At 37.5% G+C, this 144,179-nt stretch overlaps 1 protein-coding gene across 1 annotated transcript; it reads left to right on the top strand.

Annotated features, from left to right (window-relative positions):
* Window positions 1-9,856: 9,856 nt before the first annotated feature.
* Window positions 9,857-120,503, top strand: CDH7 (cadherin 7; the record flags this gene model as incomplete). The annotated part of the gene is made up of 11 exons (XM_082668061.1): window positions 9,857-10,066; window positions 53,646-53,940; window positions 57,605-57,724; window positions 64,498-64,665; window positions 67,394-67,581; window positions 84,749-85,002; window positions 97,540-97,676; window positions 98,938-99,059; window positions 99,744-99,861; window positions 104,030-104,281; window positions 120,010-120,503. The coding sequence occupies 11 exons, from the start codon at window positions 9,857-9,859 to the stop codon at window positions 120,501-120,503; spliced, it is 2,358 nt and encodes a 785-aa protein (XP_082524187.1).
* Between the last annotated feature and the right edge of the window lie 23,676 nt (window positions 120,504-144,179).

Raw genomic sequence — 144,179 nt, forward strand, 5'->3', positions numbered from 1 at the left:
TTTTGTTTAGGGCAAAGCTGATAGAAACTTCTCAGAATGTATACTGATGTGAGGAAGTGAATTTTGTGCCAAGCCCAATGCTTTGTCAGATCTTTTAGAATCTTTTGTAAAGATTCACTGCCATAAATTCACTGCCATAAATTGCTCAGTGTGTGAATTTTTATGCCTCAGTGATTCCCTCCTTCGATTTTATAAGGTTTTGCATTTATTGCCTTAGTAGTTCATATCACATCATGGTTCTCTGTCCCATGCAAAAAGGTTTGTTACTTGATTGGGAGGCTTTAAAGCCTTCTCTTAAATTGGTGGTATCAGAAACTTCTAAAATAACTAAGGCACCTTTGTTAATTGCAAAGGGATAGTGATGGGAGCTTCTCTCCTTAGCAGGAAGGACTCACTTGCTTCTAAATTGGGTGATAAAGGGGAGCTGAGGACAAGGAAGGCGTGTGATCAGCATCCTGTGTGTGACCATCTCCTCAGCCTCTGACAAGCAGAGCAGATCTAGCTGTAACCGGCAGCACTTGAGTGCCTCCTCTGGGAATCTGCTGGTTCTGCAGAAAGATACCCTGCAAACATTTCCCCTTGTTCTGCAAGACTCCTCACTGATAAAATTATCGGTGCAAACGAATATGCAGACATGCGTGTCCTTACATTCATTTCAGATGATACTCTAGATTTTCATTCTGGTAGAATTTCTTTTTGGCTGTTTTACTAAATGTTTACTGAAACGCGATGCCTTTTATTGAAGTCATGTAAATCTTACCTGGCTCAGTGTAAATGCAAGGGTAAATTAAGAGTGAAGATTGATCCTGCTGAGATACGTTGTAAAAGTATGAAGAAACAAGCCCTTTAAATATAATTTTACCATTTAGATATTCTATAAATAGCTCAGAAGGACTGTGCTTTGTCACTTTCCTTTTAATTTACATAGGCTTCTTCTAGTTAATTGTAAACTATTGTTCCTCTTTCTTTTTCATTCCTTTCACCCAGGGCAGAGGTTATTTGTGCTAGTTGAAAATGATTCTGTAATCCACTTAGAGAAGTTTTAATTCCCTGTCTCATAAGCAGATGCAAACTATGGGGCTATGGGATTCATTTCCAGGACCCCTGCCTGAGTATTCAGGCCAGTTAACCGCGGGAGGTTGTGGTCTGTGGCTGTAATGTTATCTGGCCCAGGGAGCTAATGGGTTTGATCACAGTTTCTTTATATGAAAAGTCACATATCACAGAGGGTCTCCAGCCTCACTAACTAAAATGTAAAGAATTATACCTTTTACGTACAAAAGAAGAGGGCTGTTTCATCAGCATGAAAATTATCGAAGTTAATGCTAAACTTTTTAAATGGTATAGAGATGGAACAAATGATAGTATATTTCTATAGTAAAAGCTGTAGATGGCAATATTAAATCTACAGTGATTCTAATGGGTACATTAGGAACAGAGAAGCATCTCAAAATATAGGATTTATAGCAACAACTAAATTACCGTACAATATGCATTCTTATATCCTAAGATATTTTCCTGAGTTGGTACCCTGTTTCTAAAACAGTCAATGGACTATTATTCAAATTTCACTGGAGGTACTTAACTCCCATAGTGTTACAGAGTAGTAGGAAGTTATTATTATGATTATTGATCGCCAGAGTTGTTTAGAAGGGAAAAGTCACGTTTAAAGTTGGGTACAGCTCACTCTCCATTTTTTGTAACATATAAACATACAATCCTGAGCAAGAGATTCCTTTCCCCCTCTTATGCTTACTCTGTCCTGACCCTTTTGGACGGAACCTGATGGTCTCCTGGTTTGAAAGTTCAAACTCATGGTTATTTCAGAAATTTGAGGAAGATCAAATCTACCTTTCTTGGCTTTTGGAGAAGACGATAAATTCTAAAGGTAATAAATTAGAAAGATCGTCATTATCAGAATGAGAAATATTTAACAAACACCTTAAATGATCTTTGCAATCCTAGTCATGCCCAGTCCTATCAGTAACTAGGTGTGTGACCTTGGGCATTTCAGTAGGATTCTGCAGACTTTGGTTTTGTTAGTCAAGAAAGAAAAGACTGCCTTAGGTTTTTCTAATGCCCATTCCAGTTTTGTGGTCCTTGAGGAATCTTCAAACGTCAGTAGCAGTGGGTTTGGGGGCTTCTTTCTATCTGCCCCCTGCCTGCAACATAAACACTCAGAAGAACCAAGCGATTACTTTTCTTCAGCACTAAAGTGACTGTGCTCTCTCTCTATCCCGTGGACATCATCTCTAGAAGCTCTCTGTTTGTGTGTGACAGTTGCAACTAAAGTGTGGCCATAGCTCTTGAAATGCTCCTTATCCTGGATTCCTTTCTCTCTGTTGTAACCTCATGGCATCTGCTCATTCATGAATGGGAGATTAGAACAGATCATTTTCCCCCTTTGCATTCCCCAAAATGTGTTAAGTGGGTCTGCTTTAAAAATAAGTAAAAATAACAATGAACAAGTATTATCCTTTTTACAGAGCAGACTACTCTAACTTTGTGTATAGAGATAAATCACAGTGAGGACCTCGGTGGTGACAGGTAGCTGCTGTCCTGGGGAAGGTAAGGGCAAATGAAGGTCTTTAATGAAGACATTAAATCAGGAGGCAGCCTCGCTGTTGAATTTAAATAATGCCATTAAATACCCAAGGAGTATCCCCAAAAGAACAGACTGCTTTTGCCAGACTATACCAAAGAACTAGTTTGTAGAAGGTTGTTCTAAAAGCCGTGTGATGTCGTCATAGTGCCCTCTGACCACTGCTGTGAAGTGGTATCATTTCCACTTTTAAACATGCATGTTGTTCACTCTTCGTAAGGATTCCTTAAAAATATGTTGCTTGTCAAAATGTAGTTCAACTTTAAGGCAGACTTGGAAATGACGGTTTCCTCCCAGCAGGCCCACAGCAAGATTTTGTTTTCCATTTTGTTATTGTTAACCACTGCGATTTCTTGTACTACTATGTTTTATAGACCAGCGAGCAAAACGTCTAGGGGAATAACAGTTATGTTCTAGAGATGTATGGCAGTTATCTATTGTGGATTTTTCTGATTCTCATGGAGTGTTTCACTGGCAGTCCTCAAATGTCATTCTTACAATTGTTTTCATAGCAGGTGCAAATTACCGAATTTATTTTGAGACTGTTGTGTTCCACATAATTGTGAACTAGACCCGTTTTTAACCGAGAGGTAGGATGTCTTCGAATCGTCTTTAGATTACCAGTAGGTAATATACTACGTGTTAGCATGGTATGCAGTTAAGTATATTTCAAAATGGTTTCAGAAGACTTGTGTCTGATGCAACTCCAGACACGCAGAGCTTGAGCATCTGTTCCTTGCCTGTAATTTAGAGAAATTGATGGTATAAAGTCTTTAACTTAGGTAAGCCACTGTTTATTTATATTGGACTGCAAATAACACTTCCAGTTTGACTAAGTGCTGCAAAACCTAAAGTAGTAATATGTTTCCTTTTAATATAATGGATAGTCATATTTTATAGCTCAAATTAATTCTAGAAGGCAGATAGCTCTGTGTGCCTTTTAAAAAAGCAGTTTAGCAAGTATAAATTAGTTGGTAATTAGGCATGTGCTTACGCTACTGTCATGGTTATATATTAATGTGAGTGACTGAACAGGATACATTTTAGGGTACTTGTCATGTTTTTAGCAGGTTGCCTTGAATTTAGATGGAACAGTCTCTGGAAGATGGGCCCTTTTGCTGATTACCAGTTGGTATGCTGATGCATAAAAACACATTGTTATTAAGGGATTTTTAGTCACTGTTTTTCACTCTGAACAAACATTTGATTAAGAGCATGATGGTCACTTGATCTGATTTTTGAAAGTAGCTTCCCAGAGGTGTTAAGTGGAGCAGAAAATCCAAGAAAATTTTATAATAATGAATCCGTTTGGGTAAAATGGTATTAGCTAGTAAGGTTAAGTGAATAATAAACTATCTACTTGGAAGTAATTCTTTGCCACTTAGTTGAACAAAAATAATTGGAACAAAAAGTTAGCATGATACAGTGATTTCAGGTCAACAAATTATGTTGACTTAGTAAATACTGCTCGATTGAGGCTCACCCCCTCTCTCTTTTTTTTTCCCTTTTTGCTCCAATCTGTTGAAGATTTCCTTTGTGAGGTTCCCTTTTGCATTCTTCCGACTAAGGTGTTTTGTGCTGATCACAGTATTTTTTTTTAATGTATATTAACTCTTTTATTTGTCACAACCAATCCCATTACGTATATGTAGTAGTATTATCGTCTGGGTATTTTAACGTCTTTATTGGAGTATAATTGCTTTACAATGGTGTGTTAGTTTCTGCCGTATAACAAAGTGAATCAGCTACACATATACATATATCCCCTCCCTCTTGCGCCTTGATCACAGTATTACTTTTGGTGATTTTCATGTATTTTTGGTTTGGCAAAAAAACAAAAACCTAACTAATGTTATAAATTTTTAAAGTTATAAATTTTAGCTTTAAAATATCAGAGCAGGAAAAAAAAAAGTTTTAAATCTAACCCAGATTTTTTTAGATTTTAGATTAATTACCAGACCCGAAGCGGTCACCGGTGTTCTTTCAAACATCTGTGGTTGGCCTCTGTTTAGTTCTTCTCTCCTCAGATATAACCTATTCCTGTTGTTTTTGTCCTCAAAGTTATAATGGTACCCATTTGTAACTGTCCAGAAGTTGACACAGATCTGTAGAAGTTACTTAACTGTATACCAACACATTATTTTTCTGCGCTGTCTTTTTTTTCTGAGCTGGTAATAGTGACCAGGTAAGCAATTGCGACCTCCAGAGGGCCACTCTCCTAAGCTTTCCCACAGGAGACATGACACATGACACAGCTTGGGCGCAGAGGTCTCTGCTGGCTTCTGATGTGACTTTCCCCTGGTTAACGCCTATATATGAAACTCAGGTAGGAGAGGAGGCGGAAAAAAGGGAGAAGATGAACAGTGTGGAAGTCTGAGAAGGAAGGGTGCAGGTTTCTGCTTTGGGGCACAGATTCGTGAGGCAATGTTTAACCCATTGCGAAAAAAGTCAACAGTTGTGATTGGTTGGGTGCTTTTTTCATTTATGTGGCAAAAATGTTATTGTGGTGCCTTTAGACGTGTTGACATTTGTGTGCAGATGGGAAGCCTATTTGGTGAGGTTACGTGACAGGAAGTCTCAAGTTCAAGTCTTGATTATTTCTGTTGATGACCACAAATAACTGAAGGTTTTTCATGACGCTTCGGGGCCTTTCCTTTCTTTCATGATATCCGAACCTGGACAGGATGAGCTGGGTTGAACTGCTGTACTGGCCTTTACCTTGAAAACTAGATCTGACCGGAAAGCAAGGCAAGGATGTGGGGGCACCTGACCCTTGACCACACAGCTTCCCCCTGCTGTTATCAGGTGTATATTCCCGGCAGAGTTCGTAGCTACCAAAAATGTTGATGTGCGTTTTATGAAACTCCCTACTCAGACCACACTCGTTCGTGCATGATTTTCTGATTTTACAAGCACACTGCACGAAGGGTATTCTAGAGGCATTTATCTGCCTCATGAAAGAGAATTTCGTCCTCCAGTGTACACAAAGCCAGTTAAAGTATCCTTGTACGCTCTTGTAGACCTCCAAGAAAGTTAAAGGAAATTTGCCTCAAGAGCCTGGCAAATACTTCAAATCCTGCAGAGGAATATAATGGAATTGTTCTCAAAGTGATTGTGACTTATAAACATGGTAGAGTAACCAAGGAGTTTATATATTGACTTATTATATGGTTAAGTTTTCATATTAAAAAAAAGGGTGATTATAATGAAAAGAAACATTCTGTAAATATTTTCTGAATGTCAATTACAATGCCGACTTCAGTTCGAGATACTAGGATCCAGAAATGGGGCAAACATCCCTGTTCATCAAGGTTTATATTAATTCTAACTGCTTTTGAAGGCCCTGATTTAAGTAAGGAGGTACAGAAGTCTCAGGCATCTTTCCTTCGCAGATATTATCATCTCAGTGACTCAAGTAACCCATGACATTTTCGTTCTTTCTTTTTATTTATTTTATTTATTTTTATTTTTGGCTGTGTTGGGTCTTTGTTGCTGTGCGCGGGCTTTTCTCTAGTTGCGGCGAGCGGGGCCTACTCTTCCTTGCGGTGAGCGGGCTTCTCATTGCGGTGGCTTCTCTTGTTGCGGAGCACGGGCTCTAGGTGCACGGGCTTCAGTAGTTGTGGCACGTGGGCTCAGTAGTTGTGGCTCATGGGCTCTAGAGCGCAGGCTCAGTAGCTGTGGCCCACGGGCTTAGTTGCTCCGCGGCATTGGGATCTTCCCCGACCAGGGCTTGAACCTGTGTCCCCTGCATTTTCTATCACTCCGTTCTTTTATATGTTCTAGCTAGTTCCGTAACTCCACAATCTTGTATGGAAGAGAAATAATCAGGAGGCAAGAAGAGTAATTTAAAGCATCTCACATTAAAATTCATGCTAAGTTTCATAAATACACAAAATGCTTCTTTTACGTTCCTATGGCTTTCTTTAATCTCTCTACCCTTTAATTATTAACAATGTGTACTTTTTCACAACTGAAAAAGAAAAGGCAACAAAAGCAATTCTATATAATTAAGACCTGTAACAAAAAAACTTTATAAGATAGTTGAGCTCCCACATTTTGCAAATGTGGAACATAAAATCCCGGAGGGATCCAAGATCATTACAGCAAATGATGGAGGGTCTGGTGACCCTATTCCCAGTCCAGATTATATTTCTTATCAGTGAACATCCTGAGTGAACTCAAATAGATTTCTCCAATACTGATACCAATCTTTGATTTATAATAATAACAGAGGACATGGCTTCGGGAAAGAAAATATTGCGTTCTTGTTTTAAGAAAGTTTTTTGTTGCCATTGTTTGTATCCATCTAGATGCTTTGTTTTACGATCTGCCTAGTTCTCTGGCACCGACCAGAACTATCGAGAATGTTTTCATTCAGTGTTAAGAATTTTTTGAAACATTTTACTATAGATTACATTAAACTGAAAACTAACATCACTTCACAGACTAACTTTAATTTTAACATAACTAGTTTCAAACTTAAAAAGTCACAGACTTCCCTGGTGGTCCAGTGGTTAAGACTCTGCGCTTCCACTGAAGGTGGCACAGGTTTGAGCCCTGGTCGGGGAACCAAGATGCTGCACGCTGCGGGGTGCGGCCCAAAAAAAAAAAAAAGACACCATATATATATATAGTATTATATATATATATATATATAGTGCTTTTAGTTGTGCCAGGCGCCATCCTTAGCTTTTTATGATCTGCTTATTTAATCCTATGAATTAGATCAAATTATTAACATTTTCATTTTATAAGTGGGAGGCTTGAGGATTCATCTCTGGAACTTCTCAGAATTTAAAAATCTTGTCCCAGATCACATAGCTAAGACATGACAGTCTCAGAATTTGAATCTTTGTCTGAGGCATATGCCCGCAGACTTGACCAGTGTTTAATTACAACAACTCCCCAAATCGAGAATTCCCAAAAGTTCATTTGCTATTTAGTTTTTTAGAGGTTGGGTACATTTTCACACTGAAACAATGTTATCAAGTTCCCTTAATCCATAGAGTAGGCTAAATAACATCATTTGGGCATAGCACATTTTAAAACATTTTGTCTTAGGGACCAAAGCATTTATGGCCTTGTTTTTATGAGAAAATTCATTGTCTCTTGAGGAAGGAGTGTGGTGAAACTGGAAATGTTCTTTGGCTGAAGGGGTCTTGTGCTGGTCTCAGTCCCGTCACCACAACCCTAACCCACCCATCCCCCATCCCCAGGAACCTGGTTTGTGCCCATCCCTGTGCTTCCACTAAAGGCCACTCACCACGAGTACCTTGGTCCTGATTCCCAGTCATCACAGACGAATCCCTACACCAGTGCACATTTCCTAGGTTAAGTATCTACTTGACTTAACTACAGGTAAACTGAGACAGGTAACTTGTCTCTTAGGTGGGTTAGCTAAGACCAACCTACAACGAACTTCCAACCTAACTGAGGGGCCTCCAGTGGAATATCAGTCGATGACCCCAAGTTACGTCTTATAATTCTAAGGGTAGAACAACTCGCCCTTCTAGAGTGATTTCTAAATGGACCAAATTCATTTTTGATCATCAGAGGGGAGATCTGGATTCTAGGAGACGGTGTTCAGTGCACAGACTGCAGTTAATATGCTCCAGTAATAGTTTATCCTTTCTGGGGGTTCTCAGAGCACATCAGTTAGCTTTACGTGGGTTATTCTGGAACGTCCTTTGGAATTTCACAGCTTTACAGAGGTATCTTTAACAGGAATATGTTCATTTGAATAGAACTCAGAGTACATGCAACCTGTTTCTTCCAGTTGTGTGGACTATTTTAACACGTTTAGTACATTTCACCTTGTACTATATATGGCATTTTCCATAAGCAATTTGACTGTCAGAAATCATTTCACGAGTAGCAGACATTGCTGTTATAGGAGAGAAGGTAGAAGGATGGAAAAGTTGGCCTAAAGATAGTGTATTTTCTGCATGGTCGGGAGCTATCATGTGGCATATTCTTAAAACGATTTTTCTCCTGTTCCTCAAAAAAAAAAGTGTTAATCCTTCGCCTTAATTATCCCATTGTTGATTTATTTATAGGTTGTCAAATGAATTCATAAACCAACTTGCAGTGATTTAAGTGAACACTGTCATACATTTTCGTTCCTCTGTGTTTTGGGGTGTATTGGGAGGTTGGTTTTGTAAACTGATTGTATATCTCTTGCATAATCAGAATTCTGTAACTGAAATAACTAGACTTTAGGGTAAAAGATTTTCTCTGTGCTGCTGCTAAGGCACCTCCTGGGTGCATAGAACTGTGAATCAGGCTTACGAATAGAGTCTTCTCAGCCCTCTGATGATCAATATAATTCAACCCCATCCATGTTGATGGAGAAAGACCCTACTATGTACAAGCCATGCTGCAAGAGGTTCAATGAATATTTGTAAAGTAGCAAATAACTGCAGTGCAATAGAATAACGGAACATGCTACACAGCACACGTGACAATAAGTTTGAAGGGTAGAAATTGGAAACCACTGAGCTTTTCAGCTGATCACAATCAAATCAGAACACGTCAAAACAGCTGGTGTTCTGTGACTCAGAATCAATCAACCGGTTTTGAAGCACCTCATACCTCTTTATTTCTCTTTACGGTTTCACAGAAGAGGTTTAAGCCAGCATCTGTCCTTTCCATTTGGTTAAACCACTGCTCTGAGCTGCTTGGCTTTCATATTCTAATACCAGCGAATGAAACTGACTATAATAGAAAAGAAAAATAACCGCCAGCATTAAAATGATTTTTTAACTGATGTGTTGCTCCATTTGTATTAAATCATATGCTCAAAATTAGGATGCACTAGAAGAGCCACGAAATGTTAAGGTTGTGTTACGGAATCAGGATAATTCTGCATCAGCAGTATTTATGTCATTTATGAATATGGCAACAGTTTGTGCAATTTTATATCTATGTTTATGATTCATATTTTAATGATGATACAAATAATATATTGGGAAGATCAAGAGTAAGTCAGTAAATGAAAGGAAATTAAGTGTTATTGTGTGTTTCGGTTTCTGACACCAGCTCTTCTCTTTGTTCTGGTAGGTACCTATTACACCATTCTTTGGCGAAGGTTATTCGGCAGTTGTGACCTCTCCCAACCGGACACTCTACAAATTATTATCTCTGGACTCCCAGCTGACACCCTGCCGGAGGCAAGAGCTACTAAGCCAACTGGAACTGTGCCTTTTCTCTTGTCAAGGTTTTTTTCTTACACAGGAAAAAGAAAGAAAAAAAAAGATGAAGTTGGGCAAAGTGGAGTTCTGCCATTTTCTGCAGCTAATAGCTCTTTTCCTGTGTTTTTCTGGGATGAGTCAAGCAGAACTCTCAAGGTCCAGATCAAAGCCCTATTTCCAATCAGGGAGGTCCCGGACCAAGCGCAGCTGGGTGTGGAATCAGTTCTTTGTGCTGGAGGAGTACATGGGTTCAGACCCCCTCTATGTAGGAAAGGTAGGGCGTTTGGCCTTTCGAAGTCACAAATGATTGTTGTGAATGTGTATGGTTGAATGGAGAACTGCTAATTTTTGCTTTGGGGGTGGAAAACACGAACTATTGCGAGGTTTTTGGCATTCATGAGCCACACTGAAACCGTAATCCAGGTGTTATTCATCCCGTGTAGGCACAATTTAGGGAGTGATGCTTTATTCCTAGGAACAGGTGAGGATCCTACAGATGCCTAGTTCACCATGATTGTGGCATGTTAGTAAAGCTGTCATTTCCAAGATGAGAGCAAGAATATTCACTGATAAATGAAGAGTAGTGGGTTCTTCCAGCCAGTTGCTTTTTGAGCTTCTTTCTGGGGGTTCCTAGTTGAATAATGCTCATACTAACTTATGCTTATATATCCTTTTCTGATACTTGCAGTTAAAAATTGCGAAGTGTAATTACTGTGCCTATTGCTTCTAAATCACGAGCAGTTCAAACCTACATTTCTTAGTGGTAGTCTTGTTTTAATGGATTTTTAAAATTTGCTTTTTAAAATTACATTTTGGTTAAAAATGAATGTGAACAGAAGTCCATGAGAAGTGATATTAGACCAACAGTGGGCAGTTTGGGGTGTATTTATTTGGCGGCCAATTGGTAGCCAGATGGAGATTTTTTTTTCCACAGCTTCTTTCTGGTTGTGTATCTGGGCTTCCTTTTGAACTGAAGGGTGCTTCAGGGGGCGTGGCCTTTTCCCCGACCATCCTGGTACTGTGTTCCCACTTTCTAGTCTGTTGCAGGTTTGATTATTTTCATGTCTCTGAAGATTTCCTGAGCGTTTTCAACTTGGTTCTGCGCACTGGTGGAGGGTTTCTAAGTGGAGTGTGTTGGCGAGACATGTGTACATCTGCATGTATGCTTTTCACTGTCAGTTTTATGCATCTATTCCTGATAAAGTGAAGCACAGCAAACTGAGGAATTTTTCCCTGAGTATATTTTCAACTGTGAACGGTTGAGGAAGAATCTTTGCAATTTATTCCGTGGGTCATCGTTTCATTTGAATAGACCTTAGGTAAGGGTGAAAAATCGATTTTTCTTGATAGGTATCTACATAAGTCAAGGTGATCTTTATTATATATATGCTTGTTTTCCTTTGAAAGCCTCTATCTTGTACAAATTCTGATACTGTGTTGTAAACAAAAGGATTTGAATACATTAAAGTTTTCTGGGGGTGTGGATTAGGAATTCTTTTAGCCTGGTCGTAGCATTTTTCTGCCCTAAGAAAGGATGTACACAATTGTTTTTTTGGTGCATGTATATATTTCTTTTCATAGCCATTCTACTGTTATCAGTAGCACCGCCATTTATACTTTACATGTATTAAATCTCTCCATCTCTCGTTTTCTTGTAAATCAAGTGAAAGCAGTAACCTTATGCAATGTTAGTGACTGAGAATCTAGCTCAGAATTTCATTCATTTTTAATGAAAATTTGAGAAATTCATCAAACTTTTTTCAGTGGACAGGTCTATAATAATTCAACTACTTCATAAGGATCTGTAGTTATTAGGTGAAATCACGATTTTTTGTACAAGTGTCCAATTTTCTAAACACGACTAAAATACTTCCATTAATTTGGTTTTAAATGGAGTTGCTTGGGTGAGGTTGACATTTTGAAATCAGTGTAATTTAAAATTTTAAAAAAACCCTTATTTTAAATTTTGTACCCTTCACCATAACAATTTAAAATGCTTATATCGAAATAATCCCTGTTAAGTCAGTTTAAAGTTATGAATGCATGTCTGTAGGTTACTTAAATTCCAAATGCACGTGAAGGTACTGGGCTATGTGCTGTTGTTATTTTTCTAAGAGAAGTTGTGTGGTTCCTTGATTAGGTAGCACATATTCTGTGCCTCCTTTTCAATTAATCAGAGACAATCGTTTAGCAGATTTTATGTGGCAGGAAACAAGTTTGTGCTTATCTCTTGAATGCTGTATATGAGGAGTTCAATACTGTCCTTCACAGTAAAATGTGAAGGATTTTACATGGATGGAAATAGGTTTTTTTTTTTTTCCCCGTACGTGGGCCTCTCACTGTTGTGGCCTCTCCCGTTGCAGAGCACAGGCTCCGGACGCACAGGCTCAGCGGCCATGGCTCATGGGCCCAGCCGCTCCGCGGCATGTGGGATCTTCCTGGACCGGGGCACAAACCCGTGTCCCCTGCATCGGCAGGCGGACTCCCAACCACTGTGCCACCAGGGAAGCCCAGGATGGAAATAGGTTTTAAAAAACTCTGAATTGATTAAAGTACAGAAAAGGGGCAATAAAATAATGTGAGATGGAAACAGAATTTATAGAGCAGACTAATGAAAGTCTTTAAAAGGAGAGATTTACATTCGCTTGAGAAAAGGTGGCTGGGAACGTGAATCCTTTAGGTTGTTTGAGATGATGAGTCTTTTTTAGGTTGGTGGTCTGAATAGGCAGAGTTATAGGAATAATTTTGACTTCAGTCCAGTTTTGATCACTTGGGTATGTACAATAGATATATCTTCCTTTTTTTACCTTGAGGGAGGTAATGGCTATGACCAGAAGTTTTTACAGGACTGAGAGAACAGAAAATTCTAGATGAAGAGTGGAAGAATGGATAAGCAGATAAGCGAGGGAAGAAAAGAAGGAACCTAATCCTTACTTTTCACAGATGCATAAACTATGCTGGTTAGATGGCTACACTCTGAGTCTTCCTGAAAAAACATAGCTATTTGGGTAATTTGGAAAATATAAATGATGACCTTGGTAAACTTGATGGCTTTATTTAATCACATAATGGGTACATACAGTGTGCGTCAAATTGACTTCAGTTTTATTGCTGACTCAGGCATTTCCTACTAGTTGCATGATTTTGGTTAAGTGGCCTATTACTAAACTGTAGCTTCCTCATCTTTAAAATGGGAATAATGATGTCTGTAATTAGTGTTTTTACTGAGAAATAATGAGATAAAAATATTTGGAACATACGTTAATCTAGACATCATGATATTTATTTCACGACCTTTTAATTATAAATTAACTGGGTTGTGAATAATCTATTGTGTTGTGTCCAGTGTTATATTTGTGATCCTTCAGATGAAAGTAGACATTATTTTAAACTTAATGCAGTTTATTAGAGGAGCGGTCTGTGTTGGATGTGAATGGAAATACAGCTTGTCTTTATATTTGTATGGGATAAGACTATGGCAAAAATATGGTTAGTGGGTAAATGATTCAGTCCTTAAACACAAGGACTTAAATGTCAGAGAAATCATGTCTAAACGGGTTTTTTTTAGCCTTCAAATTTGGAGACCATATTAATGGCTGATGCCCAACAAGTTCAGTTAAATTATTCTACACTTAAATAAAATTTGGTGTTTTAGACATTGAGGATAGAGAGGTCCCAAGATAGCTTATGACCTTATTTTAGCCAATTTACCGAGTTTGTTTAACGTGATAACTCAAGACCAAAGTAGAACAGTCTGTTGGAAAGGGCCAGGAGTGCTTCTAGAACCCTCACCAAGAGGCCTCCAGGGCACAGACCTCTGGTCTTGGTTAGGATCTGAGCTTTATCATTAGCATCCCATCGTTTTCTTGTAATAGGAGTTGAAAAACTGCCGAGTCTCAGTGTGTTGACATAAGGAAGGTGTCATTAGTCATTACTCCGATGGAGCTCTTTTTTTGGTTTGAGGTGTAATTGACATATTATTTTCAGGTGTACAACACAATGATTTGATATTTGTGTAAATTGAGAAATGATGACCACGATAAGTCTTCATTTACATCTGTCACTACATAGTTACCAATTTTTTTCTTGTGTTGAGAACTTTTAAGATCCACTCTCCTAGCAGCTTTCTCAAATGTACAGTATGATATATTTAACTAGCGTCACCGTGCTGTATGGAGCTCTGTTTTAAAGAATAATAGTGCACCTTTCCTTAAAAGTATTTCTTAGTTGCTGCCGTACCTGTTTTCTTGTCCCTCTACAGGGGCAGTGAAGTGGAGAGGCCATCCTTTTCTCCCTGTGACTTTGTATCACCCTGACCTGGCTCTCGAAGTGCATAGGAAATAGCAGTTTCCAGCCATCTGATTGCATCACACTGTACTTTTGTAGTCCAGTCTTTTCCTCACCTTGGCATTTCTCACTTAATGTCCCCTAACCGTCTGACAAAAAATTTTGTCTACAAAACCACCCAGCCTCAGTTCCAGGTGTTAAGTGTTTTTCATTTCTGCTCCCCATAATGGGCTGCCAGCCGTTTGCTGTGCTCCAGGACATCACTTGCACTGAAATGTGTGTTTCCTTCCTCTTCCACAGTCTGCTTCTCTAGCTGTTAACATCACTCTTGCCTTTCCTGCTACTCCCCGTTCTTCCCTCCTCATTCAGGGAGAATTTATGCCTATTGCGCTAGTCGAAATCAAAGACAGGAATGCAGTATAGAATTCACTCTGCTCTCAATTTCGCCTGGCTTGAAAGTGTTGGTGAGCATCTTTGATGCATTTAATTGCACCTCAGCCATATCTCTCGCCGAGAGATTCTCTGTCTCCTGATCACCAAAGCTTTGTTCAGTGTTCCAGAAAAGAAATTTTCATCTTGAAAGGAGGTTGCATTAAAAGAATTGGGTTACAAATGAGATTCCTTAGCGGGGCTAATTCATATTAGATACACAAAAAGAAAATAATCCCCAATATTAAGTACTTAGGGAAGAGCGTTTATATCATGGTAAAATTTACATTTTATAGATTTCGGGGGGAAAAAAACAGCAAAAGCATCCTCTTAAATATGTAGATTACCTGAAATTGGTTCCAGTCTTAGAGGAAAGCAAATAGTTTGTTCTCCTTGTGTATGCATAGGAAACCCATTTTCATAACATTTTTATAACCAGAGTGAATTGTGAACACCCTTGTTTTTATCTTCTTGTTACTTTGCCGGTAGAAATGTGGAACTCCTGGTGGCTTCAAAAGGAATTTGGACATGGATAAGCTCTGTGGGATTCAAATAAGTTCAGACTCCTAGAAATATTTTTTGCAGCTAATTTTAGCTCTTATAAAACTCCGGTATAACTATCAAGTGGTAAATGCATTTTCTCCACATAAAATCAACAACCCCAAGTCTTTGTATGTTCTTTCAAAACCATAATGAAAATAAAATATATCAGGCTTTGCCACTAAAATGCAGACACCTACCATTAATTCAGTTTAATATAGCTTATTTTCTCTTCAAAGTTATCTTAGGTTAGAAAGGAAGGTTGTAGTTAGCTACCAAGTACTTTACATGTGCTACTATACAACTAAAAGTTGGAGGATAGGGACTTACGGTTATAAACCTAATTATAGTCAAACTAGATAGCCTAGATTGGCTCTATTTTCTGATTGTTTGTCTGTGTTGACCAAAATCGTTTAAAAATGCTGTCTTCTTTAATGTGTGTGTTTATACACACTTGTTACCCATTTGGTGATGGTAGAAGCAAAAATCATAAAAGAAAAATTAAACTCAGTCTATACCCGTTGTGTTTTTACATTGTATTTATGTTGAGTTTTTAAGTGCAAAGACAAGATACCAACTAAAAGGATGATACGGGGCCTTTCTATAGTAAGTGCACTATAATATTTTGGTCAGCTTTCTATGCTGTGCTCATTGATACGGAGTCACAGAATCTGCAGCGGTGTCTGTAAGTCACCAAGATAAATGACAGAATTAGATGAGCAGGACAGTCACTGAGCCTTTGCTGGTTTAAGCGTACATAGTTAAGTACTAGAGTGGGAGAAATTTCATCCTAATTATTTTGTCTGATTTACATTGATTATCTGTCATAATGATTGTGATCACTGGAGAGAAACAGTCGTTTGTATAAATGCGCTTAAAATCTTTCGCATGCTGTGCAGCCTATCCTGTGTTTTCTTTCTTCCCCTTCCTTCTCTTCTTCAAGTCCTTATTAAATACCTACTCTGTGTTAGGGACTGTGCTAGATAAAAGAGTTTAAAAAAATAAACTCTCCTCTTTCATAACATTCAGTCTGGTTGCTAAGCCAAGCAGGTAACCAGATGGCAATGGAGAACGGTCAGTCCTGCAGCTGATCTACAGCTGTGGAGGTGGGTAAACCAGAGGCACTAATTCATGGGTCTGTGAACAAACGCTTTCATGAGGATACCTGGAAAACCTCTGTGATTTCATGATCCTTTTATTCAGTCTCCATATCAGAGACAAAAAAAAAAAGGTGGGATTATCTTCTTAGAAACTAGGACAGGGGACTTCTCTGGCGGTCCAGTGTTTTAAGACTCCACCCTTCCACTGCAGGGGGAACTGGGATCCCGCATGCCGTGCAGCGTGGCCAAAAAAGCAAAACAAAACAAACAAAAAACCCCAAAAAACCCAGTAGGACAGAGTCTTCTAAAACTATTGGGTGCTTTATATAGTGGAAAGCTTTATATAGTGGAAAGATCAGTAAGCAGAAACCCTGGCTTATACTGGCAAGTTCCTCATTATTTTGAGCAATGCTCTAAAACGCAATAAATTACAATCTTCTCACCTGTAAAATAGAGATCACATAGGTAAAATTTTAAAACTATTTTGAAATCATTTCAGACTTACATATAGGTCGCGACGTATCATGCCAGGACCCAGCTTCTCCGAATGCTAGCATTGTACGTGACTGTACCCAGTGTTTAAACTAGGAAATTAACATTGGTATAGTACTCTTTACTCATCGAGGGGTTGTACTCAGAATTTTCCAGTTGTTACAGTAAAGTGGCTTTTCTGGCAGAAGCCAATCCAGTATGACGTCTTGCATTTGTCTTGTCTCCTCAAGTCATCTCTTGTCCTTCTTGACTAGTAATTTGGTAGAGTCTCTCACAATCTGGGTTACTTTCACGCTTCTTTCTGTTGTAGACGTGTCAGGTGATGTGTCAGTAGTTTGGGCAAGAATTCCACAGAAGTGGTGGTGCACCTTCCTCACTGTATCTTGTCAGGAGGCACAGGATGTCGCTAGGACTCATTCATACTGATGTTCACTTTGATCACTTGGTCAAGGGGGTATCTGCCACGTTCTTCTGCTGAAAAAACGTCTGAAAGTGTCAAAATCCTGAAGGGAGGTATAAAATTATCTAAGCTGTCGTTATAGATTCGAATAAATATTACCGCTGGTTTGAGGGATGTGTATTGAATGATTCATTAAGGTCCACTGTCCATTTTTAGGATGAGGTTGTGGGTTTGTCTGAAACGTGGATGGAATTTAAATCTAAAATGCTGTCAGGTAATATCCATACTTTTATGTAGTAATTGATCTTGTTTCTCAAAAGCACATCAATTTAGGATGTCTCAGACAAATTGATTTTTTTTTTCTTCTGAACCATGCAAGACTGCTCTCTGTAGTCTAGGATTCCAAGAAGATGTCTACTGATCTATACTTAAATAAGCGCTTTCTCCCCCATTGCTTACAAAATATAAAGAACTGTTTTATACCGTACAGTGTGCCACAAATATTTAACCCTCATGATTATAAATAAAACATTGCTTTGGAAAATAATAGGTACCGTCAGAAGTAGCTCAAGAGAATGCAGTCGAATGTCTTACATTTTAATATATTCATAAGAGTTGAAGTCTAAATAATGAATAGTATTCTATTTAATGTTTGAAAGATTTAGTAATGAGAATTTCTCTTAATGATTCTTGCTAGAGCCTATAACATTTCTGATTCACAGCCAGTACTTATTAATCTTCAGAAAAGCCTTGTGATTTAGGAAGGAGGAGTTCTTATATTGGAGATGAGGTAAAAGATACATTTGGAAGTACAATAAGTAGAGGAAGGGGACAGTCATTAGAGATATAATTCAGAAGAGTTAGAAGGCAAATCTGGAAACTAAATTTCTGGAAAAATGGTAATAAGATGTTTTATGTCTATAAAAATAATTTTTTCTTCAAAGTGTCAGATTTAGTTGCATTATTATCAAGGCCTCTTAACATATGTTTTTGAAACCTTTACCTTTAAAATGGCATATGTTCAAGAGAGGATAGATATATTTACAAGGGCTCTCAAATTATTACATACTACTTCCTAAAATTTAATAAATCTGGAAACTGAACATAGTTAGAATAATAGGGCATGATAATGGAGAGATTAAAATGGTATTTAAGCCAGGACACAGAAATATTCGAAATGAACCCTAGAACAGAAATTTCCAGAATAGGGTATGGAAAAATAACAAACTGTTGAGAGTCTAGAAAGAAAATATTTAGGACTTCAATTAAAAATAATCTCATCTTTAAAAAATTCTAGTTTTTGGTATATGAAATACATAATACACTTAAGGAGTTTTCACTGATAAAAGTACACCTTCAAACAAGTGGGAAGACCATTAGCCCATCCCTGAAGGGGTTAAAGAGATGAGGAGCATTGGTAGCTGGTTGGCCCTGCACTGCAGTGTAGTACTCTAGTGAGCTGGTGTGGAAAGATGGAGCAAGATAGGCTCAAGCCTCAGCTTAGCTTGCTTTTGTACCTCATGGCTTAACATTTTAATATAAGAGAAGGTCTGAACACATTCCAGTAAATAATAGCTAGAGAAAAGGAAATGGTCAGGAAAATACTCACGTTGGCCTCAGCCAGCCTTAGGTCTTCTCAGAACAAAAGCCTGGGGATTATTGTCTCTCCTGTCACCACACCAACAAATAACAGAGTGCCCAAATGATCTGGGGGGAAAAAATCAAGGTAGTACGGGGAGGCCATCTACATTTCTAGTTAAGCTAGAATCCTTGTCTTCTGTAAGATAAATGCAGAAGAGTAATTTCTCAAGATGGGGCTGTGTTACAGGAATGGAAATTACAAGAACCAAAATGATAAACATCATTCCAGCAAGTTTTGTGTGTAAACAGTGCACAATTATCTGATAAGAATGCTTCCCTTAGGGTATTTACTTGTCTTCTTAGTTAAAATGCTGACATGTTTTAAGGTATTTAACTGAAAACACACAATCAAGATTTGGACAACACATACATAATGTTCAACAGATGTGAGTTTGAAAGATTTGTGATGATCACTAGTGAAATTAGTCAAACCATACTTAAATTAGATTTTTCTGATTTGTGAGTCATTTAAGGGTCCACACTGAAGCAGAATCTGTGTGGAGAGTGAGAGATTACACATTCTGCACTCGGTTCTTTGAAATGAAGAAGTAAAAGTTGACATTTTCTTTTTCATAATGTATCTGAGAAACTCAGTTCTGTATTTCATACACTCTCTCCTTAACAGTTTGTATAATTTTCTCAGCTGAATCATAACAGCTGAATTGAGGTGGCTAACTCATTTTGCTTATTCAGGAGAAGCAGATACTGGTGAGCTCTAGGCATTGGGATTCAACCTAATTCTATCTAAGAAAAGTGAAGCCATCAATAGTTAAAGATGATTACTGAAGAAACAGATGAGAAATAATCACGTGACTGTAGCACATGGAGAGAGCTTATTTGTAATGCTAAAATCATACATGGACTATATAAAGAAACACAGAGCCATGTCTAAAATAAAAGTAACTTGAATTGTCGAGTAGGTACACAACCTTGGAAAATTGTTTTTTCAAAGATTCGTGTCGAATGATGGGATAGTATTGCAAAGCTTGACGTTGAAAGTAAAAATACAAGCCTTATTACAAAGGATAAGGTATCTTTTTGGTTCATCATTGTAACACCTGCAAATAGACTTCTGGCTATGGCATAACGCTGTGTTCAGTGAATTTGGGAGAGCAGTTGTGGAGTGTAATGATCTGAAACAAGACTGGTTTTTCCCATTGATTAGATCATTTGTTGGAAATGTGAGTACAGTTGATGATGGAGAATATATACAAATGAGTGAGGAGTCAGGGTTAGGGTCAGAGAAAGAAGTGCATTCTGTTTCAGATCCAATTAAGATTTCACAATGGGATTTATGATGAGAAACAAAAGGGAACTAATATTCACATGATTAATATGTTTTATATATATATTTTTTTCAGTGTTACTCTCTTCACACTGTCTATGGCTTCTGACTTATGTCTAAGTTTGATTTTTCTGTAAACTCTGGGCACACTGATCAAGTCTAGTTTTCCACAACCCTCTAGTTTTAACTTTCTGTCCAGAGCTAGAGAATGTGTAGGAGAAATGGAAGCTTTGTGGGGGGAGGAGTTTAAGCTACGTGAGAGGCGTCAACAGTCATGCAGTAGCTCTCTTTATTATTTTTTCAAGCAATGACCTCTCTTGGAATTTAGCAAAAAAAGAAAGAAAGAAAAAGTATTTTGTGTAATTTTGGTCACGAGATACACAGTATCACATATGCTGAAACTTGGCCTCTGTGCACCAGTGCCAGATAGAATCTCGGAGCCACAGTTTTGGGTGATGTAGAAAATAGCTTTATTGCTTTGCCAGGCAAAGGGGGACACAGTAGGCTAATGCCCTCAAAACTGTGTGTCCCAGTCTGGGGGTGAGGTGAGGTGTTTCATGGTGTTGGGTGTGTGCAGGGCCTTCATTCCTTTAATCTGGCCTCAGGTGGTCTCTTGATGAGCTTCTGTGGTTCTCAAGGTTATCAAACTGTGACATCTCTGGAATGAAGAATGCTTCATCAAGTAGTTAACATCTTGCATTTGTTGGGGGGTTTATTTCTTCAGAAGAGCTCAAAGATATTGTTATGTGTATCCCTTGAGGGGGCTCCAGGACCCTGCCCCAAGGCTGCACTATTGTTTCTTGACTGTTCCTCCCTTGTCTCTGCATCTCCTCCCTTCGCCGATTAGCAACTGTTTGGACCTGTCCTTTGGAGCTCAGGGAACGTCATGGAGGCTGAAGCCTATTTCCTACAAACAAGAAATGGGGGACACAGAAAGCCTTCTGTGCCCAGGAGCCCTACAGGGTCCTGCTCGGTTTCACATATAATGATTTTTTTTTTTTTTCAAATCACATGTCCTTAATACTGAATTCGAAATTTTATATTGGGTTGGCCAAAAAGTTCGTTTAGGTTTTTCCCTAAGATCTAAAGGGAAACCTGAACGAACTTTTTGGCCAACCCCAAATCAAATATTTTCATCAAAAAGAAAAATAATATATTCTTATTTTAACTTGAATTCTTTTTCAGAGTAGATCTGCTTGGAACTTTAAAGCTCATTTGCTCTAGTCTCTTTCTAAATTCAGGAATTCTTTGTACAGTACCCCGATGGTTGATTGATCAGGCAGCCTCAGGTCTGTGTTTTAGTCGGGACAGGAAGTGTGGTGGAAACACACAATTCACAGTCACGTGAGTTGGGTTTGCGTACTGGCCGCCACTCAACAAGGGTGTGACTTCAAGCAGATACCTTCTTTTCTCATGTCATTCACTTATAAAATAGGAACAACAGTAACCTCACAAGGCTGCGGTGAGCATAAAGAGAAAGATAGGGTAAATATGAAAGCATAAAACAAAGTGTAAAAGGGAGGGAGTGTATTTCCAAAAGTGAGTCAGCTTGGTGAGGAACGGGGTCACATCCACTCTCAAGCATCGTGCCTGGACCAAGCGTCGTGCCTGGATGTTCAGGACGGATGGCTGTTGATTGCATGGGAAGCACGAAATCGTGGGATGCCATGAGTGGTGGTGTGAGATGATATTAAGCTTTGGGACAACTCTTGCTTTTAGGAACTTGAATTATATTTAGCTGTTAAAATATCTGAAGGCAGCTGCTTGGTAACCCCCTCTCCCCATTTAAACTGAGTGCTTGAAAAGACTAAAGAACTCTTTAACTCAGGTATTTCATTTATGACATGGTTTCCAGAACTCTCCTCAGACTCAGCGATGTTTCTCAACGTCCTGAAATATGATGATCAGGATTAAACCTCGATAATTTATAACCAGTCCAATCAGTTCAAAAGAGAAAAATCATGACTTTTGTTTCCCTTAATGTGAACTGTGCCATTAACACAAGACACGGTTGCGTGGCCTGTCATTGTTATCAGCGTTATCATTATCTCTCGAGGAAAACAGTGTAGGAACAAATTAGGGTTTGGACTAAATAATATGATCATAAAATAACTAGTGAACATGCTAAGAGGAAGCTAGAGTAAAATTGAATGTTAACTAGGAAAGCCAAAACCAATTTCTCCAAATATTTTTTTCCTCAGGAAAAAAAAATGGTAAATGAGGAGCTGAGTCTCTCTTCTTCCTCAGCACATTCTGAAAGCTTCCTGCACACACTGCTGGTATTCGCTTTCTCTTACTCGTTCCTTCAGGTGTCTCAGCATTCTGCTTCGGTTTTAAAAGTTAAAGGAGCCTTTTCCATAGATTTTTTGTTTATTTTTAAATAGATTGCTTTATTTATTAATATGTCATTCTAAACATTGCATAAATACAGCCTATATAACTAGAGTACCAAACACTGTTCCGGTAAGAAGTTGGAGAGTACATGTAGGGCAATTTTAAGAACTCTGAATACTTTGGCATAGACGGGTCTCCAGGCTGAGAGACAGCCTGTTGCATCAGTAACACACCGGCCAGACCGTGGGCCCTGGACACGGCGGTTTCCACGTTTCTGACTCTGATGCATCCAAGTGAGCGTGATTTCCTCAGGGCTGTACTGGGAGTGTCTGAAGCTACTGCCGTTTCTCAGCCTGTTTTGAGGCTACAGCGTAGTCCACTGGAAAGACATGGGGCCCAGGAGACAAGTTTGGATTTTGAATGATAGTTATCCCACCCTGATGACCTGGGGTCACGGACTTTACCATCCCCAGAATTCCTCTGATGGCCCTGGCACTGGTTTAAAGCCTGCCGTAAACCCAACCGAAGGAAATAAATGAAGAGAAAAGGGATGAGGGGAAGGAGATTGGTTATTTTGCGGCTTTCTGGAATGTTCAACACAAAAGATAGCAGCATGATTTCAGTTGGTTGTCTGATAAGAAACGTGTAGAGGATAGAAGAAAATGGGGATTAAACCCCACAGATAAGGGCTTTAGAAAAATAAGAGGGAAGATTTTTGTTTTGTTTTCTCATAGGGAATTGGAAATTATGTGACCGTTTGCATTTTACATGATCACCCTTGGATATATTACCTAGTACAAATGGTAATGCATTGGTAGATTATGGCAGTGCATTGAGAGGGAGTTTAGCCTAGTTAGTTGTGAAATCCTAACTCAGATTCATAAAGCAAGGAGATCCAAATGTGACCCTCACCATCACCACTTACTTGGAAATAACATCCCTCAGTATCTGCAGGGGATTGGTTCCAAGACCCCCTCTCCCCCATCCCAAGGATACTCAAGTCTGAGGATGCTCAGGTCCCTTATATAAAATGGCCTAGTACAGTTGGCCCTCCGTATCTGCGGGTCTCGAAGTTGGCTGAATCCACAGGAAGACGTAATCTGTGGATATGGAGAGTTAACTGTACTCAGCTTCTGTCAGCTTCATCTCTGTAAAATGGGTTTAATAATAGGTCTTATGTAATACAGTTGTTAGAACTAAATAACATAACATGTAAAGTACTTCATCTCTGATACATAGGAAACATTCATGCAGGGTTAGCTGTTATTGTTAATAGTGATACATGTTTTTACTTTGCTGTCCGTCACTACTTTCTATCATTGACCTGAGTTAGGTGTTTTCTTTTTAAAGCATAGTTTCAAAAGAACCTATAGTCTAAGGAGAAAACAAGTAGAAGCCCAAGCAGCATCTCTCACATTGGCACATTTCATGACCACAGACAAGTCTTTTAAATTTCCTTTCCTTGTGTGCTCATCTGTTATGAAGGGACGGTGGTGCCGAATCTCCCATCGCCACAGAGTTGGACTCCGAACCTCCAACAGACAATATCTGTTAAAATACTTCGAGATGTATAAAATACTAAACCTTAAATAACAGTTACTTTTGATGGGAAAAGCAGTTACTAGTTATGTTTGTACAATATTAGGTTAGGAACAGAATTTACAACACATACACTCTTTTTTGGTAATTACTGATGAAGTACACTTGGACAGTTTCTTTCTCTTGGTCATTATTGATGAGTAATATTTGATACATACCCTAAAAACACTTTAAGGATTTGGCTACTGTTTTAAATTTTACATATTCAGAATCAAATCAGATTTAAAATTCCATAGGACAGCTTTTCAAACCACAGATTTGAAGAAAGGGCAGGACACACACACACACAGGATTGTTTTATTCTCAAATACTTTCCAAATCTAGAAAGCTAATGACATCTTTGAGAGTTTCCCAGGAGGCAAGAGATTCCAATGCCATTAGGATTCTGCTGAAGAAAAATGATGCTTAATGGAGCTAGACAAATGGGATTGCTTGTTAATCTCTCAGTTAATTTTTTCTTTCTTCCCTTTTTTTTCTTTTTTAAAGATTATGCCTGAGGTCAGAACTTCCTTTAGTCTGAAGTTTGGCTCAAACCTCTTGTTAAGGTTTACCCATCCTATATGCCATAAAGTTCTGAATTCAGAAACTGAGTTTGATTAATTCAGTTTTGTTCCAAATATGGTAGCATTTAAACATCTGTTGAGAATTAATACTGTTTGCCTAACATTTTTGGAGTAGTGGAATTCTGACATTTTGAGGGAAGAAAGGGGATTGAACATCTTGATATAATTTAATATTTGTAGAAACAGGTATTTTTGGTATATGTGTGTCATTGGAAAGATAAATAAGGAGAAACCAAATATTTCGCAATTTTGATAGCCTTACTTACACACAGAAGGAGGGACACAGAGGGTACATATTGGGAAATACTGCTAGTCTTCTAGCAATTGTCTTCTCAGAGGAATTCATTCAGGTAGGCAGGTGTTCTACAGTATAATTAAAGAAAAGCCAGAGGGAAAAAGAAGGCCGGAGATGATCTTCCCTTTTTTAAAAAATAAATAAGATGAAAGACAGGATGCTGAAATAAGTCATCCAAAGGATGTATGGTACAAGGGGAGAGGGACTTCCTAAAATGCAGTTCTAAAATATAAAGCTGAAGAAATGCTTCCGTAGCTAAGTATTTCTTCACATGTAAAAATAATCAAGTCAGTTGACTGTATCCAAGTGAAAGCTGCGTGAGTCTAAGGGCAAATTCTATACATTTGAACGTGAAAATCCTCAAGGTTTGCAGATAAAATGAATGCTAAACCCACCCAAAAGCTCATAGGAGGCTTATTACATGATCTCTACGGTAAGGCTTGCCTTTAGGTGAAAAGAAAAACCCTTCAGCTTGGAGCAAATGTATCCATCTAAATAGAAGTATCTAGTTGAGTGGAGAGAATACATATTCTGGCGTCAAAACTCTTCACTGCAGTTTGATCCCATAACTTGGGGGTAATCTTCCTACTTTATCCCCTACATGATGATGTGAGAATTCTAATAATTCATACCCTGCTCCCACAGACCACCAAAGTATAACTATTATTCAGCTTAAAACACGTGTATGAAAATATGGTACATAAGTGTACCATATTCTTATATTAAAAAATTAGTGAAAAAAAAAATTAGTGTACCTAAGAATATTATGAGTGCCCCTTTTGTTGGTTTTGTAACAATGTCTGCATAGAGAAACTAAATTCACTCAAATTTCTTTCTGCTTTGATCATCAGCCATTTAGTTATTTTAATCTGTCTTTTTCAGGGAGTCAATGACTTTTCCTTTGTATTTACTTCATGCTGGCTGATAACAAAATGCTAAGCTTACCTAAGTGTCTGGCATTATTATTTTTATCAAGAGCTGGTGCCATGTTGATTCAAATGCTCATCACCCTGAACTCATACGGTATCACATGAACATGATGGGCTAAGTTACAAAACCCAAATGGGAGAAAACTGCATAGAGAAACTGGTGTATTCTTTTTCCCAGAGGTACATGCCATCCTTCATATTACTCTACCATCAGAACTTACACGAATGAGAATGAGTACCGCTTAAGTTTTGTGCCCTACGCCCCTCACCCTTACGAAGGCTCTTGCTGTCAGGGAAACACAAGGTCAAGGTTAGCACTTGCCTAAAATCGAGAATGCATTCGTCTTTAGATTTTGCATCCTCAGTCGTCTTGCTTCTAGTCTTGGCCTTTCGGCAGAGAAGCCAATAAGAGGATTTTCCTCTCCAAATCTCTGACACTGATGCAGTTGTACTACTTGTGGTCTCCACTTGAGCCACATATGGTCCTCCCCAATACTTTTTGGAAGTCCGTGGAGCTATAAAATATAGATAAGTAACTGCCCAAGATGGAGATAGAATGGGAGGAATTGACAGTCTCTGTAGTGTTTTAGAGGAACATCTGCCAAACTCGAATTTAATTCTGTCTTATGGCTGTACCATTGCCATTTTATCAGAGAATTGACACTGAATACTCAGAAAGATTTGATGGTGGTGCTTAGTGCCCTTTAGATTGGCCCTGTTCAACCTTTCATTTTATATACATGTACTAAGTTTTATGTCAACCACAGTTAGTAGATGATAAAATGTAATTGAGAAGAGAAACTTCAATTTAAATAAGAAATCAGGTTGACAACATTTATATTTTTCTCTAAAATATCATAAATCTGACCATGCATATAAATTTCATGCAAATATATGCAGATGTACATACGATAACTTTTTACCTTGAGCATTTTATATACTTGAATGTGGTTTTTGGTACAAATTTAGAGCTATTTCACTTACGAAAAAATAATTTTGTGTTTACAAGTCAACCTTTTAGGTATTTTAAAAGATGATGTTATCAGAAGGGAATACATAACAGCATATGTGCAATCCACGTCCTTTTCATTTTCACCTTTCCCTTTTCCTTTCCTCTCTTCCCTCTCTCCCTCTTTTCCTTACCATTCCTCTGCCACATTGTAATATCTGTCTGCCACTTAAGAGGGAGAGGTACTATCTTAAATAGGGCAAACGTCCTTGGTCTCTTAAGTATCCTATTGGTTGATTTCTACTTGTAGGTAGAAATGAAATATAAGGATAACAAAAGTGTTAAAATGGAGCAAAATTTTCCTTTGGATGGGTGGTTATGTTTCTGCAGTTGATTCTCACTATTTATGGTAATTATATTCTATAAAGTTGCCATGAACACTGAATGAGCAAATACTGAGCCATTGATCCTGGGGAACATGAGAGGTTAGGTTCTTGTGAGCCTCTGGTCACAACATTTCCATCAACTGATTAACACATAACCTTGTTTTACGTGTGTTTCTGTTTAAAGACACCTTATTTTATATATAACATATAACTTATATGTGATATATGTATTGATATATATGTGGTTGATGATTAACATTGAACTCACAGCCAACAGCACTATAACTCATGTCCTAACAGAGCTTAGCCAACACACATATTTTTCCCCCTAGGGCACATCAGAGCCTTCTTGTGCCTACGAACACTTCAGCACTACACTTGGGGACCACTTTAAATAGCAAAAGCACCAATAAAAGGCACACAAAAGAGTGGCACTAAATAGACTGCAAAATAAGCACTTATTTACAATATGAGCGCTGAAACAGGAAAGCCAGAGTGTTTAACCTTGGTTAGGAATGGGCAAACCAGGAGACTCGAATTTTTTCCTGCTTTGCACATGTCCACAAATGACTACAAACAAATAAATGACAACGAGTAGGTGAATTCATGAATACGGAATCTAGGAATAACAAAGTTAAGCTCTATCTACTTTAGCAAAGAGGATATGTATGAGTCATGTTTTGGACCATAATGCATGGACACTCTAACATCCAATTATTAGGTAACTAATCCCCCTAAATAAATAAACCAGAGGAAAAGTAAATTGATGTCGATGAAGATAAATTAACAGTAAGATAATGACAAAGCAAGAACATCAATAGTTGAAAATTCTGAAAAGCTCAAAATGTAGGAGATAATACAGCATCCTTTCTGAAAGCAGAATTTTCAATTCATTGCATGTGCATATATGATATAGGAGGTTGGCAAAAACACTGCACTGTATCATGGCAACCAGATTTCTTGTAGAATGTTGAGTTAGAGTCTATAAATGATAATTGCATCCTAGCTTTAGCTTATGAATACCAAATTTAGTCAGGTACTAGCACTAACTCTAGCACTAACTAAGCCCTTTGTGGTGCAAAGGGTTTCTATGGAAAATGTAGTGGTACAAATGGAAATTCTAACCCACCTCTTCATGGCCCCTCAAGAGGACCTTGGTGGGTTGAAGCAAACATCTTGAGGATCGCTGACTTAGACTTTGCAAAGTGTTCACAATTGTGCAGCGCCACATTTTATCAGGCTTTCTTGGTGGAAATTCTGAGCAGAGACAATTAGGGCGTAGTGATAACGGCTGAAACCGAAGACGGAGTAAGGCACCACGAGTAGAGTGGAGCTTATATCCTAGCGGAGAACCTGGCAAGATCAAATGGATAAAAATAGAGCATGACGGATTCTGACAAATCATCTAGAGAAAAATGCATAAGGGAATGGTATAAAGAGTGTCCATAGCGACGTAATTTGTTTAAAGAGTGGTCAGCTTCACTGGACATAGTATTTTTACAGAGCCCAAAGGCAGGGGCAGGATGAACCAAGTGGACACCTGGGGAAAGTAAATCCAAGCAGTAGAGGGTGGCTTGATCTGTCTGAGGAACTAGAAAGGGCTGCTGTGGCTGGTTTGGAGTGAGTAGCATATGAGCGCAGGGAGGAAGGCGGGGGTCAGCCCACCTGGTCTCTGTGTAATTGCTTTTAGTAAAGTGTTCTTTGATATAATGACAAAGCAGTTGAAATATATTAAAAGAAAAAATGTCCTCAGAAACATGTCCTCACGACTGTTGGAGAGAGAATGCCCATGACCTCTCCGGATGCTTCGAGTTTAATTGATCGTCCACAAAGAACAACATGACAAGAAGTTCTGGTAGCATCTTTTGACTCCCTCTTATTACTGAACCTTTTTTGTGTTGTCACATTTATTATTCTAGTGTTGCCTTGCTTCATTTATTTAGTATCTTGTTGGACTTAGCATCCTTATAAGCCTTCATAAGTCCCTTCTGGAGCAACCTATTCACTAGACAGACAGGCGGAGAAACAGATAATTAGGAAATTGAACTTGTGTTCTTTTATGATGTTTGCAGTAACTACAGTTCAATGAATGGCTTTTGGATTGATCCTCAGTTAACTAGAAGTTGGTTAATTTATTGCAATGATCCACTTACAAAGCAATGCATTTAAACTATGATTTGACCAAATCCAATATGTTGCATCTAACATAATTTTTATACTATTTATTAGAGAACCGTGACATACACAAAACAAGCATATGTGTCATATTAATATGTCATGTAAAAATATACATATTTGTATTGGATAATTCTCAGACGAAAGGGACAAATATAATATATAGTTATCTATAGGGACAGCATGAAAACTGGATCATTTCCTTAAAATATGCCGGCAATCTGGTAGAGATTATATACTGTGTTCAGTGTAATTTAGTAAAAATATGTCTGGCTAAAGTGATAGCATGGAATTCATTGTGTTATTGTTGAGGCAAATTCTGGTCATTTAAGAACTTCATTCTTAAACTCAATGCTTGTAGAAAATACATTAACGATATATTCTTAGCCATTGTTCCAAGACAGCTCTTCCCAATGTAGTAGATGTTATATAATATGTAGGAGAACATCTAAAATCCTTGGAAAGAAAGTCAAGTAACAAGACTTAAGGGAAAAATGTCTAATAGTGTTTAGGGAACCAAATATATATCATTTTCCTAGGGTCATTGGTTTTAGAGTTCATTGTATATATTATGAAGGGAGTATTTTACTCTGATTTTGATAGTCTAAGAAAAAGCATGACCATTGTGACTGTAAAGTACTTTGATTTAGAAGGAGAGTTATTTTCCACGCAAGGAAATAAAACAAAGATTACAAAAAAATTAAACTTTTAAATAGAAGAAATAAAATGTTTGATCATAAAGAGCAAAAGAATTTTTTAAAGTAACATATTATAATAAGATACTGAACATTCACTTTAAAATGTGTTATAAATAACTGTAGTGTTCATTGCAGCTACATGATTCTCATGTATTGGCATGTCGAGTCTGGTTCCCTAGGCCCAGAGATATTACCTGACATGAAGTAAATGATGGTAGTAAATCTGAGTTAATGCTTCCCATTAACATGGTTATAACGTGAATTGGTAATGAGGAAATTTTCACCATGGCATTTAACACAGATTCAGGCTTGTGTTTCTACAGTGAATGTACCTGACTGTATAATAGGGAGGGATGAGGAAGTATTTTTCAAGCTCAACATTTTGATAGGATATATGATGTTTCAGGAGCATACCTAACATTGAAAAAGGTGATAGCCGAAAAAGGTACATGTTTTGTGGGTCCTAAAGCTTCACAAGAAAAAAATGTAACAGTTGCTTTTGGATGTTTTACAAAATTGTAATTACATTGCTAAGCCAACCATTTCCCCCCAGTCCCTTGGGTCTTAGAAATGGCCTATGCAGTTGTGGAGCCTAAAATCTTAAGGTGCATTAGCTTCAGAGTAAACCCACCTCTGCATAGCAAACCAGAGGTCTTTACTGAAAAATGTTTAATTGAATATATTAACATAATGTCTCTGAAGGGATTGAGTTCTTGTTCAAAGTCATGTTGTACGAGGATAGCTTTCAGCGTTGATAACTCTCTGGGTCAAATAATTTCCTTGGTTTCATGCCCATCAATGAAAACTCATTATTTCTGACAAAAGACTGTTATATTTTAAATGTTTTTATCAAAACAAATTAAGGATAATTATCATTAGCAACATTTATTGACATATGCAGGTTGAAAGTCATGCGTGAAACACTTTGGAAATTTTTACTAAAAAGTATGTATTTTTAATTTTAGTAGAAATTTGATATGTGTGTGTGTATGCATGTTTATATGAATAGAAAGGGCTTTTCTTGCAAAACATTTCATTTAATTAATGTTTTAAATTCATTGAATTATGCAACATATATTTAGGTGCTCAGTGGTCTAAGGAAGATTACTGAAACTTTGATTTGAGGGAGCTGGTTATTAACTTCTGCGTTGTTTCTGTTGCTGCTGGTGTTATCAAAAGTGGGGTCAGGCTGTTTACTGCTCAAAAGCCAATACTTGAGAGGCAAGGTTGGTGGAGAGGAAAGGTTGCTTTATTCTGGAGGCCAGTACCCAGAGGGGAGAGGGTGGACTCGTGTCCAAAGGCTGACGCTCCTATGACAGTCAGTAGGCAAGAGCTTTTAAAGGGGAGTTTCAGGGGTGTATAGGCGGAGGGAGGGAGCTACATGCAGAAACGGCACAGTCAGCTCTGACAGTCGTCTGGAAAGTGGTCATGCAGTGGTCTGATCAGAGTCATCTTGATTGTTTTGAGAATAGTTAATCTTTAGTTCCAGAGTGGATTTGTTTCCATTTCTTTGAGGCCAGGTCTTGGAATTGTGGCTTATGTCGTGGCTGCAGTCTGGTCATCATGTAGTTAACTTCTTCCACCTGGTGGGAGTTTCAGTATGTACAAAATGACTCAAAGGATATGGCCTATGGATAGCCCTTGACTTTACTGAATAACTAAACTATTATTATTTTGTCCTGTTTAACTGCTCTGCTTTGCTTCTGCATTTTTCTCACTTTTCTGATTGAATTTATTCTTTGGCTAAAGTTTTTCTACAAACAAAAGGCGGGTGGAGTACATGGGGGGGAAGGACCATAGCGTCCTGCTCTGTTTCACTGGTAGAGGTCGTTTTGGTATAAGTTCAATGTAATTTAACAAAAATTTACTTAGTATTTGCCATTCATTCCACAAGATATGACAGAAACTTTCTTACAAGCATGAGGATGTAGAGTGGTTATCAAATACAAGTCACACATTTTCAAGAAATCTTAGTCTAAATTTCAGATTGGGACTAAGTGATAAGGGTATAGATAGAAGAAAAACAAAAGTAGAGCTGCTTTAATTTTGATTTCTACACTATAAAAGAGGGATGGGCTGTCCAGATACATAAAGGCAAGGACAGTAGTGTAAAAAGGCAGAGCTATAATTCCCTGCTTGCGGAATTGGCTCTTCTCTTGGGTGAACTCTTTAAGGGAGGATCTTTGTCTTTCATTTTTGCATTCTCAGCACTGAGCAGATGGTCTGATATAAGTATTTTTAAAATATATTCCACAGATGAATATAGCTAAGAAACTACAGTTTCTGAGTAGACTGAGACTAATAGGACTCTTGCACTCCGTAGATGTAGGGGTGATGTATTTCCTGAATAAGTTGGTGAAACTCAAGGCAAAGGAAGTAACCAGTTAGTGTGAAGAATGGAGAAGCGTAAATCACCTTTACTCTCGTGGGATCGATCTTAGTGAAATGAAAGCACTGAAATCTTGCCTTAAAATCTTAAGCAAGAAGAAAGGTAGATATTAGCTCTACAGATTTTTGTTTTTTCAGTATTTTTCCTTACTCTGTCCTTCGTTTGAACACACACAAAACAAGTTTGTATAAATCAGGAATCGATCCAGATTCATCAAGTGAACAACGTATTAAAGTTAAACTGTCCAGACTGTGGCTGGTTTGGTGCAGAGTTGGGTATAAAATGGGCACCTGAAATAATAGGTGGTTATTTCAATGAACATTTATTAAGTACCACTAATGCACATGACTCTCCTCAAAAACCTTCAGGCACAGTGGAATTTTCATTACTTAGATCTATTTCTGCTGGACTGTATACCAACTTCTACATTATTGGCTCAAATCATCAAAGAGGTTTAAATACCAAACAGACTTTTTAAAAAAGATTTATTTTATTTACTTTTGGCTGTGTTGGGTGTTTGTTGCTGTGCGTGGGCTTTCTCTAGTTGCGGCGAGCGGGGGCTATTCTTCGTTGGGGTGCGCAGGCTTCTCACTGCGGTGGCTTCTCTTGTTGCAGAGCACGGGCTCTAGGCTCACGGGCTTCAGTAGTTGTGGCTCGTGGGCTCAGTAGTTGTGGCACATGGGCTTAGTTGCTCCACGGCATGTGGGATTTTCCCGGACCAGGGCTCGAACCCGTGTCCCCTGCATTGGCAGGCGGATTCTTAACCACTGCACCACCAGGGAAGCCCTACCAAACAATTTTAAAACAGGAAAGCACTTGGGGTCATCATCACTGAATTTAAGCTGGCTTTATCAAACTGCTCATCCTGAATAAGCACACACAAAATCTGAAATTAAAAAAGAGAAAGTGGTGGTGGGGTGGGGGAGAGGAAAGGGAAGGAAAGAGAGGGAGGGAGGGAAGGAAGAAGGGAAGCAAGAAGGAAGGAAGAAACGCTATTTGCCACGTTAGGTGTAGAGTTCACTTTGGCAGCTGTAAGCCATGCTGGCATGAGCAGGTATATTTAGAGATAATCCGGTTCAGAGCTCATCGGGGCCATCTGCTGCTCTGCTCAACTAGTACAAATGCTCCAGTTTCTAGTGGTTCACAGCTTCCTGGAAGTCACCACTTCACTGACCAGGCAGACCTTTCTCACGATGCCATTTGCTAGACATCTGTGTAATCTAGAGAATAACATAGTGCTATTTCTGTGTCCTTAGGGAAGAAGGAGAAGCAGAGTTATACCGGCTTTTCTTAAGATGGAAACCATCCCCGGATGGTTAGTTCATGAGAGTCAAAGTTTTTAATAAGACTCTGGATACAGCCACCCTATCCAAGTTCAGATTTTCCATGTTGCTAAGAAAATGGGCCTGGTTGAAAACCAAATTTGGGGGTTAAGGAGCTCTAAAAAAGGAGAAATTCGTGGTTCTGTAATGGTCCTATAAGAAGTCACGTCATCATGAATATTTTTCAGGACATGCATTCATTTACTCTTTGATTAAGTATTTACGAAGTACATGGGCTGTACACCCATGGGGCTATGTACTGAGGATATAAATGCAAAAAACGATTCTTGTCCTTTCTGTAGGTCACAACACAGTGAGGAAGCTTAAAGATAAGCTACGTGTTGTCTGATAGGGGGTTTTATAAATGTGCAGTAGACAAATAAGTGCAAATAAGGAGCCTGGGGAGACCAGACAAGGCTTTAAAGAGGAGGTAATATTTCAGCTGAGCCTTGAAGGATGAGAAAGCAGTCCCTAAATAAATGGCACAAGAGAAAAAGTTTTCTTGTCCCAAAGGAGCAGCCAATACAAAGGCATGGAGATGTGAGAAAATACAGTTTGTTCAGGGGTCTGTAAGTGATTCAGATGGCCAAAGAATAGGGCAAAAAGGAGAAGAGAGGCAGCCACGGATCGAGAGCCATATCATGAAATTTTAATATACTTGCTAAGGAAGTTTTTGTTTGTCTTTTGGTACTTTGGGGGATGGCTTTGAGCCTATTTGAGCTTCAGAAAGGCTAACTCTGCTTGTGTCACAGGGTTTTAAATTGAAGGGGTCAAGACTCGTGGCAGAAGGTCAGTTCAGTGATGGTTGAGTATTTCAGGTAAGAGGTGGTGGGGACTGAAATAAAGTCGTGGGAAGGAGGATAAAAAAGAAAATGAATAACATTTATTTGGAAGGTGAAGGCATTATGTTTCCAATTAAATGTGGGGTTGAGAAGGTTGGGAGGGATGCAGAAAAGGGAAGAGAGGTTTACTTTTTCACTGCTGTCTCCACAGCATCAGCAAAGGTGCCTTCCACGTAGTAAGTGCTGTACCCTGGATGAGAAATCCAGTGTTTCTGGCTCAGGATGGGAAATAACAGATTAAGATGCAATTTGCCAGTGTTGAATTTGAAGTTGCCTGAGGGATATCCACCTGGAGATGTTCGTTAGTGAATCATTCAAATCCCTAAACATGGAAGGTGGGTGAGAAAAACAACTTATTGAACTTGGTTGATGGTGAAGCACAAGCAGTAGGATTGATGACTCAATGGAGAAGCAGCTGACTTTCGAGCTTAGTCATTAACAGGGCCCTTTGGGAGTGAACGGCAAAAAAAGGTACAATACACTCATTTTTAGCTTCTCTCCCACTTCTCACTGCTCTTTTCCTCTTCACCCAGGTAGTCAGAAATAATTTTTAAAATATTGCTCTAAATGATCTTAGTGCTTTTGTAGAAAAGCTGTTGTTGTGGGCTATTTATGAAAGGTAATTAGCTCAAAATGCAGCCACTAAATTACAAAGCATCATATACTTCAATGCATCACTGTAGGTATAAGTCATAGTACATTATTTAGAGACATGAAACAGAAAAAAAAACAACTCTTTACAAAAGGGCTTTCAGAAATTAGAAAAAATGTTTGAAGATTTCATTAATTTCTTGCTTTTGAAGCAACAATCCTTATACATTTGTACAATGCTTTAAGGAGGATCTAATCTGTAGACTAGAAAGGACACTTCTGTCTTTTGGTCCCTATGCTTATCTTCTCTGTTTGAAACATAAAACTGGTATGAGTGTATGTATTTGTGTGTATGTGTGTATATATACACACATATGTGTATACATGCTTATGTGTATGTTTCAGTGTTATACTTCTAATCAGTTTGCTCTTGGCATACATATATACATACATATAAGTGAAATAGTTTCATCTGAGACTCTGTGTGTGGTGTTCTTAATCAGATAGCACTAACATAATAAACACTGCTCTTTATTTAGTGTTTTGTAGTTTGTAAGCCACTTTTTTTTTTTTTAAATACATTATCTCACTTGTGTCTCACAGAACCTCTTTGAGGTTGGGGGAAACATTATCATTAGTTAACGTCTATATATGAAGACATTAAAGCTGAAAGAACGTTATATACATAGCTAATAAGCAGAGGGACCAAACCTTGGCCCCAAATGTTCTGGTCACAGAGACTGTCTATTTAGACTGATGCCAGACATTCCACTGGAATTCTTAGGGGCCATGTTAAGTGATCAAATATATAATAATAATAATTGAATGCTTACTCTAGGATTCTGTCCCAAGACTCTTGTCACTAGTTTTATAATTTGCTTAGAACATGACAGAACTATTGAGAAAACAGATACAACTTGACGAGTTTGGATTCCTTCTGCCCTCATAGTTGTATATGTTCTCCAGTTCTCCTAATCCTTGTCTGCTTCTCTTTGGCCTTTATTTAAATTGATATCTCTGGCTTTTAATTAAATGGCATTTGACTGAATAACCTTTTTCTGCTTAGTATGCTAATTTGTTTATATGGTACTTGGATGCTGAGTTTTGAAAACGACATTAACTGTTTGGTTTGCGGTGGTGTATTAGCTATGTTTCTTAAGTTCTCCTGAGGCTGACATTCTGTGTGTTAAAAAATGGCTCTTAGAAGCTCTAGCTGCATTCCGCAGAGTACCAGCATGTCTGCTGCGGCCAGTCTTTTCTCAAGAGTGGTGGCAAAACATATGGAAGACATCTTAGAGAACTGGAAAAAAAGAAGCAGAAAAGGAAAAGGCAGGGTGTTCTTGTTCTGTACCGTGGAGGACTGAACTGATGTGCCCCCTGGGGCTCACGAGGAAGTCAGTGTCTGTAGAGTACAAGTGTAGGAGCCAAATACCTCAACCTGGGAAAAGCTCTGGTGTTATCCCCTCAGCGAAGGTCATAGGTAGAAACAGTAGGCGGTATTTCACCCTAGGGCTGTGTGTCATTTATGTTTTAGTTCTCTCGCCTTATATTAAAAAGCAAACAAACAAACAAATACAATACAGATGGGAGAATATGTGTTTCTTCTTCCTAAGGTGATAAGTATAGGAATAATACTGTATTCTAGAATAATACATTTTTCAGCTCTTTATCCCCTTACATGGCAGCAGAGTTGCATTGTAATCTTGTAGCTATGAGCTCTCTAGAGCTGCAGATGAGAGCATTTTTCACTATTTTCATTGTTAACCAGTTTCCAGAGGCCCTCTCATCCATGCAGGCCGATTCTGTTTGGCCTGTACCAAAACTCAGCTCTTTACTGATTTCCATAAAAAATTACACCTAGCATTTTGCAACATTAAAAAATATACATCGTTATTACATTTATGTGAAGCCATGGGGAGTGCCATTCAGCACTGCACTTAACCAGTCCTCCTCTGAAGCTGTCCTTGGCTATCCCACCTCTGAGACCCTGCTTAAAGGGTTTAATAGTTTTTCCTTTCCCCTTCTTCCATGAATCATCCAGCTTCTGATTCCTCTTTCTCTCTTATTTGTGCTGAGGGATTTAACAATTATCCTTCATAACTTGAGTGTTTGTAAGGAAGGGGTGGGGGTCTTATTTTCCATCCCACAAAGTTTGAGACTTTTTTTCCCTTTATCAATATGCATACGTATGAGAAATTACAGCGAATACACTTATTTCCGTTTCATTACAAAACAGAAACAGTTTTCACTGCATTAAAAACTTGTATAACAGTCTTGGTACAGTCCGGTCTATAGATTGGCACTCCAAGAATTAGATGAGGTTTTTCGTTAGTGGTGGTAACTATAAATTGCTCACAACAACTCATCACACTGTACTTGTCACCAGAGGAGACTGTCACTCAGTGTGATTGCAATGCAGACTTGATTTTGGAAAAAAAAAAAAGATCATCTTAAAAGATGTTCTGGAGAAAATGCATGCCGTGGCAGTGCTAAACAAAATCCTGTCATTTATTGAAGCTGGTGTCATCACGTTTTCTTGAGTAACATATGATGTTCAATGTTTTATGTGCTCTTTTCACTTTTACTTGACTTTCCTTGATTTTCATGTTAGATAAATGCAAAATGGGAATAATTTTGGTATGAAATCTGATGGATTTGTTGTAGAAAGCCTTAGGCAATGTGTCTCGCTTTGCAAAGCCTGTCGCATTCCAGGGCAGAAGGGGGAGTGTAGGAAGACTATGGGAGAATGACAAGTAGGAAATAGGAGATAAGAACCAAAGAACAGCACATTCTAGCAATTAGAAGATGCATTCCCCCCCTGCCACATTTTACCTTCAGAAATTGGGATGCCTCGTACAAATAGTGACATCTTAAAATGATAACATACAGGTTTCTTTTTCGTTTGTGGTAGAATATATGATTATGGTGCACTTTACAGTCACTGAGCTCATACCGTTGAAGACCTTGAATGCTAAGCTGATCTTTCCTGTGGAAAGCTGTAGGGAGCCATCCATGATCTTGAGCTGGAGAGTGATGCAACTGTTGTATTTCAGTGAGATGCTTGTGACAGTCACCTAACACTGTGTTAGAGGAAGGGAGACGAGTCGAGAGTCTGTGAGTGTTTTGGGACAGTATGATTTGTTTTGCTGTTAAATCATGTGAGAAATAATGAAATCCCGATTCAGGGCAGAGATGGGTGGAGGTGGAGACAAAATGACAGGAGGTGGGCTATTGAGGCAGAACATTGGGAATTGACAGCTGTGTAGGGGCAAGGCTCAAAGGACCAGGAGGCATGGGGGCGGGGAGGGACTCAGAAGTTCAGTAGCTATAAGCTGCATTTTGCCTTACTAATGGCTGGGTTTTTCATATCGGGGGAATGCAAGAATCTAAGACCTTTCAGGTCATTCATCTCTTATGGTGGGAGACAGGCTGGGGCAGCGTGGTACGGATGAGATTGGGTAGCATACACTCTGTTGTTGGCAAGATGTAGATTCAAGTCTGACCTTTGTATGTAAGTTTAGGCAGAGCACTTAATCCTGTTAAATAACACTTTCCTCATGTATAAAATTAGGCCGATAATGCCCGCTACAGAAGTTTGTTAGGAGAGTTAAAGGCCCTTTTACCACAGCGTCTGGCACCTAATTACACTCAATAAATATTAGCTCTCACTATTAGCTATTTGAATAAGAGAGCTATAAAACAATATGTGAAGCGGCGTGGCTAAAAGTCAGGATTGCAAATATAAAGCGAAGAAGTGCAAGGGTACAGAAAGGAATAGAGGAGCTACATTCTTTAACGAGAGTGATAGGATTTTGAGTTAGACTGGATCTGATCCGCCAGCAGGAAAATTTTCTGTCATCACTTCATCATGGTTAAAGTGGTCCCTGTTCACATAGTATTGCAATCCAGAATCAGCTAGTGGCAGTGATTACTAATTGTTTTATATTTGACACGTAACCATACATGTTTATTCCGGTATGGACTTTTTTTTTTTTAAACCACAGATAATGTAAAAGAAGGGAGATTCAGCTGGAACTTTTAAATTTATTTTTATTTTTTGGGGGGTCTGCAGCAAAGGAAGTTTTAGTTAATAGAAGCAAAATAGAAAATACCTGCCCAAAATGATGCCCTCCAGGAATGTTTCCTTGTATTAATATCCCTCGGTAGCAGGCTTCTACCAGGAAATCATTAGCATCTCAGCACTGCTGCAAGGAGTTTTGGGTGGTTCAGACTGACATAGAATAGTACATCTAAACCGTGTATCTGTAATGTGATGGGATGAAGAGCAGAGACAATGTATAATGTTGTAAATCTCAAAGAGAGAGCAATGGGTTTTCTTAGTGTGTATATTTGTAAGCGACGCTAATTGAATTTGTGCCTAAGATATCAGACGTTATAAGTATCATTAATAACATTTTCTTTAAAATAAGTACCCTTATCCTGCCAGATGTGTTTAGGTAGCAGACTATTTTGCAGTGCCCTTTAAAATTACTTTATGTATGCTCTTGACATAGATTTTTAAATCAAAAACTAGTTGCTTCTGTTGAATTATTTTAAGCAAATTGTGAGCTGGTGTCAGGAGGAAGAAATTTTCGTCTGTCCTTCTAGGTTCTTCTGGCTGGTCTAAGAATTAAATTGATATGAGGCAGAAGAACAGGAGAAAAATCAAACAAAAGTTTAATAACATATATACATGGGAGAGACCCGGGAGAACTGAGACACTTGCCAAAATGGCTGAAACCCTCACCTTAACTACCATCTTCAGTTAAAGACAACAGAGGATGTTGGGGGTAGTGGTTTGGGACCTCAATGGGGGAGGAAGGCTTTTCCATAAAAGCACACGTTTGGTAAACAAGTGTTTACTGGGTCAGGCAGAGACAATGGGGCACAGAGTGGCCTCTGGTCTCCAGGCCCCGCCTAGTTTCGTCACTCCACACCCAGCTGATATCCTTTGCTGATGTCTTTGGTTATAGCTCTATTCGGGGAGCAGGCCTTCCATCAAAATTCTTTTAGGCAGTCAGGGAGCAGGTCAGAGTTATTTCCTGAAATTTTTGGGTCTTGTTTTCAGCTCAAAATAATCCACATGCCAGAGACATTTTTTTTGGGGGGGGCAAGTTTTACTCCCCTGCGTTCCTATAGCTTTACTAACTTTATTACATTTCTTTATAGAAACTTTTATCTTTAGGGCACACTGAAATCCAGACTGTCAGCAGCAGGAAGGCAGGGCGTTGACACCTCTGGTTGCCTTGGGTGCTGAGACGGCTCAGCAGGGACTTGGCTTTTCTGATTTATTTTTAAATGATGCTGTTCTTGAGAGAAGAGAAAATGTGTCTCAGTTCTTCTTAGGTCACCTGAGCCAAAATACAGCCTTCTTATTTCTCATACCTGCTATATGTTAGATGAGACGATTACATATCCCATGGGAGGTCCTGACATGGGAAACAGGTTTATTTTTCATTTAGGAAGCTTTCGTGTTTATTGCAGTTTTGCCAGAGATTTTTTTAAGGCAAATTACTGCCTAAGCTCTGCAGACATGCTTATTTTCACTTCTTTTTCAAGTTAATAAACCTATTTTCCTCTGCTTTTCAAAATGATATTATCAGTAAAATGGAAGACTATTTCCCTCTTAGCTCCTTCTGTATTCCTTTCTTCCTTTAGGTCTGTAGTCCTTGCATTGGGTATATAATAGCGTGGCCTGGAGAGCTTTTAAACATAAACATAAACATAATAATAATAATAATAATAAAAGCCTGTGCCCGTGGACACATATTCTAACTGAACTATTCTGTAGTAGGTCTGGGCGTCGCCCCACTTGGGTGAACAGAAGACACTTGCGTGGAGAACTTGAGGGGGTTGTATGAGGAGAAATGGGTTGAGATTTGGCTCCGGGGCTCAGTGAGTTAAGGCCATTTTGCTTCTTCCTCTTTCCAAATGAAAAACCCCACAGAGGATCCTCCCTACCCCTGTGGCTGGTTCATTCACAGTGTGAAGTTTGTAAAAATCAAAGCATTTGGGAGCGTGGGAAAGACAAGAGTGTATCAGGTGTGGACTGAAAGAAAGAAGCGGCATTCTGCCTGGGGCGACGTCTTTTATGAATTTTGCCGCCCTGAAGCTTCTTCCTCGGAGGTTTCTGCTTCTGGTCTATACGTATACATCTCTCGCCAAGTTGTGCAAACGTGCCTCTCACCTTCCTATGCCCCTGCAGGAGGAGCCGTGGTGTGCATGAGGACAGATGTCCTCGGAGAGCCAAGCTCTGCCCCTCTTTAGTCATTGAGTTCGTTACCTGCATCCAGGGAACAGACTCCTGTAGGGGATTTATTAGCGGGGTTCTCAGCATCAAGACTCGTGAGGGAGGGAGGGAAGTAGGGCTGGGCGGAGGGAGGAGTTGAACTGCAGTGCGGTTGCAACCTAGAAGGGGGCTAACCTTTGCAGATCTGTGGAGCTGGGAAGGCTCTTCAAAGTTGTCCTGGATCAGGGGAGCGGGAGAAGTTTTAAGTCAGCCACTCATTGGCTCTGGGATGCCCCCGAGAAAGAAATAGTACCTTTGGCAAAGTGGCTGTCTTTGTTGTTTTTGCCATTTGCCAACTTTGTAAACGTCCCCGAAGTGAGTGACAGTGTTCAGGAAGAACTTAGCTGAGAAGCATCAGCACCTGGCACTCCCGGTGTTTCGTGGGGTCAGGTATGGCTGCCATGACTTCCCCTAGAGGGTGGCTGCCATGACTTCCCCTAGAGGCCCCCCTTGCCCCACTCACATCCATTTGCTTCAGGTAATCAGTTCAGGGGGCAGCTCCAACACAACATGTTTGACCTCTTTTCTTGGTGGGATTTACAAGAATGTCAGTAGGATGAACTACAGCCCCTGGTATTGTAGCCCATCTCCAGGTTACAGCCAGCACTCATCATTTTCCTCTCATCACCCAGCCTGCCTCGGGCTGAGGTTCTTCTGCCCTTGTCCTTTTAACATCAGAATGGGGCAAGAGGGTATCAGGAGACAGCCAAGTGCCCAAATGCGAAGCCTGTTCTTCCTGCCTCCATGGTGTAATGGAAGCCCGCACTCTCCTGGTGATTAAGGTCAATTACACCTACCAGGATGGCAATGCTTCTCCTTGTGCATTGGTCCCTTGGTGCGGGGAGTCCAGAGACAAGGCAGAGGATACCATGAACTTGGAGGAGTCACCTTGCTCTTGGAATGGAAGCACATGTCTCCAAGCAGGTCAGTAGGAGTGAAGATAACGTGGACATTCCCACTGTAACTCTAGTCCCTGGTCCTGTGTATTCTACCTGCCCCAGGAAGCTGTATGATATTAGAGGAGGCATCTGTCTCCAAATAGTGGGTGTTTTCCTACAGCAAGTGGTAAAGGGCTGAGAGCAGACCGACTCTAGCACTTCCAGCAGTTGAAGTGAGTGTTGCAGCCCTTGGGGTGAAGGGGGGTGGGTTGGGTGACCCACTGTGGATCCCCTAGAGGGGAGTCTCTGGTGTGATAATAACCTGAGGTTTGAGATCATAAATATTTTCTTTCCACTCCTGCTTTCTTTGTTTGCTTTATATTTCCAATCTTTTTATAATAAGCATGTGATAGATGAAAATGTTAATTTTTTGAGCAGACACGCATTGTTTCTGTGGGGAAAATATAGTAAACCAACACAGTGTCACGGATTCTGTTGCATATAGTTCTTGCATCACCTTAACGTTCTCTCTGCCCCTCTGCCTCTGACCAGTACTAACTTCATGTAAAATATAAGCAGAGCATTTTGTTTTTCTTCGTTTATCTTTCTGGTCCCGGAGGGATGCCTAGAACCTAAGAGCATCCCTGCATCTTGATAATATGAACTGGTTATGTACAGAAAATGCAGTTTACATTCATAATACCTTGTAATTTTGCATCATCAAAACATACTTCCACCTAATAGTCCACAAATTTGCTTCTCACTCTTCTTAGGTTTCCTGAAACCTGAATTTTGTGAAAAATAAAATTGTTTGCCCCCACCCCATGGAAAATTGATATAATTTTAAAATGGTTTAAAATTTAAATATAGCTGTTGTTTAAAGTACCACATCCTATTTGGTGGATACGTAAATTATACACTGTGTACTTTTCTCCCTGTATCATTGGTAGTTAGAGGAGGGACAGTTCCCTTTTAAGTAAAATATATAAATAAATCAAAACAGAGAAAATGTTGTTCAATAATCTTATATAGAAGAAGTTATAAATATAAATGAATTAAAAGTGATTATTATATTTTCAACCGTGATATTATTGACATAAGCAGGTTTCTGTGTGAGGGGTATTATCTGTTTGACCAAAAATTTTCGATCTGGGATGCTGGTTGAAAATTTTGATTCCTGTTTCCAACTCAAAGAGATTCTGATTCAGTAGACTTAAGATAGAGCCCCTAAATTGGCATTTTTAACCAATGTCCCAGGTAATTCTGATGCAAGAGCCCTACATACTACAAAAAATAACAAGTACATTAGCCAAACAGCAGGTTAACATCAGTGAACTATTCTGCAGTCTTTTAAATTTTTTTAATTAAGCAGATTACAGAAGGTAGATTGTAAAATATATTTATACTATGATGCCTCTTTTAATATATCACATGCAAAAATTATTCTGTGTTATAAACTAGTGGATCCTGTGTGTTTCTCACTCTGACTATGCATAGAAAGGAATGTATTCCATCATTCAGTAAAGTTTCTTCCTGGACATCAAGTTCTGCCCTTCATTACTAGACTAATCCTACTAATTACTAGTCTTCTTGTCTCAACTTAAATATCTTTTATTTAAAAAGCACTTCTCTGAACCCCTGAGGTTGGTTTGGTTTCCCTGTTATATGATTTTGTAGCCTTCTGTGGGTGCTTTTTTGTGGTCATCAGAATTGCAGTTGTTTGTTCAACCTGGTGCTCTGACAGTTTGCGCCTCCGTAGATGGTCTCATGACCATGGGGACTATTTAGTTCAATGCCTTAGGCTTGCCTCTGCCACCCTGTCCCTTTCTGTCTTCATCCATACACACCTGTACACCTGATCTGTAGGATATACTCCGTACTTATTTTGAATAGATGATTAACAGATGTTGAGTGTCTAGATGAAGACAGAAACAGGCCTGATTCAAACTTTATCTTACCAGGACAATCTAGTTTGGGCACCAAGAGTAATGTCAGTTGTATCCCTGTAGTCCAGGTCATAGCTGAAGTGGTGCTTTCAACCTGGTACTTTTAGTACCTGCCAAAGGGATACTTTTAACTTGTAACTTTAAAAAAGATGTCAGAAGGGATTAACTAGACAAACACTAAATACCCAGTGAAGAATATTTGAAACCAAGTTTACCAAATAGATATCACAACTTACAAATACATGTACATAGTTACTGTGAACTTAGAGTTAACGGTCAGCCCTCAAGATCTGACTTGTAAGTTTAAGTGTTGAACGGCCTCGGCACTGTCTGTTCTCCTCTTGGATGAGCTGCTGTTCTCTGTTCCCCATCCTAGTCTGTGTCATCTGTGACGTTCTGTGTTTCTCCATATCTTTGTCCACACTGGTCCATCAGGCCACATTGGATGTATATTATCCTTGTATCAGAATTGATAAGTTAGGGTAGGATATTCTCTTTTTTTATTAATTTTTATTGGAGTATAGTTGCTTTACAGTGTTGTGTTAGTTTCTGCTGTACAGCACAGTGAATCAGTTATACATATATATATATATGTGCATCTCCAGTCTTTTTTAGATTCCCATCCCATTTAGACCACCACGGAGTACTGAATAAATCCCTGTGCTATACAGTAGGTTCTCATTATTTATCCATTCAATATATAGTAGTGTATATATGTCAGTCCCAATCTCCCAATTCATCCCACCCTCCCTTACCCCCTTGGTAACCATAAGTTTGTTTTCTACATCTGTGACTCTTGCTGCTTTGCAAATAAGTTCATCTGTACCATTTTTCTAGATTCCATATATCAGTGATATTATACGATATTTGTCTTCCTCTTTCTGACTTACTTCACTCTGTATGACGATCTCTAAGTCCATCTATGTCACTGCAGATGGCATTATTTTGTTCCTTTTTATGGCTGAGTAATATTCATTGTATATATGTACCACATCTTCTTTATCCATTCCTCTGTCTATGGACATTTAGGTTGCTTCCATGCCCTGGATATTGTAAATAATGCTGCAATGAACATCAGGGTTCATGCAACCTTTCAAATTTTGGTTTTCTCCAGATACAGTATATGCCCAGGAGTGGGATTGCTGGGTCGTATGGTAGGTTCTAGTTTCAGTTTTTTAAGGAACCTCCATACTGTTCTCCATAGTGGCTGTATCAATTTACATTCCCACCAACAATGCAAGAGGGTTCCCTTTTCTCCACACCCTCTTCAGCATTTATCGTTTGTAGATTTTTTTGATGATGGCCATTGTGACTGGTGTGAGGTGATACCTCATTGTAGTTTTGATTTGCATTTCTCTAATAATTAGCGATGTTGAACATCTTTTCATGTGTTTGTTGGCCATCCGTATGTCGTCTTTAGAGAAATGTCTATTTAGATTTTCCATGCGTTTTTTGATTGGGTTGTTTGGTTTTTTTTGGTATTGAGCTGTGTGAGCTATTTATATGTTTTGGAGATTAATCCGTTGTCAGTTGCTTTGTTTGCAAATAGAATATTCTCTTCTTAAGTCAGATGAGTGTTGAAGTTTTCTCCCCCAGAAGTAGACTTCAAAATTATATTTCCATTGTTTTAACTGTTACTGTTTCTGTTTTTGAACGCACAAGGCCATGCAGTGCAGAAGACTTCAGGAAATACTTTGCCAACTACGTGATGCTATCATCCTCTGCGACATATATGTGAATGCCTTCTCCAGAATGCCATGTGCAAAACATCTGTGCCCATCTTAAGGATGGTCTCTTCAGAATGCCCTGTACCTCCATGGAGGCCAGTGTCTTCTAGTCTTCCCTGATATTAGGACAGGAAAAGAGTTTTAGACTGGTGACTGCCTACAGACATTCAAAAGAGCTTTCACGTAGGGTTTTCTCCACTGACCCAGTTCTTCTCAACAGATCTGTGGTGAAGGACCAAGTTTTATATTGTTGCTGTTTGTGTGCAAGCTTCTTGGTTTTTAAGAACTCAGGACATACTTCGTTTTGACCTCCTAATAATTTTGCTGCTGCATTAAAAATGAATTGCTTATATTAAAAAATTAAATCCCCCTGTTTTCATTATTATTATTGGGCTCAAGAGACATTAAATTACTCTGTAAAATGACTGTGAAAGTTGCTAAGCCCTTCTTCTCAGTTTCCATACTCACCTTGACTTAGACTGATAGCACCCAGTCCCGGGACTGCTCTTTCCGTAGCAGTGCTCTGGCCTCCTGTGACATATATTTGCAGAAAAAGCAAATTTTTCTTCCTCCTGCGAAGAAAGCTGAAGCTTTCCAGGGGTTTGCTTTCTAACTGCTTCTGGTTTACGACTTGGCGTTTGGAAGGAAGTGAGCGAGGCAGTAGATGGGAGCCGTGAATCGGAGACACGATGTTCTCACGATTAAATTAGCCCACGAGGAGTTTTGATCAGTAATAATTTGACTCCACGCAGATTTTTTAAGTTGGCTGAAAGTTTTGGATGTGGCCTGGAGGCAGCAACCCGAGAGAAGACGAGGGGAGGACAAGTGCTGTGCAGCCTTTAGGGAGTTGCACGTAGCTGTGTGGAATGGAAAATGCTTCTCTGAGCTCCTATCTGTCAGTCCCTGGTGAAAAAGACATGGCTCTTCACGTGAAGCTCCGAGTAACCATGCCTTAGACAGAAATGTAGAACTTTTTCAAACAAAAGCAAGATTTCCCCCACTAAGGAAGGGCAGGTACTTTCATTGTACAGCTCTTTGTGGACTTACATATGGATAGAAAGTGACATTTTACAAAATACTTCCAAATGCATTACTTCATTTTATCCTCACTTCAGGGTTCAAGGCTAGGCGGACATTTAGGATGCTGATCTATAACAAGGGATAAACTGGGATTTAAGTGCGATCAAGGCAGCAAGATAAGCGGAGTGGAGATTCAGTAGCCATACTTCTGGTTGCTTTGCACGGACCTAGCATCTGTACCACCGCTACTCAGTATGTACTGAGACCCCAGAATGACTGTTTATTGCCATTGAGTTAGTGTGAACTTTTCCTGAGGATAAAAATAATCATAGAAGTCCCTCCTTTTTAAAATTTACTATTGGTTAAAAAAAAAAAGAAAAGAAATGAGATTTTCTTGGCAGTTTTAACCTTACCTAAGTACTTCCTGAATTGTTTCCCTTTCCTTTATTATTCTATGTGTAATAATTAATACCTATACTTCTTAAACCACACATCTTCCTCCAAGATGCTTCACAAGTAAATTGTGTTCCATTACCCTGGACCACAATGATAATTATAAATTAGGAATACTTCAACCAGAAAAAAAAAGTTACTCATACACTTGTTTTCATCTGTAATATTTCTTCAACAGCTTGATAATTACATGGTATCCAATGGCATGTGGAAAATATCTATTAAAAAGCATAATGAGAAAAGAAAACTTGCATGTAATGTGTATATTCAAGCAGTTTTATTTCTGCTAATTATTGTTTAAATCTGCCCTCTATACTTATAATTTTAACCTTGTACAAGTTTAGCAAAAGTAAAATGCATGAGTTCTAACAATCTGTAATATATTTTTAAACTTAAAAAAATCAAGAATCTATAATAAGTAAATCAGTGGTAGAGAATTTACCTTAGAAATCTTTTGCCTAATATTCAGTATAAATCATTCTCAGGTGGATTAACATGGTGTTCAAAGGAACATATGCGTATTTTTTGTTTAGCCCTCATTACTCCGTTCCTGTACACAAATATAGTAGTATAATAATGCATTTTTCTTATTCAAATTGTTCGTTATAGAAAAATTGAATATAACACTATTTCCATCGTATATATTCAGTGAGGATCACAGAGGCTTTTGTGTAGTTTTATATTTTTAGTGTCAAGACTTTCATGATAAACGTTGTCTCTGTCCCAATAGTTTCATCTTATGTCTGTATTCTTTTTTTATGAATAACTATTTTAAAAAAATTTTAACATCTTTATTGGAGTATAATTGCTTTACAAAGTACAGTCCTGACATTATAGTAATTTATCTTTACGAATCACATCCTACTGCAATATCTCAAGTAGTTGTCACAATTGTTCAGTGAAGTCCAAGTACAGGCATTTCTATCTCCATTTTATAGAGGAGGGGGGGCTTCCCTGGTGGCGCAGTGTTTGAGAGTCCGCCTGCCGATGCAGGGGACACGGGTTCGTGCCCCGGTCCGGGAAGATCCCACATGCCACGGAGCGGCTGGGCCCGTGAGCCATGACCGCTGAGCCTGCGCATCCGGAGCCTGTACTCCGCAACGGGAGAGGCCACAACAGTGAGAGGCCCGCGTACCGCAAAAAATAAAATAAAATAAAGTAAATAAATATAGAGGAGGGGAACTAGGAGAGTAAAGACAAGATCAGCAGTAAGATCAGATAACAGGCAGAGTTGAAGACGTTCATAGAGGGAAGAAAAGTTGGTCAATATATTGAATTGATTTTTTTTCCCTCAGTCTTTTTTTTTTTTTTACCTCAGTCTTTGCTAAATTGAGGAATATTCTCCATTTTCAGACTTTTTAAGCAGATGGATCGCAAGTGCTAGATCAGGTAGTTCATATCAGGTTCTAGTTGATTAAATAAATGTAAGAAAATTGTCGGAACTGCAGTGCATTGATCTGTTTTTAGTTTTTCTCTTTACAATCTTAAATGTAAAAGATAAATGGTGGATTAAAAAATTAATCAAGGACATGAGATTCTGCCATCTGAGGACATCCAAGAGTCTATCAAACCCTCCTTAATCACCTGTGTGTGTGTGTGTGAAGTACTGTATAAGACTTAGGAAAACAGGAATAAGAAAGCATGTCTGTCTCTCCAGGGCTCTGTCTCTTGGGGAACACAAAGGTACCAATGCAGAAGTTACCCTGGGCATAGAAAACAAGGTATCTGAACTCCATCTCGGCGGTTCAGAGGATTGGGGAGGACAAACCAGAGATACAGGATGTTGTTTTGTTTAGTTTGTTTTCTTTTTACTTAGTGCTATTAAAACTTAAAAGGATAGAAATTGAAATAAAACAAGCACTCCTGTTTTACAGTGTGGATTAAAAATTTACTAAATTCACTGCAACAAATTTTTTATTCAGAATGTGGAATATGGTGATAAAAAGAACCCAGCTCTTAAGGAGTTTATACATTAAAGACGGGATTGGGATTGCGTAGGAAAACAACTAAACCAGATTTTCATTATAAAGCAGAATTAAAAGCATTTTGTCATAGAAATTCAAACAACATGCCATGTGGGAAAACTAGGATTGTTAAGGCTTCAGTAAGAGGGAACTTGGATTAAGTAGAGTTGGTTGTCAGTTGGTGGGTAAGATGATGGAGGATGTGTCTGGAAAAGATGGGAGATGCTTGCTCTGCTCAGGCAGTGGTAACTAGACCCACTTGCCTGGGACACAGAGGGCCCTCTGGGATGTGGTAGGAAAGAGAGACTGGGGAGATGGCACATGGCCACACGGAGCCGAGCGCTTAGGATTTGGAGTTAAACCCAGAGCCCATGGGGAGCAATTATTTGATGAGGGGTGTGACACAATTCAGTGCATGTTTTAGGGAGATCATTTCTGACGTGCACTATAACAGCCTCGATGATGTGAGTTATTAAAAGTGGAAAATAACTGGGGAGCTTTGTGATAGCCCAAGTGAAAGATTTGAAGATTCCAAGTTAGCATGATTGTTCAGAGGGACTGGAGAATGGGTTGATACGTTAGAGGTAACGAGCGCGTATTCCTTCGAGCGGGGGATGATGGAGCCATAACAGATGACTAAACAGAATATACTTAGGTGTATGTGAAGTATGCTTTGCATCCTGGCCTGTGTAGGTTATAACTCAGTCCAACAGTTTCATGTTTCTTACATTGTTACCGTACAGGTGCTGGCATAGTGACATTGGATTCGCGTAATACTTAGATCTCCTCCCTGCTTATTCTTTTGCCTTATCATGAGCTGGACTCAGCTAAGAGGGCTGTGCTCCTTACTGTTTGTGCTCATTTGCCAACAACAAAAAACAATTTATATATTTAATGTAAATATTTACTTTGGAGTCACAACAAATATTTCGAAAAGGATTTAGGGACACAGTACAAGTGAGTTTTGTCTGGTGATTAATGAAGATTTTGTTGTTATTGTTTAGATGAGTTACAAGATCATGTTTACAAGGATATTGGCAAGTGAAATAGACATAACAACATGAATTCTACTCTGCCCCAAATAGAGTGCAAATCGTTGTTTTTTATTGTGTTTTTCATTTATTACTTATTTGCTCACTTACCATATTGTGGGACCGCAGAATTTTTTTTTCCTGGCCAGAGGTTTTCACTGTGGAGAGTCCTACTCTATTCCATAATCATCATTGATAAAGACTGTGCATGAGTGTGTGTGTGCATTTGGCGGGGGGTAAGGGTGGGGCTACATAGACACGTGTCTTAACTTAAGAATGCCATTCAGTCCTTCTACACTTGCAGCATTTTTCTTTTCTGAGCATGCTTTTTCAGCACAGAAGGATAATAGTTTTTCCTAACAGCATGGGGTTTCACCCCACGTATTAAGGATAGTATCGTGGGTGTAGCCTCACAGATTCAGTGTCTGCATCATCTGATAATTATGTGTGTATCCATCTTGACATTCCAGAGTTGGTCCTCCACTTTTCAACTGCAGATGCTTCCACTAACCTTGCAAGGACACCGAGTCGAGACTCATAGCAGTTTTATGCTCGTGAATTTTAGCAGTGGTTACAAGCCTAGTGATGGTCCCAGCTGAGAGAAAAGTGTCAGTGATGGGGAGGGTGGTAGATTTCGGGGCTCCTGCAATAGATGTGTGGGTGTGTCTGTGTGGGTTGGGGGCGGGCAGTGATGGTGGTGGCAGTTAGAGGTAGAAGAGAAGAATTCTGATCCTTGAAGAAGTGGAAAAACAAGCAGTATGAACCTTGTTTTTTTTTTTTTTTTTGGTACGCGGGCCTCTCACTGTTGTGGCCTCTCCCGTTGCGGAGCACAGGCTCCGCACGCGCAGGCTCAGCGGCCATGGCTCACGGGCGCCGCCGCTCCGCGGCATGTGGGATCCTCCCGGAGCGGGGCACGAACCCGTGTCCCCTGCATCGGCAGGCGGACTCTCAACCACTGCGCCACCAGGGAAGCCCAGTATGAACCTTTTTTACCTTTAAGTTCTTACGCTGTCAGTAATGGAGAATAACTAGCGATACCGCATAACGTCAGATACGGCATCAGAGCTCAGGCTGGAGATCAGTCAGGATTTCATGTACATTCTGTATTGAAAGGAATGCATCCTCTTTCCCTTACCTGAATACCCCAGGAATACATGGTATCCCCACGCTGTGAAGCCAGCAGTCAGTTGATAGGAATTAGTTTAATGAATCATAAGGGCTGGTCCTATAAATGGGAGCCCCTAGTGATATTTAGAGAGATAGCAAACCTTTGATTAAAGACGCAGCCTGTGTATAACTTCTGTATGTTTGTGGTCATCAAGGGCGAGGAGGGGTTGGGAGAATGACTGTGAGAAGTGTGTGTAAGGGGGAATACTTGAGGTATTAGCTGCTGAAAAGCAACTTACTTTCACCTATAATCTGCATTTGTCTCTGGACTCAAGTCTTTGCTCTGTGTTGTTGAATGTGGTTTATTGCTTTTCTGTAACGTCAGGAAAGGTCCCTTCTGGTGCATCATAAAACGTGTTGATGGAAACCCCTGGAAACACTGAGCGTCTTTGAGATTTGGGGAGTGATGAGGTGGGAGTGGTTGTCTGTACCCTTCTGCCCTGAGTTCTCCTTTGTGGCAACTTTAATGTCCTCACCTCACAGGACACAGCTTCTCCCCCAGAGGCAGGATCCCCATTGTGGGGAGCGGAGGATGGGCTTTCCACCAGCCTAATGGTTTTCGTTCTTCTAGCTCTGTCATGGAGAGCTGGCAGCATGACCAGCAAAGTACTTGGTCTGCCTCAGTTTCCTCATGTGTTAAAGGGATAATAAAGTCAGTCAGTGTAAGCGTGGAATGAGTTACTATGTAGAGAACATTAGCAGTAGTTCCTGGCACATAGGAGTGCTCAGTAATTCAAACTATAGTAATTCTTAGCTTGCTTCGTCTTAAATTAGAGGGAGATATGTATGTAATAGTCACCCTGAGAATGACTTAAGAAAATTAAATAATTCATTACATTTCAAGAATACAACTTCTCCGTATGCTGGAAAATCATGCCGCAGAGTGTTCCACACTGAACAAAGCTAAAGTAAAACTTGTGCCAGAAATTAATTTTTTTGTATCATTTCGTCCTAACTGAAAAGTACAGAAACTAAAGGATAAATCAGGTATTTAAGTATTCTGAAGCCGAGTATAAACATAGCTGTTACAGTGCGATGGAAGAATCACTTAGAGTTCGTAGTACAGAAGCAGTATCCTCAACAGCTAAGGATGGAAATGGACTGAGCGTCCACTTGCCTAAGTTTCCCATATCTTATATTTTTTGAACCTTGTCTTTCAAAGAATGCAAACGTAGTTCTGCAGGGCAGTGAACAGCCTTGTTATTTGGTAAATTGGGTATTTGCGTTTGTATTAATTGCAGTCCAGAATCACGGCGGTTATAGAGGATGAAAGATTGTTGAAATTACAGATTGAGCACTGTATTTCTCAGGTTATGAAGTTCAGGGAAATATGTAATTATTTCTGAGTTTCCTCAGGTTCCTCTGTTCAACATAATGTTCTGACATACAGAAGGGACAGTTCCAGATATGAAATGCAAATCAGTAGGGGCTGCCCCTGAGCCGTAGCCGGGGTTAATCATGCAAATCTAATGCTGTTCTTGGTATTTCAAGAAAGGTTTTAGTTGAAGTCTCAGGCACATATTGATTTAAAATTCGTACTTCAGAGAGCAGTGTAATTTTTCTTTTACAGCTTCAAATTTTAAAATATAGAACAGGATTTGGAGATCAATTTAGTGACTGGACATCTATCCATCCTTAATAATCCTGAAAAGTTGTGGGAGTTGGGAGGGAAGGGCACCCTTAAAGGATGTGGCGATTTCTAAGCAGATTAAAGAATATATTAGATCTAAAGTTACAAATGTTCTATAGCAAGTCCCTTTGCTTGGAATACGATCAAATCAACCAATTATGCATGGTTACTGAATGTCTGCTCTGGTCAAAGAAGATGGCTAAAACTGGCAAGGACAGACCAAATCACAAATAACACTACAACGAGTTCCTAACTTTGGGAATGGTATAAAATTCCTTTGGAAATGAGACTGTTTACAGGAAGAAATGAAATGTCTTGCTCACAAGTGCAAGCTAACACATTCTAATAGCCGTTTCCGTTGTGCACAAAACGCGTCCGCTTATCTTTCCAAGAACAGTAAAATTTCATATGCTGCTGCCTGACATAAGAATTATGTTGACATATTCTCCATATCGCTGACTCGCTTGTAAGTTAATCTCATCTCACATGAATTTTTCACCAGCTTCACTCTGATGTTGATAAAGGAGATGGTTCCATCAAATACATCTTGTCAGGCGAAGGGGCAAGTTCCATTTTCATTATTGATGAGAACACGGGGGATATTCATGCCACCAAGAGGCTTGACCGCGAGGAGCAGGCCTACTACACCCTCCGCGCCCAGGCGCTGGACCGGCTAACCAACAAGCCCGTGGAGCCCGAGTCGGAGTTCGTCATCAAGATTCAGGACATCAATGACAACGAACCTAAATTCCTGGATGGCCCGTACACTGCCGGAGTTCCCGAAATGTCTCCTGTGGGTAAGTAAAGAGCAAGTTGGTCTTGTACCATCTGATTTTAGGAGGTTTGTATTTAAAATTAAATCACCATAAATACTGGGGAAGAAATCACATTAGCATTTGTGTAGACGTTGCCATTTAGTGTGAGGGGAATATTTGAGATGTGTTAGTAGCCAGTATCCAAATTCTATTTTTTGACACATTATTTTATTTATACGGAAAATTAGGAAATTCTTCCTTTTACACACCTGTCTCAGTGTCTTCAAGAAATTACATAGGTCTTACAATCCCTTTTCAATTTAATATTTAAAATTAAAAAATGATTCAAATTATGCCTAAGAAGTTTAAAAAAAAACACAATAAAATTATCAAACCAAAAAAAAAAAATCATTCTAGACACAGCCCTGTGATGATCTATTACTTTTCCTTTCTCCCCATGTTAAAATAAGAATTCACTATTCTAAGCATCTCTCTGGGGCCAGGGTATCAGGCAAGGCCAGCAGTGTAGCTAGGCTAATATTAGAACCAGCTGGTCTATTTCCTTACAGAGTATGCTTGAACCTGTAAATGTCCATCCACCTGCCACCACTAATCTTTTTGTGATTTCTCCAAAAATTTAAATGCATGAAAATTTATACTGAATTTATAATAATGGTAAAGTGATACTCAGTGTGAGATATATAAAAGAATAATGAAGGCTGTTTTACTCAAAGGCCTTTTGACGTTGCTCCATTACTGGAAAAATGGAAAGTAAATTACCTTTAGCATATACTGTATTTCAAATACTATTAAACTGTCTTTTAAATTCCACTGATTTAGGTACCTTTGGAATAGTTTTCAGCCAGTATGTAATTTAGGTATGGATGATCTTACAAAAAAAAAAAAAAATGATGGAGCTGGAATAGAGACCAGTTGATTTATATCTTTTATTTCGTGTTGTTTATAGTATTGAAGGGGGAAGTTTATTTAAAATAATAATCGAACTTGTATTTTAACACGTATTTCAACTCAAGTCTTTGATTTGTTTTACTTGATTGATTGATTGATCGTTTTACTTTAAATAAAAGTCAGTACGTTCATTCCAGCTTTCGATCCACACATCTGCCATGCTGGGGAGTGGAGTTGCAAAGATGTGTATTACATGTGCCCAATTTAGTGACCCTAAATTTCTGTTCCAGTCAGATTGGAGAGGGAACATTATTTTGGGACCATGGCTCAAGCTGCTAAAGAAATACAACTGAAAATAAGCCAGAGGAATCGATGCTTGCGGACAGGAAAAGTTCTGAGCTGCAGTGGCAGCACCTCACTATAATTATCTTCCGTGTAAATATTTCTTTGACCAAACAGGCTTATTCACACTTTCTCAATACTGTCCACTCCTTCAGAGTGCTTCCTGCTGCTCTTGTATAATGACAAAAACAACAACGATGATGACACCAGCAGCAACAAGATTTGGGAGGTTTTAGAGAAAAGAGAAGGCACGTTGTCCTCTCCAAAGTAGTAATGTTTAGAAAAACAGGAGGTTTTTAGGTGTGTTGAAGCAATTCAGTTCAATGCCGTAATTCTCCTGGGCATTTTGGGCATTCTTCATGGGCTTGCTAAGGTTTTCCTTTCCTGTGTAGAACCCAGCAGTGCAAATTGGATTACTGTGAGCTTTTTGTTCTAGAGGCTGAATAATGCACTGTAGTTTTGGTTCCAGTGGTACCACTCTGATATCAAACAGCATGATTATTATGTGCATGTGTAAGTTATTTTAGTTATTTGATTCCAACAGGTTCAGAACTTTTTAGAAAATGATTTCTCTGTGTCTTCAGGATTTACTTGACACTAATTGAGGTCACTTGGTTAATATCAAAATTTGAGCTAAGAACAATAAATGTCTACATAAAATGTATCCTATGGACTTATAGTGACAGCTTATCAAAGTGTTTAATTCTAACCAAATAGTTATAATAGCCAGTGAATAGTATGGTATATACAACACAAGTTTTCAGTATTTATTATTCAGGCCTACTTTTTTTTTTTTTTCATTGAGAACTAACTAAGATTTGAAACACACTCATAAGTCCCTGGGATCTCTTATTTGTTGCCAGAAGAGCATAGATAAGCGTGACAATACAAGTGTGTGTGTGTGTGCGCGCATGTGTGTTTGTATATGTCTGTGTGCCTGTGCGTGTGTATAAATTATTCAACGAACACTTCAGAAAAAATTATACACAACAAAATTTACTGAAGTATAGCTTTCATTATTTTGTTTGTTTCAAGGTGTTTTCTTTTCCAGTGAAGTAGGAAATCGGTACTTAACCATATCACGAGAATAAATATTGCTGTAACGATGGTGCTGTAAAGATGTTCTCTATTTCCTTATAGAGGAAATAGAGAACATCAAAGTCATTGATTCTAACATTTTAAAATAGTCAAAATCTAATTGTTAAAAAGACTTTTAAATATACATCATTCACTGTTTGGTCCTACCAAGCGTCCATAGAGCGCAATCTCCTAAGTCTATCAAATAAAAAAAATAAAACTTCCGAATTTACAAAATGTGTGTGTGTGTGTATACACAACACACACATACATATTCAAATTTTCCACCCAATCTGAAAGAAAATAGAATTGGTAAGGGAAATCATAATCTGGAAAAGAGAATAGACTTGTAATTATAAGATGGGTATTGGTGACTTATTTAAGGCATTTAGAGAGGGAGATCTACATAGGAATATATCTAAAAGAGATGTTAGACTAAAAATACCATATTTTCAAGAATTTATTAGAAACCAACTTGAACCTTAAAAGAATACAGAAAGGGATTTGTCCCATCCCCATCAGCTGTGTCATAAATGATAAAATAGCATATGCTTAAATATTTAAACTAAGCAAATGTGAGCAGCTGATATTTTTAAGATGATATTCCAAATGGAAATAAAAAGAACAGATCCCACTAAATGCCTTCCATATGGAATAAGTGAATGCATAGCAAAAGGAAGAAGCAATATGACATTCTATCATATGAAATGTAGAAAAACAACCAATGTTGTGATTTTTCAAGTTGCTATGCTTTTTCTCCTTTGGGAGGGTTTGGTTTAAACTTTCATTTCATGCTTTTGTTTTTAAATCAGTGAAAACAAATGAAAAATAAAACTACTACAGGAAGAGACACAGTAGCCACTTAATATCCAGTTAAATGTATCAACTGAATATGCTTTATTCAGTTAATGAAGTTTCAGTTTCTGTCTGGCTTTACTTTGCTACAGCAGTGAGGTTGCCTCAGTGATTTGAGGGTCACGATGTTAGTATTTGTCATGCTGCCTTCTAGACAGTGATTGAGACTTATAGAGATTGCTCTTGATGAAAATTTATTACCCAACCCTGATGGATGAGATGCCTAAAATTTGAGTCCCATCCACTTCTGAATATATATCCCTGCCTAACTTGCACCATCAGTCTTATTTTTTTGCCAACATATTTTCATGTCCCTTAAATATTTCTGAAGGATGAATTATCATTTATCATCTTTTGGGGTTTGTCTTAGGCAAAAAATAAAATATGATATCAATTTTTCATGTACCTTAGAATAAGAAAAATGAGAAACAAATCTAGTGTGGAATCTTTAGCGTTTTGTGAGTTCTTATGTTTTGTGGCATTTGGGAGTTTTTAACTCATTGGTTTTGGGATTGGCACGTAGGCACCTCAGTGGTACAAGTGACAGCAACGGATGCCGATGATCCTACGTACGGCAACAGCGCCCGAGTGGTCTACAGTATCCTGCAAGGACAGCCATACTTCTCAGTGGAGCCAAAGACAGGTAACAATTGACATGCAACTCTCTTTGTAAAGTCATCATTTATATCTTGGCATAGAATTAATAATAGTTATTTTTATTCAGTATAGTTGGAATTGATAACAGACACTATTTTTACTGTGGTTCTCTCAATATGTGTACCATGGTAATAAACAGCATATTATTTATAGAGATATTAGCACATTTTAAGAATATTTTATTCCATTTATCAGTATTCCTACCAAAATTAAACAAAATATTAGATATTGAAAAGTGTTTCAGCTGTTACCTCTTGACTATATAAGAAAATGTTCATCATTCATCTGTAAATGTTTTTTGCTTTGTTTTCTTTAATTAATTCACATAGGAATTACACACAGTAAAATTTAAATCTTAAGCAAAATCTCCTTGCCATGCAGTAGAATATGTACTAGGTTCAGCTTGTCCTTCCAGGGGCTAGTTTTTCTCAGGGAAATTAGTTGAAACATAACACTTAGGATGATGATCTGCTAAATCAAAAACTAAATGACTTTTAATTTCAGAAAAAAAATTATGAATTGCAAAGCTGCCTGGATACAATATGTGGTTGTTTGGCTAGATATTCTGTTTTGTTTTGAAGATGAAATAGTTTATATACCGTAAGACTATAATTTGGAGCACTATTTTCTTGGTTATAAAATAATATTTTATCTATTCTGCTCCTCTGGCTCTGGGTATAGGGAAGTGTGGGCAGGTGCGAAGATGGGTGGGTGTGAGCCATTGGTTTTCTTCATCACTGTGAAAATCCAAAATTTCTCTATATTTTAATAATTTTGCCTTTATCATGGAGAATAATTCTTCCTCAAATAGCAAGTTTGTGATTTTGAAAATTTGATAGTACTTATGATCCTAAATGAATATTTTAATGCCACTTACCCTGTTTTTCATATTATAAAAAATGGCAATATCAAATCATTCTCAAATCACTGGGGGGGATAAACATTTTAAGTGTCTTTTGAGAATAACAGTTGTGCAAAAACAGACGAGTAAATTCGCTGCGAGCTCATCATTCATTAGAATTTTCATAGAGGCTGTGGCACATTTTTTTTACCAATGTTGTGATAAAGTCTGGAAGCTGCCTAGAAAGTCTGATAGAGGAGAAATAGTTCTGATTCAGCGAGTATTGAAGGAGAAGTAAATGAAAGTATCTGGTTTATGATCTGAATCCTGGGAATGTAGAAGTTGTGCTCGTGGTTGATTTAATGATAGATCTGAGAACCTAAATTCAGACACCCACCCATTCCCTTCTATATCTACTCTTTGCAGCCTAGAAAGACATTGACAAGTTTCTGACAATTTGCTCACAAATTGTATACCTCCTGCATTATATAACCTGTTCAAAAATAGCATGTACTAATGCCAAGGGTTAAATATTTTGCTGCTACTAATGATTGGCTTGTGATTTTAGCTTTGCTGTAAGACAATAGGTGTTTCATAGGCCCTGTGTAGGTAAGACCTCACCTGTTGAGCAGCTGGACAATAGTCTGTGTCATGGCATCACATGATTAGTACTTCAAACTTAATTTTAATTTTCAATCTCAAGGACCGTGTATTACAGGAGGTAAAGTTTCATTTAATTTTGTTTCGGTTAAGAGTTTTTAACGCTGTAATCATGGTAATCATTGGGACTTCTCTTTCTTATAGTCATTTGTGCAGAGGTATTCTAGGAATTGTTGTGTCCTCTCTGCTATCATAATATAGAGAATGCATTCCCCCCCCCCGCAAAAAAAAATGGAATTCTATTTTTCTGACAAAAATGGATGGAGAATTTTCAGGCCTTACAAGCATGAAAAGCTGTGCAGACAGTTTGAGGTAGTCTTCCTTAGTTGATGTATGATTCTTACCTATGTAAGAAATAACATTATTTCCCACATCTCCAAATCTAAGGCCTTTTGAGAAGAATGTAAAACTTTTGACAGGAAAAATGCTGAAAATATGTTAAATCAAGATTATATAAAATAGGCCTAGGAAATCACTGTTAAATACATCTCTGAAAGTTTAACTTCTAATTTCTTTTTTAAAAAGGAGTAATATTAGTAATATTAATAATAACCATTACTATTTGTTAATCACATATCATTAACTTAGCCTGGCTAACATCTCTGAGCACACTTACAGGCCACATGACCAGAGGGTAAGTGTATATTCTACATTAATTTCTCAGTCCACAAAGCCAGGATGTGAGTAGCTGCAAAAAACAACGTTGACAATTCAGCAAGCAAAGAGAATGGCACTAGAAACAAGATAGTGTAGCATTAAAAGGACTGCAAAGATATATACACTACCAAACGTAAGGTAGATAGCTAGTGGGAAGCAGCTGCATAGCACAGGGAGATCAGCTAGGTGCTTTGTGACCACCTAGAGGGGTGGGATAGGGAGGGTGGGAGGGAGGGAGACACAAGAGGGAAGAGATATGGGAACATATGTATATGTATAACTGATTCACTTTGTTATAAAGCAGAAACTAACACACCATTGTAAAGCAATTATACTCCAATAAAGATGTAAAAAAAAAAAAATCTCATCACCTAGCTTCATAATGTCCCCAAATTCACAGGGAGTTGAGAATTATTCTAATGTGTTTATCTAGTCTGTAACCTACAAGCAAATAGATCCAGTTTGTCAATCTATTTCATATATGGCAGGACTGGCTACATAATTTGCTATTTGAAATGAAAGTGCAGGCTTCTTGTTCTAAAATTAGTAGGATTTCAGACGTCATCAGCAGAGCAGAAACCAAACATGGGGACAGTGTGTGACTGCACAGACCACAGGGCCATGAAGTTGGCCTTGAAAAATGGTTGGGGTGTCAAATATCACTTGTCATTTAGGAGTTCTTTCTTAAACATAGAGGTGTGACTCTATGGTGCCTGCGTTAGAGATTACATGCATACTTGTTACATCCTAGCTTTAGGTAAGTAATACAGTTGTAACAAAGCCCTCGTCTCTAAATACACCCTTCATGCACGTTCCATCCTGTGGCATGGCTCACGGTGTAGAGGACTTTCACTCCTGTCAGGGCTTCCTCAGGACATCCTCTCACAAGAGTGAGGGGATGTAACGACAGTCCCTTCCTCAGCGACTCTTTATTTGATGCCAGCTCTGTAATCCTTTGATGATCCAGAAGCTTCCATCTCTACTATTGTTGGCTCTTCTCCATGTTTTTATGGTTCTGTTATATGCTTCACGTAGAGGTAGAGAAACCAAATAACACAAGTCTTAGAAAATTTAGAAAAGAATACAAACTTATTGGAAGAGATTCACCTGTACATCTAATGTATCTTGAACCCGACAGCATGAATAGCCCAGCCCTGTGTTACCTGACTGATGTGGTTGCCTAGACTCCTGGGACTAATCCGGAGCTTCAGAATGGACTTCAGAAATGTACACATCTGAATTCTTAAGGAGATTCCATGATAACAGAATATGCTTTAAAAAGCAAAACAAAACATTGATGGCGGGTAGGAGATAAGAAAATCATCTGAAAATTTATTCCCATACCAAAAACTAGACAGTTTTTGCATAATACTAGTGATAAATTGATGTTTCATACACAATACTTTTTTGTGGACATGGATTATAAATAAATAAAAAGTTCTGGGTTACTGGTCAGATGTACATCTATAGAAAAATGATTATTCAGAAAGCCAGAAATCTGAGCCAGTCTCTTTTCTAAAGAGTTACAGGATATATTCTTCTCATCATAAGTGGCTTAAAATTATTGACTTTTAAAATTAAATATTATCCTCTCCCATGAAAACCTCACAGAACTGTAAGGTTATGATTAGGCAAGACTGGCCTTTACCACATCAGAGACATAGTAAAAACAGTTTCTGTGTGTGTGTGTGTGTGTGTGTGTGTGTGTGTGTGTCTCTATATAATATACAGCAAAATGCAGATCAAATCCAACGTATGAGAATTCTTTTCCAAATGTATACAGTTGATACTCAAAAGTAAAAAGCTAGCAAAAGCCATAGAACTAGAAATCTATTATGTTTGAATGTTCTTATTTAAATTCACTTCTCTCCCAGTTATTTCATTCTTGTAAAAAATATGTTTAATAATTGAGGTATTTGGAAATTACCTTTGCCACCTGCATTTCTTTGCAAACTTTGTGATGATTTTTGCTTTGGAGGAGTGTTATATATAGGCTCATTCGTAAAGAGACAATTAGATGTGTGAAAAATAAGTGAGTAACTTTTACTACCACACTTCTCCCCTGATAATTCTGTTTTCTTTCAAATAACGCTGCTGAGCAAAACCATGAGAAGATGAGGCGGCTGTGTTTTCTTTGCTGATTAGCTGAGATGTTATGGACCTCTCTCCATCATAATACATGTGCAAGGGTACAAACTCACTTACACATGTTGATTTTGGAAGGAAAATGAGAGATGAATAGAAATTAAAAATGAAAACTGAATGAGTAAGAAATTTTGCTAGAACTTCACTAATATTTGATCTATATGAAATGCACCATTAGTTAAATATTCAAGATTGTCAATGCTCAATGTATAAAAAAGTATTACAAGTAAAGATGATTAACATCAAAGAGGAAAGGGAAGGTGGGAGGGGTGGAGGGGGAGGGAGAGAGAGAGAGAGAGAGAGAAAGAGAGAGAGAGAAAGAGAGAGAGAGAGAGATGTAAGTCCCAGAACTCTTAGACAAAGATTGTTATGCTTGGTAACCGTGTGTCTTACTGAGGTCAGTACTCAATGCCTTATATATTAGAGTTAAGGGAAGTATTGAAGAACAGACATGAAACGTTCATAGAATCTTTATGGCTCTAAGAAGAATATTTATGTCTCAGACAATTATCAATGAACCAAATGGGTATATGACTATGTTTCTTTTGATTGTCATTTTGATGTTTCAGAGATTAACTATAAGCAGTGTGTAGGTAACCGAAAGAGTTCAGTGAAAGGGTTACTTAGACCTTGTATTGCTGTGCTTGTAGCAACAGCGTCCAGTATAGTGTATTAGAATAAGTGATTGTTAAAACAACAGCAATAACAACAAATGGCCTACTCAAAGAAGTATAATTTAAATGCTTAAAATACTGATATATTGTTGGGGTGTGTATGTGTATATATATATGTGTATGTATTTGATAGCTATTGCTTAGAACTAAGTAACAATAAGGTTGCTTAAGATGGTGTGAGTGTTACTCAGCTTGGAATCTTGAGAACCAGTAACATATTGTTTAAGTTATTCTTAAACTATTGAAAGATTTTCTCATCTCTTCCCCACTCCTAGAATATTTACGGAACTGTAGAATATTGTGAAGAATAGGGAAGGCCTGATACAGTATAACGTGGGCTTGTAACTTATACTTAAGGCTGAAATATAACACACACAGACCATTTTTACATGTGTCCATGGAAGAATCAGCATTTGAACAATTTAAATTGGCAGCTTTTAAAAAACATTTTATAAATTTGGAGGATATAAAAACATTTTTATGCTGAACATGAGGGAAAAAAAACATTTATCCCAACTTGTTTACAATTATGTTCTCCCAAAGAATCATCCTTTATCAAACAGCCCAGTTTTGCCCCTGAGAAGTCCGTGATACCAGAGTTCCTGTTCCTCACATCTGAGTCATTGGGGATTTAAATTCTGACTTAAACTCTAAAAGTTAGAATCTATTTAATAAAATGATTAGACATTTTTCAAACAAAGTCGATAAAAGGGTTCTAGGTAGGTAGGTAAGATGTCTTCATTGGAAATGATGGAAGTACAGGAAATGATTAAGTAGGATTCTAGACTCCTTCTGGTATCTAATTAGCAAAGATGGCCTCATATTGCTAGTTTCGAGATCTGTACAGGGCAATATTGAATACATAGGTTTTCATTTGACATAATCTATGTGCGTATACTAAGTATATTATGTTAAGTATATAATGTCATTTTATATATTTACATATAGCGTAAACGAAATTCTATCTCATAAACATACTATTACCTAACCTATTTATGTAATAAATAGTTATTAATATAAAACCACTAATTTAGTGCAGCAGTGATTATTGAGTCAAGCTTTCCTACCAAGCAACATGAAGTTCTGAAATCAAATTTTCATACCTCTGAAGTCTTAAAGGCTATCCATATTAAATGCAATTGGTTTGAAAGAAACAATACAAAACATCAATATTTTTAGTGTCTTGATTTCCATTAACACAGTCATTCTCATCTATAGTACTTTTTCTCAGACCTTTAGATACAGCATAAAGTCATCCAGCAGCATAGTTTGGAATGGTGTTTTGTTTATTAAACATACATAACTCTCATTCCTTTTATTTATGGAATAGTTATTTTGCTGGAAAAGAGGTAGTAGCTGGAAGAGAGTTAGGGACCATAGCTGCAAGGTTTGTGGTGATTTCACATCACTGGGAATTAAGCTGTTGGAGAGGGTGAAAGAGAAAAAGAGAGGTTCATTGTCATATACTTGTACAGGCCACTGCCCGTTCTTCTAGAGGAGTATATTTTATTTATTATAAGTTGGTATTTCCTGAACCATACATTTCCATAAAATCTAAAGATAATCCTCTCTCTCCGCTTTTCTGCATTACAGCGTTTTCTGTGTTTGTGATGTTGTATATAATTACTATATCCCTTTGGCCTTTAATATGCATTGCAATTATTAAAAGGAAAAAAACAAAAGGCAACAACTCAAGAGCTATTTTCTACCTATGTCAGTGTTCTTCGCTAGTATAAATGCAGTGATTCATGATGCATTTTACTGGGATTTGAAATTTTACAGGAGTCATCAAGACCGCCCTTCCAAACATGGATAGAGAGGCTAAAGACCAGTATTTGCTTGTTATTCAGGCAAAGGATATGGTTGGTCAAAACGGAGGACTCTCTGGAACCACGTCGGTCACCGTGACCCTAACTGATGTCAACGACAACCCGCCTCGCTTTCCTCGAAGTAAGCTGTTCTGTTGCACGTTGCAAGCACATTCGTTTTCCTTGCCAGATTATAAAAATGTCTTTAAAAAGGAGTTTTTCCAAATACTTCTCAAACAAATAATTATCTTAACTACATTCTCCCCCAGTTTTAGCAGAGGCATGACTTTTAATTCAGTAATATGGAATAATAAGGGTATTGAAAATAATTAGAAGTAATTATATCTTTATATTACTTCTATCTTAAATATAATATGCTGTTTCTTCTGTTCACACTTTGAATACTAGACAGTTATGAAGTTTGTTTATGCATTAATCTTTTTATTCAAATACATGCTACTCTTTACATTCTGTAAGTTATGAGGTTGTTGCCAATTAGTAACATTCAAATACGCTTCGTGAATTCTCTACGCTAAAAATATTGCTTTATTTTTAAAGATAAAAATAAGAGCCCTGAACTTCACTTTTCATTCCACACTTTTTTTTTAACCAGTTCATGTACCTTGGACATTCCTTCTGCTACCTACCACATCTTTTTAATGCAAACGCTCAGCATTTCAAAAGAAATCAGTCCAAAGAACCAGAAAACTGCATTCCCTCAATTTAGTTTCTTTGACCAAAGTGGCTTTTGTTTTAAGCAAGAGGAAAAAAATAATTTCTTTAGGTAGAGCTGTCCTGATTGTAAAAAAGCATTTCATCTCACTCTCTTTTAGTTGCCTTTTTTCTGCTTTTTTGTAAATGTGTGTGGTATTTCTTTAGAATACTCAAGAAAATAAGGAAATCATACAAACTACAATGTTTTTAAATGCTTGTCTGATAGAAATAGGGAACTGAGCTCCCTTATGAACAGATCTTAAAGCTAATAATGTTAAACAAGGACACTTTCTCTGCAAATATGAGTGCCACCATGTTTTCCTTCAAATACTGCTTCTTTAGATGTTTTATTTTACATATTTTTAATATTTATATTGTTGTACAACAGACATTTCAATACCTCCTGGCAAAATAAAGAAAATTACACTAACTTTTTTTTTTTTTTTTTTGTGGTACGCGGTCCTCTCACCGCTGCGGCCTCTCCCGCCGCGGAGCACAGGCTCCGGACGCGCAGGCTCAGCGGCCATGGCTCACGGGCGCCGCCGCTCCGCGGCATGTGGGATCCTCCCAGACCGGGGCACGAACCCGCGTCCCCTGCATCGGCAGGCGGACCCCCAACCACTGCGCCACCAGGGAGGCCCCTACACTAACTTTAACATTAAAAAAAAAGAACCTATCCTTAATTGTGTCTTTGATGGCTTACAGTGGGGAGGAGAGGAGGATTGAAGAATAAACAAAACAAAACAAAACAATTAATGCGATTATATTTGGCTGATAATAGAATTAGCTGTTTCTCTTTAACTATAGTGATAAGAACTGACACTTAAAATTTTGTGATTTCAGTTGTCATGATTTGATAGGATAGAGCATAGATTTTCTAGCTTACTAGATACTCCCCTACTTATTAAAGTGAAGGAAGCCAAAAATATGTCATTAGATTTTTCATTTTGGCTGAGATTTTTCTCTACCATTTAGTTACTATTCTAACCTTGAAATTTTTGGATTTTCCTAAGGACACTTGTAGATATGTGAAAGGGTCGCTCAAAAATAGTAAGTATGTGCTGTAATCATTTTTTAAAATCAGTAACAATTTTTAAAATGTAGAAAATTGCAAAAGCAATCATTCTTAGCCAAGAATGTGGTCCCTTCGTATGGATACATTTTCCTTTCTCTGTTTCAAAGAGAATCCTTTCTTTTCTCCTCATAAGAAAGTGCAAATGCACCACTGTTAGCAGCCAGAAGGAAATGGACAAGGGGGGAGGAAGCAGGAAAAAGTAGATGATTAGAGGAAAACGGTGAAGGGACGTTTCCTAGTTTCAAAGGTGAAGGGATGTTTCCTAGTTTCAAAGGGATGGTTGACGTACTTCATCTGCCTCCCAAACTGGCTTTTTAAAATTTTTATTTATTTATTTTTGAGGGGAGGAGTAGGGGGGAGTTGAGGGATGGTGAAGAGTTTTTACAAAAGAAAGTTTAAAAAAGTTACTATTCTTCTTTGGCTTCTCTTTCCTCCTGTTCAAATAACATTGCCTCTGCTCTTGTACCATTGTGCCCCAAATCAGTTCTACATCCAGCTCACACAAATAATTCTTATCCTTGGTAAATTTATGAGCTAAAAGAAGACTAATACTGACTTTCATCAGCTTCCTTGTCCAGTTTTCTGAAACTTTTGCAGCAAAAGATACTATTATGGAAATTCCAACATTGAGTAATCAGAACTATTTAGGCTTGGTTTTTGCCCATTTGAGGCCTAAGCTATACTATTTTAATTTTTTAATATTCAATATTTGTATTAATTGCATTTTAATTCTTTATAGTCAATACTCAATGTTAAGTGTATTTATAATTATTTGAAATTTATCTTTACTATTAAAAGTAGCATATTTCTCAGCACTAGAAATACCGGAATGGAGGATCTCCTCATGCCTTTCCCCAGGCCATCTGTTTCTGCTCTTACTTATTGATTATTATCTAATTATTTCCATGAAACTTCTTGAGGCTGCATGAAATTTGTCATTTGCCTCTTATTGCTTTGTTACCTTCTTTTTCAAAAAATAAAAACAAATTAAGCAAAGATGGTGCAAAATAGCCGAATAATGAAATTTTTATTGGTTAGTTTGGTGTAAGGTTTTGTTCATTTCTTGTTTTTAATTTCACAGGGTCGTACCAGTATAACGTCCCAGAATCATTGCCGGTGGCTTCCGTTGTGGCCAGAATTAAAGCTGCCGATGCAGATATAGGAGCTAATGCCGAAATGGAATACAAAATTGTGGATGGTGATGGATTCGGGATTTTCAAGATTTCTGTTGACAAAGATTCACAGGAAGGAATCATTACTATACAGAAGGTAATATTTATTTTTGTTTCCTGTGAAGGTAATATCATAGAGATTATTGAGAAAACTTGTCTGCTCTGATGGAAGAACGTGTTAGACACATTGAATGGCTTTATGGGACCATTGTTATTTTAATTTTAGGAAAAAATGCTGTGCATTTATTTTTACGTGTCGGGATTGTAGAGAAAATTGAGTAACGTGTAATTACACTCTATCAGTTCTATTCTCTGAGCAAACCCACAGCTCTTATCTAAGCTCTGTAACAGAAGAGCATACTGGCAAATGTGCCGTTTTAAATGACCTGCTTGGTGAGATGAATATTTTTTTTAATTAATTTTTATTGGAGTATAGTTGCTTTACAATGTTGTGTTAGTTTCTGCTGTACAGCGAAGTGAGTCAGCTATATGTATACATATATCCCCTCTTTTTTGGATTTCCTTCCCATTTAGGTCACCACAGAGCAGAGTTGAGTTCCCTGTGCTATACAATAGGTTCTCATTAGTTATCTATTTTATACATAGAGTGTATATATGTCAATCCCAATCTCAACTCATCCCCCTCCGAATATTCTTCTTTGTTGACTATTTTAGTAATGAAACCCTAAAATCATCCAAAAGCCTTTGTAAGCAACTAGACAAGCACTCCACATACATGAAAATAATATACATAAACTTGGAACTAGAAACTGAAATGTTATAGACTAGCTACATTATCAGCCATTCCTTTTTAATATTTATATTAACTGAAGTATTTGAAAAATTTATATAAACAGAGCATGGAAAGTTGTGAAGCCTATCATAATCCCTTAAAAAATAAGTGCAAAAGAGATTTAAAAAAATCTTTATAATCCAAAATAAAGACTATTTGCCAGATTAGCTCCCAACACTGGTTAGATATGGGGGAAAGTGAGCTGGTAACTCCCTTTGATCTGTATAGATGTGATCCTTGACAAATGTTAAATTAAAAAAAAAAATCAAAAGCAATTATTCCAGAATATAGTCTTATGTTCTCAAATGTTTGAAATACTAAAAATTAAAACATATATGAAAATGCCCACACTCAAGATACTGGGATTTTATGCCAGTGTAACAATCCAGGTGTAAAACTCTGTAATTAACACTCCTCAATAATTAACACATCAATAAAGAAAATTATGTTTTAGTTGTTATAGGAAAACATATGTTCGATTTCAGGCCAATGGGCAAAACATTTCTGCAGTTATTTCCAGTGGACAGCTGCTGTTTTAGCTCAGCTGGTGACAATCTGTCTAAAAAAGTTTTAATAAGTAGGCGAGGCCAACTCTTGGTAAAATGTTTTGTTTTGTTGTCTAAAATAAAAGGAATGCACTAAGGTGCAGTGCTGCTCAAAGATTTCAGAGATTCATCTGAAATCAATCTGCTCATATTCCAGAAGTTTTAAATATATATTGAAATTATTTTATTGAACACATGTATATTTCATATAATGAGACAGCATAAATCATTGAAGAAATATATAAATACAAATATATATGTATTTGATATGAGATATTTGATTCAGTAATAGAAAAAATTGTATACTCAGTTCCTTGATATTATTTCTAGAAGTTTTAGAGAATTGTTTAAAAAAAAGCTATAAGAAAACTGGATAAAATGCATTTAATCTCACAGCATAAAACTCATTAAAAAAACTACAAGGTAAAAATTAATGATAACTTACAATGATATAAAAGTCACATAAATAATTATTACTACTGTTCTAGGTAGTGGTTAATATCTGCTAGGATTTATCTTGAGTAATTTAAAGCCTTCTTACTTAATTCTCAAATCTCATGAAGGTATAATTAAGTACAGTGAACATACGGAATCATTATAGAATGTCCAACAAAAGAAAAATTGGTTAAATAATTTTTGATATTTCCAAATTGTAGACTCTTGTACATCATCAAAATGATGTGGTGACATTGTCTTAGCATATTAACTAATATGGGAAATGATTGTATAAAATATTACATGAAAAAAGCAGTATCCAGGGCTTCCCTGGTGGCGCAGTGGTTGAGAGTCCGCCTGCCGATGCAGGGGACACGGGTTCGTGCCCCGGTCCGGGAGGATCCCACGTGCCGCGGAGCGGCTGGGCCCGTGAGCCATGGCCGCTGAGCCTGCGCGTCCGGAGCCTGTGCTCCGCAACGGGAGAGGCCACAACAGTGAGAGGCCCACATACTGCAAAAAAAAAAAAAAAAAAAAAAAAAAGCAGTATCCAAAATTTTACAGACCCTTTGTTTCAAATTTTCATTTATATAGAATAAAAATTGTAGGAAAATGTTAAAATGATAACAGTAATTGTTTCTGGATCTTCACTGTTTTTCAATATATAATATGCATTTGTTATTATAATTACAATGTTACTAGATTCATAAGAATATTATTCAATGACCAAACCAAAATATATTTCATTAACAGCCTGTTTGATCTACTTTTAGTATTGATGAAAACTCTTGTCCAGATGCAGAAATATGTCACAGAGATGTCAGTCACTAGACTGAAATTTAATGTGTTGTTGAAGCTTTCTCAGGTTGTCCTCTGTCTAATGAATTAAGATTCAAAAACATTCCAAATCCTATAAGCATTTAGATTAATGGATTTAAAAAATTTTGGATACTAGAGATTTCTACCCATGCACAGCCAAGTGAGTGATATTTGTACCTAATAAATGCCCAATAATTGGTAATTAAAAATTTATCAATCTGTCATTATATGGGAAGTTAGCTAAATGTTTCAATAATTTCTTATGCTAAATATGAGATCAAAATTGTGTTATTTTCTGTTTAAATTATTGACAACGAAAAATAAGTTTTATTTTCTCCAGTGGCTTCTAATAGATGAATACTGTCTAATTTTTATTGTTTCTCCTCCTCTGTTTTCTTATATAATGTCAGTGATGGCCTTTGGATAATTAAGCACACTCAGTGTACAGGAAAATCTTGAGAGACAATGATGGTGGAAAATTTTACAATTTTACTGTTGTGGCGTAAATAACCAGTAAAATGTTTAACATTTAATGAAGAGAATCTTGTTCACTTTGAACTCTGTAAAGCATAGAACCAAGTCGGATAATATCTACATAGAAATAAGTGGAAATAACACCTCTTAGTTTTCTTCACGCTGAAAATCTTTAGTGTTAGCAAATGTTGCTTCACACTTTCCTCCTACCCTTTCTCCACACACTCCTGCATAAATAATAGATATCGAGGTAATTACATGGTATACATCAGCCTAATTCTGATTTCCAAAGCTCCCTCTACCCACAGACTCCTTTTTAAAAATTATAGTTTTGCATTTTCTGCTCATATATTCCAATGCCTAACCAACCCAACACAGAGTTCTTACCGATATTGAAATAAACATAAAAAGTGGCTTCTCTAAGAGTTAATTAAAAATAGTGGAAATGATATATTGGGTTGGCCAAAAAGTTTGTTTGGGTTTTTCTGTAACATCTCATGGAAAAACCCAAGTGAACTTTTTGGCCAACCCAATATTTACTTTGCAGTTCAAGCTTTAGTGATCAGTGAATTTTTTTCACTTGAAGAACTTGCTTATGGTATTAGAGGTTAATCTAGTTTTTAGATGAAAAAGTACTGTTACTTTGTAATATTTTAATTTTTGAGAAGTTTTTTATTTATTCAAAAATGCAATTCACATTTTATGTGCAGTGACTACACCTAGCACTGTACCTTAGTATTAGTTTTGTATTAATCCAGGGCTTCTCCTGTTTCAAAACCTCAAATAAGGCTCATATTCCAACTCCTTACATGGACATCTAAGAGCTAGTTTTGGACCCCTAGAATTATTTAGACTTATATTTACCAGATACATATCCCACTATTCCTAGTTTTATTCAAAGATCTAGAGTAGACACTAAGCCACTTTTAATTCCTAGAAGCAACATAAATTTTCTTCTCGGTCTTCAAACGTTCCCTCCTGCAGGACTCACTTATGCTCCGCTCCTGTGCCCACTTACTGTTGCTCTGTTTTTTGTTTTTTTTTTTCCTGTACGCGGGCCTCTTACTGTTGTGGCCTCTCCCGTTGCGGAGCACAGGCTCCGGACGCGCAGGCTCAGCGGCCATGGCTCACGGGCCCGGACGCTCCGCGGCATGTGGGATCTTCCCGGACCGGGGCACGAACCCGTGTTCCCTGCATCGGCAGGCGGACTCTCAACCCCTGCGCCACCAGGGAAGCCCTGTTGCTCATCTTTTAAGACTGGAATATTGCTCCCATTCTTCCTTCTTTAAACCAAATAATTAAACAGGGGAAGTAAAATTGTCTGTACCACAATTTGTTTTTCTTGATCAAGGAAGGGTGTGTGTGCACGCATGTGTTTCCCTTCAATGTTGGGAGCGGTCTAGTAAAAATGTATTACCATGGTTTTTTCATAAATTTAGCTGTGGTCACAAAGATTTGGGCAAATATCTAAGTCTCTGTAGAAGTGTCCGAGAGAGCCCAAGCCCCATTTGCCAGCCTACTGGTTGGTCCCACCTAGTCTCTCAAAGATTTGAACATGACCTGAGAAAGGAGTTGCAAAGTAGATGGATAATGCTATTCTCCAGGTAGACAGGGGAAGGGAGACTTTCTTATGGAGGTAACCCCCTGTGCAGAGCTTTGTCATATGAGATAGCACGTTAAGCTCAGAGAACTAGAAATAGGGCCATTTTACTGGAGCACAGTGTGGGAGGAGGGGATGCTGGCATGAGATGAGGCAATGTAAGTGAATGGGCTCTTTATGCCTCCTTCGCAAGGCCACTGTTACATATATGTACAGTGCTTTGCAAATGAGAGTGGATTACAAATAATCAATATTAAAAGGTATTTTACTTTCAGCTACAATAAAATATGCTATGGAATAGAAAATTATATTTGCTATTTTCTCTTGAACCCTTATTGTTGGGACTGTGATAATTCTAATTCAAAGCATTTCTTTTCAACGCACTGAATTTTAATGATATTTATTTAAACATTTATTTAAAATATTATCACTTTCCTGGCTACAGTCAAGTAGCACACCTTTTTTACTGTTAAGTTTAAAGCCTTAAAGTCTTTTCTGGTTTCTTTTCTTGTCCCTTCTTGATCCATAATAGATCTTGTCTATTTGTTTCGTGTTTTTTCCTACTCTCTTTGGCATTACCCTAAGATTGGTTATCATTGCTTCACTCCAAAACTATTTTCATTGTTCCTGAGCTTTTTAATTTTTAAATCTATCCTTTTTTTAAAGAAATTGCTGTTCAAAACTCAACACTATTTTTATTATTCCAACTAGTTTGAAAAGAAGCTACTTTATACTAAGATTAAGACAGAGTGATACAACAAATTGAAAGGAAGTGGTAAAAATCATCAATGAGGTTATAGATTTAGAAAATTCTAAAAATTTATTGAAAAATTATTAGAATTAAGGAGGGCTTTCAGTAATGAGAACTACAGAAGTAAGTTACAAATCAGTAGCTCCGTTATAGCTCATGAGAACATGTGTATGAGCTCTGGTCTTCAATCCAACCGTACGGCTTCAGCCCACTAGAAGTTGTGTGTGGAATATCCATCCCTCTTGTCCGTTTCCCTAAACCTTCCATCTGAAAGCAGTGTGATCTCACAAAGGCAACCTTTATTCCCAAATCCAAGTGCTTTTCCATCATGAAGCCAACAGTATCTTGATTCTCAATTTCAGAAGAGTGTCTTTGTTTACATTTTTTTTTTTTAACTAAACTCTCTTTGGAGTGTTTTTCTCAGAATGAAGGAAGTCCTTTCTGAAGATTTGCTGATTCCCTCTGTTAAGAACTAACAACTACTTATGACACTCAAGGACAGGATTTTGATTTTCAGTTCTACTTATCAAAATTTCAGTAAATGGGGGTCTATATTCCATTCCAGCTAAAACATTTCCAGAGACCCCTCCGAGTTGAGCAGAGTCTGAGAAAACATATATGAGTCCCATAAATTCAGTATTCTTTTCATGACCAGATAATAGGAGAATCATTTGTGAAATCTAGAATGGATTTCTGAATCTGAGTCACAAGAGCATTCTGATTAAAACTAAGAAGTTCTGAAAGAAGACAAATGAAGCCTTCTTCCATTGTTCTCAGAATATTTTAAAATTTTCACTGAGATAAACTAGAGAATGCTATGGACAGTCCATTAATATGAACCATTTGTTCATAGGTTTTCCAGGCTCTCCTGACTATAGGAAAACCTTTACAACCAGGCACTGCTAAGATGTTGATGAGCTTTTTGTTAAAGACATAAGTATATTTGTTCTGATGATGTGTGTCTCAGAGTATTACTTCACATTTGAATAATAGAGTTCCTATGTCCATTTAGATAGTCATTTCTATTGGAATTAAGTTATTTTGTACCTGTGAACCATGCTTGATAATCAGCTGAACTTATTTTCTCTCTACTCTATAGTATAATAAAACTTTAGTCCGTTGCTTTTTCATAAACAATGCACTGTCATGGTTATAATGAGATTTATTCCAGTTTGAGCAAATTATTATCATATTTTGAAACATCTACATATGCTATACTTGCATAGGGTGAACTTGGGAGCAGGGAGAGAAGAACAGAAAAACAATCTTTTTCTAAAACATATGCTAGAAAAAGAAAAGTACAGAATTGTAAAAAGTTATCTTCAGGTATGCTATTCTTGCTCCAATGTCTTATATAGAAATATAAATTCTGCATATGACCAAATATGCAGAATCCACAAGGCTAAAGATTTGTATAGATGTTACCATAGAATTATTTTTTCAGAATTCAATTATCCTTTCTATACATTAAGAATAGACATGCTGGGTTCCCTGGTGGCGCAGTGGTTGAGAGTCCACCTGCCGATGCAGGGGACACGGGTTCGTGCCCCGGTCCAGGAAGATCCCACATGCCGCGGAGCGGCTGGGCCCATGAGCCATGGCCGCTGAGCCTGCGCATCCGGAGCCTGTGCTCTGCAACGGGAGAGGCCACAATGGTGAGAGGCCCGCGTAACGAAAAAAAAAAAATTCACCAAGCATAAACATAAGTATTATCCCATGTGAGTGAAAACTGTGTCTTTCTTTCTACCTAGAATTCTTTCTGTTTACATTTCCCCATCATAATTTACAATGTAGGAAATTCTATTTTTCCTTTGAGGTATGGCAGTCTTATCTTTAACGTACTTCAGTTTTCAATGTAAGACCTCAGTTGGGATTACCTATGGAATTGTGCTTCTCTAAAATACTACATAGAGTTACAGTACAGTAAAAAATGAGCATTTTTCAAAATGCATTTCCTATGAAGGATAAGTACACACCCATTTTCTAGCACGGGGATGACTTGTACGGTGGCTGATATCATACTGTCAAATAACATATTTAAGCTTCTTCAGGCCCATTCTTGGCTGTGCTATCTTCATAATCTCATTTTCCATACCCTAAAATAAGGTTGAATGGAGTCAAAACCATCAAATAATAGAGCATTGTTGGGGAGGTATTGATAACATGGCCTCCATTCCCTGTGGGAGAGGAAGGGTTAGAATATGCCACATCCTGTCAAACTTCCACTCAGCTGCACAGATTTCTGAGCTCTGGGTTTGCTGTCTTGTTATTGAGACGCGTCCTTTGTCTGCTGCTTGCGGTAATTCCCAGAGTCAAGTTATGTATTTCCGTATTTCATAAATGCTGTTGATGTGTGGTAGAGGAAAATGAAACCAACAACATTTCCAATTTCTTTTTCTTCTTTTCATTACATTTTTTTCTTTCAAAGATGTTGTTTAAGTAATCCTGCCGCTGTGGATGCACATTTCTCAAAATGGAGGAAAGATATGTGTCTCCTTGACTGTGAAAAAGCATACATTTTGGATTTTAGTTTTACATTAATACAATAACTAATTTAGTGAACATCTGAATTTCAGATTATATTTTCCAATTTGTTCCACCCATTGTTACTGTGTATATGTAAGTGGATTCTAACATCATCTTAATCATCATGCACATGGGCGCATGTGTATAGACTGTTCTCTACATATTTCGAGTATAATAAACGAGTATAAATTTACTCGTTTTCGAATAGTCAAGATTAGAGATGAATTTAGGGTCTTAAAAAAATAAGATAGCAACACTCTTTGAAGAAAGTTGATCAAAGAGACTAAGACCCTGTTCCTTAGGAGTATTTTCCATTTTCTTTGATTTGGGCAGTTATCAGAGCAATCTTCTCAGAATATGTGTATGTCAGAGACATATTCCAGTGAGCCCTTCATGGTTTTTTGTTTCATTTTGTTTTGTTTCGCTTAGTACAAGTCACAGATAATGCACAGTTTCCTTATTTCTGTCTTTTTCCATGGTGTGTTGTTTCCTAGATTAGTTTCAATGGGTAGGATTCCAAGAAAGAGATATTTAAGAAGTAGATAAGAGGGGATTTAGCGATTACCTAAGGAAAATTGGGGAGAGAATTTAAGGATAAAACTAATGATTCTTGTATGAGTAGCTAGATGAAAAATGTGCTGTTCCTTTAGAATGGGAGTGTGGAGGTGATTAAAATGATTTGGAATATATTTGCATTACCTGTGATATCTAGGTAACTATTTCTAGAAGGTCATGAATGAGGGTTTATAGCCTAGAGGAGAGATCTAGAGTACAAACTTAGGTTTGGGGGTCATAGCGTATGCATGGCAATTAAACTGAAAGGGACGACTGAGAACATCATAGAGCATGCATATAAAAGGAGGGAAAGAATGCTTTAGACATTACTTGGTGAAACTGACAAATTTAAGTTAGGGCAGAGAAAGATTCAGAAAAGGCAATTTATTGCGTTCTTCCAGGATTAAGATATTTTAAGAGAATTTAAAAATAACTGATCAACAAAGCAAATAAAAAATTCATATTTAGATCAATAAAAAGAATTGCATATATTGTCAGTAGAGGGAGGGGATCGATGGATCCTGGAATCTATGTTATATAATAAAGACAGGACATGACCAATAAGGGAATGATAAGAGTCAAAGGCCTGGAGTTCAAGGAAATTTCCACGTCTAGATCTGATCTCTCTGCCACTAGTTCATTTGGTCATTTCAAGTCTGTTTTGGTTCATTTTCCCTGGATATGCAGCCATCACATGTCAGAAAGTGAAGTCACCCACTTTTATTCTCTTCCTCTTTGTGATTGTATCAGCTGCTACCTAACAAGTCATCCCAAAGCTGGTGCTTTAAAACGTTATTTCTTTAGGTCATGATTTCATGGGTCAGCAGTTTGGTGGGGCCTCTGCAGGGTGGTCTTACGAGGGCTCACACATGGGTCAGAGGTCAGCTACTCGTGAGCTTGGTGGATCTGCCTCTGTAGAGGTGGCTGTCTGTCTGCTGGAATGACAAGAGAGGCTGGAAGTGTGCCTTCCAGCAGCCGGCAGCTAACCTGGCTTTGTTCCATGAATGATAAGAACAAAAGCTCCGTGGTCTCCTGAAGCTGATTTCTGGAACCGACACAACATCACTTCCACCACATTATATTGATCGGAGCAAGACCAGGTGACCCAGATTCAAGGAGTGATGGGGGGGGAAATACATGAAGAGAGAGGAGCTATAAAATATTGTGGATACTGTGAAAGAAGAAAAAAGATTTTGGGTCCCAGCTCTGCTCCAGAGAAACTAAAAAACCTTCAGGTTACATTTACATGAAGTGGCAAAGGTAAGGGTGAATCTCAGATCAGCTGACTTCACTTGAATCTCCTCTCCACTGTCAGCATTACTCACAGAGTAACCGTGTGGATCAAGATTAATTAATAGTTGCCGCTATTTTATAAAGGTCCCCAGGAAAACATATACTAAACTGTCTTTGGGTCATAATCTGGATTCAGCTTCCCTGAAAATGATCGAGACCCTTTCATGGAAGTTCCTGGTCCAGTTAGTAGTGCATGCTGGGAAATATGGACCTCAGCACAGTAAGGGAATCAATCTGAGCTGTACTGTGAACCAGGTTTTTGATGCTAGGCAGGAATATAGTCATTTGCAAGGCTTGTTTTCTACCTTCTGCTTATAGAATCCAAACAGCCTACCTAAATTCACTCTTAGAACTATAACCTGCGCAGGGTAAGGACTATATAAATGTGCATTGTTCATGGGAAATACGTTTAGCCGTCTATGGTACTGCCTCTTTGTAGACAAGTGCAATTATCAATTTGAAATGTGTGTGCATTTAGTTGGTGGTCATAGAATTTTTTTAAAAAATTGTTACAAAATGGAGATGTGTTAGGAGACCTGCTTGAATTGCTTTTTAAAAAATATTCAGTGATCTTTATATGTAGGTTAAAATGTTAACGTAAGTACTCTTGGAGGTCAGAGGGCACTCGTGGAGCTAGATAATGGAAATAATATTTCCTGATATTAGTATCCTTATTTTATTCCTAATAGCTTTAGATAATTTAGTGTCTTAGACTTAAACATTTCTGCAGTTACTCATAAACCGGACCCTTTCCCAGGGTCCCAGTTTACCTGTAGAGCACCAGATACTTTTATGTAGTGGAAGTGATCTTTGCAAAATGTGAATGTTTGTATCAAGCACCTGAGAAGCAGCTGTGTTAAACTATGGGTTTTTTTGAAAGTTAAAATAATGACTCATAAAAATGTACAATGGACATGGAGACGCCCAGTAAGTTTTTACTGCTTATTCTAAATTTGCTTTTACTCATTTTGCTATTTTTTAAATAATTTATTCTTAGATTTTTTTTTCTTTTTTCTTTCTTCATTCAGCAGTCAGTCAATCTCTGTCCTATCTAAGACAGTTGTTACGTACTTGTAACAACTGGTAACCTACCTACCTACCTGTGTAAGATTATACATTTGGCTTCTCTCATAGATCTCAAAGCCTAGCACAGTGAGACAGACATGAAAGGGTCAGTCCCTTGTAGAGGACACCCACAGAGCTGGCGAAACTTCCGGAGGTCTTCTCCCCCTTCACACCTGAGCCTCTCTGAGGGCATCAATGTGGACCATTCTATACATAATTATTACATATATATATATATAACAATTATGTGTGTGTGTATGTATATATATAACAATTTAGAACACATCTTTCTTTTCCCTTCTTCCCTATAAAAAAATAACCTGTTGCCCAAATCTGGATATAGGTTTTGTGATTCACACAAATTTCAAGACAGGTAAAAGCTGCACGCTGCTGATAAAATCACTTGTAGCTGTGAAAGCAAAAGTGTCACTGGACGGAGTTAAACAAGTAAGACAGACCTCAAGGATGTTGCAGTTAGGAGAGAGAGATGAGAATTCAGTGTAAGCTCAACGCAGGTGAAACAAAGGCCTGGAGAATTTTTTAAGAGCTGGAGAGTGTGTGTGTGTGTGTGTGTGTGTGTGTGTGTGTGTGTGTGTGTGTGTGTGTGTGTGTGTGTGTGTGTGTGTGTGTAATGGGGGCAGAGGTGTAGGTGACACTGTGTTTGCTTTACCCAAAGGAAAAGTAAATTTTCTTGTATTTTCATGATAGCAGGTAGTTTTGTAACTTGGAGCAAGACTCTTGCTGAAGATTGGTTCTAAGAAAAGGTAGGTCAGGGGCCTAGAGTCAGGAAGAAGCCTGTCCACATTTAGTCAAGCTGACAGAGATAATAAGGCCTTCTTGGGCATAACCCAGGAACAGGGGGAAATAAAGGCAGTAGTGCAGTTGTGCATAATAATGGCGTTTTTTGCTTTTGGAAAGTACTTAGGGAACAACTTTAGAATTCTTATTGTATATAAATGTACAAAATTGTTCTTTGCTGAGATACCTTGTCCAAGGTTGTAGATTACGTCTAAGGTTCTGGGTATTAGATTTATTTGGAATAAATTAATCATAAAGGGAAAGTTATGATTGTGGGTTCTTTTCCATTGGTACAGTTACATTTAAGCCCATTTACCTAGGAAAAATGATTTATATTGATTTGATCAAGTAGGGAGGATATTGAAAGCAACAGAGTATATGCTTTGATCCCAAAGACAGAGAAAGAAATGCTTTTAAAGATGATGAATGGTCTCAGTTCTTTTGTACAAAATCAGTATTAAACATAAGACACTATATACATAGTCTCAACGTGTACACACACACACACACACACACACACACACACACACACACACACACACACACACACACACACACACACACACACACACACACACACACACACAATGGTACCATGCTGTGGTTACAGGAACAGAAGGAAAAGGAAGAATTTCCTGAATGATGTAACTTGGATCAGTCCCTGAAACATCAACAACAGCATTGGCCCAAAGTACAAGATCTAAAGGAGGTCACTGAGCTTAACGAGAGCGTGTTTGGCTATAGACCAGAAGGCGAGCTATATGCAGAAAGAAAAATGCAGTGTAATGATTTTATTAAATGAATTCAAGATGATATTTTAACTTAGGTTTTTACTATTGAGGAAGTTAAAAATGGCAGGGGAGAACTGATGAGTCTCCACTGTTTATGATAGTTAATTGTTTTGAATGTAACAGATGACTATTATAAACTGACTTTGCCAAAGATATAGGCCGAGGTGTCATGGGGGAAACAGAAGAGAAAGACATAATCTTTACTTTCCATTTGATTTGCTCATAATCTAGCCGGAAATCATGGCGCTAATAATAGTATAGTAGTAACAGCAAATGCTTATACAGTAATTACTCTGTGTCCATGACTGTTCCAGCTGCTTTAAATTTATAAATAATTTACAGCAACCCTACTTACTTGGTGAGGCAGGCAGATACCTAGATGTGATAATGCCATACACCATGAGTCCCTAATTGCTCTTAGAGTTTGAACAATGCCTGCTTGTTCTAGCAGAAACGGCATGGCTGGTGGACAGATGTGGCTTGGAATTCACGTAGTGTGTCTGCCCCTAAGTACACATAAAATTTTGGGCTTTCACTGGAGCTCTTTGCTATTTAGTTTCAATAATACCAACCTTCTTCTGTCTTTAAAAATGCACATTAAAGATGTGTGTAAAACTTTTTTTTTGGAGTTAGCTCTCTATAGATATAAAGAAGTTTTAGTTTTAGGTGAGGGGATTATGAGATCACTCATAAAGAAGAAAATAGCTGGTCTCCAAAAGATTTCAGTAAGAAAAATGGCAGACAAAGTTATATGAGAAGGAGGGAGCAGCAGGTGATGCAAACTAGAAGGGACAAAGTATGCTGTTTATAGTGAATAGTTCATTTTAATTGTAGTAAAAAGAAAAGGTGGGAGGAAGAGGGGTGAACCTCTGATCTGGAAAGAGAAGCATATTATTTGGGGCTCCTTAGACCACGGATTGGCAAACAACTGCCTGCCTGTCTCCGGACAGCTCAAGAGCTAAGGATGGTTTTACATTTTTAAGTGACTGAAAAAAATTTTAAAAAAGGATACGTGAAAGTTAGATAGAATTCAGCAGACTTCCGTGTCTGTAAACGAAGTGTTACTGGCACACAGCCAAGCTAGTCCATTTACCTGTGGCCGAGGACATGGTGCCTGCACCCTAAATATTTACTATCTGGTCTTTACAGGAAAATTTTGCTGACCCCTGTCTTAGTTATAATGCTTACTGTTTCAGTCCTAAAGTTCAGCATCCTTTGATGGCAATACATTTCAACAAGAGTATGTCCAACAAGCTGCTTTCTCTTTCAGCATCTCTGACATAGATGTCACTTGACAGATGAAAAAGCAACTTCTCTGTGGCATCCCTAGTTGGGGTCAAAGTGACAATAATTGGTTTCAGGTTCTTTAATAATCCTACATATTTATTTTCTTGTGAGCTGCAGCTTGAACTGTGTTTTGGTCAAATTTCCAAATATATCTAGTCTCCCATGCTACGTAGTTTCAAGTATTGAATAGAATCTGTTTAGACATTACCTTTCTCTCCTTCCCTTTCCTTCTTCTTTGTCTTTCCCCAGTTATTATTTTAACTTCTTTCGCCGAGTATAACCTTGCTCATTAAATCTAATAGTTACGGAACGGATTGCTTTTGTAGAAATGAATAAGAAAGAGAAACAGGAATTAACATTTTATGGCAAAAGCCTTTTCTTCAATTTGCTTAACAGTCCTATCCGTCACACCACACCCTTCTTTGCAAACTAGTCTGGCTGATTCCGGTTTGCTCTGAAAATCATTTTGTGTGGCACTTCCTTCCGTCTGGAACCTTGATTCCTAGGCTTTCATATGAATTCTTTCATTGCTCGATTTTCAGAATAGCTTTTAGGCAACCAATCATCACGCGTGATCCTGTGTTTCTTTATGACTTGGCAGCATCCAGATGTCTTTACTGCATGTTGTTGCCTTTTAGACACATTAAAAAAAAAAAAAGTTGCCATAAAATAATTGCATTCATTTGTGCAGTAAATGTAAATTATTCTTTCATAAGTCAGTCAAACTTTTACTTGAATACAGAAGGACTAGCTGTCCCTTTGGTAAACCGGAATGAATATCTTAAAAGTTGTGGTTTTGGACTTCCCTGGCAGCACAGTGGTTGAGAATCAGCCTGCCAATGCAGGGGACACGGGTTTGATCCCTGGCCTGGGAAGATCCCCCATGCCACGGAGCAACTAAACCCATGCACCACAACTACTGAGCCTGCGCTCCAGAGCCCGCGAGCCACAACTACTGAGCCTGCGTGCCACAACTACCAAAGCGCATGCGCCTAGAGCCCGTGCTCTGCAACAAGAGAAGCCACTGCGATGAGAAGCCTGCGCACTGCACCAAAGAGTAGCCCCCGCTCACCGCAACTAGAGAAAAGCCCGCGCGCAGCAACGAAGACCCAACACAGCCAAAAATAAATTAATTAAATTTAAAAAAAAAGTTGTGGTTTTGAGTCAATTGAAAAGGAGATGGTAAACAGGGTGTTTTTTTTTTTTACATAGTCTATCTTACATAGACACATAATATATAAAAGTAATATTTCTCTCCTAATTTATCAGTTTTATAAATATTATAAGAACAAACTGAGGGGATTCCCTGGAGGTCCAGTGGTTAGGACTCCACACTTCCACTGCCGAGGGCGCGGGTTCAATCCCTGGTTGGGGAACTAAGATCCTGCAAGGTGCATGGCGTGGCCAAAAAATAAAAATAAAAAAGACTACAAGCTGAATAGGTTCATATTCATGCTATGTGTGAGTATGTTTAGAGTGTCTTAAGTAAATGCATTTAGGTAAATACGAATGCTTTGTTTTATTTTTAGCAGAACCCAAATTAAATATTGGATTACATGTGTAGGCCCCAGAAAATTATAACGAAGAGGTCAAGTTTCTTAGAAGAGGATTTGCAGCACAATTACTTGAAGAGCCTTTTCAAAATACATATGCTTGTGACTCATCCTGGGTCTGCTGAATCAAAATCTTCTTGGAAGGAGCCAGGAATGTGTTGGAAAGTTCCCCTGAGTGGTTCTGATTCTTACCTTTGGTTGAAGACCATTGGGGTAGAAATATTTTTAGATAATAGACCAAAAAAGGTAGCCTCATAAAAATATCACTGAATTTATTAATAAGGTGCTGTTTATGGCGCTGTGTAGCACGTGCCCCAGGATTTTCATGTGAGACCTCAGATAAGAATTAAAACTTGGTTTTCCCACAGTAATTATATGAAGTTGTTTATAGTCAAGAAAAACAATATACCTGGTTCTTTCTTCCTCTACCTCCCACTTCAGCCATCTGGATTCTCTGGGGCAAAGGTGCAGTTCCGTTTTGAGGCTCTTGAGGCCTGGATAGCTACATTCTAGCTTTTCCTAATTCATTAAGAATTTATTGAGTTCTTTCAATGTACCAAATGCAGAACAGGCAATTCTGGGAATGCTAGTACTGAACAAAACAGTTTGGAGCTTACAATCTACTAGATGAGACAGCTGTTAAGCAGATAAACATTTGAGTAAAGTGCTCTCTGGCCTAGATATTGTGAGCCTGTTTTGAGTATGTGTTTATATATTTTTCATGTATAAAAAAGAGATGAGCCATGGAATCTCTTCATGTCCTATTTATGTGGAAACACACATAACACACATATAGTATATATTTTTATATTTTATATATATGTGTTATTATATTTTATATAAGTGGTATGTACATTTTGTCACATATATAGCATATATAGCACACATACGCCCATACACATGATGGATAAATTTACATTACAGTTCTCAGCAGTACATTTTAGCCCATTTTTCTTAATGCTTTTTTATTAAATAACACATAAAAATGACATGTAAATTATGCTTTATATGTGCTAGTATTTCTACTGGTTTCTTTCTGAAGTTTTTGTTTTTATATCACTAAATGTAACAAATATTTTGGGACAGTTTTTTAGTGGTGAGATTGAGATTGAAAGTCACAACAAGCTGGGACTCTCTGTACCCCTTGAAGAAAGAGAAGCATGTGATTGTCACAGACAAATTCTACCTGTTGGGCATAGAATTCTGTTTTTCACAGATGGTGCCTCATTAGTACAACATTTAATTGCCCTTACAATTTTTTAAGCTACCTTATGGTTTGACTTGGGTCACTGTTTTTGAGAAAAGTGTTAGCATGTTAATCCTGTTGAAAAGTTGCAGGATGGTGATTCTAGAATATAACTGTCAACCCTGTAATACAAATAGAGGCAGAGAGAGAGAGAGAGAGACAGTGTATACTGATGGCGGAATACTGAAGAGAGAAAACAGTGGGTGCTTCATCAAGAAGAATCAGCTATGTGTTCAGGCTGTATAACCTCGATATGCCACCTCTTCTGCTACAGCTGCATTTGGAACACTTGAAAGTTAAGGATTGTAAAGGGGTCCCCCAAATCAATGAAAATGACCTTGTAAATGAGAAATTCAACGGAAAGTTATATTTTTCTTCCTTTTTAATGTGCACCCCTGGATACTGCAGTTAAATTACATGCTTCAAGAATACTACCTTGAGGTCCTCTCGGAAAAGATTTTAAAATCATAGCAGTTGTCATTCAAATAATGTTCTAAAGACCTGCATTTGCCCATGCAGTGTACCGCGGCAGAGTGGATTAAGTTAGCTCAAATGGACTTACCACATTGTCTATGAGCCAGAAAGCAGCAAGGATTCTGATTGGCACTATTATTTGTTACTTTGGAATGCTGACGGTGCATTTTCCTGGCTGAGTCCATACTATGCTTATTGACGTGCATGAATGAAAAGGCTCTGCTTTGCCTTAATTTAATTTTCCTAACAACTTTCTTTATAGGACTTGGATTTTGAAGCCAAAACAAGTTACACGCTACGGATAGAAGCTGCAAACAGAGACGCCGACCCTCGCTTTCTAAGCTTGGGACCGTTCAGCGACACGACGACCGTGAAGATAATTGTGGAAGACGTGGATGAGCCCCCTGTATTTTCGTCACCCCTGTACCCCATGGAGGTGTCGGAAGCTACCCAAGTTGGGAATATCATTGGGACCGTAGCAGCTCACGACCCAGATTCTTCCAACAGCCCTGTGAGGTAAGAGCTCATTGCTCTCCTCTTCTGTAATTTCACGACAATGTGCCTTTATTCACAACTCATGTCTCTACGTTATGATGCTTTGGGGTCATAGCTAACAAAAACCAGTTTTGTATACGTATTGAGCCATAGCTGCAGAAGTGAAACAACATCAGAACAATGCAGCATTTTAGTAATTCGAAAATGTGTCACCTGATTATCCAAGGCCATTATTGTGTGGCAGTATCTTTAGGCACCATTGTCATCCACAAGCAGAGCTGATGTGCCTTTTCAGCCAGTTATCCTGAGCTCTTTCAACACAAACTGTGTTCAGAGAGAAAGTGATGCATGTCCTTGTTGTAGGATAAATGCAGATGTTAGAAAACTAATTTTATAAACAATTTAAATTAGAGGTTAATTTTTCAACAACCCCTTTTGTATATTGGTCTATATGGATCGTATATGTTTGTTAGTTTATTAATTCCACTTATAAAAAATAAAATAATACCATATCTCTATATAAGGACTATTTTAAAATGTCCTTTCAGTAGTCCTGTAGAGAGAGAGTAGACACATTGTTATAACCAACTCTGTAGTACTAACAGAATGATGATATGTAGGCGTTTCAAAATATCACACCATTCCAGTTCACACTTTTTACTATAGTTTTACAATCTGAGAGCTACGTGCATGTTTTTGTATATGCATGTATTTGTGTGTGTGCATATGATAAAGCACGTCTTTTTTTTTTTTTTTTTGCGGTACGCGGGCCTCTCACTGTTGTGGCCTCTCTCCCGTTGCGGAGCACAGGCTCCAGACGCGCAGGCTCAGTGGCCATGGCTCACGGGCCCAGCCGCTCCGCGGCATGTGGGATCTTCCCGGACCGGGGCACGAACCCGTGTCCCCTGCATCGGCAGGCGGACTCTCAACCACTGTGCCACCAGGGAAGCCCATAAAGCACGTCTTTTTAAGTAAATATTTAATAATATTTAAATAAGTATATAGAACATACCAGAAATTACATTGTATTTCATGTCTTAATTTGGGTTCGTAAGTAATATTTTTCAGTGTCATGGTTTGGATTTTGATTACAAAAGCTAACAACAGATTTAACTTTTAGATTTAACTGATATTTAATGATGCTAAGTGCTTTAGAGCTAACTTCTGAACTAAGTCTGGGCATTGCTTACAGAGTATCAAGAAAAATATCTATACATTAGATAATGACTTTTAGTTAAGAGCTCATATTCATTTTTCCTCCTAAAATAATAAGCTGATTTAGGCTTATTACTTATATAAATAAATTATTACACACATTTAATAATATAAAATATCATTTTATTATTTACATGTAAATAATAATCATATATATGTGTGTGTATATGTAATTAGTACTCTCCTTTCCTTCTCTTTTGTTTGACAGTAATATCATAGCCTAGCAAAGAATTGGTATAAACCAATTTTTATTCCATAAATGAAGTCATACTCATTGCTTCTCTGTCTTTACAAGAAATTCAGGCTATATGGAGGCTATCTTACTCTTAATGCAGTGGTCATAAACCATTTCTAAGAATGTAGCCTTCTGTGCACTAAAATATCTGTGGGTCACAGATGTACTCAGATGGAGTAAGCCTTCGCCTCCTCCCTGTAATAGCCCAGGCTTCATTGTCAAACAGCTCCCTGACTTAAGCTCAGCTCCATCTACCGAGTCCTACTGATGTGCACAAATCTGAATTTGGGTTTTGTTATCGCATTGCAACTCTAGTGACATACTTGTCTCCTTCCCCCCAAGGACAGCCAACCACAGTACAATCGTAGTCATACATCAGCTACTCAGGGTAGTCTGACTTCTGCTTAAATCACTTGATTTACTGGGGAGAAAGAGAGAATGCCTTCATGAAATTGAGGATCTGGGAAAATAAAGAGACACACTAATATGTATCACAATTCAGTACGTCAGTGAGTGAAAGGATTTAAGAAAATTTTGATTTATGGTATTGATATTTTAATCTTATTTAAAAATATTTTCTTTACCCATTTCCTGTGTATTATCCTGTTAAAGCCTTTCAGTGTAAATATCTCACTTTTAATAATATTTTATTTGGAATAAATGCAATGTTATATAATAACTTGGGGAAGGAGAAGGGAGAGTAGGACCAAGTGGGTAGTGACTTGAGTTAGAGGTGAAGTGAGTTCTGTGTCTGCTCCCTGAAGCACAGAGATAGAAAGGGCCAAAGGCTGCATTCTGCTGACCTTGGAGGTGAAGATCTCTGTGACTTCCGTCCATGAAAGAGCAGCTGGCCAACGCTGTATTTTTACCTCATTTTTATTTTCTTAAAACTAATCAAGGTGACCTTGAAAGTTCAGGTTAGTACCTCTTACATCCTTTTCTAATCTCTAAGTTGCACAAATAGGGAGAGATTTTGTTCAGACTGAAGTGAAATGTTGTGTGTGTGTGAATATTTCTTTTGCTTTTGTAAAACGAATTTCTTGACTTAGGCTTCATGCTTGTATTCTTGCAACATTTCTTTGCCTTGCACTATTTTTCATAAGGTCAGAACAATCACTCATAGCTTATTTGTTTCTGAATTTGTCTCTCACATATTTCTCTTTTCCTATCCATTTATGATCTCTTATAAGAGGCCAGCCTCCTCGTTGTGTAGTTTGGTGAGCTGATGGGCACTCCTAGCAGTGACATTCTCTAGAAGACTTGTTCTCTTCCCAGCACTGCTGTTTTCTGAGTATCCTAGGGGATGTCACTTAGCCTCCTAAGTTTCCATATAACCCAGTAAAAAGGAAAAGCAACACTTAATCCCTGCTTTGTCCCGAGGTTTTTGAAGATGAAGTGAGAAAGGGAAAATAACTGATGCTTTTAAACTGTCAGTCATGACTAAACTGTTAGGATGTACTATCATTGTACATCTCTATTATTATAGTTTATTGTTTTCATGGCATTTTTATTTCAAGGTCAATAAAGTCAATGAAGAGAGACATATTTTACAAGCAACTGTATTGGCAATCTGTATTGAACGTTGGTTTGTATTCACATATTTTCCAATATGTAGAAAATATTACACAGTCGTTTAATGGACATAAACATGTATTTGCATTGGGCACTCAAGTAACTATCAAGATGTAAGCCCTCTTAACAGAGGCCAGTGGAGGAGCAGATCACACGGTCTGCCGAGGTCCTAGAAAAGTGAATCTCCAGGCCGAGACGGAAGCTGAAGACTCTTACAGTTGTGAGCTTTGCGTTTCTGCACCTTTAGGAATATCGTAGTTCTGAGAGGAATGGAAAAGCAGTATTTGTTTAAAATTAGGCCAATAGTATTTGAATTGTAAAAGAGTACGGGAGGGTGGATAATTAGTGTTTGAATTCACTGACATTCTTTGTAGTGTAATACTGAAATCTAGCATATGCCATTTACATTTGGAATATTTTCTGATATATGGGGCAAGAGATTAGAATTCTAGAAAGAAATACACGTACTTGCCTCCAGCAAGGTAAATTGAGATCTTCTTCCCACATGACCCACGCCTTGCCTAGTTTTTTTTTTTTTTAAACCTATTCCATTAATGTACCAACCCAAAGCTCTTTGCATCTGCCCTTTCCTTAAAAGAAGATGAGGGCATCTACATTACTGTTGGAACCTTGCCGTTTGGTTCCATTTGACTGTTTAGAAGTATAGTAAAAGTAGATTGAAAGATTAAATGAACCCGGAGCCCAGCGGCTGGCCAGAATATGACACCTTTGTGAACTGGTATGTCTTGTTAAGCTTGCCCGCTATCCGGAGGGCTTACCTGGCCCAGCATTTCATGTACACTTTGCCGTCCTCTTTCCTGATATGAAAATTAGAAGCCAAAGCTGGAAATTGGGTAATACTTGAGATTACGTAGAAAAAAAAAGAGAGTTTTTTGAAAGCAAAAGTGGGTAATTGAGGGCTGGCATGTTTCTGGCTTTGTATTTTTTATGCAGTTGCCTACCATTTCATGTAAATTTTGGCCCCAACTACCTAATATCAGGCTCTATCTATTGAACTTGGAAGGACAGATTGTGTTCTGCTGATTCTCATCATTTTTCTGAAGAGTAAAAGCTTTGCTTCTGTGTTTCTCATCAGTAAGATGGTAAAAACTGTAAGCACAGCCTAGTGTTCAGAGAACTATTACTTCTTCACGTCAGCATCCGTAGACTGATCAGTGAATCAGCATACATTGATTAAGAACCTGCTTTGTGCACGACACTGGGAAAATACAGGAAAAACAAAGATGAATAAAACATTTCCCCTCACCTCAAGGAACTTACAATCTGGCTGAAGAAATAAGATTCCATAAGAGTTAAACAATACAAGGGGAAAAAGTGGCAGCTCTGTCAGAGGGTAAATTGTGAGATAAATACTAATCACTCCAAGGTCATTGGACATGAGACTTCATTTGAAGGAATGTATGCATGAGCTGGACTTTGAGGGATGGCAGGATTTGGACAAGCCAGACATAAGGTCTGTTTATGTTTTATGTAGTTATATCCTAAGAGTCTAGTGCTGTATTATGAAACCAGCACATTTATTTCTGTAGGCAGCACAGCGAGCCCAAAGTCCCTGTGCTTAAAACAGCCAATGAATTGAAACATATTACTACAAATAAGATCAGATTTGAAGAAGGGTGATTGAGAAGTAATGGGGATCATTTTCAGCATTTCTAACAATCCAAATACAGAGCTAGCGTTGTATTTATGTTCAAGGATACAAGGATGATAATAATATTCACCTGCAGGCTCTTCTGGCATTCCTGGTATGGTATGTCCTCAGAAAAAAGGGGATAAAATAATATCGGATATTACATTATGTAGTGTGACTAGTCTGAGCACATGTGGGGTGTTTGAATAATTCAGTGTGTACTTTAAGTGGCTTGTATACATGCATGTATTTGTACATATTATTTTAATCTAAATTCTGTGAATATCTCACAGAATTAAAGGGAAGGTTGCACAGCCAGTCTGCAGAAAAGAGAGGAGGAAGGTTTCTCTATAAATACGAGCAGCCAGGAGTGAGCTGACAGTGTCTTCTGAACGTGGCAGTGGATGCACCACTGGCCCCTTTTTTCCTCATGGCTCTGTTTAAGGTTCACATTTCTTGGAAAGTTTTTTTAGTCCTGTCTTAGGACACGTGTCCATCTCTTACCCAGGAAGTTCTGGGCATTTTCATGGTGAGTCCCATCAAGATTGCATGAGATTGGGAAGATTGAAATCCACAAGGGAAAATTGAGTTGCCATTATCAGAAGAAGGGGGTGAGGCTGCAGACAGTGGTACCACTAAATACTGAACTCAACAGCTGGTTTTGAAGTAATTTATTTCTCATTAAAGCCCTATCGGGCAAGCGTTAACATTCCGCTGTTATAAATAAACATGACTCTAGTTAGAAAATGTGGTTCTAGGATTTTAGCAAGTTCGGTATCAAAACCTGTACGCTGCTTGTAGCCACACACACACACACACATGCACACGTGCATAAATTTCTTAAGCGATTAAGGTTTCAACTCAAATGATTCAGTTATTTCTATTGATCAGATTTGTCGGCGTTTATTACGTTATCTTTTCCATATAGGGAGTAGCATTTGTGTTCATGTAGCCCACTCACCTTCATACTCTATTTGTGATTATCAACATGCATAGCCGTAGCTGGGCGATACGAATACTACCTGTGAATACGGAGAGGGCCATTTTAGTCGATCTTCACAGCTCATTGAACAGCAGCACTTGTAACTACAGGCATTTATTAGGGGATTGATTTTGTTTCAGACGCACAGAACACTGAGGATATTCAGATGTATAAGATGCGGTCCCAACCCACGTGTTATCTAGCTGGAGGAGAGATCTTAGGCGAAAACTTATTAAAAAAATCCAGTGTTAAATCTGGAAATGAGAAATCATCTTGTAAAATTTTCTCATTTCGCAGATAAAGAAACAGAAGAGTACAAATGGCGAACGAAAAGCCCAAGTTAGTACGGTAGGTTTGATGCAGGATTGTGGCTGTAAATATGGCCCAGTCTGCGGTTCGTGGTGGTGCAGCACAGGGAGCTGGTAGTGAAGTCCATGGGCCCTATGGACTGCAGGCTTTCTTAAAAAGGCTCGATTTCTGAAGTAATTGGGAAGGCTTGTGCCTTACCAAGGCAGGATTGTCTTTAAGGAGTTGTAGGACTACAGGAATTGGAAGGAGGAAAAAATAGGAATAAAGAAGGGCCAACACGAGGAAAGGCACCTCAGTGGAGATGCACACCATTATTGTCATTTAATCCATGAATACATCAGTGTTAACTGTCTTAGAGTTTTAGATAGAGCAGTGGAAAAAAAAATGAAAAGAGGCTTAATTCTAGAGTTGTAGGTAGTAGAGACTAAAAGCTCATCTATGTGTGATGTGATATATCCTGGAAAGATGGTTCAGACAGACGCGGTTCTGAATCCTGGTTCCATCAACAACCAGCTGTGAGACTTTAAAGTCCAATACTGGAATACGGCAATAATGGTACCAGCTTGCCTTAGTTAGAAATTGTGCTTGGCTGGTTGAAACAAAGCTTAACGCTAATGACCTACCAATGAGAAGTCTGGAGCCAGGCAGTCAAAGACTGGCAATTTGGCAGGATAATGTCATCAAGGGCTTGGCTTCTTGTGTCAGGCACTCATCACCTCATATTTACAAGATGACTTTTGGGTTGCTGTCCATTGTGTTCATGTCCCACATGAGATAGAGGGGAAGGGGCAAAAATCAAATGCCAGTTGAATTAGCAGCTCTGTCCTATCCTTGAGGGAGTTTTTCAGTGATGCTCAACACAACTTTCTTTTGCATCTCATTTGTTAAACCTTAGCTATAAGGACACTGCATCTACAGGGAGGCTAGCAAGTGTAGTTTTTCAGCTGGACACATGGTTGCCTTCAACAAAAGCAGGGATCTATTAGTAAGAACTAAGGGCAAGTGGATATTAGGTGTGCAAGTAAAAGTCTCTGTCACACATGACCTTACATAGCTGTTTGAGGATTAGGAAAAAATGTATATGTTTTACATTCTCAGTATATTTAGAGGGAGGGACAGGTTGATGAATCTGCTTTTGGATATTCTGAGCTTTAGTTGAAGATGTTGCCAGTATCTGGAGTAGTTTAGGAAATCTCAGAAAAAGGATTGAGGCTGGTTATTGAGATTTGGAGGTGTCTGCATAATAAATGGAGAGGGCAGAAGCTTTAACTGCTGGTGCTGCAAAAATATGGAAGTGATCTCTTTCATTGGTCACTCCAACATACAGTGAAAGAGGTCAAGTATTTTAGGTTGTAATTTATAGAAACTAGAGGGATCGTTGTGAGTGTGCACACCACTAACTGCAGCAGAAGTTGCTTTAAAGATAACTTTGGGTCATGATTAGAGAAACACCAGTCCTTTTCTTTCCTGTTCAGCCTCTAATTGATTCAGGCAACTGTATTTCTCTGTCTTTAAGCCAGTAGATCCGGAGCTGCAAAGAGTGTGCTTCTCCCAACTTCTTCAGAACACTTCCTCTCTTTTGGCTCACTCAGCCCTCCCAGATTCTAATTCAGAGAAAATTTCCCCCGCTCACTCTAAAAAGTGCCCATATTTTCTTTATTTCTCTTGGTTAAGGATTTTTTTCCCCCCTTCAGGTAACTTTATCATTAGCTAATGTCTCACACATAAATTCTTGCTTTTTGCATGTCCAGAGGGGCTGGTAGAAAATAGGGAACCCCTTTAATACTGGGGGTATCTCAAGTCCTTGTGATTAAGAAATATAATAACCACTGTGACTATTTTCCATGGTTTGTCTACTCCTGGTCCTTGCCCAGGTTTCCGCCTCTTCTCAACATAATTCCTCAGTCTCTTCCCACACCTGTCCCAGTTTCCTTCATTGAGAATAGCAATTTGTTGGTTTTCTCCTAAATACTTATTATAGATTGCTACCTTTCCAAATATTTTGTTTATATACTGTATTTCCTGAGATAGAGCGTCGCATGCAGGTCCTCCAGATTAATTGCTGAATGTATGAATGAGTGAAAGGGAGACATAAGAATATCAGAATAATTCACAAAATACCAAATACATATATATGAGGCTATTTAGTGAAAGCTAAGTAAGAGTTATAACTATTTAAAAATATACTGAATTGTGGTAAGCATTTCATGTTGTCTGTAAGTCAAATCATCATGCTGTAACCTTAAACTTATATAGTGCTGTATGTCGATTATATCCCAATAAAACTGGAAGAAAAAAATTTAAAAGAAATAAAAAATAAAGATACACTCAAGTTATAAGTGGAAGCTACAGAGTTTATGATTTAGAAATAATTAGTATTTGGATGATAGAAACTTTGGTGTCCATTCTTCTCAAAATTTATAGAAGCACAGGTGATAACTACATCCCCAAAAGATATAGGGGTTTTTCTGAGGTGAACAGAAGTTGGAGATATTTAACATATTAAATGAATTCTCAAGTTTAATATCCTTTATTCGAATGCTGGGAGTTTTGAGACTATTGATAATAGAGGCAAATGTTTTAGTTATTGACTTTAGCTCAGTGGGGGATTACATGAACTCATTAAGACAGATATATGCCAAGTTCAAGGCCTTTTTGCTTTGTAAGAATCTAAAAGTCTGTGTTTTCCTGAATATACAAACATTACCATAGTAGTTTGAAAAAAATGGACAATTCAGGCTTTTAGTATTGGCTCGATGATGCATGAGTGCATGGGTATTGAGTTACAATCTTCATGTCAAACATTAATATTAATTATTCTATTACCATTGGATTATATATATATCTATATAATATATATTTATACATATAATTAATTATATATGTATAATTGTTGCATACATAGAGAGAGAATATGTTAATACTATGAAACATTGGCATATAATGTTTTGACTAAAGCAACATTTCAGAGGAGAAAATCTAGGTCTTCTATGTAATTGAAAATTCAAGTCTATTTTTAACATTAAATAAACTCATTTCTTGTTTTCAGGGCTGTTGTGTGGGAAGTAGATTGTAGACAATAAGAATTGAAGTATGTTGATAAGGAGTAAAAAGATGCAAAGTCTAGGCTAAAGTAGGCGGTAGCTTGGAATGGTATCTACCGTCAAGTACTATTAACAACTTGGATGCAGGGACAAGAAAGAAAAACAAATCTAGGTTTTTAGTTTGAGTAAGCAAGTGACTGGTAGTGTCATTTGCTCAGGTGGAAACGCGTGAGGGAGGAGGAGGTTTGGGCGTTGCTAGGAGACAACATTGGTCTGGGCATGTTACATTTCAGTGCACATTGTGTATTTATGTGGTTCTACTAAGTAATTCAGTACGTAAGTTTGGTTGGCCAAGGAGATTTTATATAAATGTAGGTGTCATCAAAAATATAGAAGTGAGTTAAGCTATAGGACTCTGTAAGTTGCAAGGAAAAGTGTTTTTCCAAGAAGAGAAGGGAATCCGTGGGAAAGGTTTCGGGGGAGTGTGAGTAGTCAGAGGTCTCAAAGGGGAGGGTAAACTAGCCGAGGTGACTGAAAGGAGCAGAGAGTGAGGTAGGAGAACAACAGGGAATACGTGGTATTAACAAAGGCAGAAGGAGAATGTGTTTTGAGGAGTCATCAGTGGTCAATTGCGGTAAATTTAAATGAGATAGAAAGTAATAAAAGAACAGAAAAGTGAACCATGGATTTGACAATATGGAGGCCAACGATGAACTTGACACAAATGGAAGAAATTTGTTTTTTAAAATAGAAAACACACATGTTTTTGATTCAAATAAAGCTATATAGATGGAAAAGGATCCAAATCCCAGGAAAAACATTCTTGAGGTCAGCAGATAGGGTGGATAGCTCAAGTAGAATGGTTTGATTTTGATTTGAATAAAGACACTTAGCTACAATAAAAGGATGCTAAGTAGAGGGTATGGGGAAACTCAAGATTTATTTTTCCTCTCATATCTCATGTAGCACAGATCCTGGAGGTGAGGGCGAGTACATTTTGTACTGCCTTTGCCATTTTCAAACTATTTAATTTTCTTTTCCCTTTCAAACTCTGAACTCTTTTGTAGACTGCATCACCATACTTTACTCAAAATCTTTCATGTTGCTAGCAACCATCAAATATATAGTAATCACACTGATTTGTTGAGGATTTTAGTACGCAGATTATTTTATTTCTCCCCACCGTCACTTTTGGCTTCTCACTTTCTTGGTCGTCTTGGCTTTAGTGATCTGTTTCTCTGCCTCAGTTTTGTCATAGATTCTTACGAACATAGCCTTGGCTTGCTAACTCTCATAGATACACTACTACTGTTGAAAATCGACTTCAGGCATCTCATTCTCTGTCAGCTACTTCCCACTCCAGCAATTCTGCATCCTGGTAAAGTCCCACCACCAATTGGTGCTACCAGAATCTTCTCGATGTCAATCTGCCTTCTCTTATTTCCTCAGTTCTCTCTTACAAACTTAGAGACCGTGGACCTTCATTATCATCACTCACATGTTGGTACCCTTATCCTCCTAACCCTCCTCTCCTCTCATTGTCCATGACTGGTTAAACCCAACCCTCTCCTTTTTATGCATCTTCGAATACTTAGATGAGAACAAAGCAAGACAGACAAACAGGATGACTGGTTTTACATTAAGTCAATGGACATAAGTCTCAAAGGGGCAATCCACGATGCTCAGCTATTCCATTATATTCTCCCTAGTATATGCATTTTTGTCTCTTCTAAAAAAAAGGAATTTTCTCTCCTCCTCAAACCACCTTCTCCTCTCTGTCTCAGCTGACAACCTTGTCTCCTATGCCATCAAGAAAACAGAAGCCATCAAAAATAACTTGGTCATATTCTCAAATACCTGTTGCTGCACAAAAACAATATTTGTTGATCTGTGGTCAGTTTTTTGGTAACATTTTCCTATGCCTTCTCTTTCCTTTTTAAGTTTCTTGCATCTTGTTATATAGCAGACTAGTAGTAGATGATTCGTAGTTGAACTACTATGGAAACAGAATACTTTCTGAAATTGGGTGTGTTTATGTTTGTTCATTTGTTCATTTGTGTAATTATGTTTTTAAATGAGAGTCCTTATTTCACCCACCTAGAAAGACAAGGGCATTTGAAGACAGTCATTAATGAGGGAAGGGTGAATTTTGTATATGAATCAAAAAATAGCATAATTGAACAAGAATACGAGTAGAGTGGTAGTTATTTACTAATATTTAGATAATTTTGAGAAAATCCTTTACATGCCAAAATATTTATGTAATTTGAGGCATTCTACTTTTTAAAAAAATTTTATTTTATTTTGGATTATAGTTGATTTACAATGTTGTGTTAGTTTCAGGTGTACAGCAAAGTGATTCAGTTATACATATACATATATCCATTCTTTTTCAGACTCTTTTCCTATATAGGTCATTACAGAATATTGAGTAGAGTTCCCTGTGCTATACAGTAGGTCTTTGTTGATTATATCGTATATGTTAATCCCAAACTACTAATTTATCTCTGCCCCTACATTTCCCCTTTGGTAACCATAAGTTTGTTTTCAAAGTCTGTGAGTCTGCTTCTGTTTTTTGTTTTTTTTCTGCTTCTGTTTTGTAAACAAGTTCATTCGTATCACTTTTTTAGATCCCACATATAAGTGATATCATATGATATACGTCTTTTTCTGTCTGACTTACGTCACTTAGTATGATAATCTCTAGGTCCATCCATGTTGCTACAAATGGCATTATTTCATTCTTTTTAATGGCTGAGTAATATTTCATTGTATATATGTACCACATCTTCTTTATCCATTCCTGTATTGATGGACATTTAGGCTGCTTCCATGTCTTGGCTATTGTAAATAGTGCTGCTATGCACATTGGGGTGCATGTACCTTTTCGAATTATGGTTTTCTCTGGATATATGCCCAGGAGTGGAATTGTTGGATCATACGATAGTTCTATATTTAGTTTTTTAAGGAGCCTTAATAGTGTTCTCCATAACGGTTATACCAATTTACATTCCCACCAACAGTGTAGGACGGTTCCCTTTCTCCACACTGAGGGGTTCTGCTTTGAAACATGTCTGTGGAACCCTGGTCAAGGCCCCTGAGTGAGCAATATAAAAACAGAAAGGTTAAGACCAACCTGGTGTTATTAAAACAAAAGATGTTTCTAAGTATATGTGAATGGGTTAGATGTCTACATATGTTTCCTTTTAGAGGGACCTCTAGTCGTGACCAGGGCTACTAAATCTGATGAGAATGTTTTTTAGGAGCCACAGTCTGGAGTTTATAATGGCATATTCAAATCCACTGTGAAGATAATTATACTATTGTCTTTATTTTGTACTGTTGGACAGAAAAGCAGAGATTACTGACAAGCAGGTTATGAATCAACTGGAACACTGGTGAAGTTTTAAACTAGACATATTTTATGTTAGTATGACAGATTGTGGAGTCAGCAGAATTTGGTGATTGGCTGTGCAATTAATGAAATAAATTCAGCAAATTATAATCAAATATTGAAGTGTTTGGTTTTTTTTTTTTAATATTCAATTAGGTATTCAATTGACAGAAACACAGACTTGGAGAGATACTTCAATATTGATGCCAACAGTGGAGTTATTACAACTGCCAAATCTCTGGATCGAGAGACAAATGCTGTTCATAATATCACAGTCCTTGCAATGGAGAGCCGTAAGTTGTAAGGTTTAACGTTGAATTAGGATGGAGGACATTGAGAGTGGAGAATGGGTTGACATGAGTTTACAGTTGTGACTTGAATTTTACTAGGTGTTTGTTTGAATTCAGCAAAATTTTGAAATTTTCTAATTTCAAGCTGCGAAATGTTTATATTCTCTAACTTTATTCGCTAATACTTACAAAGTTAGTGAAAAGAGGTTATTACCATAAAATAATGGGCCTGAGTTACCCTCAGAGGGCTTCTGCTTGTTTTGTGGTCATACTTTGTGCTGCATTTACGCTGACATGGGGTTGGTCCCATAGTTTATAAAAAAATAGTAAATTGATCTCTAACCAAGACACCCAGATTTCTACATTTTCATATGGAACTAATTTTGGTCCTTGATAAGAAAAACATTGAGAGAACAATGCATAATTATACTGTGTGCATGTTATATACATATGTAATAGGTACATAATATATACACATATTCATATAAAAATCGGCTCTAGCATCAAAGAATATTGAAATTCCTGGCTTATTTGTCACTGTGTGTGTGTGTATGACATTTGTATCAGAGTTTCCATGGCTCCAGTCTACAGTGTTGTGGTTCTAGATTTTATTCAAGTCTTAGTCATTTCCTTATTAGATTGTGCTTTAGAGAGGCAAACATTTTTGGTTGATTCTAATCGTTTTAAATATGAGTTTCCTAAGTAAGATGAGGTTGGAGTAATAGCTTTACTCTGAGCACAAGCAGACCGTGGAGATATTGTGGGTTCGGTTCCGGGCACCACAGTAAAGTGAATATCACAATGAAGGAGTCACACAGATGTTTTGGTTTCTCAGTGCATATGAAAGTTGTGTTTATACTATACTGTAATTGGTTAAGTATATAATAAATAGCATTATGTCTTAAAAAAAAATGTTTACACTTTATTTAAAAAAGACTTTATTGCCAAAAAATGCTAACTGTCGTGTGATCCTTCAGCAAGTTATAGTAGGAACATTAGGAACATCAAAGATCATGATCACAGATCACCATAACACATATGATAATAATAATGAAGTTTGAAATATTATGAGAATTACCAAAATGTGACAGAGACACAAGGTGAGCAAGTGTTATTGGAAAAATGGGACCAATTGACTTGCTCGATGAAGGGTTACCACAAACCTTCAATTTGTAAAACACACAGTATCTGCAAAGCGCATTCAAGTGAAGTGCAATAGAACGAGGTGTGCCTGTAAATGATAAAACGTTTTCCCGTTTATTAGAGAATCCATCTCAGATAGGAAGAGGCTACGTGGCCATCACTATACTTGACATCAATGACAACGCCCCTGAATTTGCCATGGACTATGAAACCACCGTGTGTGAAAATGCCCAGCCAGGCCAGGTGAGAGTCTCCAGAACGCCACGCTCCTCGTTCGCAATTCCGTTAAAGATGCCCAGCGGCGGTTGCCTTTGAAATCCTACCAGCTTTAAGATAAAATGTAATCAGCATGTTTCAGCAAAACTCACGCTTTGATGTGTAGCATAAACTAATATTAAAGGAACTTTCAAATTCTGTTTAATTGGGATGATGAAAATTCCTCTGGAAGAAAAGGTAAACGTTGTAAAAGCCGTGCTAAACGGTTAAGGGCTTAGGCTTTTTTAAGGAGAAATACAGCATGTTACGGCATGTTAAGCTCGATTGGGCCGCTTCCCACATTACACAGCGGGGCTTAGGTACCTTGAAGTTGTAAGAATTAAGTGTGGTGTAATCTTGTGGTTTGGTCCACTCATCCACATTCTCAGTGTCCTGTGATGTTTACTGACATGGTGTAATCAGTTGGTACAGCTTATTTCTGAGGTTCACAAAAGTAAATTCAAATATGAATTTTGAAAAGGACATGATTGATTTTCAGAGCTCTTTTTAGATTGGGTTCATATTAGTACACCTGACACTGCCACCTGCCCCCTCTCCTCCCACAGCTCAGTCAGGAAGATGGTATTTATCATCTGTGTAAAGTTGCTCTGTCCTGCCTCGCAAAACAGCCGAGCACACCATGCTTTCAAGTTTTACATTCTCTGTTCCTAGGTTATCCAGAAAATCAGTGCTGTCGATAAGGATGAGCCATCCAATGGACACCAGTTTTATTTCAGCTTAACAATGGATGCAACGAATAACCACAACTTCTCACTGAAAGATAACAAAGGTAAGGTATAATTTTTTTCGTCAGAGGAGGCAACAGGTAGAAGCTTTCTAAGCAAGTACTTTTTCTCACTCAGGAATGCTGATAATGTAATTTTTGTTTTCTTCATACCAGCGAGGACATTAATTAAAGGGCGGTGAGCCCCTTAAGTAATTTTTATCTATGGATTTGCTGTCATGAAGAAGGAACTGCTACTTAAATCATTTTAGGCCTAAATCCAAAGAAGGGGGGAAGCCAGATCCATCTCTCTTTGTCTTTTCTTCTAGACATTTGCTTCCTTACTTGTGTACCAAGCTCTTTATGCAGAGTATCTATGGATGGTTGAGGACCAGCTAAATGCCTTAACAAGGATTATACTACCTAGGCATAACCTGAGAGGTTAGGAAAATAATTGGACAACCCATTTCAACCTAAATCAACTTTGACTTAATATTTCAATGCCAACATCAGTTATTGTTTTATTTTTAACATAAAAATGAAAGTAATCCATGCAAATAACAAATATACTCTTTATGCAAAGAAATATAAAATTACAAAAGAAGAATTCCCTATCCTCCCAAATCCTGTTTCTCTGCTTCAAAGATAAACACTCTTAATCAGTTTTATAAATGTCATTATAGAAACATTATTACAAATACCTATAGGTAGATTCTGGTTTTGCTCAATTATATAAACATATATATATACTTCTAGACATAGAGACAGTATATAGATAATTGTAAAAACTTTCAAAGGAAGCATGAGAACTTGCTATCGTCTAATTTTGAATACATTTCTCTCTCTCTCTCTCTCTCTCTCTCTCTCTCTCTCTCTCTCTCTGTATAGAGAAAGGATTATACCCCAACAATATAGGAAATGTAATTCTTCAAGTTTGAATGTGTTACTCAGCTTTCAGATAAACAAAATGTAGAAATTTGTTAGTTAAGTCTGGCTTCTCTAAAAATACTTGCTTTCAGGAGATGGACATTATAATGCTTTTGCCTGAAGTCACCACTTATTTTACTGCAGGAAATTCAACTTTGGCCTCAGAAATTCAATCTGAAAATAATACATGTTTCTGATCCCACTCTCTGCTAAATGAGGATACTGTCTTTTTCCTGTAGTAACATAAAAGGAAGCACATTCTCTGTGTGGGTAATCCCAAACCCTCTGACTTAATCATAGTTGGAAAGGACAATTCTCAGCATTTGCATTCATCCAGCACAAATGCAGAGAGGGGAGTTTATGATTTTCCCAAGAAGGGTCTGAACGTTTCCCCCATTTGTTATCATCCAGTACCACCATGATTGTAGGACAGCACAGGAACTAAAATGGCTGGATTTCCAGGACATTGACACAGCCACACAGTTGAAAGATTTCCCCAAGGGCAAGCCTAGAGCTCCCTCATCTGTGGGAATCTTGGAGGAAAACATAAGGAATAGGAAGAAAGAACGTCAGTTCATCCGTTGACTTCCATTTTAGGAAGCACATACAGAACATGATGAATTTTATGATCTCTTTTGTGAACATTATGTTCCTCAACATGGGAACATTGCTGTAAATTTAAAAATCATATACATCAGATATTGGGCATTTTAGCATGTGCTCCTCAACGTGTCGTGTGTGTGTGTGTGTGTGTGTGTGTGTGTGTGTGTGTGTGTGTGAGATTTGATGTCAGGCATGTTAGGTTACAAATCAACAACTCTGAAAAAACTTTGTGTATCAAATCATAAATATGTATAACATCTGAATGGTTGTAAGGCAAAGACTAGGGGTGTGTCAAGGGTACAGAAACGTACTCAAGACAATATGCTTCAACAACTCCATGTGTAGTTTTTCAACGAACACTCTTGAATTCATACATTTTAAAATAAAAGATTTGTTTACATAAAAACCTACCAGCTGGAATCTGAAAACCAAACACTTTTCTTCCTACTACATTTTATAATTCCAGTCTCATGTGCGCTTGCTGTTCTGTGCTGTTCGAGACAGAACAGATTTCAGCTTGCTCTTTCATTAGAGTATTGTTCATTCTTTCATGTCACTGGATGAAGCACACTGGGTAAAACTATGGTCCTGGTGTTCCTTCTTTTCCATTATATTTTCATTAATTGCTCTAAAGTTTAAAATCACATAAATTACATTATTAATTAATTAAGACAAGTTAACTGGACAAATTGTTAGCAGATTAAGAAATCTATTTCTGATATAGAAATCACAGTTGTGTCATACAGACTTACTGATCACTGTTAAGTTTCATAATTACCATAATAGGTTAGATGAAACAGAATATTGAATATATTATAAATTAAACACTAATGACCTATTTTATCACTGACAAAATGTTTATATACATGGTGTTTTGGTAACCCTATGTACCAGTACGGATTTTTAAAAATTACCCAATAATTCCTCTTTTGACTATCTATGCATATTCATTTTAATTAAAACTAGAGTGGCTTATTTTACTTACTTCTATATTGGGCTTGGAACTTGTCCAAGAAAAGATGGATTGGAAATTTCACCTATGCTATCTGATGATGATGCAAAAATACTTAACCTGTTAATTTTTATTATCTTCTTTATAAGCATATGGTTTGAAATGTTAAGATTAGTAAAAAGGTATATGTAATTTTTACAGAGTTGCAGGTAATGTAATAAATGATGTATAAACATTTCCCCATTCAGTTTTACTTTATAACTGTTTCTTTGGATATAACCATATAGCATGACATAAATGTATTAAAATGTATTCACATGAACCAATATTTGGAAATACAGCTCTCTGTCAAAAGAAGCTAAGGAGAGTGACTTAAGTCAGATAAAGTTTTTTTAAATTAATTAATTAATTTTTTTAACGTCTTTATTGGAGTATAATTGCTTTACAATGGTGTGTTAGTTTCTGCTGTATAACAAAGTGCATCAGCTATACATACACATATATCCCCATATCCCCTCCCTCTTGTGTCTCCCTCCCACCCTCCCTATCCCACCCCTCTAGGTGGTCACAAAGCACCGAGCTGATCTCCCTGTGCTATGTGGCTGCTTCCCACTAGCTATCTTTTACGTTTGGTCATGTATATATGTACATGCCACTCTCACTTCGTCCCAGCTTACCCTTCTCCCTGCCTGTGTCCTCAAGTCCACCTCTACATCTGTGTCTTTATTCCTGTCCTGGCTAGGTTCTTTAGAACCATTTTTTTTTTTTTTTTTTAGATTCCATATATATATGTGTTAGTATACAGTATTTGTTTTTCTCTTTCTGACTTACTTCACTCTGTATGCCAGTCTCTAGGTCCATCCACCTCACTACAAATAACTCAATTTCGTTTCTTTTTATGGCTGAGTAATATTCCATTGTATATATGTGCTACATCTTTATCCATTCATCTGTCAGTGGACACTTAGGTTGCTTCCATGTTCTGGCTATTGTAAATAGTGCTGCAATGAACATTTTGGTACATGACTCTTTTTAAATTCTGTTTTCCTCAGGGTATATGCCCAGTAGTGGGACTGCAGGGTCGTATGGTAGTTCTATTTTTATTTTTTAAGGAACCTCCATACTGTTCTCCATAGTGGCTGTATCAATTTACATTCCCACCAACAGTGCAAGAGGGTTCCCTTTTCTCCACACCCTCTCCAGCATTGTTTGTAGATTTTTTGATGATGGCCATTCTCACTGGTGTGAGATGATATCTCATTGTAGTTTTGATTTGCATTTCTCTAATGATTAATGTTGTTGAGCATTCTTTCATGTGTTTGTTGGCAATCTGTATGTCTTCTTTGGAGAAATGTCTATTTAGGTCTTCTGCCCGTTTTTGGATTGGGTTGTTTTTTGATACTGAGCTGCATGAGCTGCTTGTAAATTTTGGAGATTAATCCTTCATTGCTTCATTTGCAAATATTTTCTCCCATTCTGAGGGTTGTCTTTTTGTCTTGTTTATGGTTTCCTTTGCTGTGCAAAAGCTTTTAAGTTTCATTAGGTCCCATTTGTTTATGTTTGTTTTTATTTCCATTTCTCTAGGAGGTGGGTCAAGAAGGATCTTGCTGTGATTTATGTCATAGAGGGTTCTGCCTGTGTTTTCCTCTAAGAGTTTGATAGTTTCTGGCCTTACATTTAGGTCCTTAAAGTTTGGTGGGACAGAGTCCATCAGAAATCTTGTGTTCCATGCATTTGCTTTCTTTACTCTAGACAACACAGCCTCAATTCTCACCAGGAGAAATGGCTTCCGGAGACAGGAGCAATCTGTTTATTATCTGCCAGTCTTCATCGTGGACAGTGGATCACCTTCACTTAGCAGCACCAACACCCTCACCATCCGTGTCTGTGACTGTGATGCAGATGGGGTAGCCCAGACCTGCAACGCCGAGGCCTACGTCCTCCCTGCTGGCCTCAGCACGGGAGCCCTGATCGCAATACTGGCCTGTGTCCTGACGTTACTGGGTAGGTACTGTTTGCAATGCTTGCTCTGTAAGAGCAGTCACACCACCATAGGTCAGAACTTTTTTCTTTTCCTCTTCATACCTTTTGAGAACATATGCAGATATTCTAATCCATGGTATTTGGGTCACAGAGCAATCTATGATCACTGGCCACACTTTCCAGTGATAACTCAGAAAAATTATCAATTTCATTTTTTTAAAAAGTGAAGATAAATGGCTTATGTTTAAAATTGAATTTTTTCAAGATTTTTAAAACACTTACTATATCTCCCAGCTGTTTGCTTTAGAATTCCGGGAACTGTATTAGAGTAAAGAGAATTTTTTCTATGTTGCTTTGATAATATGCTTATTTTAGAAATAATGGCCTTGGGTGGAATCTATGATATTTAATTCCTTAAGACATGAACACTCTTTATATTAGTCTCTATTCTTGCCTGTGTGTTTGAAATACATAATGAAAAAAGACCAATGAATATGGGGGCTTAAAAAAAAGAAATGATGGCTTTACATCCTACCTCTCTTAAGATTTAAGGTGGGTTTTATAATTATTTGCGAATCTTAAAAGGTTTGAAATTTCAGCAGGGCAGAATTTCCCAAGAAGAATTTACATTTAATTATACTTTTCCATGATTACTTTGTTATGTGGTTAGGTTAGATTTATAACTCATATTAGAATTGCAGTTTTATAAGAGATTATGCAGCATCCTTTTAAAAATTGGGAGGTATCCAACATGGGCATTGGGTAATGGGTTTATTCCTTTACATTCTGTGAGGGCAAAGTGTACCTTCCTACAGCAAGGACAGTAAGCATTTAATTTTGCATCTGAGCCTGTACTCTGTGTTTTCTTGGGGTTTAATATAATTTGTAAATTCACTTATATTTTTGTAAATGCAGAATTTAGCAATGGGAGTCATAACTGTATAATGTTTAAAAACAAGATTTATGGAGTTCGATAAAACCTAGCTTTTATGACTGCCTCCAATATGTACTAGCTCTTCACCAGGAAAACATTACTTCTTCTAAGGCTAGCTTCTTAATCTCAAAGGGGAAAAGAATAGAACTAGACGCATAAGCTTGTTGTGAAAATTAAATGAGATAATTCATGTGCCAACCATCTAGTGAACATTGAGTAAATTTTAAGTGTTATCAATGAAGCAAGTTCTCAACCTATTAACCAAGCTAAGACATACTCACTAATACACTGTGTAAATGATCTCATAAAAATGGAAGCTATTATCTTCTATAACTTCAGCTAGCCAAATAAATCTAGAAGGAAATAAACTTTTTTTCATATAGCTTCACATAGATCGCCAAAACTTTTAGAAATTCATTAGAAATGGCAAATAATTCCCAATTAAAGTCTAATTAGAGTATAAGGGACTAAGTAAGTTGAAAAATATGGAACCATTGCAAAGTGCTTATTATTTCTCTATCAGGTTTCAAAAAATATTAATAAGAGGTAAGTTGTGTATTTTATAGTAGCTGGATAACCTAGATGAGAAGATAAAGATTTTTCTTTGTGGTGTTTTCTGTTTGGTTTTTAATTTTATTGGTATATAGTTGTTAGTTTCAGGTGTACAGCAAGGTGAATCTGTTTTATTATATATATATAAAAGAATGGAGATTTTTTTTCATTTTTTGATTCTTTTCCCATAAAGGTTATTACAGAATATAGAGTTCCCTGTGCTGCTCTGATCTTTATGTTTTGTTTCCTTCTACTAACTTTAGATTTTGTTTGTTCTTTCTCTAGTTGCTTTAGGTGTAAGGTTAGGTTTGAGATTTTTCTTGTTTCCTGAGGGTAAGATTTTATTGCTATAAACTTCCCTCTTAGTACTGCTTTTGCTGTGTCCCATAAGTTTTAGATCGTCATGTTTTTGTTGTCATTTCTCTCTAGGTATTTTTTTTTATTTCCTGATTTCTTCAGTGATCCATTGGTTGTTTAGTAACATATTGTTTAGCCTCCACATGTTTGTGTTTTTTAGGGTTTTTTTCCTGTAAATTTATAATCTTATAGCATTGTTGTTTGAAAAGATGATTTCAGTTTTCTTAAATTTACTGAGGCTTGATTTGTGGCCCAAGATGTGGTCCATCTTGAGAAGAAAGTGTATTCTGCTGCTTTTCGATGGAATGTCCTATAAATATCAATTAGGTCCATCTGGTCTAATGTGTCATTTAAGGCCTGTGTTTCCTTACTGATTTTCTGTCTGAACAATCTGTCCATTGGTGTAAGTGGTGTATTAAAGTCCCCCACCATTATTGTGTTCCTGTCGGTTTCCCCTTTTATGGCTGTCAGAAGTTGCCTTGTATATTGAGGTGCTCCTATGTTGGGTGCATATATATTTACAATTGTTATATCTTCATCTAGGATTGATCCCTTGATCGTTATGTAGTGTCCTTCCTTGTCTCTTGTAAGTCTTTAAAGTCTATTTTGTCTGAGTATTGCTATACCAGCTTTCTTTTGATTTCCATTTGCATGAAATGCCTTTTTCCATACCCTCATTTTCAGTATGTATGTGTTCCTAGATGTGAAGTGGGTCTCTTGTAGACAGCATATATACAGATCTTATTTTTCTATCCATTCAACCAGTCTGTCTTTTGGTTGGAATATTTAATCCATTTACATTTAAGGTAATTCTTGATATGTATGTTCTTATTGCCATGTGTTAATTGTTTTGGAATTTTTTTTTAGGTCTTTTTTGTTTCATTCTTTTGTTCTCTTTTGTGCTTTGATGACTATCTTTAGCATTGTGTTTGGATTCCTTTTTCTTTTTCGTGTGTATCTTGTTTTTGGTTTGCAGTTCTTATGAGGTTTTGATATAGTTATATATATATGTATGTATGTGTGTATATATATAGAGAGAGAGAGAGAGAGAGAGGAGGTTTCAAGTTTCTGGTCTCTTAATTTCAAATGCATTTCCCATTTCCTGTATTTGTACCCTCCTCTTCTCATGGTTGCTGGTCTTGATAACATATTTGTGTGTAGATGATTTCCTACTTTTACTGTACGTTTGCCTTTAGTGGTGAGCTTTCCCATTTGTGATTTTCTTGTTTCTAGTTGTGGCCACATTTTTTTTTTTCTTTCCTGCCTAGAGAAGTTCCTTTAGTGTTTGTTGTAAAGCTGGTTTGGTGGTGCTGAATTATCTTAGCTTTTGCTTGTCTGTAAAAATTTTGATTTCTCTGTTGCATCTGAATGAGAGCCTTGCTGGGTATATAGCATTCTTCGTTGTAGGTTTTTCCCTTTCATCACTTTAAATATATCATGCCACTCCCTTCTGGCCTGCAGAGTTTCTGCTGAAAAATCAGCTGATAACCTTATAGGGATTCCTTTGTATGTTGCTTTTCCCTTGCTGCTTTTAATATTTTTTCTTTGTATTTAATTTTTGTCAATTTGATTAATGTGTGTCTTGGCATGTTACTCCTTGGGTTTATCCCATATGGGACTCTCTGTGCTTCCTGAACTTGAGTGTTTCCTTTCTCATATTAGGGAAGTTTTCAGCTATAATCTCTTCAAATATTTTCTCAGGCCCTTTCTCTTCTACTTCTGGGATCTCTATAATGTGAATGTTGGTGTGTTTAATGTTGTTTTAATGTTTTATGTGTTTGTGGTCTCCTTTCCGCAGGCTGCAGGTTTGTATTAATAGTTCCTTTTACTTCTGGTGTCTGCCCCCTGGTGGGTGAGGATGGTCCAGGGACTTGTGCAGACTTCCTAGGGGGAGGGACTGGTACTGGCCCTATGTCCAAAAAGGACATACGTAGATGATGTGTGGATGACTCCTTTTGAACTTGACTAGCTTATCACAGACAGTTTAGATTATACCTGATTTCAAAGGAGTAAGATAAAATTGTATTACCTAGAATTTAATCATGCACAGCAGTTAACTTTTTTGTTTTTAAAGGGGTGTCCCTCTAATGAAGCCTACTTCATTTTAGAAAATACTTTCATCTGTGACTTAGGCATTCCTTGCAATTTATATTTCTTGGTGATTCTAATTCATTTAAAATAATTATGTAGCTGTTACTGAAAGTAAGTGAAATAGTTGTATTAGACTTCATTCTTGCATATGATAGATATGAGTGTGTGTGTACATACATACATACATTTCAGGGTAAAGTCATAGGTTTGGGGGATTTTAAGTAGGACTAGTCTTTTTGTTAAATTTGAGCATTTTCCTTATAGAGACACTAGTTGAGGAACGCCTCTTGCACTTCTAAAAATCAAATGTTTATGTTCCATAGTTTATTCATTTTTTTTAAAGTTTCTACAAGAACAACAAGTCAAAACAGAGCCTGTTGTACTGAAATACAGTTTGGAACCCAATGCTTCTGTCTACAGCTTCCTCTTCCCAGTAAGGATTCTGCCTAGTAATCTGTATGTTCAAATATTAGCATTTCAGTTCAGAAAGAGTATCTTGCCACCTGATTAACTTTTTAGAGCAGATAACCAGGACCTTTTACTCTTTTGCTTCTGTCTCTTCTGTTATAGGCTCTGGGTTTTTATGACAGGTGCCAGAGCCAGTACTCAGGGGTGCAGATGAGATGCACAGCCTGGTATGAACCTGACTTCTGATGCACAAATGACTCATTTTTTACAACACCTCCTTTCTAGACACTAGGCACCAGTGTTTGTAACTCATTCCTTTTCAGGGTTCCGAACAAATATTGTTAGAAAAAAGCAAGGTGAAGAGGGGAGAAGAATTTGAGGATCAAGTTCAATTTAAGAGTGAAACTGGGGACACATCTGCACTTTAGACGCCTAAAAAAAGCATGCTTCACTACATGCCAAGTTTGTGTTCCACTGATGTGATAAATTAAAGCTACTTGTAACATAGAAGGGGGTGTACTGAAGGTTTCAGAATATTACTGGGAGGCATCACAGAAATCATTTCCAGCCCTTTGCAGAGGAGGAAAAAGAGGTATAATTTAGCGGCTGTTAAGTCATCAGATTCTAGGTCTCCTTTTCTCAATCACTGCTTTTGGATTAAACTAAAAGAAATACACCTTGCAAGTATTTTTTTAAAAGCTGTTCACATGTAGTTCTTTTTTTTTTCTCAAGATTTGAAGTGAAATTGGATTTGTCGGTCTTCACCTGTATTTGTATTCTTCTAAGTTTATGGGTGAATTCTTTTCTGATTTCTCTCTCCTTCTCACTCTTGCTGTCATCCTCTATAATTTATTTGCACCTGAATTCTCTGAGATGATCCAAAAATCAGAACATGAGGTTTCCTTTATTTACACTGAGTACACTTGAACGGGAGATGTTATTTTCATATTCAAAGTGCATGATAAAATTATCAAGCAGATGCCGCAATTATTTTTCATGTAGAAAAATGTCATCAATATATGGCAAGATAGTTTAGTAATCTAAGGCTTGAATAACTTTTACTCCAACAAAAATTTCATTATGCATTTTCACATAATTTTTTAAAATTTTTTAAATTTATTTTTTTAGCCATGCCTCACAACATATGGGATCTTAGTTCCCTGACCAGGGACCGAACCCATGTCTCCTGCATTGGAAGCATCGAGTCATAACCACTGGACCACCAGGGAAGTCCTGTCATAGTAAAATTTGTAATTGTTGATATACCCAGTTTTTTTCCTACCAGGCTGAAAGCACTTAAAAAATAAAACCCAAAATCTATGAATGACTGACCTTAAATAATTACTTCAGTGGTTTTTCCAGAAATAACTGGAAAGTATTTCAGTTGTTTTGTTTTAATGTATGGTGTCAATGTTAAATATTGCACATCTATTCAGAGAATATTACAGCTAGTTTCTTTCTGTTAGTCTGTACAGAGGAGCTTTTTCCTGTTCACTAAAACTGCCACTGAATTGACTATATATTAAGTTTTGTTCTTTCCCTATTTCAACCTTTAGGTCCAAGTAATTGAAGTCCTATAACATCCCCTCTAGCTCTTCAGACACAGTGGGGATTAATTAGACTGGCCCACCTCCAGGTTTGAGAAGGCATTTGTGGAAACCACTGTCTACTACATGGAATTCAAGCTTTTCCAGTTCCAGTGTGTCCAGGGTAGCCAGCTGGATGTTTAGCTGTCATGCACCTTTTCACTTTTCTTCCCTGATCTACCAAGACCTAAACGGTATTTGCTCTGCTCTTAACTGTGGACACCATTCATGATTTGGTTCAACAGGAAACTATTTTCCTGGTTTTGTAAGTGACAGTGTTACTTAAGCAAAAAATGTTAAATTGCAGAGAAAATAATGAGGGCAATATGTAAAAGATAAATCCCCATCGTAATCTGTAATGAAAGAACATATTTGACATAGCAGTCCTAGTGGTAATAACAGGCAGACTATAGTTGCTAATTTATTATAGCAGATGTGTTTCTTTTATTCTAAACAATGAATTACACTGAACAAGTTCATACTAAGTGCTTTACAAGTGTTGCCTAATTTAATTCTCATATTTTCTAAGCAGGTATTATTAAGTATTGTTATTGCTATTCCTACTTTTTGTATGAGAGAACTGTGTATTAGCGGAGACATGTACAATGTTATAAGGTGTCAGACCCAGGACCCAAACACAGCCCAGACTGCCTTCTGGATGTCCTTTATAAGGTATTTTTCCCTATGTATTTTCTAATCTGAAAGACCTGTGTGTCTCTGGAAGCACCTGTAGATCTGTGGATAGGGCAACTCCATCTTTGTTTCACATAGTGACTTTAGGACGTCTTTGGTGAACTCTGAGTGTCTAATTTAAAATGTCCTCCACTTACACAATTCTAAACATGTTCTCTCAAGGTTGGGAGTATGTTAAAGATGAGATTATGCTTCATTACAACCAAAATATACCAGTTGCCTTTGGGCATAAAATATTCATTGTACTTAGGTCAGTTTTTCTGTCTCACATGAGCCTTAAATGAAATCATTCTAACTCACATATTTAATGGAGAGGAATTTTGTGATACTTGTTCTGGGAAAAGGAAGGATCAATTTTAGTTGTGATTAAACTTCTTCCTGTCTTGAGACATGAAAAATAGTATCTCATATATGCATATGTTTTGCAAATCTCTGGTTTGGATCTTAAACGGCAGATCTAGATAGGTACAGTCATTGTTCTGGTGGACTGCTGACATGAGAAATCTGAAATTATCATACACTGAACAATCGTCCTACATTCCTATCTCTTACCTTGATTTAGTGCCTACTTAAGTGTTTTTTGGGTGTAATCAGTCAGCCTTCACTCTTCTGTCTGTTCCATCCTCCATAGCCAATCAGTCCCTAAGTGCTGTTAATTTTACTTTGGTTCTTGAATCTGTCTTTCTCTCCCTTGATGTTGCACCTGATTTTGTCCATGGTCCATCTTTCTGCCCCTGAATTATGGTAATTTCCCCAGTCTCTGTCAGCTCCAATCCAGGACCACAGAGAGAGTAAGCTTTTTAAAAGCAAATGTGATTGCAGCGTGCTCAGCCTAAAATAAGATTTCTGTGTCTTGCCATTGTCTACAGACTAGAGTCGCCTTCTCTGTGTCTCGCCATTGTCTACAGACTAGAATCACGTTCTGTCTGTGACCTAAATGCTCCCTCCCAGTTCAGCCTTTTCTCTCTCCACTCACAGTGTACTTTAGTTAAATTGCAGAGTTGCACTTTCTCAGACTCATCTTGCTTTGTTTTACCTCTTCTTATATGCTTTGCTCCTTCTTCCTGGAATACCTCTCCCCAGAATCCACAAATAGTAACTCTTTTTTTGTAGTCAAGACTTACTTCCTTTGCTTCTGAGTCCAAGCTGGGTACTGTTCCTAGGGGCTGCATAACACCTTGTATAAAACAGTCTTAGAGCATCGTTCATGGGCTGATTGGTTTGTCTCCTTGTCTATCTCCTCTGGTGGACTCCTGCTTTTGGAGGCAATGACCAAGCATTATTTCATCATTGTATACATAGCATCTCATAAAATGCAGATGTGAAATAGAGAAGGCATATGATACATGCATACTGAATGTATCCATGAATGTTTAGATGTACTCAGTAGTAGAGAAGAACATTACATTTTTGTTATTTATCCATAAGTAGTGGACCTGAATTTTCCCATAACATTCTACAGTTTTAGGCCTTTTGAGATCCAGCCTATTTCTCTAATTTTTCTGGAAAATTGATATGGCACAGGTTAAAAGCATTTAGATTATATTTTCAGATTGATAGCCCTGGAGTTATACATGGGCTCAAGAAAAAAAGATAAGAGAGAAAAATTATTGCAGTTGAGACTAAGGATACTTTAAAATTCAGTTTAAATTTCAGTTAAAAATGCTATATTTGATATCTAATTTATCTCAGTCATATACTTGAATTTTATTAATTACAAATCTTTATTCTTTGTGACTACAAATAATAGAGTGGGTTCATAAGTGCACATTCAAAGCTTGGCCCTCTGTTACTGGGGATCTATCAGATTACACAGCACATAAATCCAGACAAAATGATAAGTTGACTTCTCTCATCCTTTAAATCTTTTGCTTAGATGCCATTTCCAGTGACATCCATCTGTGATCACAGCGCGAATGCACTAGTACCCCTGTATTTTTCCTATCATTTCACTTTTTAAAACATAATTTCTTTGCTTGAAGCATTTCAGAAGTGTCACATATACTTACACGAAATCCAGATGTTCCTCACAGCCCACAAAGCAAGGCACATTCTGACACCTGCTCACCTCTTGATGGCATCAGGCTATCTGAGCCTTCACTCTCCCAGTAGGAAGAGCCACATGGCCTGTTTTTTCATGAGATTCAAACATGCCCCCATGTCCCTGAAACCTTCTTTCTGCTTCCCTTCACCTGTTGGTCTCATACTATTCTTTATGCCCCAGCTCAGTATTACCTTCAAAGAGGAAATGTCCTCACCCACTGATTAAATTAGGTGTTCCTCATGCCCATGAGTCTTTATCATGAACCTGTGTGTTTCCTTTGTAGCACATATCACAATTAGTAAATGTTTACCTTGCTCAAATATAAAAGCACCTTGAGAGTAATGACCTTAATATCTTTTTAAAACCATTATATTTTCAAGGCCTAGCATAGGGCACCCAGGAGGAAAAATATTTTGGGGAATCAGTGAATAGTACTTTTCACACTCTACTGCTTATTTTACTACCTTTGTTACGTATTTTAAGCCCCTCATGAATAGGCCTGGTATCTCTATTATTCATTATTATACCACCCAATAAATGGAAGAGAGTAGATACCAAACACATTAACTAAATTAACTGAGGGTTATCAAAATCACACGTGTACGAATGGTAAAATGTATGTTTCTTTCTGTGCACCACTTATATGACTCAAATTTTAGCAAGACCACAAAGATAGGGACTGAACTGTGTAAGAATTTATTACAGAAATTTAGAAAAACAAAAATTTTAACAAAATCACATAGTGCTTACTATGTATAGCACTATTTAAGTACTATACAAATATAAACGCAATCTTTGTAAAGTTACTGTGAGACATTTTCTTTGAAGTAAGTACTATTATTTCCATTTTGGAGAGGAGGAAACAGGCAGGGGGAAGTAGAAGTTATTTGAAAGCTAAGTTTACTTGCCCATTGATGTGGATAATTATAAAACATTACTGAACTTGTAGTCTGATTGTGCTAGCAATTTTTCATTTAGGTCAGTTTTCAGTTACACCTAATAAATAAATAATAATTGTAGTATAATAATTTTCACCATTCAATATGTCATTTGGCAATAAAATCTCCTACTATAAGAGTAGTATACCTTAAGACCATATGCAGTTAAGAGTTTTCTAGTATTCCCAAATCTTTTGTTTAGATCAACTGTCCAAAAGAAATACATCGTGATTCACAAGTGTGAAACACATACGTAATTAAAATTTTTCAAGGAACCCCATTAGCAAAAACTTTTTAAAAAGTGAAATAAATGCTAATAATATATTTAATTTAATGTAGTATACCGTAATTTTAACATGTATCAATAAAATTATTAATATATTTTACTTAACAAATTAAGTCTTCAACATCACATGGACATTTTACACTTAGAGCACATCTCAATTCACATTTTAACTAGCAATAGCCACATTTCAAATGCTTGTTCACCGCTTGTGGCTCGTGGCTACCATGTTGAATAGTGAAGATTTAGACAAGTATTTTATGACTAGTAAGAAATTCTGAATGTTTATAAGTTTCTTGGTGAAGGCTGGCTCATTCTTCAAGTCTTACCTTAGTGTCATCTTGTCTGCATTCTCTGAGCATCCTGGCTGTACCTTCCTATACATATTTTCTTAGTGTATGTTATAATGCTATATAGTTGCATTATATAATAAATTTTTTCTTATATAAAATACTGAACTTAATGGCAAGAGCTATCTGCATATCTCCATAGTAGCTTGCCTGTACTTTGTCAATTTAACAAATATTTATTGAAATCTTAGTATCAGATACTGTTTTTTGTGCTCTAGATATATCTGTGCAGAATAAGATCACTGCCCTTATGGGGCTTACAGTTTTAGAAGGTCTGTGCTCAGTAAAAATACTGTTGAATTAAATGAAATTCAGGCACTAACCTTTTGGAAGAAGTCTATAAACAATGGGTTAATCTTAAGAAACTGATATTTAACAGGTTTACATATAGTCTTGCAAATGAAAACAAAAACCTTTTACAGATTTTTAAGGATGGGGAAAACTGGCCTGATGGTAGTATACATGACTGAGTGGTTTAAAATGAACCCCAGACTCAGTATTTGAAATATGTTAATACATGAATGGAAGAAGTTGTTCTTTAACATAAGTAGCCTCATTTAGAAGTTGGCAGCATTTTGTGGTGATCAGATTATATTTGCAGAATTCTATTTAGTTCTGGGTAAATAATTCTACAGTTAGCCGCTGGGAAGTGGGTTAGGAAAATAAGACTAAAATACTGCCAAGGTGATTCAGTAAAAAGCATGTTCCAGGCTAACTGTCTGCATATGTATCTGACACACACCACAGTGAAGGTTAGAATAAAGGAGTTCACTAACTTATAGTATCAACTTCTAAATTTTTCTCCATCTTCCGTTCTGTATCTCTCGGGTTTGGGAGACTGGTGCTCTCCTGGTCTGTGTGCTTTGCACCCATGCATGTCTGTACCTTCTTACAACGAACTGCATGACGACTTGAACTCTATTTATCTGTGTAAATATAGCCTACACAGTGAGCTACTTGGATGCGGGGAATCTCTCGTTATATTTTGTCAGCGCCCAGCACTTACTTCCTACATACTGGAATGCTTGGAGAGTGTTGCATCGGATATTAGGAAACTGAATTCTAAAATCAGAAATTAGGTCAACATTATGCATTCTAACTTCTTTTCTCACATCTACTCTTCCCTACTTCCTTAGTCTAATCAGAATGATTTTTTTCAAAAAATACACCTGATCATATTGTGCCCTCCTTCACGCTAGTTGGCTCGTGGGCCGGCAGGGCCTGGCTGGTGCCTGTGTCTCCTGGCTTCCCTCCTGTTTCTTTCTTTGCTCTCCACCCACACGTTGGCCTCACACCTTTGCTCACTGGTTGACTGTGCCGAGAATATTCTTCCATATCACATCTCCACCCTCAGCCTTCGGTTACTCTGCCTTAAGGCCTCCCCTAACCTGTTTCCCCTAATACATAGCCTTAAAAGATCATACCTCCCTCTTCAGGAATAATTATCACTGTTCTACTTTTACATACAGTTCTCTTGTGTGATGAATATCTGTCCACCCCATTTAATTGTAGCTTCCATGAGGAAATGTGTCACGTCTACTGCTATGTGCACCATCATATCACTATACCAAATGCATAAAATGGTTAGCACATCATTGTGAAATAGATATATAAATTCACAAACCAGCACGATTCAAGTACATGTCTAGACTTCAACTAGACCTAAACCTTTCCTTCTGTCTCCACTCAGAAGTATAGTCCAGATGATAGAAAAGATGTATGATAAAACCTCTTAAAATATATAATCTTGTGCTTACTTAGGCAGAAAGTATTCCTTTTAATACAGCAATTATCTCCATAACCTCTGAAGAACAGTTAATACTTGTTCCATGTAAAGGTTAAAATTTATTTTTTATAGCGTGCTCAAGCAGTTAGAAATTAATATTCTCCCAAGTCACTGAAATGTTAAATTGTCTAACCTTCTAAAACACTTGACATTTTTCCTCAGCTTCAGGCAAGACTGGAAAATAAGACAAACGCCATAAGATATTAATATGCTTAATGGGCATTGAACCCATGGGCTGACGCACCCCTGGGTTCTCACATTTCACTTTTACTAAACACTATAATTGAGGGTCAAAAGGCAACTGTATTATTGGTGGCGTGAAAATACACTTACAATAGAATGTAATAATTGTGAGATATAGATATCTATGATAAGATCCATTGTAATTATAAGAAGGAAAGAAAATTGAGAACTTGGAAATGTTTTGCATTCTTAGACAATGACTTAAATGAAAAGGGCATCTAATTCTTACATAATTCTTCTCTTCTTCATACCCTCATTACTCTTGTGCCCATTCACTTCTTCCATCCGATTTTTGTACTCAATTGGACATTTGCTCCCCCTCAGTTTTGCCCTCCAATATGTGTAACAGATTTCTCATCTTCACCTACCTCCACCTGCCCACCCATCACGATTCTCTCCCTGCTACCTCTCCATTCCATGTCTTACTCGGTTTGATTTCTTAACGAGAAGTCTTTCTTGGTCCACCTTTCTGTTGCAATCACTTATTTCTGGGAGACTATGTAAAAAGTTTCAGAAACTAAAGTATATAAATCTAAAATTCTTTTATTCAGATTTCCTGATGTGTCTTCCTCCAAGCTAGCAATTGTCACCTGAGTTCTCGGCTTGTATCTTGTACCTTCTGTGGAAGGTCTAAGCCCACAGTGTGATAGAAAGTGCAAAAGCTTTGAAGACAGGAGTACACCTTACCCTGAGTTACTATCAATACACTGACCACAGACAGATTGTTTCACATGTCTGAGACAACCACTGAATGGGAAATTACCTACCCCAGAGAACGGCTGTGAGGGTCACATGATACGTCCTGTGTACAGACCATCATTTTCCACCTTACTGCCTTCTCTCTCTCTCCAGTTTAATCTTTAGTGCACAAGCCCTGATGCATACTTCATACACCTTCTACTTTGCTTGTTACCTAACTTCGTTCATTGTTTTTCCTTGGTCAAAGGAGAAACACAGTGTCTTCACTTGCTGTGTTCACAGAATTTTGAGTTAACATTCTTGGTGGGTCGGAGGATAACAATGAAAACATCTCTGTTGCACACTGGCAAGTGCCTGGCATTCTGTTTACTTCTACCGACATTACTCCCCAATCTCTTTTCCACCCCGTGAGCCCTGAACTTGGCTATAATTGTCACATATGGCTACGTGCAGTTCAAGTTACTTGCCCAAGATCACACAGCTAATATTTGGAAAGACTGGACTTTTATCCAAGGCCTTCTTGACAGCAAAGTTAAATACCAGAATGTTAGAACAGAAACATATTAATCTTGTAAACATGTCTTTGTTGTAACATTCTAGCATGGAGCTTGAAAACTAAAAGGCTTTAGGGGTGGTAGAAATGCTAATTTTCAGAAGACCAAAAGGGACAGGGTTGGGAATACACTTAGCAGGGAGGGCAGACGCATGGCAGAATATTTATGGGAACAGACAGGAAATGAATGGTATTTCATTCATTTCAAAAGCATTGGCTTTTGAACTACGTTTCCTACTCTGATGAAGCCAGTTGATAACATTTAAATGTAGTAAATAATATCAAGAAAAGAGAATTAAGCACTTATGTGCCATAGCAACATGAGAAGGTGGCCAGAAAGTTCAGAAATGTATCTCAGTTTCTAAATTGTAGGCTGTGGATAAAGCTTATGGGGGAGCAATAGGCCAGGGTCAAATAGGAAAGGAAATAAAATAGTGCCCCAGTAAACAATTGATTTCCCACTATTTCCAAAGATCTCCCATAAAAATATCTTTGTCAGTCATATTCCTGTTGATGATAGAGAACAAATAGACACATACTTAAGAAAGCATATACTTTTCATTGATAATAAAATCATTTTCGTTAAATAAATCCTTAGAGTTTTGGTTTTTTAAAGCAGACTGAGTTGAAGGCTGAAATATGCTTCACCCCTAGTCGTTACATTTAATTACTCTGAATTACCTTGATGTCTTAGTTTTATGTTTTTATTCTCAAATTATTCTTAATGCCAAAGAAATAACTTAAAAGGTATTTTAAATATAAATATTTCAAAGTCCTTTTTAAAACTATGCTGAGAGTAACGTACCCCAAACAATAATCCACTTAGTGTATATTTTGGGCCTCCTAGACCTTGCAGGAAAAAAAATATTGTGATTAAAAATTATTAAGAAGATAACTTACTTGTAGACAGATCATTAAAGATAATTCACTAACATATATTTTTGAATTCCAAAATTCAAGAATACTTTCTACTTCATTTTGACTTGATTCAACAGGCCATGAAATCTAATGTGTTCCCAATTCGGCAAGCATTCAGTCACTCATAGAGCAGAGTAGTCACCTTCTTATTAGTGTACAGTCACCCAGCTCTATCTGTAGGGAATTGGTTCCAGGAACTCCGATATACCGCACTCCAAGGACGCTCAAGTCCTTTGTATAAAAGTGGCATAGTATTTGCATATAACCTATGCACATCCTCCCCTATGTTTTAAATCATCTCCAGGTTACTTATAATACCCAGTACAATGTAAATGCTATATAAATAGTTGTAAATTCAATGTAAATGTTATCTAAAATAGTAGCCTATGTAAAGCAAATCCAAGTTTTGCTTTTTGAAACTTCCTGGAATTAAAAAAAGAAAATAGTTTCAGCCCGGGGTTGCTTGAATCTTTGGATGTGGAACCTGCAGATACAGAGGGACAGCTGTCCTTATTAAAAGGCACAAAAGTATATTCAGTTTGTTTAGAGTAGCCAGTGTAGTTGTTCTCTGCTTTCCAGTGCAAACGTGCTTTATCATTTATTAATTTTGATAAAGGAAAGAAAATTCCTAATGTTAAAGGGATGATTGATTTCTTCAATCAGACTTTGGCTACTGCTAAAATCTCACAACCTGTACTCTCTCTCTAGGTATAATACATAAAAACCAAGTTCAGTGTTTCATACTGAAAGTGGGACTCTATTACAAAGAAGGTTTTAATGTTTGTATATGGTCTGAACATGCTGGATTTTATTTAACAGCTGAGTTTCATAGACAAGTACTAGGCATTTCTCCAAAGAACCAAGCCAAATGCTATAATCCATTTCCTTCTGAAATTGCAGTTGTTAAATTAGACCCCCAAACATTTATGAATGTCACTTTGCCTTTCCAGCAATTAAGGAGTTCAAAAAAAAAAAATCCCTTGGTGTTTCATGGCTTTGAAATTATTTATCCTCCCCTGGCCCTTCCATTTGCTCTGTCAAATGCTTTGGGGGTTACGTTCAAGAGGGAGACATCAATTCTGAACAGGTGTGGAAAAGGGTTTCTTGATGTATAAAAAGTGTTCTATTTTAAAGACGCTTTAAGCAGTTTTAGCACATGTACTGCTGTGAATTCCCATGGAAGTAGGCGGCCCATTCATTTCCCTTTAAAGGGCAGAAAAATCAAAAATCAACATCAGAGGCGTAATTTCGCCAGGGGGAGGGAGCGGCCGGCGAGTTTACTGAAACTTTCCCTTTGCTGTCTCCTTGTTTCAGTGTTGATCCTCCTGATCGTCACTATGAGAAGAAGGAAAAAAGAGCCCCTTATTTTCGACGAAGAGAGAGATATCAGAGAAAACATCGTTAGATACGATGACGAGGGTGGGGGGGAGGAAGACACAGAAGCCTTTGACATGGCCGCGCTCAGAAACCTCAACGTCCTCAGAGACACCAAGACCCGGAGAGATGTGACTCCAGAAATTCAGTTCTTGAGTCGACCGACTTTTAAAAGCATCCCAGATAATGTCATTTTCCGGGAATTTATTTGGGAAAGACTGAAGGAAGCCGACATTGACCCCTGCGCCCCGCCTTACGATTCCTTGCAGACATACGCCTTCGAAGGAAATGGCTCGGTGGCTGAATCGCTCAGCTCGCTAGATTCCATCAGCTCAAACTCTGATCAGAATTACGACTACCTTAGTGACTGGGGACCGCGTTTTAAACGACTCGCAGACATGTACGGAACTGGCCCGGAGAGTCTGTACTCATAGCCCTGGAACGTTAGTTTGAAATGTACTGAAGAAAAAGTAAAAGCAAAAAACAAAACAAAACACCACTACATACAGAAAACAAGAACTCCACTTGCTAGAGGAAATGGTTGTAAATATCTCTCCATTTTTAACCGTTTAGGGTTCTGCCTTGGTGAAGCATATCTTCATTAGACTTATCCAAGGGACTGCACTGACCACAGACTGAGCATTTGAAGGCTTTTTGATAAAAAGAAATGCTCAGTGGTTTGTGAATAGATAGCAACTCTCAGATACCTGCAAAGGCACCTAACCTCTGTAAGTAGTGCCCTGTGTTGTCAGTGTTGCCAGGGTGTCCTGTACATACCTTCACGGTACTGGCAGGGAGGGGAATAAAACATGATATGCCAGGATTGAAAAGTCCTGGAACTTCTTGCATATCAAAACTTGGGACAAATTTAATTTACAGTGATGCTTTCAGCTTGCTAGATTAGAGCATCCAGCAGAATTTTATTGCTGTCAGTTAGCAAATACATTTTATTTAGCAATATAAATATTCTTAGAAAATCCTCCCCAATCCTCCAATACAAGCCAATAAAATTTGTTTTAAGGCAACATAAACCATTGTTTAGCAAATAAATTCTGAAATGTTCCAAATAAGCAAAAGGTAAATCATTCTTAAAGTTGGCAGTCGTTTTGAGATGCTTGTGTAGGTATGAAGAAAAGTTGCTGTCTATTCGTTGATTTTTTTATTATCTCTTCTGATTTGTACAGGAGACTATGTTTTCTTTTTTATTTGACACATGGTGTTATATTTATTTTGGACCTCCAATCTCCACTCAATTCAGGTCCATCTTCCTGCCTCAGAATATTAAGCTCATCAGAACATGCTGATTTTTCTCCAGTCTGAGCTACATGGAGGAAATGAAGCATGGAAATGGAAAAAAAAAAAAAATAGTAGAGCAATTGAGGCCTGTTGCTGTTCACGTCTCAGAGAGGAACACAGCTACAAGGACGTATAAGTTGTTTGTCTGAGCCATTAAAATTTACAAAACATTGAAAGAAAGTATTTGTACTATAGAAGGAAGATTTCAGAGAGAATTGAGATTTTCTTTGATGCAAGATTGATTTTTCAAGGTCAAATTCTATATGCTCCAAAGACTTTCAAGAATGTTTTCCCCTCACCCTCTATTGCTGTAAAAATATTGAGTAAAGGACAGATTTTTGAATATATCTTAAACAATGTAATGTTATAAATTTCAAAACCCACCATTAAATTCTGATGCAAATATGTTCCTCAAGAATTAACCAAGCACTGTATACTTTCTATACCTGTTTAGATGTGCCAAAGTGAGGAGAAAAATTAAGTGATCACATGTGTTTGAGAAAGAAGAATTTTATGACTAAAATAATATTTCTACCTAACATTATTTTCTAGATTAATACTAGTTTAATGTGAATATATTCACATAAGAATGAATTTAGTTTTTTCTTTCTTTTCTCCTTTTAAAAAAGGGTTTATTGTTGGGTTCCTAATAAATCTACAGATAGTGGACACTGTATAGGAAACTGTGTTTCTAAAAGTGCTTCTTTCTGAAAGACGAACACTGGAACAAGAATATCAATCTTTTGATTACATGAGGAGAAACTGTAGGATTCTGTAAAATTGCAGCCCATCTTTAGAAATGAAGTATGTGAAAGTGGCCTTCAGCTCCATCAAAATAAATAGTTCAATCAGTATGGTTATCTGCAAACAGTCCTTTCATTTGAATAAAGTTTTATAGACATTGTTTCATGACTAGATGCTTCTTGCTGTATTAATATATATATGAAAAATCAATTTTATAATGGTAAATGATACTGTTCATGACTTTTAGTCACGTGTAAGTTTCTCAAATTAAAAAAGTAAAGCATAGTACACTTACCCAATTTCATAAAATCAGAGTGTGGTGCAGGAATTATATAGGTGTTACATCAGCAAGCTAATGAGAATAGTTTTTTAATAATCCCCTTGTCTGCAAGAAGATAAAATACTTTTAGATTATGATATCAAAACTGCTGATTGTTGCATAAATATAAGTTTGAATGTATTTTAGAAAAGGAACATCACATCATTCACCTTGCTTTCTCTCCTTTTAAATATATTATATATATATATATTTTTTTTTTTAATTTCATTTTTGCCAGTAATAGATTGGGGAAAAAAGATTCAGATTTAAATAAAGATTTGAAATTCTTGCATATATTCAACTACTATTTTATGTGTGGAAAATGATAACAAAACAATATTGAACTTGATTCAATGGTATTTAAAAGAAATCTTGAGATGGCTGGAAGAATGTCCCTAATAGAGATGGAATTTATATGAAGTACTCTAGCTAAGCTTATTTGTAATGGTGGTGAATTTGTTATTTTAGTTTTCTTTTTTCCTTTTGAAATCTAAGGCTGTATATGTTTATCTGACATGATACTTGAGAGATAGGCTCTGCTGTAAACCCAGAGACTAGAACAGTTGATCAACAAAAATCAATGTTAAAGCTTGTTACAAGGTCCTCCAAAAGCATTTAAATAAATACCTATTATCTAGTTACTAAAATTCAGTGGTGGACTGGGGCCAGCTCAAACCAACTCCTAAGTACCAATTATGCATATGTCTTTCCACCTCTGCTTCTAGTGATATCATTTCGGTAGGTCAGCCTTGGTGGTAATATTTAGACCACCATGGAAATCACCAAACACTACATTCCCCCCACCCCGTAGAACTAGTTGTGAAATGTTTACCAACACTTTGCTGCTTACTTATAAAAGGAAACCTGATGGTTGTAAATATACTATGAGTGAATAGAATATCAAATAATGATGACATGAAAGGAATTTACGTCCTATCCTACTACTAAATAAGACTCATGTGGTAGTGATTTCCTGGTATCAGATCCTTGGAGCTACAGAGAGAAAGGGAGGGGACCCACTTCGTTATGGAAAGCAATGGCTTAATAATTCCCAGTGCAGACAACATTTTGGGAAGTCAGTAAATTTACATATTTTCCATTTGTCCCTATGGGAGCACCACTGGAAACTCAAGGTATACATTAAGAAATGCATTTTTGGACAATTTAATTTCTTAAAAAAATATGTGCATTTCACTTGTTACTGTCCAGGTCAAGGAAATAGGCCCAGACCTCTATTCTGGATTGTTTATCCTTGCATAATTTTAAGTCAGCATAAAGAATATGAAAACTAAATCTTAAAGTGGACTTCTGCAGATCAAGCCTAAATTATAATTCTGGATTCACAAAACAATCTCTATGTTAAAGCGATATTCCAAAGTCAGCTGCACACCAAAATGAGGAAGCAGACAAGAGGAAAAGAGGCTATGTGGAGGCCATGAGTAGATCTTTGTACAAGCAATGGCCTAGATGAAGCTGGTCAACTTCTTCCCTTGACAGGAAGCACAGCTGAGGCTGACTGCAGTTGCGGTTAGATAACTACTAGACACAGATAAGAAATAATAATGTTTAGGTAATGATAGCTGCCTTTTCACTCTGCCCTCTGAGAATGGTTTAAATTACTTTAACTTCTTGCACATTTACTACACTGGATGATGAGCAGTCTTTGGCAATTCTCATGTAAACGGTGTAGTTATACAAGGGAGGAGTGGTATTTGTGGTACGGCCCACAGGCCCAAAGAAATTTACATGCAAACAGACTGTTAGCATTATATTCAAATATAAAATCTAGAAGAGCTTAAAATAAAGTTAGATATATTGCAAGAGGCAAAAAGCACCTTGTTTAAATATTTTAAAGACGTTAAGCACTACTTATGAATATTAATCAATATTTCCCATGTTATTTTGACATCTATTGACTTACAAACTGTTTTAGTTACCCTAATTGTTTCTAAGTCACTATTTGAAGGTTTATTTACAGTTGATCTAATTAAAGTTGATTAAAAGCAAGCTTCAACTTAACTCTTTCTGGTCAGTGATGGCTGGGGGCACATGGAATATATATTACAGTTAATAGATAAGGAAATTCACTTTGTTAGTCTATATAGTTTATTTGATCTTAAATACAGAGTCAGTTATTTTTAAATTATTAATATATATTGCGTGTATATGCCACAGTGTATGCAGATTTGGCAAGAAAAGCTAACGCAGTAATGTTAGCTGACACATCATCGTCATAATCAAAAGAGCAAGAAAGGAGTAAGAGCGTTTACGTTTTGAGTGTAATTGAAATGGTTTCAGAGGAGTGGGATTAGCCCTTAAGAAAAACGGAAGTTATTTGAGGCTGTGATTTGGCAGGCACTGTAAAGTATAATTCCAGGAGTAATTTTTCAAGCAAAAACAAGACAGCCAGTGTGAATGATATTCTGACACTTTTTCATTGTTATGCTAACTTGTACAGGCTCAGAATTTAACTGAAAAGAACAGGTGCCTGTGTGTGTGTGACAAGGGGGCACATTGGAAAGTATGTCTGAAGCGACCTTAAAAAAATAGTCTAATATTATCTTGTTAATTCCAATGTATTATTGTTATTTGGCAAGTGCCTTTTAGGCGATAAGACTAGAAAGTGTGATAAACTGAAGGGAGCAATATTTTCTTTGCTTTAAGAATCTAAATTAGGAAAAGGATTGGGGTGCTAAGGGGAAAGCATTTAGCTGAGCTATGTGCATAACTGCCTCATTTTTTTTTTTAACATCTTTATTGGAGTATAATTGCTTTCCAGTGTTGTGTTACTTTCTGCTGTATAACAAAGTGAATCAGCTATATGCATATGTATATCCCCATATCCCCTCCCTCCTGCGTCTCCCTCATACCCTTCTTATCCCACCCCTCTAGGTGGTCACAAAGCACCAAGCTGATCTCCCTGTGCCATGCAGCTGCTTCCCACTAGCTATCTATTTTACATTTGGTAATGTATATATGTCAATGCTACTCTCTTACTTCGTTCCATCTTACCCTTACCCCTCCCCGTGCCCTCAAGTCCATTCTCTACATCTGCGTCTTTATATCTGGCCTGCCCCTAGGTTCTTCAGAAACATTTTTTTTTTTTTAGATTCCATATATATGTGTTAGTATACAGTATTTGTTTTTCTTTGACTTACTTCACTCTGTATGACAGACTCTAGGTCCATCCACCTCACTACAGATAACTCAATTTTGTTTCTTTTTATGGCTGAGTAATATTCCATTGTATATATGTGCCACATCTTTATCCATTCATCTGTCAATGGACATTTAGGTAGCCTCCATGTCCTGGCTATTGTAAATAGTGCTGCAATGAACACTGTGGTACATGACTCTTTTTAAATTCCGTTTTCCTCAGGGTATATGCCCAGTAGTGGGACTGCAGGGTCATATGGTAGTTCTGTTTTTAGTTTTTAAGGAACCTCCATACTGTTCTCCATAGTGGCTATAACAATTAACATTCCCACCAACAGACCAAGTGCAAAAAGGTTCCCTTTTCTCCACACCCTCTCCAGAATTTATTGTTTGTAGGTTTTTTGATGATGGCCATTCTGACTGGTGTGAGGTGATACCTCATTGTAGTTTTGACTTGCATTTCTCTAATGATTAGTGATGTTGAGCATCCTTTCATGTGTTTGTTGGCCATCTGTATATCTTCTTTGGAGAAATGTCTATTTAGGTCTTCTGCCCAGTTTTGGATTGGGTTTTTTTTTTATATTGAGCTGCATGAGCTGCTTGTATATTTTGGAGATTAATCTTTTGTCAGTTGCTTCGTTTGCAAATATTTTCTGCCATTGTGAGGGTTGTCTTTTCGTCTTCTGTATGGTTTCCTTTGCTGTGCAAAAGCTTTGAAGTTTCATTAGGTCCCATTTGTTTATTTTTATTTTCATTTCCGTTTCTCTAGGAGGTGGGTCAAGAAGGATCTTGCTGTGATTTATGTCATACAGTGTTCTGCCTGTGTTTTCCTCTAAGAGTTTGATACTGTCTGGCCTTACGTTTAAGTCTTTAATCCACTTTGAGTTTATCTTTGTGTATGGTGTTAGGAAGTGTTCTAATTTCATTCTTTTACATGTAGCTGTCCAGTTTTCCCAGCACCACTTACTGAAGAGGCTGTCTTTTCTCCTTTGTATATTCTTGCCTCCTTTATCAAAGATAAGGTGACCATATGTGTGTGGGTTTCTCTCTGGGCTTTCTATCCCGTTCCATTGACCTATATTTCTGTTTTTGTGCCAGTACCATACTGCCATGATCATTGTAGCTTTGTAGTATAGTCTGAAGTCTGGGAGCCTGATTCCACCAGCTCCGTTTTTCTTCCTCAAGATTGTTTTAGCTATTCGGGGACTTTTGTATTTCCATACAAATTGTGAAATTTTTGGTTCTAGTTCTGTGAAAAATGCCCTTCGTAGTTTGATAGGGATTGCATTGAATATGTAGATTGCTTTGGGTAGTAGAGTCATTTTCACAATGTTGATTCTTCCAATCCAAGAACATAGTATATCTCTCCATCTGTTTGTGTTATCTTTAATTTCTTTCATCAGTGTCTTATAATTTTCTGCATACAGGTCTTTTGTCTCCTTGGGTAGGTTTATTCCTAGGTATTTTATTCTTTTTGTTGCAATGGTAAATGGAAGTGGTTCTTAATTTCTCTTTCAGATTTTTCATCATTAGTGTATAAGAATGCAAGAGATTTCTGTGCATTAATTTTGTATCCTGCTACTCTACCAAATTCATTGATTAGCTCTAGTAGTTTTTGGTAGTATCTTTAGGATTCTCTATGTATAGCATCATGTCATCTGCAAACAGTGACAACTTTACGTCTTTCCGATTTGGATTCCTTTTCTTTCTTTTTCATCTCTGACTTCGGCAACTAAAACTTCCCAAACTATGTTGAATAATACTGGTGAGAGTGGGCAGCCTTGTCTTTTTCCTGATCTTAGAGGAAATGTTTTCAGTTTTTCACCATTGAGAACGATATTGGCTGTGGGTTTGTCATATATGGCTTTTATTATGTTGAGGTAGGTTCCCTCTATGCCTACTTTCTGGAGAGTTTTTATCACAAATGGGTGTTGAGTTTTGTCAAAAACTTTTTCTGAATCTATTGAGATGATCATATGGTTTTTATCCTTCAATTTGTTAATACGGTGTATCACATTGATTGATTTGCGTGTATTGAAGAATCCTTGAATTCCTGGGATAAACCCCACTTGATTATGTTGTATGATCCTTTTAATGTGCTGTTGGTTTCTGTTTGCTAGTATTTTGTTGAGGATTTTTGCATCTATGTTCATCAGAGATATTGGCCTGAAGTTTTTTTCTTGTGATATCTTTGGTTTTGGTATCAGGGTGATGGTGGCCTAGTAGAATGAGTTTGGGAGTATTCCTCCCTCTGCTATATTTTGGAAGAGTTTGAGAAGGATAGGTGTTAGCTCTTCTCTAAATGTTTGATAGAATTCACCTGTGAAGCCATCTGGTCCTGGGCTTTTGTTCGTTGGAAGATTTTTAATCACAGTTTAAACTTCAGTGCTTGTGACTGGTCTGTTTATATTTTCTATTTCTTCCTGGTTCAGTCTTGGAAGGTTGTACTTTTCTAAGAATTTGTCCATTTCTTCCAGGTTGTCCAATTTATTGGCATATAGTTTCCTGTAGTAACCTCTCATGATCCTTTGTATTTCTGCAGTGTCAGTTTTTACCTCTCCTTTTTCATTTCTAATTCTGTTGATTTGAGCCTTCTCCCTTTTTTTCTTGATGGGTCTGGCTGGTGGTTTATCAATTTTGTTTATCTTCTCAAAGAACAAGCTTTTAGTTTTATCTTTGCTACTGTTTCTTTCTTTTTCATTTATTTCTGATCTGATTTTATGATTTATTTCCTTCTGCTAATTTTGGGGTTTTTTGTTCTTCTTTCCCTAATTGCTTTTAGGTGTAAGGTTAGGTTGTTTATTTGAGATATTTCTTGTTTCTTAAGGTAGGGTTGTATTGCTATAAACTTCCCTCTTAGAACTGCTTTTGCTGCATCCCCCAGGTTTTGGGTCGTCCTGTTTTCATTGTCATTTGTTTCTAGGTATTTTTTGATTTCCTCTTTGATTTCTTCAGTGATCTCTTGGTTATTTAGTAGTGTATGGTTTAGCGTCCATGTGTTTATATTTTTTTTTTACAGGTTTCCTGTAATTGATATATAGTCTCATAGCATTGCTGTCAGAAATGATACTTGATATGATTTCAGTTTTCTTAAATTTACCAAGGTTTGATTTGTGACCCAAGATATGGTCTATCCTGGAGAATGTTCCATGAGCACTTGAGAAGAAAGTGTATTCTGTTGTTTTTGGATGGAATGCCCTATAAATGTCAATTAAGTCTATCTTGTTTAATGTGCCATTTAAAGCTTGTGTTTCCTTATTTATTTTCATTTTGGATGGTCTGTCCACTGGTGACAGTGGGGTGTTAAAGTCCCCTACTATTATTGTGTTACTGTCGATTTCCCCTTTTATGGCTGTTAGCATTTGCCTTATGTATTGAGGTGCTCCTATGTTGGGTGCATAAATATTTACAATTGTTATATATTCTTCTTGGATTGATCCCTTGATCATTACATAGTGTCCTTCTTTGTCTCTTGTAATAGTCTTTATTTTAAAGTCTATTTTGTCTGATAGGAGAATTGCTACTCCAGCTTTCTTTTGATTTCCATTTCCATGGAATATCTTTTTCCATCCCCTCACTTTCAGTCTGTATGTGTCCCTAGGTTTGAAGTGGGTCTCTTGTAGACAGCATATGTATGGGTCTTTTTTTTGTATCCATTCAGCCAGTCTATGTCTTTTGGTTGGAGCATTTAATCCATTTACATTTTAGGTAATTATAAATATGTATGTTCCTATTACCATTTTCTTAATTGTTTTGGGTTTGTTATTGTAGGTCTTTTCCTTCTCTTGTGTCTCCCGCCTAGAGAAGTTCCTTTAGTAGTTGCTGTGAAGCTGGTTTGATGGTGCTTTAGTCGTACACTGGTTTGGTCATGCTTTAGAGTTCTCTTTAGTTTTGCTTATCTGTAAAGATTTTAATTTCTCCATGGAATCTGAATGAGTTCCTTGCTGGGTAGAGTAATCTTCATTGTAGGTTTTTCCCTTTCATCACTTTAAATATGTCCTGCCACTCCTTTCTGGCTTGCAGAGTTTTTGCTGAAAGAGCAGCTGTTAACCTTATGGGGATTCCCTTATATGTTATTTGTTGTTTTTCCCTTGCTGCTTTTAATATTTTTTCTTTGTATTTAATTTTTGACAGTTTGATTAATATGTGTCTCAGTGTGTTTCTCCTTGGATTTATCCTGTATGGGACTCTCTGTGCTTCCTAGACTTGATTGACTATTTCCTTTCCCATGTTAGGGAAGTTTTCGACTATAATCTCTTCAAATATTTTCTCAGACCCTTTCTTTTTCTCTTCTTCTTCTGGGACCCCTATAATTCGAATGTTGGTGCTTTTAACATTGTCCCACAGGTTTTGAGATTGTCCTCAGTTCTTTTCACTCTTTTTCTTTATTCTGCTCCCTGGCAGTTATTTCCACCATTTTATCTTCCAACTCACTTATCCGTTCTTCTGCCTCAGTTATTCCGTTATTGATTACTTCTAGAGTGTTTCTAATTTCAGTTAGTTGTGTTGTTCATCACTGTTTGTTTGCTCTTTAGATCTTCTAGATCTTTGTTAAATGTTTCTTGTATTTTCTCCATTCTGTTTCCGAGATTTTGGATCATCTTTACTATCATTACTCTGAATTCTTTTTCAGGTAGGTTGCCTGTTTCGTCTTCATTTATCTGGTCTTGTAGGTTTTTACCTTGCTCCTTTGTGTGTAACAGATTTTTCTTTTTTTTTTTTTTTGAGGGGTGGTGCTGTATTCCTGTCTTACTGGTTGTTTGGTCTGAGACGTCCAGCACTGGAGTTTGCAGGCAGTTGGATAGAGCTGGGTCTTGGTGCTGAGGTGAGGACCTCCAGGAGGCCTCAGTCTGATTAATATTCCCTGGGGTCTGAGGTTCTCTGTTAGTCCAGCAGTTTGGACTCTGAACTCCCACCACAGGAGCTCAGGCCCAACCTCCGGCCTGGGAACCAAGATCCCACAAGCTTCGCGGCATGGTTTTTAAAAAAAAAAGGAGGAAAGAAAGAAAGAAAGGAGCAGTACAATATCAAAGAATAAAACACAAAATAAAATTAGAAGATAAAAAAATGTATTAGGAAAACTAAAACTATAATTGAAACAAGTGCAACAAGGTAAAATAAAATCACAACAGAAGCAAAAAAAAGGGGGGTGGGTGGGAGGGAGAACAAGCCCAAAGGAGACATCAGTAACAAAATATAAAGAATAAAATAAAATTAGAGAAATAAAAGATTAGGAAAAATAAAAATACAAAAGAATCAACAACAATGAATCAACAAGGTAAAGCAGAACCCCAATCTAAAAGAGGAGAAAAGAAAAAAAAAAGCAAGCCTTGGCTATGGGGGTGGAGTTTAGGCGGGGTCGGGGTGGAACTTAGGCAGGGGTGGGGTTTTGGGTGGGGCAGGACCTAGGCAGCTGGTGGGGGGGTGACGTTTGAGCGTGGGGCAGGGCCTCTGCTTAGGACCTGGCAGAAGGGGAGAGGCAGCACGGGGAAAGGAGGGCCTGGAGTGTGGGCTTCTGGAGTTTGGAGGTAAGACCCTGAGTGAGGGTGTGTAGGTGGGGTTTAGGCCCAGCACGGTTGGAGGGCATCTCAGAGGGGGTCTCTGAGTGTAGAGGTCAGGCCCTGGGTGGGGGTGTAGGGGCGGGGCTTGGGCTCTGCGCAGCAGGAGGGAGACTCTGAGGGCAGAGGATTAGGCCCCCGGGAGCCCAACAGGCTTCTGGGTGCCTTAGTGGACAGGGAAAGCGCTGCCCCCGTTCCCTTCTGTTCCTTCACGCCCCACCCCTATCGTCTCCCCTGGGGTCTCCCCAATCCCTGCTGGACCCCTAACCGTGGGTGGGTCCCACTGGGTGTAGGAATTCCTCCCCTCCCCCAGCCGCCCCTCAGGGGCACCAGTCCCCTCCCACCTCAACTTCTCCGCACTCACTCCCCCGACGCCCCACATCCTACCCGGTCGCTGGGGGTTCCTCCCGTCCCCTTAGGTGTCTGTGGTCCCCCAGCGGTGCCTGGTAGGTGCCCTAGTTGTGAGGAGACGCAAATTCCCCATCCTCCTAGTCCGCCATCCTGACTCCACCCCGTTTTTTTAATTGCGCAGATGCCGTCTCATGTTAGCACAGAATATGGAGTGTGAATTACTTATTGTGGAATGTCACCAGACTTTGGCTTTTTGAGTGTCACTGGTGTATGAGGAAGCACCCCTAGTCTGTGGTTATAAAATCTGGGTCAGAAGCCAGTTACAGCACATTTTTCCTGTGCCCTGGATGCCATTCTAATTCCCTGAGCCTTTATATCTTCATGATTAAAATTGAGTTAATTACTATCCTGTCTGTTTCAGAGGCTTGTGAGATGATTAAGTGAAAATGCTGTGTAAACTGTAAAACACTGTAAAAATGTAAGGCTTTATTATGGAAATTATATAATAAGGTTGATTATATTTATTGTTATATGGTAAACATGGATAATTTCTGTTTTGGGAAATGTGCATTAAGGGAAAAAGCATGCAATTAGTATTCTAAGTTGGGAAAAGAGACAATTGGTATGATTAATGGAAGCCACTACTCAAAAACAGTTATTTTATAAGGTCTTTAAAGGTTGGGATCCAAATCAAACTAATTCCGTCATTAATAAGAATTAAGGATATCAGCATGGGCAAGGGAATACAAATCACAATTCTTTCCCACTCACAAGGAAGACTAAGTGGAAGATGAATGACTTCACGTGATCCCAGCCTCATTATAGATCACAGATACACAGGAAGAGAGAAGGTTATTCAAAGACAACAATGAAACAATGAATGTAGGTTAGGTGATCTTCCAGACATCCAGAAGAAATAAAGCAATGTTCTAGAGAATTCCATAATTTTCTCAGTCGTGACAGGCATATGTGTAATTAACCATTTGTACACTTCAAAGAATTAGAGTACAACATTTACTTAACATGAAAACCATCCTGTACTCTTGTTTTCATGACTCGAAAGCATTTTCAGTATCTTCCAGTAGCTTAGCTTAGCTTTTTATAAGAAGCCATCAGAGATTAAAAAATAATATGCACAACTACTACTGATTTGTCAGTGATAGTCTACTCATAAAATGAATACCTCAACTTTAGCTATTGGTTGGTCATTCAAAGCACATATGAACAAGCATTATAAGTAAATACATTAGTAGCTATGTAACTACTGAGAATGTTGATACCACATACAATCACAAAATTAACTCTTACATTCTCACTGCATTAATTAATGAAATTATGCTGCTAATGGCTTATATTTTTATAAGCAGGAAAAATTATATGATTCACTACCTTACTGCTACATGCTGTATTTTTTTATGAACACTATGTTTTTTGTTTATCCAGATCTGGAGTATGTATATAGCATGTTAAATATGACCAATACTTCAAAAGTAATCAACTTTTTAAAACAGATCAGATAACTGTATAGCAATTGCATTTTACCTGTAATAATTTTAAAGGCAAAAAAAAAGGAAAAAGAACTCACTATATAAGTTTAATATATATTAGACTTCAAATTGCATATATTACATATATTGAGCATTATATATACTGAGCATACCCTCATGCACATTACACACACACACAATTTGAAGCTAAATGTAAAAGTGAAGCTAATGGCTTTTAACATTTTGTTTTTATTTTTTAAGATAATTATGACTATCAGATCCAACATCTACAGTTAAATTATGTGGGCATGTTGGAAAATACTGCACATTTGTAAAGCTGTTCTCTACCATAGATTTCAGAATTTCTTTCTCAAAATTTAGAGACATGAGAAATTCACTTAAGTAAAATACAATTCAATGAAACTATCAGTGCCTATTTTTTTTTTTTTTTTTTTTTTTTGCGGTACGCGGGCCTCTCACTGTTGTGGCCTCTCCCGTTGCGGAGCACAGGCTCCGGACGTGCAGGCTCAGCTGCCATGGCTCACGGGCCCAGCCACTCCGCGGCATGTGGGATCTTCCCGGACCGGGGCACGAACCCATATCCCCTGCATCGGCAGGCGGACTCTCAACCACTGTGCCACCAGGGAAGCCCATTAGTGCCTATTTTTGAGGTTCTATTATAATTATGTTAAAAATAATCCATTTTTTCTGCAATGTTTCTGCTTATATGAGTGACTTGAATAAACAGATATAAAAGAGTTTCAAAAAGGCTAATTTGATTGACCACAAAATCGATCCTGAAAATCCAGTTCCACTTAGCCTTGGAAATGAGACATTAAGTACAAACTGGAGGTCTGAATGTATGTCAGAACCTGAAGAGATGGTTTTTGTTCAGCTCAAGCACTCTATTTCAGGCAGACAATTTCCTAGAGTATTAAGGATTTGAGATGTTTTTTCAGCTGATATAGGAAATAAAGAACTATTTCAGAAGGATGCTGGTATATATGTGTGTACAAAGTGCACAATGAATATGAATCAAGTCAAGAAACCAGGCAGTGGTAAGTGCTCACTTTGTTGCCGCGTTTTCTTGATGTGTGCTTTGTTGTGTTAAAAAAGTTAAGAAACGTTGCAGATTAAGTTATTATAGAAGAAAATAAATTCCCAAAATCCTGATAACTCCAAAGACCTGAGAGACCCTACAATGGCTACTTCTATAGCCTTCATTCTCAACTGTGACTGTCAGTGCCAACTTGGCTTCTGACAACTTGGTACAGAAAATGAATCCTACTGTGATTCAAGTTTGATTTTTTTTTCTGAGTGACCGATTCTTATGTAAAATTATCTTAATAAAAATGTTCCATAGATATGTCATTTTACGTTTCAGAACAATCCAACACAATATGTGATTTCAAGTTTCTTACAAACCTGTGAATTACCCAAGAAAGGCAATGTTATACCTTTTATTTAATGAAGCAAAATTGAAGCCCTGAATAACTGTAACTTATCCAAAAGGAAACATGTGAAGTAAGTGGTAGAGATGAAAGAGAAAACATTCAAAAAAAATGGTGTTCTAGTTTGGAAGGATAAGAAGAGAGTTGAAACTCACTTCACAATCAGACTCTCTCATCTTAATTAGGCTTTAGTTTTGTTACGAAGAGTGTGAGACTTCTTTATTCTTTATAAAAAAAAAAAGTCCTACTTGGGAAAATGGCATTAAATTATTTGTTTCAAAGTAATGAGAAAACAAATGTTTTTAATCACCAGTAATCTAGCACTTCATCACTATGTTCCACCCCATTGCCTATCATCTCTTTGAGGGGGTTCATTGTTCTAAGAATGGACAATGTCATAGCAATAGGGCAGATAGATCTTCTGAGGGTCACACTCTGCGGATTCCTATACCTCTACTGCACTGTTGGCTCACAAGACTGTGGACAATTCCAAAAAGCCCTAAACCTTTGCAAAAAGAAAGAAAAAAAAATTTTTTAAAGAAAAAGCTAAATACCATGAAGGTGATCTATAAACAAACAGGGACATTGAAGATGGCCTGTGGGCAGCTGTCAACCAGTGCTGGGCCAACATCATTTGAGGCCACGTGTACCCCTAGCTGCTGGATGATTTTCAATCAAATATGAATGATTGTTTAAAAATCACTAAACAGAGGAGACAAACCACTGTGAATGAGACAGTTCACAGAAACTCCCAAGAAGTTCATTGTAATTGTAAAGAAAGAAAAGAGGGAATAAAACATGAATAATAAAAAGAGGATCAAGGATGGGGATATATTTCCAGAAGAACCAACTTGTGCCTTTAGAAATAAATCATGCAATCTTTGAAGCTAAAAAGTCAATGGAGAGAGTATATACTACATTTGACACTGCCAAAGAGAGACTTGGTAAACTAAACAATCTGTTGGAAGAAATTATCTAGGCTGCAGTAGAGAGATTTTAGTAATCTACAAAAGCATAAGGGACAAAGGTAATAACATTTGGACATCTTTACCCATTGTGATCTCTGTTATTCAGAATTCTATTAGAACATTTAACTGCCTTGACTCTCATCTCTGAATTAGGGTTTAACTTTGCTGAAGGCCTCCTATGTTACAATAAGCTGTACCTACTCTACACTACACAGTTTGATTTATTCAGTCAGTGATCCATTTCACAAATATTGTTATAAATGTAGGAAGCCTCAAATCTACTGAAAATAAATTGTGTTCATCCATCAAAACTTGTGGCAAATCTATGAAAAGTGAGCAGGACACTTAAGCAATTTGAATTAAAGTCAGATAATTAAATACAGGCTCTGTTCTTAATTTCTCTTTTTTCTCTACTGTGTGTGGATGATTCCATCTGTGGTTACTGAAGAGCCAAGTGAAGCCCTACAGTTCTCCTCTGATAGAAAATGGGTTTATTTAGATTGGACAGAAAGATGCAATATAATAGGATGTAAGTGGCATAAATCAAGACAGTGGTTATTTCTCTTCCAAGTACTCTCTCCCCATCCCCTTCCCCCCCAGATCCTTTCATCCATGTGTTCTACAGCCAGCAGTTGCAGCCAGTCAAGGGTTGGGTCATTCTTTAGCTCTCAGGTGATGTGTCAGTTGCTGAGTCACTAATTCTGACCTGTATCACTTTTAGGGTGTAGACATTTTCCTTGATAAATTCCATGAAGAAAGCTGAGCTGTGCTTTGTCATTTCACAGTTTGGGAGTAAAGGGGATTCTCTCAGCGCTAGTTCAAGGTAAAAAATTGCCAGGTTATTATATTTTTTCTTTTATCAAAAGAGGACCAGAGGTGAGTATGGTGTTACTAGGACTTGGTCTTTTTTTTTTTAAATCTTTATTGAATTTGTTACAATGTTGCTTCTTTTTTTATGTTTTGGGTTTTTGGTCCTGAGGCATATGGGATCTTAGCTCCCCGACCAGGGATCAAACCCTTACCCACTGCATTGGAATGCAAAATCTTAACTAGTGGACTGCCAGGGAAGTCCCAGGACTTGGTCTTGTAAACAAGGCCAGGGTTTGATGACAGACATATATCCCTTAATCTTTGCACTTGTTTCCCTCACCAGAGGAAATAATAAATGAATAAGACACAGTCTCCTAGTTCCTGATGGGGCAGTAGAATACACATAGGCCTATGATCATGTGGAAGGAGCCAAAAAAAGTCTCCTTTGTATAAGCCTAGAAGAGCTTCATATTCCCGTTCCTTAGTCTGATGCTTAGGCTAATAGCTAGCTGTTTTCTGAAGCTACATATTATTATCACTATTAGGAAGGTGAAACCCAAAGAGTTTCTGTGAATCGCCCAGCGGTCCCAAAGTGTCAAGTGATGGAGCAGGAGCTTAAACTAGGCTAAGGCCACTTATTCTTAACACTTATTATCACTCATTCTTTGAAGCTCCATATTATGATACTATCATTTCACCTGGTAGATATATATGTATTGATCATCACATTGATAGGTGATTATTGTTAATTAAAGCTTACTGATTTTCTTCCAGGTTAATATGTGGTCAGAGGGGAAAAATCCTTCAAAATCCTTCAAAAATCCTTTAGCTCTAATGTGTCTGGGTGAGAAAACATGTGAAATGGGGTTGTAGTCACATTTATGCAGGGAGACCTTCGTTACGTTTTACATATTATCTCACATTTGTAACATCACGTTGGTGTATACACACAAACAGGACTGCGCAGGAATTCCTGATAATTTGGGCAGTTGGAAAGCTTAGGTGTAGAGGACTAAAGTGTTACGGACAGCGGCTAGAATGACTTAAAAATGATTATCCAAACTGAACATACTGACTTAAAAACAAATGCCACTACCAGTAATAGGCAAGAGATAGTTTTGTTACAACAACTGCCTCAATACATATTTTGTAATTGAAATCCTTTTGAAGACTATGAATGCACAAATAGGAAAAGACGTTTACATTTCCTGAATCTATTCTAGCACCGTTAAGAATTGGTTCAGTGAGCTGTGACAGGGCGAGAGGCATGGACATATATACACTAACAAACGTAAGGTAGATAGCTAGTGGGAAGCAGCTGCATGGCACAGGATATCGGTTCGGTACTTTGTGACCGCCTGGAGGGGTGGAATAGGGAGGGTGGGAGGGAGGGAGACGCAAGAGGGAAGAGATATGGGAACATATGTATATGTATAACTGATTCACTTTGTTATAAAGCAGAAACTAACACACCATTGTAAAGCAAGTATACCCCAATAAAGATGTTAAAAAAAAAAAAAGTGGTTCAGAAAATGTTAAAAGTAGAGTATTGGTTAAAATTATTGAAATTAGCCATAATTCATGTTAAAATTCCTCCCCCTCTTCAATTCAGCTTCTTTAAATCTAATCATTTATTCATTAGTTTTAGAGGTGCTTATTTAGCGTCTACCATGGGATAGGTGGTCAGATAACAGTGAGTTAGAGAGACATTATTATTACATGTCTACTAGACAGTTTTCTCTGAATGTGATTCCTGCATTACCTAATTTGTAGTAAGCCATTCTTACTAAGTAATGACATTCTTGTTAAGAAAGTTTATTCCTGCAGACCTTATGATGTACAATTAGAATCAGAATTTCTGGATGTGGGAGCCTTTGCATTTCAGGACATCATATTCTCAAATGTCATCAGTACAAACAGGCACCCCTATCAGATTCTCCACCGTGGAGACCAGCGAATCTAATTCTTTATATGTGAATGCTAAAACTTTCCATGGACCCAACTGGTCTCTACATTGGGTAAGGAAGGTTTTACAATTATCAGTGATTTTTAAGCATTTTAAATTGTCTTTTGGAATTTGAATATCAAAATAACTGCTAATAATATGGATTATAAGCTACTGAATAAAATAAAATCCATGAGTCCATGCTGGTGTAAATTAATGTGGAATTAAATTAGGGATAAAGAAAAATACTTCCTTGCAATAGAATGACAACCAATAAATAATGACGGGATAATGAAGTTAGGAAGTTATCAATGGATATTAAAACTAGTGTGTAATGTCTGATGATAAATACTTACATACTCTCAAGGTTTATTCCCACAAGATATTTATTAGTTACAAAGGGAAAGTAATAGCTTTATAGTGGAGAAATCTGGGAGACACTGCCTTAATCAGCTAATGATCTGGCCACTAACATTACATCAGAACAAACTCTTATCAAATGCCTCCTGACATGGTGCATTGAGAAGGATAAAACAACACTTCTGTGTTATTCCTAGCCTATGTATAATCTGTTTCTAATCAAGAAGACACGTGGTATAAACCCAAATTGAGAAATATTGTCTAAAACAATGAATCTATATTTTTCAAAAATGTCAAGATCAAGAAATTTTTAAAAAGATAGAGAATGTTCCAGATTAAAGGAACATAAAGACATAAATGCAATGCATCTACTTTCACAGTTAAAAAGCAATTTTTTCAAATACTTTTATGAAACTACAACCTGAAGGCCAACTTAGCCTCTGCCAGACCACACAGTGAAATCCCTTTTATACATTTTGTGAATGACAAACGGAATCTTTGATTACAATAGAAATAGAATATTATACAGAGATAGCATCGTCTAGTACCCAAGGTAAATTAAAATAGATAATTAAATGAAACATACCAAGAGACCTGCACATGGCGATGCTAATACATACAGTGCAGGCTTGGAAATAAGTTTATATGGTGATCGCCAAACTGCTGCTAATCACTTTCTTTTCCATATGACTGTGTATTTTTTGTTACAAAATTCTAAGAGATGCATTATATTTATATTCACCAACAGAATATGAGTTGGCAATAGTTAATTTTCCTATAAACCCAGTAGCTGTTCAAATAAGTGTCTGTAAAGCTGGTAACAAATGTTATTTTTTTTTTCCTATGATGTGAATGACAGAGTATCTGATTGGACTGATATAGATTCACTTAGCGGAAATCTATGTATTAATTTAAGATCATAAATTTTCTTTAGAAAATACTAACTGTGAAACTATGGCTGCTATAACAAGCACGATGTGATTTTTACGTGGTCTATTTATCATTCATTATACTTAAACAAGTAATAAACGTCCTAATGGTTTAAGCCATTGCTAAGTAGGTGTTCAATTATTTGCTGTCAAAAACTCTCCTAATAGGGCTTCCTTGGTGGCGCAGTGGTTGAGAGTCCGCCTGCCGATGCAGGGGACACGGGTTCGTGCCCCGGTCCGGGAAGATCCCTACATGCCGCGGAGCGGCTAGGCCCGTGAGCCATGGCCGCTGAGCTTGCGCGTTCGGAGACTGTGCTCTGCAACGGGAGAGGCCACAGCAGTTAGAGGCCCGTGTACCGCAAAACAAACAAAAAACTCTCCTAACTGATAGAGCCAGAGTATGTGAGTGAAACATTTTGTATATTAAAATAATTAAGAAATTTAAATTATTATATATAATCAGAGGATAAATTTGACAAAGTACACTCTAACTAAATACAATAATATGGGGCGGGGGGAGGTCCCATACTTTATCTGCTTTAATGGCTGGCAAAAGAGAAGACATAATTATAATTTTATATGAAATTAATACTATTAATAAGTTTAAATATCTTTCCCTGAAGCTTAAATTATCTCTTAACACTTGATTATATTATCAATAGGCATAATGTACCCAATGGCTTTATCTTCACTTTATTCCTTATGCCTTAGATAAGATTAAGATAGTCACTCACAGAATTATCCTCACTTCCTGATAGCATCTAATTCATAGAAAGCCCTGCTTTCTTGAACTTTTCCCACACAAGCTCCAATAACATCCTCTTACTGAGAGGCTCAACAACTCTGCATTGTTTGTTCTCCTTTGCAATGAGTAATTAAACCCAACTTTGGTGAACTAAAGGTCTATTACTGGTGGTCTTTGGCTGTAGGGCTTAACAGTAGTTATATTGCAGACAGTGATAGAAAAATGAGGAAGCAGTTGGAAGAGAATGCAGGGTCAAGGGAGAGTTTTTCAAAGATGGGAAGACAGTGAAGTATTTTTGTAATCTGATGCAAGGGAGATAATTCAAGTGATATCTCTCTCTGAGGTGAGAGGAAAACGGGTCCAGTGCATAAAGGCTGGGCCTTAGACAAGGAAGAAGACAGGGCATATTGCTACCAACAGAGGTAGCTTGATAGATGTCTAGTGGAAATATGTAGAAGTTCTTGTCTAATTGTTGCTGTTCTTGCAGAACCAGAGAGCAAAGTCATCAGCAGAAAACGAGGAGGGGTAGAAACATCTTGATGATTGAGGAGAGGAAAGGCAAGAAGTCGATTTCTAGGGACAAGGAAACGTGGAAGGATTAGAGAAATGGAATAAGCACTTTGGCAGCAGTGAGGGCTCAGCACCCTTGAACTTACTGATTATGACCAGAAATCAAATAAAACTTTCCCTACCTTCCCAAATCCCACCACACTCAATATAGTTTTATAAAAAAAAAAAAAAAAGATGAGTATCGTCGACCTTCTAATTCCTGATCTACTAGGGTTATCAGTTGTACACAGACACACCCCTTGAGATGGAGTTTTCAGAAGCAGTGCTTAGGAGAGACAGCACAGCACTGCTTGGTACAGCCACTAGAACCAGCTTCTGGGTCGGGAGCCAACTATGAGTGATCCTGGAGAAGAGATGTGCCTCGCTATGGCTCAAGGTTTGCCTCTATGCAGTGAGCATGACAATAGAACCTGCTTTATATGGACGCTAAAAGAAATTAAATGTGTTGATACTTATAAAGTACTTAGAACAGGAGCTGGCACTCCATTTGCTAAATAAACAGAAATCTTACCAAACTGAAATCTTACTTTTCCTGAGTTGCTTTGAAAAAATGAAGTCAAATGGGTGAACCAATGGAAGTAACCTCTCTTCATGGCTTATTTAACAACACGATTATTTCTGGTGGTCATTTGGGACAGTCCTTGTGCGGTAGATCGTGGTGAGCACCTCGAGTGACTTATATCATTTAACTCTAAAGCCATTTACAAATGAAAAGACTCTTTCCATTGGCCCAAGCATTCTTACAACATTTTTTTAAAAGTATGTCTAGAAAAGTATTGATAGGAACATCTTTGAAAATTTGGAGGAAATTTCAGCTCCAGACAATAAGAAAGCAATTATTAATACATTACTTATGTGTCTAATTATAAAAGTAGAAAATGCATTCTTGCCTCATTCATTTATTTCTATCAGCAAGGAAGAGATCAAGATCCTAGGATGGTACTGTCCAAAAACTCTCTACACCAACCACCAAAACGAAGCCCCAAAGAGAATATATTATTTTGCATGTGTCCACTGACATGTCTTTAAGGATTATTTTGAGTTATCAAAAGACAGCCCCAGTGTGAAAGCCTAAATTCCTACTCATCACTGTCTGACTACTCCAGTTTTAATATTACATTTTAAATTGCTGAGATGTTTATTTAATGCCTTTTGTGCTTAAATATTTGGTTTTGTATGGCTAAAGGTTTTAAAAATCTGTGTTCACGGATTCTGTGAAATCTTAAAAGACCCCATCTGTTGAGTGACAACTCTTTCTTCTCAAATCTATAAAAACTCAAACAATCAGACTTCTAAAAGAAATGATTTCTCTTAGGGATTTTATTGACCCTGGCATTCCTAATATATACATCTTCTTGAAAGAAGTAAACCACTGTGTGATAATTTTATTAATAAAATATTTAGGGATGGCGATAATCTAAAGCTGTCTGAGTTCATCTATTTCAGAAGCAAAGCAGAAGACAAAGAGTAGAGCCTAAGACAAAGAGTAGAGCCTAAAGCTGTCTGAGTTCATCTATTTCAGAAGCAAAGCGGAAGACAAAGAGTAGAGCCTAAGAATTGCTGGGAAGCTTCACAGGAAGAGTTGAGATCCACCCAGGAGAAATAAGTTTCTATTAAAATACAACAGCGCATTTAACTACCCTGATCTTCTACTCTTTGGAGATACGTTCGATGGGAAATATTAGTGATGGAGTTACTTTTTACTTGAAAAAGTGATGTTCAAAGCTTTCCTTTTGCTTCTCAAAGAATTTTGCCTTGCTTTACAGGCAATACCCGCAGAGAAATAAAAGTTACTTTGTGTGATATTACATTGCATTTTACAGTCAAGGACACTGTAAGGCTTTATGAATTGTATAAAAATTAAAACTTTCCTTTTCTTCTGAGAATATAGGTTGAACAATGTCTATTTCTGTTCTTCCTATTGCCCTGTCAAGGCTAGAGATGACAGCAAAGCTATTATTATTTTCAACTTCTTGATACTCATTCATTCATTTTATTGTACATGGAAAATAAATATGGATTAATTAGATAACTAAGTTGAAATGTGGGGATAAAGAAAAGTATTTACTGCTTTGAAGCCTTTGAGAGTACGTGAGCTTGGGATACTGTCTTCAAGGAAAACAAAATTTCTAAACTATAGGAAATTACCTTTAAGAAAAAGAATTAAAAATAGAAAATATCACCTGAACAAAGAAATAAAAGGAAACTTAAGAAGTTATTTCAAATATTAAACATTGAGAATTAGTTTTATTTTTCCACCCTGCAGATACTGAAATATTCAATGCATTATTTTACTTTGCAAACTACTGGGATTTAGAAGGTTTTTTTTTTAAAAGGTTTTAAACACTGCCTGAATTACTAGTGAAAGAAAAGAAGCTAGATGCCAAATATTCATCTCCTAATGTATGTATGTATATGTGTACGTATGTACTTATGTGCACACATTGCCCATGTATACTTATATACTCAAATTGGAGACCAAGAGTCAAGTCTTGAATAGCAAGCAATGGAATATTTTACAGGATGGAAGATTATCACCCCTTTGCAAGTTACTAAGATAATTATAATTCAGAAACAATAAAGCAAACACACCCCTTTTTACTGAATTGGGTCACACGAGTATAAAGGGTATCATGCAAACAATAGTTGTTAAAAAGTCCCTAAAGATGTCTTTCCATTTTTTATTCCTAGGAAAGAGATTTATCTAATGGCATCCATGAAATTAACTTTTTTTATTATGGAATTTTGATACTTTTAGGTATAAACTTCACCCCACACTGAAAACATCTTACATGAATATTTGTTCTTGTAGGCACTGCTCTACGTTAATACAAAAGAAACTCCTCTATTTTTGTTCTTCAAGTTTGTTTTGAAGCTGTGGTTATGGGTCCCTTTTAAAGACTTCTGTTCTGCATAAAGTACATACTGTTTCAAGTAGAGTACCTATTATTTTTGTGCAGAAAAACAGGATGTAATCCAGGGGTTCATAGAATAGAGCTATCTCAAAATGTAGTAATGTATTTCTTTGAGTACTTTTGCAGGTATCCTTAGTCTTTGACCTTCAATTTCTAAATGTGCTTTGTATTTTTTTGAGCTTTAGATTTAAACCTCAAAAGAAATCAAGTGATTTAATTTAATTTTTTTTTTTTTTTGCGGTACGCGGGCCTGTCACTGTTGTGGCCTCTCCCGTTGCGGAGCACAGGCTCCGGACGCGCAGGCTCAGCGGCCATGGCTCACGGACCCAGCCGCTCTGCGGCATGTGGGATCTTACCGGACCGGGGCACGAACCCGCGTCCCCTGCATCGGCAGGCGGACTCCCAACCACTGCGCCACCAGGGAATCCCCCAAATGATTTAATTTTTAATTGCACATCATTTGCCAGCAACAGAAAGACATTTTGAATAATATGTTTATACAGCCC

This window comes from Grampus griseus (assembly GCF_964374135.1).
Source record: "Grampus griseus genome assembly, chromosome: 12".
Classification (NCBI taxonomy): Eukaryota; Metazoa; Chordata; class Mammalia; order Artiodactyla; family Delphinidae; genus Grampus; species Grampus griseus.